The following is a 114,757-nucleotide window of genomic DNA, read 5'->3' on the forward strand; positions in this document are numbered from 1 at the left end:
AGACTAGTTTCCATCTTCCTTGACAGCGAGCTAAGCTGGCTGGAGTTGATCATAACTGAACAATTCTAGAGAAGAGCCCATGGCTGTTCCAGAACCATGGACAGTCCTCTGTCTGTACCCGCTGTCTGTCTGTCTCCTCCTCCCCCCTCTCTGTAAGAGACAGAAAATCAGATTATATGTTATCTACTTCAATAAGTTCTGTTCTCATAACAGAGGTCTGCGACTAAAAAGCTGTTTGATTATTTTCATCTAATTTCCATGTATTTTGGTGTGCTGAAAACAAATAAAATATTGAAAAAACTCCCAGACGCCACAACATGCAAAATTGTCTTTAAATTTATCAATTTTTTAATTTTGGTATTTTTATGTTATGGGTTTTTAAACCAAATTTAAAGTCCAAATTACTATTAATTAATTCACATAAGTGCATTTAAGATATAAAATGCCAAAAAAACCCTAAAAGGGTTTGTCTGAGTTATGTAAAAAAATATAGCACTGTAAATCTGATGGTCAGCAATACATACATAAGCTAAGCAAGTTTTAAGTCTGTGCTTCTAATGGTAGAAGGGGTTAATCTTTCCTGAAGAATCCAGTGGGAGGAAAACATAGGGCAGATAACAGCATCTCTGGTCATGCAGGGGGTGTGGCCAGCACTGTGACGTCTTGGGAACAGACACAGAGCTGCTTTCTCCTGCATGCCACACTTGTGCACAAATCATCAGGTTCTTGGTTCTAGGCTGTTCACACTAAAAATTGGAGATCAAGATAAAGTTTGGGCACTTCATAAAGTGTGCAAACGGTGTGTTGAGGACCTCCGAAACTGGTTCAAGAGTAAGAATAAATCTTTCCATTATGGGATTCCTATGGTATGATGAGACAAAAGAACTATAGTGATGACTGTTCCTTTTGTTCATGCGATGTGAAAGGGTTTAATTCCAAATGGAAGCATTCCATTTCATACCCCAATCTTCACTCAGCAATTCGTCCCATCCCCCGTGGCACAGATATACCAGTACCCAAGCCTCCTGCTACCTTGGAAGAGATACCTAGCTCCGATGAAGGTGAAGTCATACCTGAACCAGATGATGAATCAAGTTCTGACTTTGAAGATAATACAAGACCAAAATTGTTTTCTCAGGAGGAGATGAATGATTTGGTAAGAGACTTGAATCTTCCCAAAGATGCCGCTGAGTTACTTGGATCAAGGCTGAAAAGCAGGAATTTATTGTTGCCAGGAGTGTCATCTTCATGGTTCAGACATCATGAAAAGGAGTTAGTTCCTTACTTCGCCCAGGAAGACAAATTGGTTTATTGCATCAATATTGAAGGTCTGATGGGTCAATTTTAAATCCAATATGATTCAGAGCAATGGCGTCTTTTTATAGATTCTTCTAAAAGAAGTCTCAAAGCAGTTTTACTCCACAATGGTTTTCACGCTTCCATGCCTGTAGGTCATTCCGTACACTTGAAGGAAACCTACAAGAACTTGGAATTGGTTCTTCATAAACTTAAATATGAAGACCATGGTTGGCAAGTGTGTGGGGACTTGAAGGTCTTGTGCATGCTGATTGGGCAACAAGCTGGGTATACCAAATACCCTTGTTTTCTGTGTCTATGGGACAGTCGAGACCAACAAAATCACTGGACCAAGAAGAGTTGGCAGCCGAGGGTGCTAACAGTCGGTGGAAAAAAATGTCCTCCAAGAAACTTTGGTACCTTTCCATAAAGTTCTTCTACCACCTCTCCACATAAAATTGGGATTGATGAAGCAATTCGTAAAATTACTTCCAAGAGATGGAGAATGCTTCAAATACTTGGTCACCAAGTTTCCATGCCTGTTGGAGGCAAAATTGAAGGAAGGTGTGTTCATCGGACCAGACATTAGAAGGCTTATAGTTGATGAAGAGTTTGTCAATACCATGATGGATCCTCAAAAAGAAGGGTGGATTGCATTTAAAGAAGTCGTACAGAAATTTTTAGGCAATAACAAAGATCCTCACTACAAAAAGATCATCAGAAGAATGCTGAAAGCATTTCAAGCTTTAGGTTGCCTGATGAGTTTGAAAGTGCATTTCCTCCAGTCCCACCTTGACTACTTTCCTGAAAATTTGGGAGCTGTGAGTGAGGAACAAGGTGAACGATTCCACCAAGACATTAAAGAGATGGAAAGAAGATACCAGGGAAAATGGAGGATTACAATGATGGCAGACTACTGTTGCAAATTTCCTTGCATAGGTGTTGTAGCTGAACTGCCACCACTCATAGAAGCATATATTAACATGTTTCATCCACCATTGTACCACATCAGACAATCCCAATTTGAATGTCAAGATATGGACCTATCCACTTAGTCCACGTGGACCCCTCCCCATGATTAATAAAAACACATCTTCAGGAACCAAATAAAAGATCTAATCTAGTCTATATATTGCACTGAACTTTATGGTAGCCCATTTGGCTTTTGATATTGTGTGACTCTTATAGCTCTTTCAGCAATATAAAGGTTAAAGTAGTGGTTCTCAAACTGTGAGTGGTGTGGTGGCCTAGTGGTAAAAACACTTGCTTCCCACTTGGAAGGTTGAGAGTTCAGGTAGCAGCAAACGTTGATCTCCTAGGCACAAAGAAAAAATATCTGCTGTGAACTTTGCATGGTGTCAGGAAGCGCATCTTACCAGTAAACGCTCAGATGAATCCAATCACCTCAACTCTACCCTGAATTCAGGAATTACAGGGTCATAAAAAGGGAGTTTTTAGTAATGGTTCTCAAAAGTGTGGTATGGGGCCCTCCCTTTCAGCAGGTCAGCAGTTTCAACTACAATATTTTAGAATTTTAAAATATGTTTGCAATTTTGCTAATGCAGTGAATATCAATAAATACATACTGCATAAAGCAAAGAGCTTTGGGGTCCTCAATCGTTTTTAAGAATGTAAAAGGGTCCTCAGACCACAGTGTTTGAGAACCACTGGGCTAGAAAATCAGAATTTAACTCTTTAGTATTTTCGTCATCATCAAAATTATAAAAATAAAATAAACTAATTTCATATCTACCCACAGTTGGGAAACCACTCACAGCTTATTCTCTAATCATCCTTCTGTGACCACTCAAAAGAAACCAAAACTGCATGCCTAGGCATCCATCTATATACTATAAAACTCTCGTCATAATCTTTACCTGGACAACAACAATTTTTGAACCAAATGAGCTAACTTACAAAATGTATCTAAGACCCAGAACCCTTACTACTCTCCCGGCCTTCCGCAAAGCAGTTAAGACCTGGCTCTTCCAGCAGGCCTGGGGCTGTTGATTTATCCAGCCCCATTTTATGTTATGAATGTTGTGTGATTTTAATGTTTGTACTTTTTAATTTTTATATGTTCCCCTCCCTTCTTTTTCTGTAAGCCGCCCTGAGTCTTTCGAAAGTGGGCAGCATACAAGTCCTAATAAACTCAAACTCAAACCAATAATTCTCCTGGGGGGAATGAAATTTGGGGAAGTTGTCGCTGTTCCAGTACTCACAAATGAAGACAAATATATGTGTCCCAAGATAATGTTGCAGGATCCAATCTGAATCGGTCACTGGGACCAGAGTTTAAGTCTTCCAAGCTTTTGGACTCGTGCTGAATGCCATCTTCAGGAAACCTCTCTCACCAGTATTCAGTTTGAAGTAGTTGAAATGCTTCACGGAGTGGTGGAGGAATATTGTTCCTTCAATGCTGTCAGTGAAGGAGCTAACACTATTCATTTCCCAACACGATTCCTTAACTGAACTCTCTGGATTATCATCACATAAACTGAATTGAAGATAGGCTGTCTCATTATTTTAATGAGTAACTTGGACCTTCCAAAGCTTGCAATGGAAAACAGGTGATAGTGGGAAAACTCCACAAGAATCTTATTGTAACAAAGATAACATTGATCCATTCAAAAATGACCTTGTCATGATTCCAAGAATTAAGTATTTATCAGAAGATGAAGATACCCCTCTTGAGTGGGCACAGTTTCCAATGCAGTTGTGCTTTGCTCTCACAATGCAAAAACAAACCTTGGAGATTATGCTGCTTTATCTGGAGGTGTTCCAGCATGGTTAACTGCCTGTTGCTTTAAGTCAGTGCTTCTCAACCTTGGCCAGCTGGGGAATTCTAGGAATTGAAGTCCACACATCTTCAGGTGGGCCAAGGTTGAGAAGCACTGCTTTAAGTTGAGGAAATAATATTCTTATCAAAAGCATCTTTTGTTAAACAAAAAGCATTTATTTTGTCTTGCTACAAATCTTTCTTTTTTTAATAAAATGATGTTTTTTTCTTTCATTTTAAAATCAAAACAATAACCATCAGCCCATGGTCTTTCTGTTTCTCTGTCTAGGTATGGAAATATCTCTGAAAGGATGACCCAGATCACAAGTTGTCTACTTACCCATTAAATATTGAACAAACATCAAGGTGTCACAGCCTTTATTTTTTGCATTTAGAAAGATGAGCGCTTCCTCTTCCTCTTCCTCCTCCTCCTGAACAAGATAGTCAACCAAAAGTTGATACTGTAGTTCTAAAGAGGTCTTCCTGTATTAGTCCTTGGATAAACCTGTTCCAAGGAAGAGCCCTTGAATAACTGAAAAACATGACTATTATTTTATTCTCCTGGAAAAAATGCTAGCTTAAAGATGGAGGGTATTCCTATTTGAAGGACTTTTATTATAAAAAGATAAAAAATCTTTTATAATTAACTTACGGTATATGATTGAAACTACACCCTATGTTTGCTAGAACAGTTGTCAATCCCTTGGTGGAAATCTCCTTTCACTGCTAGGTTTTGGCAGCAAATTCAAAATTATGTTGCAATTATATTGAAATTATGGACATGTATTACGGTAGGTAGTTTTGCAGTAGAAATATTAGACAAGATATAGTCTTAATTAAAAGAAGCACTTTCAAGGCTGTAAGAAATTCATCTTCTCACCTATTTTAACAATTTTGTATTTTTGAATTGATCTTGATTTTTTTTTCTCTTCTGCTAGGATTGCTAATACATTTTATACTATATTCCACCTCTGTCTTTAGTGTTTTAGCATGAACCATTTTTATATATTATGATACTGATTTTCTATTGTTGGTAATAACTTTTAATAAGTTAAAAATAAAAGAATATATTATTATTTTGACTAACAGAAGGAATGCGCTAGGAAAAATTCATGGTCCTAACTACGTGATTTTATGCAAATATCTTCTTGCAAAATCTGCCCCTGTTTTACGAAAATCCAATCAAGCAAGTAGCAATGCAAAGGAGAAGAGTTATTTAGCATTTGCCCAATCTTAGTCTGAAAAGTGTCATCCTTGACACTTTAATACCAGTTTTATTCTCTGTTGCTACTAATATTGCTGAATATAGAGGATTGTGCAAGGGACTATTGAAAGCATCTGCTTTTTTCAAACTGTGTTCCTTTTTCCAACTATACCTGTCTGCTAAACTCTTCAAGGACATGGATTGGTTTTATAATTTTACCACAAAGGGAACTGATTCCTGTAATCAGCATTTTTCATCTAGTGTACATGGTATTAAGGTTTTAAAAGATTGGGCCAAAATGTGGGCACAATTTATTTTAGCGAGAGGAGGAACAAATCAAATAAGAGTTCTCCTTGTTGAACCAAATCTGTTCATTTCATCTTTCATGTTGGATGCTTTGGTTTTCTGCACCTATATATCTACTGAACACTGGACCATTACATATGGCAATAGTTTGCAAAGGGACTCTGCACTTTCATCACTTTCCCTAATCTAAAATACTCATGACCCGTCAAAACCGCGTTCCACAAAAGCGTGGTCGACGAAATCGCGTATGTGACGTCATCACAACGTGACGAAAAAGATCGAAAAATTGAAATAAAAATTAAATTACAGCAAGCCGATTCACATAAAGGTAAGCGTTAGGTTAAGGGTTAGGGTTAGGGTTAGGTTAAGGGTTAGGGTTAGGTTTAGAGCATTAGCGTTACGTTTAGCGTTAGGTTAAGTGTTAGCGTTAGGTTTTTCGTTAGGTTAAGGGTTAGGTTTAGGGTTAGGTTTAGGGTTAGGTTAAGGGTTAGGTTTAGGTTTAGGGTTAGGGTTAGGTTTGGGGGGGTTAGGGTAAGGTTTTTGCTTTATTTTTACATTTTTCAATCTTTTTCATCGCGCTGTGATGATGTCACATACGCGCTTTCGTCGACCGCGATTTTGTCGTCCGCGGTTTTGTGGTGGAACCAAAATACTTACTTTGCATGCTACTCTGTAATATGCCTCCTATTGGCTAGACTGATACTTTCAGGCTTTTCATCATTCCCTTCTCTTCCAATAGTTCAAAACAGCAATGAAAAAGGCACTTTTTTTTTTACACTTCGACATCTTAATTGTCCTGCATATCCATATGAATAAAACACTGAGAGATACGGCCAATTTTTTTTTGAAAAGCTTCTCATCAACACCTGATGTTGACCTTCCTTACCTTTTGCATAGGCCAGAGTAAAACCTCTATGATCCATCTGAGGTCAAATATCCCCCCCTTCATGCACTGGTCATACCCCAACTCTCTGGTCAGTCTGTCTAACTCCTTTTAAAACAATTCACATTGGCTGCAACTTACTGCAATCACTGGTAGCAAATTCCAGTTTAACTGTCCACCATGTAAAAATGTTTTCTTCTATTGGTTCTGATTCTCCCTACATTTAATTTAAACATCACATATTTGAACACTGTTTCTGCATTATATCACATGTGATTTTAAATACCTCGATCATTACTTCTCTGTATCAGTTATGTTAAAACTTTAAATTTTATTAGTTATTAATTCTATTGATTGAATGAATTGAATGAATGATTGCTCTGGAGAAAATCTTACCTAAGCGCTCACTAAGAATTGATACTGACTTGATGACGAACAATCATCAATCATTAGTTAATCATTACAACAATATTTGAATCTAGTGTTTTATAGAACAGTCAGATAATAAGCAAGATAATGAGTTATTTAGCATATGTCATTAATAATTCCTAATTCTGAAGTCACTTTTCTGCTTCCTGAATTATAGGCAGTGTGCTATAAATACTGGATGATGGCAGGTGACAGTAGGAGAAGATGTATACGGCTGTGTAAACTGAGCTGTAATGGTTAATATATGGTTCTGTGTCTAGTGCAAACAAAATCAATTGGGTTACTTCAGTAAATCAGGCTTTTAAAGTATGGCTTGACGTGTTGTATGAATATAGCCTACAAAGAAATTGAGGTGTAAGGTTCGGTTTATTATCTTGATACGATTTACTTGGCCAGAGATTTCTGTTTTGCTTCTAAAGCTTCTTGAAATTTCACATCAAACTAATATCGTTTCATTGTGTAAGATTTAATTGTTTAAGAGCTGTCACAGAGAAGAGGGAAGCAATTTATTCACCATAACACCTGAGGTCAGGACTAAAAGCAATCGGTGAAAACTCATCAAAGGGAGATCTAATCTAGTGTCAAGCCTGAATTTTAAGCGGGTGTGGGGAAACTGACACCTAGAACTAAGCAGGAAATTCCTGACAGTGAGAAAAATTAATCAATGGAACAGTTTGCCTTCCAGAGTCATGGGTGCTCCATTGGTGGAGGTTTTTTCAAGGAAAGGTTGGACAACAGGGGGATGGGGTAGAAAACCTCCATCAGAAGCCACAAGGAAATGCTTACATTTATAGTGGTGCCTGGCATGGAATGGCCACTAGTTCTGGGTCTTGCATGGCTGAAAAAATGGAACCCCAAAATTAATTGGAAGCAAGGCACCATAAGAGTGCAGATGCACGTAACTTTTGCTGAGAATCCAGACAAAGAAACTGCGGGGGCCGAGCACCTAGAAACAGCAATGCCTGCTTACACTATGCCAACCCAGGGCATACTCAAAGTATATAAGGACTTGGCTGAGGTTTTTAGCGAAAAAGCATGTGATGAGCTTCCACCGCTCCACTGACTGTGTGACAGAAATCCTACCCGGAGCCGAACTCCCCTAAACCCAAGATGTATAGCATGGCTCCAAGGGAGCTGGAATAACTGAGTCTTTACTTTCTCAAGTTAAGAGAGGAGTCATTACAGTTTGTGTTTCGGAAGGTGTGGTAGCCTAGAGGTGAAGATGCTTGCCTCCAGCTCAGAAGGTTGAAAGTTCAATCATCAGGGTGCAAAGAGAAAATATCTGCTGTGAGCTATTTGTAGACAGTAAACACTCAGCTCCATTCAGATCCTACCCCAATTAAGAGATTACAGTGTGATAGAAAGAAAGAAAAAGTAGATAGAAACAAAAGTTTGTGTCTCAGAAAATCTGCAGGATAATAAACTGATACCAGCAGTGGAATTTGTTGTGATTTGTTTATGAAAACAAAAGGTGGTTTTTGCTACACGTAACTTAAAGTTATTTGCTACTTGTTTATTCCATTCTATCCTCTTACTTAGTATTGAAACTAAATAAATAAATAATTTGATAATATGTAAAACTCAATCCCAAAATGTCTTAGAGAATGTATGATGAAAACCAGTCTTTCTTAACTGTGTTCCTGAAACAGTGAAGATGCTGTTAAAAATCCATGTTTACGTCAGCTTTAAGGTGCTAAGTATCTGTGGTAAGGTCTCTGTCTTAAAAAGAAAACAAAAGCAGTAATTAGTATTATGTGAACATATCTTTCTCGGTTCCATTCAGCTCTCATAATTAAATATATATATATTTTGATGATGAAAGCTGGATTTTAACTGTGGAATATTTATGTTCACAACAGGCCATCTCAGATTGTTATCAAAGCATCAAAAACAATAGGCTTCTCTGTCTAATTAGTTCTCATGCAAGATGGAGGCCAGCTATCATGAGATGCATGAGAGGAAATTAACACAGAAGGCAAAGAAACATCAATAGGGATGGGTTCTCTTTAGGGAATGTAAATCTGGTTCCATAGTTCTATTAGAAATTAACATTCCTCCATGTAATCAGTTGTTCCTTCTCATTTCCCAAGGTGTGCAAAATTCTCTTTCAAGCTATTGTGAAACGAGTGCAGTGGGGAATCAGAAGAAAGGCAATAGCAAAAAGAGGAAAGTGGGGGAGGGATCAGATGCCAGTGTTGAAACACATGGTGAATGAAAGAGCAATTCCATTCTTTATTAAAGTGTAATAAGTACCAAAATAAAACCATTACATATTTACTGATAGCTGGTATCTTCAATACCTCCTATCTATGTTGGCTAAAAATAAGTACTACTATAAATATTTCTAAAACAAAGAAGAAAATATTTTACACAGTGATTAGATTATAGATTTTTTAATTATCTACTTATCGTTTCTGACAAAAAAAAAAGCATTTCAGTGACCTGTTTAATTTATCTAGATTTTTATCTGTAACTACGTGAAATGTTGCAAATGAAATCTCTATTAAAACAATTATCAAATTGCCGAAACTTAAAAATATAAGAGATAATTGTGTTAAAGCAGTTTAAATTATTTTGCTGTATTTGTCACTTTTTAAGGTCTCACCTTATGTACAATGTGATGATTAAGTCAAAAAGTAACTTTTTAAAAATTGTGTTATTTTTATTAAAAGAAATTCTCTAAATTTTTTGAAGTAATTTATTTTCCAAATTCTTCAAGAGCTGAATTATTCTATGAAACATTTCATGGGAACATTTTATTAATCATTATAAACTATCAATAATTTATATCAATTCAAATCAAACCATTATTAAGTATAGAGGCCTCACAGGATGTTTTACAAGCACTTATTTCCAAAACATTGCCATTTAGATACAAAAAATATCTCTCATAATGTTAAAAAACAAGAATATATTAAAATTACTGCTAGTTGCTTTTTTTTCTTTTCCCTTAAAAATATTTGTGAAAATTGCCTTTGTGACTGTCCCAATTAACTAGTTACCAAATGCCATGAATTTGCTTTTTTGAGGAAACAGAGCTTTCAACTTCCCCCATACCTCACCTGTTTTATTTTTCATCTCTTAATAATAAAATATTGCAACATAAAAATATATTACAGTATCCAATTTGCTTTTCCAAAATCTGACTATTAGTATAGTGACCTCTAGTGGCTACATTAATATAATGGAATAGAGCACCTAGTAAGGAGAGATGGGAATAAAACTACTAGTGAAAATGAATTTAATGTAAAAATTAAGATACATAAGAAATTGAAAACACAATAGGTTTGAGAAAGTGACTATATGACTACAGTAGTGTTTGTCAACTTTAACAACTTTAAGATGTGTGGACTGCCATACTGGCTGGGAAATTCTGATAATTTTAGTCCATTCTTCTTTAAATTACCAAGGATGGGAAACATTAGACTAGACACATCCTCATAAAATATAAACTAAAAACATACATGTGAATGCTAGAAAATTATTTATTCTACCTCCTGCCTTATTTTGTTGCCTCTGTATCCAATAATTGCCAGTTACCTTCAAGGTGATAAGAGGACTAGTCTATTTTTGCATAGTTCACTTTGGAAAACAGACTCAAGATTCAGAGGACTGGACAAACATGAGCATTGAGTCCTATCCAACAAGATGTAGTTCAAACAAAAGAAAAATAAGATCCTGCACTTAGGCAGGAAAACCAGGGATCAGGTAGGCAATAACTAACTCAACAGTAGTGCTTAAGAGAGGGATCTAGATAGCCCAGTGGACCACTACTTAAGTATAAGTCAACAAAGTGTTACAGCTGCCAAAAAAAAAAAAGCCAATCCAGTCCCAAACTATATCAACAGAAGGATAACATCAAGATAGATAGAAGTGATAGAGTGCTGTTCCATGCCACACTGGTGAGATCACATTTGGAATACAGCATGGTCATTATAATACAGAAACAATGCTGAAGCCCTAAAAAGAGTGCAGAGAAGAGCAACAGAGATGATAAGGAGACTGAAGCTAAATCATACAACAAACGGGTAAAGCAATCAGATATGTTCAGTGGTGGGATCCAACTAATTTAATAACCGGTTCGTCCTAAAGACCGGGTGGGTGTAGCTGGGGTAGTTGTGGCTGAGTAGGCATGGCCAACTCGGTGTCACTCACGGCAAGGTGGGCCAGCGCAGGTGGGCCATGAGTTTGACATGCCTGTTCTATAGCCTCCAAAGTTTATACAGTTTCCTCCAATCAGCTGGAAGTGTGTTACCTTCTCCGAACTCTGATGACTGGCTTTCAAAGCACTAATTAACAGTGATCTCCTTGCAGTTGGTGCCATTTAGGAAAAAGCAGAAATCACAATGGACCATAACCAACAATATGCCTAAAAATTTAATCATCAGCTATCATCATAATGCTAATTATTTTCTATAATTAGAAAAATTCACAAGATGTAGTCTTCACATGAAAGCTGTTGATTTGTAAAATTATACCTAGATGCAGTCTCATTGTAATTGTTCATACTTCTTCATAGTCATAAATTATTCAGAAGTATTTATTAACAATGCATTTTTACTGGAGGGGTTACTGATGTTTTTACTAATGAAAGAATAAACCTGTAAACTACTCTGCCAAGTAGCCTTGCAATTAAAACTTGATGTCCATAATTTTAGAATTACTGCTATTACTCTATAGAATTCATAAGAAGTCTTACATATTTTATATTTCAAGGTTTCCCATTTCATAAATTTACAGTTACACAATGTACTTTACTAGATGTTTCATACTGCTCCACTTTAAAGGCAGATGTCTGAACATCTGTCCAAAAAGCAGACAAAGGGGATGATGATATGCAGAAAAGGATTTCTTAATTGGCTTCCTTTCTAGCTGGTTTATACCTGATAGCCCAGCAGCTTAATCTTGCAGCAAAGGATAGCCCAGAGTCATAGTTTCCTCAAGGTAGTGCTGCCTTGCGTTGTGATGACATAGGGTTCTCCTGAATGTGTAGGATTATTACTGAGTGAACAGTAATGAGAAAAATAAGAACTTGACAGATAGGTTTTATGAATAGAGCATTGGTCCTCAGAGGGACTAAAGCAGTGTTTTTAATACAAAACTGTCCATCTATTGTTCCCCATCTATTGTCTTTCCCTGAACAACGCACAGATGGTGTCCCCAGAAGGGAAAAAGAAGCATCATAAATAAGGGACTAGTTTGCAGTGCTGGTCAAACATCTAAGTAATATCTGTGGCACGTAAATGAAGTAAACCATATTTAAATTTCTTAGGTCAATATCCTTTCATTGACAAGAAATCATCTTGGCAGTCTACTTCTGGAAGTTTGTGAGGAATAAATTCAATTGTAACATTTTGTTTCGGAAAAGATAGATTGTAAAGCTTTCAGCAACATGCCCAAACTTGTATATTTTGTATTATACTTTGCACTTTGTATGCCCCCATTGTATATCGAGGGGGGCTGTGTGGGGAGAGTTTCCTCTTTTAAATTCTTGGAAGTGCTTATTAGTCAAGATCTCACCTGGAAAAACATGTCTCTGGTGATTGGAAAGGCCTAACAGCGACTTTATTTCCTTAGAGTCCTGCAAAAAAAAATCAGGTGGAACAACGGCTGATGACTTCTTTCTATCAGTCCACCATAGAAAGTGTCCTCACATATTGTATTACAGTATGGTATGCTGGTTTAACAGCTGCAGACAGGAAGGCACTACAGAGAGTGATCAATTCAGCACAAGAAACCATTGGTTGCCCTCTGACGCACTGGATGACATCTCCAGATCTTGCGGCTTTAGCAGAGTAAGGAAGATACTCCGAGATGATTTATACCCCGGCACTTCTACCATCATGCAGAAGGCATGAAAGTATAGCCAGCCAAACAAACAGGTTTAAAGATAGTTTCTATCCTTGGGCTATGAGACTTTTAAATACAGCCACAATCACTCCATGCACACGCTAGTTTTTTTTTCTTTTTTTTTCTTTTTTCATTTCTGTTATAATTTTGCACCAGTGAGGTTAAAACCAATTTCGTTGTATTTAAGTACAATGACAATAAAGATTATACTTATACTTAATTAACATACCGGTTCCTGTTTTAGCTTTAGTAGGGATGTAAAACCATTGAGCTTTTAAATTATTTTACAGAGCCTAGTTTCTTCCTTCCTGACAAAAAAAAAATCCTGTTCATTCAGATAACATTTTGAAACACATCTATGGCAATTTCCTCACTATGAACCAGCCTTTTTTTAAAAAAATTAAGAGCAGGGATCATTGGTAGTATCTAATCAGGCCTCTCACAACCGTCAAAGATAGCTGGTGTCTTAGAGGGAAGGCATTGTCATAGATTGCAGAAAATCCCATTTTTAGTTTAGCATATTCAGCTGAAACACCCTGAAACCTGATGAGCTAATCGTGCAGCATTTGTGTTTTAAGTTCCAGGAGCCATTGCCACACAGAAAAAAAACAAAGTGAGGGTAGAGAGAGATGGAGAAAATAGAGAACAGCATGAATGCTCTGTTTAAAAGTATTATGTAATAAAGGGTTATAGGTTACAACTTATTCTGGAATCTGTCTTAAAAATTATCTAAGAAAAAAACAAAAGTTAGCTAATTCTACATTTTCTTTTATTTAAAAGCAAGAGACTTCTTACTTAGAGCTTGCTTACTTAGTAAATATCTATGTAAATATCCATTTGATTTTTAAGATTTTTCTTTGTAAAGCTTTACAAAAGTATTGTTTTTTCTATAGAAATCAATTATAATCAGATTCCTACATTTTCTTGATCACACAAGCTGTAGCAGCTTCTGAAAAGTGTAGCACACATCCTGCAACTACTTTGTTTAGTGAGAACCTAGTTTTTAATTTGAGTGTTTTTAGAAATATTTTGTATTTTCAAATATTTTTGTAAGCAATTTGAACACATAGACACAAATCATATTTAAAATGTTAATTCATTTAATACAATATGTCAACAGACAAATGATACCATATGCTGAAAATTCAATCAAGGCCAAATTTGGAATTCTTGTTTTATTCCACACTGCACCACTAGGAGGCAATACTATTCCAGTTACTATTCAGATGTCACAAGAAACGTTTCCTGTTGGGGCAGTTAGCTTTGCACAACAAAAATGTGTAGAAACAATGCTATGAGTATGATATTTGTAGAAAAAATTCTGGAAGTAACATTGGGATAAGAAAGCCTAAGTTATCTAGCATAGCTCTAGGTTAAAGGTAGCAAGGAACATCTGCAAAGGGTGCGGGCAGAGAGTGTATCAAGAAGAACCAGGGGTTGTAAGTGATGAGAAGATGAGACATCAATTGGAGGCATATTATATAAAAACATGTAAAGTAAGCAGATTCCCTTTTCTAATCATCTCTTCATGGGATGGCCCATGAAACTATGAATAATAAGCTTGAATCTTCTAAGAGCGTTCTTCTCTCGTGTTATAGCGACTTCATTGTTATTACTCAGTATCTGAAAATAATGTAAAGTTGTAGCTGTGTCTTTTAAAATTCCATATAGCTTGGAACTAGACAATTTGTAAATGTCTGTTCTCCCATTTGAGCCTGCCCAGATTTTAACATCCTTGGGAAAATCCCTTCTTGTCTTGCCACATCTTCAGAGGGAATGCAAAGGGGGCTTTTCAGATACAGGTCTCAGGCCCCGGAATGTCTTGTTGTAAGCTGTCAACTATCTTTCTACTGACAAAACCATTTATCCGATACTCTTGTTGTTTGATATCTAGGCTACGTTTTAAGCTGGAAAACACTGCTTGCAATTCAAATATTTTAGTAAAAAATAGACAAATCATTGTATTGAACAATATTTTTAATGGAAATAACACTCAGCTGTATTTTAATGTGGACATTGTCTTCATTGTCTCTCTGGGAATCTATGTATAATATAATGCATAGTATTATATTAGGCACAAAAACAAAAGATAATTGAGTAGATAGCAGAGATTTAAGAGCTTTTGATATGCAGACATCTTTTCTTCCACTATACTCTGATCAAAGCAGTTTTACAAGCTTTTGAAGTGGTTCATTTCTCTGAAAAAAATCTGCTTGTTCAAAACCGATGACCAGTCTGGAGGGGGAAAAGATTTGCTCATCAGAGGCAGTGGTGAGTCTTAACAAGTTCCTTGAAATCTTCCAGCGATCTTTAAAAATCCTCTCCAATAGGTTTGAAATATATTTTCCATAGTATTATTTTTTCCTGGACACAAAGCAGAGAACATTGAATGTTACAAGTATCTATAACCAAAGCTTGACTGAATCCCATGTGCATCAAATATTGCACAAAAAATTATGCAAATAATCCAGTCACTTTCTTTGTGGCTACATGTTATCAGCTGTAATAGCCAGAGTGTTTGTAGTAAAACAGTACCTGTTTTTGTTATCAGAAATTCATCTTTCAGCAAATCCACTCCTCCTTTTGAATGGATTTAAGGAAGCAGTGTTGGTTGATGTCAATATTAAAAGAGAGCAAGGAAGGTAGATACTTGGCATTCCTGAAGCATAATTACAGAGTAAGACTTTGCCTTCTCTTGTCTTCCTGTTGGGACAGCCACATTTTTCTCCCTTCTAATAAAAGATTTTATAATTACAGTTTGGGAATGTTTCACAGTAAACTCACAAACAATTTATTTTTAAAGTCTAGAAAAACATTTTCTAAATTGAAATGCCTTGCATCACAGAAGCGTCCGAATTTTATTCTATAGACCTGTCCTTGAATGTGCCTTTTGTTTGCACATGAAAGAATATCCAGCTGTTTTAAATAATTACATTTAAAATGAAAATATTCAAAAGAAAGCCTTATAAGAAAAATGACCTTTAATGAAGATTTATCACTTTAATTTTATTTAATTCAATTTAATTTAATTCAAGCTAATGAACACTTCTCATAGTTCCTGTAGGTTCTGTATAACTCAGTGGAATTCACTTCTAAGAATAATTATGCTAAACTTTCTGATCTTTGCTTTGCCCCTGTTTTCTGAGATTTATCTATAATTATTTCCCACAAACATTAACATTGATTTATTTACAGACTTTTTAAATCCCAAACATTTGATCAATATACAGGGCAGCTAACAAATAGTAATTTAATTACAGCTTAACTAAAAAAAATATAATCATCACTAGTTGAAAAAGAATAACAAAATTAGAATAACAATAAATGTGTCCAAAATCCAAGATCCATGACTTCCATGGAACTGAAATTTGGCAAATTTTATAAAACATTTTATGACATCAAATTATCATAAAGTAGTGAATCACATAATTCAGAATGTGATATTTCCTGTGCTGATTTCTGACTGTGCTATAGTTTTTCAACACAAATATATCCCAGTTTTTCCTGTGAAGCAGTACAGAAGGCATGAGGAATCTGATAAAGAAATACCTCTGAAAGGATGACTCAAGGGGTCACAGATTGTCTACACGAGTTACTACGTTTCAGGAGAAAGTTGATGGGAAGCTCTAGTTTTAAAAAATGACATCAGGCAAATGAACATTTGCCTGATCTGTGACTGTTGAGCAATTGTCTCATGGCACCATAACTGCTGCACTAAGTAATGCGCCAGGATTTCCTTTTCTTTCATTTTTGTGACTAGAATTCTCTAAATGTGGAGCATCTCTTAAGATAAGAAGAGTGCAGTGTTATCAGATTTCACAGAAAGAATTACAGTGTCTCCCACAATACCAGGATTCCTCAACTTACGACCAGTTTCTTAACACCATTTGAAATTATGGTGCATCTGTCCCCCAAAAGCTACTTATGAGCCAGTACCGAAGGTACAACCAGTGCAACACATCCGTGATTGTTGGCTGTTATGAATGAAAGAAGAGACACTACAGTGCCATCTATCTCACCCCCATTTCCCCCTACTAGGTTCCAATAGGCTTTTCCCTGTCACAGAGCCCATTTTCTCCCACACCAGGCTCACACCAGGTATGGGCCATCAGGACCCATACCTTCTTCACCTTTTTTTTTGAAAAGTTTTTATTTTTAGACAAACATAAACAAACGAAACAAAAAACATAAAACCATCTTCCATTACAAACAGTGTGTCAATTGGTTACAAGGTTTCTGTGCATCCCTTCCATAGTCATCACTTACAATTCATATAAAATCACATATTATCAAATCATATATATGTGTGTGTGTGTGTGTGTGTGTGTGTTGTATTTGTGCTGATAAATAAATAAAGGGAGACTAGTATAGATCTATTTCAAGCTATTTAGCTCTCATCAGCTAGCCATACCCTTACTGGGATTCGAACCTGTGTAAGGGTATGGCTAGCTGATGAGAGCTAAATAGCTTGAAATAGATCTATACTAGTCTCCCTTTATTTATTTATCAGCACAAATACAACACAAAATGTAACAAAGGCAACAGTAAAAATATTGGGTTTCTGTCTGGATGGTCTCTTGTGACGAGCCGATGGACAGAGAATGGAAGTAGTGAACTTCCTCCCATATTTGGGCATACCGAGGGTTGTATCTCTCTCTCTCTCTCTCTCTCTCTCTCTCTCCCTCTCTCTCTCTCTCCCCCTCCCTATCTATCTATCTATCTATCTCTATCTCTATCTCTATCTCTATCTCTATCTCTATCTCTATCTCTATCTCTATCTCTATCTCTATCTCTATCTCTATCTCTATCTCTATCTCTATATCTATCTGTCTGTCTGTCTGTCTGTCTGTCTGTCTGTCTGTCTGTCTGTCTATCTATCTATCTATATGTTGCATTTGTGCTGATAAATAAATAAATATACATACATACATACTATCACCCTTATTCTTCATTTTCCACAAGCCTTCATTTACACTATAGCAGTTCATTACAACAAATATCAAATATCTCCAATAGTAAAATATTTTTATGTTATATTTATATCATTCACTTGTTCTTATATTTACAACATTCTCTGGTAGCTTTCATTTCCATATTTTTTATCTAACCACAGATAAAATAAATCCCATATCCTATAAAATTGTTTATCTTCTTGTTCTCTAATTTTAAATGTCAATTTACTCATCTCAGCATATTCCATTATTTTATGAATTATTTTCCTCCTGCATTGGTATTTTCTCATTTCTCCAATTTTTAGCAAATACAATTCTAGCTGCTTTTTGCACATTTACAATCAAATATTTCAGTTCTCTATTGTATGTTTCCAGTATGATTCCCAATAAAAAAATCTCTGATTTAAAGTCTATGTGTTTTTATATCATTTTCTCCAACCAAGTATGGATTTTAGTCCAATATCTTTTAGCTTCTATGCAAGTCCACCACATATGGTAATATGAGCCCGGTATCTGATGACATTTCCAACACTTTTCCAATTTGTTCTTGAACATTCTTGCTATTCTCGTCGGGGATAAATGCCACCTATAAAACATCTTATACAAATTTTCTTTATATGCTGTTGACATTGTCATTTTATAATTTTGAGACCACAATTTCTCCCAGTTCTCTAATTCAATCCCATGTCCAAAGTTTTCCCCCCAAGCTATCATAGGTTCTTTAACTTGTTCTTCTAGCTTAACCTCTAATAAGTATCCATATAGTTTTTTAATTACCTTTTCATCAGTACTTGTCAAAATTTTGTCTAATTCAGTCATTTTATCATGGAAGCCTTCCGCTTTATCATATCTAGACTGTATTTGCACATATGAAAACCAGTTCATCTTTGTTCCTTCCTGTTTCAACTCTTGCATAGATTTAAGTTCACCTTCTGCATTCAATATTTCACCATGTCTAGCTGTTTGTTCCTTTTTATATATTATTGAATATGAAAATGCTTCAATAGTTGATAACCAGACTGGATTTTTAAAGTAATGTTGCCTTTTAATTTTCTCCCAATTTAATAGCAAAGCCTCCCATATATAATGTCTTCTGAAATACCCCTGCGTTTTAGTTCCCTTGTACCATAAGAAAGCGTGCCATCCCAACAACAAATCATGTCCTTCTACAGTCAATAATCTACAATTTTTTAATGTTATCCACTCCTTGACCCACATTAAGCTTGTTGCCTGATAGTATAATTCCCAGTTAGGCAGACCAAATCCTCCTCTTATTCTAGCATCTTGTAACAATTTTAATTTTATTCTTGCTTTCTTTGCCTACCAAATATATTTCAACACTATTTTATTTAAGTCGTCAAAGTAATTTTTCCCTAATCTGATTGAAATTGTCTGGAACATATATAAAATTCTGGGCAATATATTCATTTCAATTGTGGATATTCTCCCTATCATTGATAATTGTAAATTTTCCCATTTGTCAAGTTTGTCGCAATCTGTTTATGTTTATGGTAGTTGTTCTCTTTGAGTGCACTGCATCTTGTGGTTAAATATAACCCCAAATATTTAACCTTATTCGTGACTTGAATCTCCAAGGCTTCCGTCAATTCTTCCTTTTGTCTTGATGCTATATTCTTTGTCAAAATCTTCGTTTTATCTTTGTTTATTTTCAAACCTGCTACTTTTCCATATTCCTCTATTTTTTCTATCAATTTAGGTGCAGTTTCTAATGAATCTTCTAATGAATCCTCTAATGAAGACCAGGTCATCTGCAAATGCTTGCAATTTGTATTCTTCCTTTTAAATTTTCATTCCTTATATGTCTTTTTCTTCTCTAATATTTCTGTTTAAAACTTCTAATGTTAAGATGAATAACAAAGGGGATAGTACCTTCTTCACCTTTTGAAGAGCGGGCCTGCACTAGGCCGCCCAGGGTCTCCCCCATACAAAGCATCCCTTGTTCCACTTAATGGCCCACACATTCGTTCAAGGGCCACATCAGGGAGAGCAGAGAGTAGAGATAGTAAAGCTAGGCCAACTTGTTTAACAGCTGTCATGACACATGACCATAATAGTCAGACTTCATTATGGTCATATGATAAGAATTATCTGTATGGCTTGGCTGGTAATTATTCTAATGAGATGATTTGCCATTTAGTTATCTAGCCAGGTGATATGGGACAAGCAATGTTTATTTAATATACCTTTCTAACCTGCTCTCTCATACAAGAGTCGGCAGCACCATCCTACAAAAGACTACCCTATCTCCCTGGATGCTGCCAGGCATCTCTACTGCCCCGGGTACAGAGATAAATGACCACTGGTCAAAACTTACTAAAAGTTTGTGTTTACAACTGCTAGTGGTCATCTGTACCTATTGAATTAAGTTTGGGTTGAGATTAATCACAAAACAAAAAATGGTGAGTAATGGAGTTTAAAGTGGAATAGACATTGCACCAGTGGTGGGTTGCAGGTGGTACGCCCCGGTACGGGCGTACCAGAGCCATCCCGGAGCACCAGATACCGTTCCAGTACGGTGCTCCAGAGGGCCCGCCCGCCCGAGTCCTTACCTGTGTTTAAAGGCTTCTGCGCTTCTGGGCAGGCGCATGGCGCATACAGCACCTGCGCGATGCTCCGTGGAGCAGCTGGAGCATCACAGAGTGTTGTGGAGGCGCTATGACGCATGTGTGTGTTGCACTGTGCTGCACGCATCTATGAGGACGCCACCAGCCCCATTCCAACCATACTGTTTGGAATGGGATTTGCAACCCACCACTGCATTGCACAATCCCATTCTCTTGGCAGAAGAGATTTTAATCCAGTGGCATGAACAGATGTTATGGCTAGAGACCTCTTCTCTTTCAGTAGATGACCAGGATGTCTTCTGTTTTTCGCATTTCACAACATGTACTCAACTTGCCTTCTTGATGGTTGAACTGTTGATTGGTCTCCTCTGCTCAATCTATCTGGATAAATTTCACATTCTGGGACAGACAACCCCGTAACTCCTTAAGCATCAAAATCCTGTCAGCTAGCCTCACCTAGTTTGGCCTGTGTAGTAAGATGGTTTACTGGGGTGTGGCCACAGGTGAGAGCTAAGCACCAGATGGGGACCAAAGGTGATGAAGCAATGCTAAAAAGAAGATAGCAGGCCCACTCCACCAGAGGCACTACCTTTCCATGGACACACCATACATTCCAATATTCTATGAAACTGTTATAAATAATGTACTCCCAAAATATCAAATGTAGTATAAGAAAGTCCCAGATTTATAATGTATAATTAAATGTTTAGCCATGAGGATTTTTCTCCCAGAAAAGTCTTCAGAGTATTCATCCATCCATCCACATATGTACAATAGATATTTTTAAAATCCAATGAGCATGTTTTTAAAATATGTACAATACAGTAATGAGAGAAGTATTAATAATATAAAACCAAGGGCCAACAAATTAAGCTAATTAATTAAGAATAACCTATAACATGGATCTGTAAAGGTTCCCAGAGAAAGGGGGTTTCACAGCACAATTGATGTTTCCAATGGCCAAGGAGATGTTTGACAGTGGCAGGATGACAGACAAAGCTGGGCACGTTCTACTATTTCCTCTGTACCTGAGCTCCAACATTTTCATTTAGCTTGAAAAGTGAGCAAGGAAGAGATTGGCTGAGCAAGAGAAGCTTAGGGATTTGCAAAAACCAGTTTGTTATCTATACATTTTGGAAAAATAAATGGTTCTTAATTTTTATTTAATAGGCATAAAAACACGCCTTATTCAGTTGGTTTGGGGAGCCCACAGAAAAGGCTAGGACTGCCCTAGAACTAGTGAAACTGGTTTTTTGCAGCCTTTATCTGCTAATCAAGTCATGGTTTGATTTACTGATTGTTTTTCTTTGGGTGTATCATGCTGGGCATGGCTCTTCTGCCAGCCTCATGATGAAATGGTTGTTTTTCCTTCACTGAAAGAGCTAGTCATTTATGTAATTGAATTTTTAGAATAGAATTCTTTATTGGCCAAGTGTGATTGGACACACAAGGAATTTGTCTTTGGTGCATATGCTATCAGTGTACACAAGAATAAAATACATTCATTAAGAATAAAAGATACAACACTCAGTGATAATCAGGGTTGCTAGAGGCCCCACAAATTGCTTTGCACCTGCCTCTTCATGACCACCTGAAGATTGTGAAGAGAAACATCTGAAGAACAGTGAGCAATGGCAAAACCTACTGTTTCTCTGCTTATTCCTTGAGATGCATGGGGGGGAGCAATTTTATAGTTGTGAATATAGGTAGGATGGGCAGAAAAGGCCAAGAAAGTGAATTAGTGATGAAGTGACCATTTCTTCCCTCTCTCTTCCCTCCCAACAATTCTCTTGATCCTATGCAAATTGGAGAGTTCAACATTGGGGGGAAGGGTGCAATGACTAAGCTCATTTGTGCACATTTAAATATCTAAATAATTGTCAGTTTAACTGTAGAGAGAAATAGTGGGGTCAGTGATGCTCATCAAACAAGGTGAGGATTAGAACAAAGACACTTTTTGCTAATTAAAAGAAAGTAACTTTGCTAAAGGCACTCCAGGGACTAATCTGGAATTTTGGTTTAACCTCCATTATTTCTATACACTGCATATTTAGCCAGTGCCATGGTTTATGCACTATGCTAAAGATGATTTATTGATAGGATTTTCACACTAAACTCTAAATCATGGTTTACAATCCAAAATGACTCACAAAATATCTCTTTATGGTGTGAACCAGGATTCTGCATGTAATATATGATATTGGGGCATAAAGCAGTTAAATTTCATATTTTGAAAACTTACAAGAAAACTTACCGATCTCTCACTTTCATCCAAATAAATATTATATGCAAATCAAACTTTTATTAGAGCCATGGTGTTGCAGTAGTCAGAATGCAGTACTGCAGGCTAACTCACTGCTCATTCCAGAAGTTCAATTCTGAACGGTTCAAGGTTGACTTGGCCTTCCATCTTTCCTGTTGGTAAGATGAGAACCCAGATTGTTGGGGGCATTAAGCTGATTCTGTGAAACACTTAGGGCTCTAAAGCACTATGAAGCTGCATATAAGTCTTATTGCTATTGCTATTAAGTGAAAATATGAGTGACATCAGATCTTCTTCAGCTTGTTTCTTTGCAAAGAAGTCACTGAAATTTGATGGCATTTCTGTAATATAAACTATGTATGCAAATCATATACCTATACAGGCTGAGCACAAGGATTGGATTTTAACATTCTAGTGGTTTCTGGTTCTGTATCTCCTTTTTTTAGTCATTAACCTCATAAGATTTGCTGTAAAGGCAGCTCACTGTCTGCTTTCAGTCTCAGTTCCTCTATAGGTTGTTTTTAAAATTACAGAAAAGGCTGGCCTAATGCTTGGTTCCATACGTTTTCATTTGGGGCAAACGAGAGGGAGTCACAGCCCCAGGACATTTTGACCCCTCCAGCAAAAGGCTTCCTTGTATTCAATTTAGAAAAAGTGCCTGGATTGGCACATGCATTTCAGTTCAACACCTAAGCATTAGGATGAATTTCTTTATTCTTGTTAGGAAATAAAGGGTTTTTGAATAGAACATCTGGTGTATAGTATGTGCTTTCTTCTTAAATGGCTGGTTGTCACTTCCTGCTCTATGCCTGCTCCTGCCTTACTTTGCGTAATGATAGGCCCTACCTACTCTTCTTGTTAAGTCTTAAAATAGATGGCCTCGGAAAAATCACAAACTGAAGAATGACAGAGTAGGCAGGGACCCCGTTATTTATATGCCTGCCCAAAACAGTAACTTCCTGTATCTATCAATCCACAATAAAAGAACTCATAAGAGGGTTAATCCATTTTGTCTACTAAGCAAGCTTTAGTGCTGTTTTCTAAGCAAACAGGAAAGAGTTTGACGATAGGTTGGAGTTTTAGTTCCAACCAGACCACCTTGGTTTTCAAAGAGACACTTCTTTCCCACCTCGGGCTACATCTTCCTTTTAACAGGAGAGGCTCCAGACTGTCTCTAGAATCTTTGCCCTGCAAATGATGTTACATCCCTTAGCCCTCATCCTCCCATGCAGGCGAGCCTATCTCATAAAACCCCTATGGGGGCTCTACCCCGTTTCCCATGCTGACGTTTCACTGGAGGATGTCTGTAGCAGCCTCTCAAAACAGACTCCTTTTGCCAGGCAGGGCTACGCTTTCCAAAGTTATGTTGAAGTTAATGTGCTGAAAGGCTGGGTACAAAATTAGGTTCAGCGGCGAATGGCCCTTGCACGTGCACTTCCTCCTCTTGCTCTCCATTTAATACCGAACGGACTCCCGTGGAAAGGCCGGGACGCATCAAGCGCGCCAAGAACGGCCTCCTGTCCCTCCTCGCGGAGGCGGCACGGACTCACGGGCGGGAGGAGCAGCCGGCACAGCCCGCACCTGGCAACCGCAGGCAGCTGGCAGCGCTGCCCGGCGCTACGGGAGGGACAGGGAAGCGAGTCCGCCGAGGTCTCGCGGGATTTGTCGACCCCAGCCCGGCCCCCATTCCCGTATCTGGCGGGCGGGACGCAAGGAAGAGGAAGCACGAGCAGACCCCAAACAGACCGCCAGCCAGCGCTGCGGACGGCGCAGATTTGGCGGGCTGCTGTTGCTGCCGCCGCCGCTGCCACCACGGAGCGAGCCCGACTCCTCCTGCCCGAGTCGCGCCGTGCGAGTGCCGATGGGGAGCTGCCAAGTCCGGCCTGAGCTTGGCGGCTGCTAGAGCGCGAGGCCCGGGAGGCTGAGGAAGGAGCGGCGACGGCGGGGTTGCAGCCCAGCCGGGCTCGCACAGCATGGGTAAGGCGGGAGAGGAGGGAGCCTTCGCTGCATTACTCCGATGGAATGACCTTTAATTTCTGGCGTCTGGGGCGGAGGCCGCCTCGTTTCCTCCTGGGAGCGGAGAACAAACGCCCCGCAAAGCGGTTCGCCCCTCCGTTCCTCCACCTCCGCAGCTCTTGCTCAGGACTGACCGGGGAGGGGGGTGGCGACGACTCACTACAGGAACCGTAAAATATTACCCTGGTCTCCCCCCCCCCCCCCGCGTTGAGCATTCTTGGCTGGTTTCGCCCTCTTCCCCCAAGCCAGACCCAAATAGGATGGGGAAAGTGGCCTTTTTTGCGGTTCACCCCTCCTCCAGCATCAAAGGTTTCCACTAGTCCCTGAGCTCTAACGCTGGCGGAGTCGCATATTTTCTCATCCTGGAAGACTCCAGAGTATCAATTAGTCATAATTACGCGAACAGGTAGGATGCGGGACAGGAAGTTTGAATGGGCTTCCTCCCAAATTAAGGCTAGAAAACTGTGCTTGACTTCCTGGTTCTTCTAAACTTTTTCCTATATTTAGAAAGTTTGTAGGAACTTTTATATCCTACTGACTGCTATTGATTTTACTTACATTGGAAAGTGATGGGGAAGGAAACTCTCATTTACTCAGGTGAGCATGCTTTAATATTATGGCCTGGTTTTTGTTTTAGGTGAAGCATGTTTGGACTAGTGAAAATCTGTTGCTGTTTTGCAAGGCACGATGGTTTAGAGTCTCTAGATTTTTGTTGGATTACAGTTCAGACATTATGTACCTTTGCCTTACTTCTGTGCTGCACAGATCAGTGTTAATGATAAGTTGTGTGCCTGAGTATATTAAAAGACTGAAATGCTTTTATGTATTGGTTTTTTTTGTATCTGTTTCTTTAAAATAAAGTGAAAGAGGATTGCTAAAATATTTCTGCAAGTCATATACAGCCTGAAATATGTGCTTCTCCAAAAACACTGTATAATCTAATTTATCCAGTGTGACTATTCCTGAGTATATGGTGTGTTGATTGTGAAAATAAATCTATTGCCAGAAATATAGCATCTGCCCTCTCCATATTGAGGAATATACACTGTGTAAGTTGCTAAGTAATGCATACATTTCAAAATTGATAAAAACAAAAAGGATACACAATTGATACAAGAATATTAGATCTCTGGGAAGATCTGCAACAGACCAGATGGATTTGTAACTTTATTTTTATTTGTGGGAAATAAAATTATATGTAGATATTTTTTTCTGATGAAGAATGAAAGATACAATACATTTAAAGGAGAATCTGGATATTTTTTGAAAACAAAGTACTTGATTTATTGCTATATAACAAAAACCTTCAGTGTTATAATTGGAGGAAGTGGCAGTGGCTGCTAAAACCTAAATCCTGTTTTGGTTGTTAATTAGCAATTGCTTCAGGTCTACTTTAAAAGTTGTTTTCTCTGGAAAAATTGTGTAATGTTGCTTGATAATATTTCCTGAAGGGTTTTTTTTTTACCAGTTAGGAATGACATATGGTTGGCTATGGACTTTACTTTAAACGTGACTGTTTATAAATTGATATTGGTGAAGCAAAACCTAAAATTTTTATGATAAATGCTATAGATATTTGTTTAGTGCAACAGTAGTAGTATTAAATGCGTAAATGCTTCATAGTTACATGCTGTTTCTTGAAGTTTTTTCTTTGCATGCGAATGTACTCTTCTTTGTTTAATAATGCATACACATATTTTAGCTAATTTCTCTTATATTCAGTATATTTATTCACAATTTATTGTATGTATTGTTTGCAAAGACAGCCGTTCCAATCCAAAAGTATTCATATGTAGGGCTGCCTAATGTTACAATGCATTTATGGCTAAGATACTTGGTTCAGCCAGATCCTCCATTGTGATCATTCTTGTAGAATGTCCTGTATAATTAGACGGAGTTGAATATATACAGTATGCTTCAGTACACCGAAAGGAAAACATTCTGTAAATACATACTGATGTGGAAGTGCTTTCAAAATGCACTTAAGCTTGTTTGGTCTCAAAATTAACTTATCCTGCCTTATTTGAAATTGAGTAACACCTGGCTCTTACACTTTCTTCAGTATCTTAAATAGGATCATTATTTTGATAGAACACAAAATGAAAAACACTATTCATTTTACATAATATCTTGAAAGCCCTCCTGCTTACTCGTAGTGGCATGAATTGATGAATTTGATAAGAAAGATATCAGTACACTTAAACATAAAAGTTGAGGGAACAACAAGGTAAATCCTTTACCCTCCATGGCAAAGACTAGGGTAGATGGTTTGGGATAGTGGTGACCTATTTTTCTTTCAAGGTATTAAGTATATTTATGTTTTACAATTATTTTAAGGAAGGAAGATGTGTTCACTGTAAGGTTACTTTATGTCATGGATCTTATCCAAAGCCACTCCTACAAAATTAACCCTAGTAGAATACATGTCTACTATTTTCATGAATTTTAACTGGAACCTTTCAGATGGCCATTCAACTCACTCTTTTCCAATGCTAGAACCAGGGTGGATAAAAACTGATGATTAAAAAAATAAAAAAATGAATTTTTAAAAATTTAAATCAGATTTATTTTTATTTTTATCAAATTTATTTTAATAAAATGCTTTTGGAGTAAAAATCTATCTAAAGATAATTTTCTATTTAAGATACATTAATAATTTAATTTATTCAGCATGAAATGGAGCTTAGTTATGTAGCATGAGGCTGTATATTCTGCAATATTGGGATTTTGGTGAGTTCACAACAGGTCAGAGAAGGAGCTGCTGTGGGACAGAGATGACTGTTGCTCTTTAAAAAATATAATTTAAATCGAGTTGATTTAAATCAAGCCTTTTAACTAGTGATTTAAATTGACTTGATTTAAATCAAATCCATCCTTGCTAGAAACTCCTTAATGTTCATCAAATAATGATAAATTCCAGTCTACTGAATTCAACCTACTACTTAAGCCTGTCTAAATCTTTCTCTCTTCTCCCAGTTTTGAGTTTAGGGGTATTTTAAGAGCATGTTAATTTTTTTAGAGTTTTTACTAATTCAAACCTCTAAATGTATGCTAAGTAATGCTGATTTTTACTTTTTATAAAATCATTGAAATTTGATAAATGGGTTTCTGTGGGAAACTTTCAGTTAGAAAGGAAATTGGTCCCCCATTGTTCCAAATGGTTTTTGCCCACTTTCACACTCCACTGCTACCACAATGAAGGGGTTGACTAGTGATTTTCTGAAGAAAAAGTTCCTCTCCTTTATTTACCTGTATGTCCTCCAGATTCCTGGAAATTCCAAACTTTAATTAGAAGACATAGGGAACAATAGTAGTCCTATATTTTTCATATTTAAAAGGCATCAAACCCTGTTTTATTTCTATCAGAAGGGTGGACTACAGTATTTTACTATTGTAAATGACCCAGTAGTATCTCCCCTGTGGGGATGTGGATTGGCAATCCTGTCATGAGAGTATGGCTAGCAGACTACATTATCAGTGCTAATAACTATCTTATTTATTAACATGTATACCAAAGTTCAGTCATATATGTATATATTAAATCAGTGTTTTTCAACCTTGGCAACTTGAAGATGTCCGGACTTCAACTCCCAGAATTCCCCAGCCAGCATTCTCTGGCTGGGGAATTCTGGGAGTTGACGTCCGAACATCTTCAAGTTACCAAGGTTGAGAAACACTGTATTAAATATAAGATACAGTGATCGTGAAATAGAAGTTTAGAACACAAGGAGACAAAACACTGGATTTGCCAAATAGGTTAACTTCCTCTGAAAATGTCAAAAGGGGAGCCTGAAGAAAGGTATCCAGGAGAATGTTCGACAACTGTGGTATCACCAGTGTTTAGACTTGTTTTTTGCTATCTTCACAGAGAATGTCAGATTGGGTTTCTGATCTCAAAAATACAGACTAGTACATATAGGCATCGGCTTAATAGGACATTATAGACAGTCCCAATTCAGTGTAGGCCACAAATAGGCTAACTGCAGATTCCTGAACTATCTTTACAATTAGTTTCATTTATCATCATTAGCATTGAACAATTCCAGTGCTCAATTATGAATAATCATCAGAATTATTTCTGGGAATTTTTTTTAATCTAGCAAGTTCTGCAACCATGGTTATACTTTACAATGTTATAAAGTTCTGGTGATAGATAATTATTTAATTTTAATGAATTTTTGTCCCTAATCTTTCAGGTTTTCATGAAACCTTAGTATTCCATAGAACACTGTTTGAAAAAAATGCGTAAGGTCATGCCAGTTTCAGATTTCAGAGATGCGTTTATATTAGATAACATCGGTCACCCATTTAATGTTCATTGGCAGTGAAACTTGAAACTTAACATTATTATATTCAAATACAGCGTACAACAATGCAATTAAAAAAAACCTTCACATAGTAAGAAGCGGGAAGTGTACAAAACCAAGCACAATTATAGCCAAAATTCCCATAATAAATACTAAAAACCAGAAAAATAAAAATATGTACTAGTTGGGATATAAAATCCATATTGCTACTGTGCAGTTATTTTCCTTCTCCATCTGAGCAATATTTGGTGTTTGGCCTAAGTAGGATCCAGTTTCCACTGCCTGGATCAAGAGGATGAACAACATTGCAGCTCAGAAACAGCAAAAGGGTCAGAAGTAGAGTAAGAACTTCAGTATTTGGCTAATAATGGCTAATAATCCGATGTCAGGATTTTTCCTATAGTCTAAGCTTGTTGAAATCTTGTCATACACTTCCCTGCCATCTTATAGTTCAGAGGAATGTTCGTAAAACTTTTTAAAAAAACATTTCTTCCCTATGTACATTCATTTCCTGCTTTTCCTGTTTCTGTGCATGTTTTTTATCTACTATTCTCCCATGTCTCTATCAGGGTAAAGCTCCCCTTTTAAGCTACCAAGTTAAGCATTCAGTTATGTGGTGTCTTCATCAGGAAACACAAAATAGAATAATATAAATTAGTAATAGTGAAAATAAGAATAGAGATGCCAGAATTTTAGAGCCTTATTTTAAATATTCTCATTCAAAGTTTTGAAGATTTTAATGTTTTTAAAAACATAAATAGTATCACAAAAGTAGTATCAGAAACTACCCTTGATATTTATTTAGTTTCTGAAGTTTGTAGAGAGTTGATCTAAAACAAGATCTTTAGGCATTACTGCCTTTGCAATAATATTAACTGGCTTCCAAAAAAAACATTAGCATGTACTTAATAATTGTATTTTGTGGGGAGAAAATTAGTATAAAAATGAATGGGTTCATTGATTTCAGTTGGAAAACAAGAAAGAGGAAAGTGTGATTTCGATTTGGCCATTTTTAGTATTAAATCAGGCTTTATCTGGGAAATATCCAAATGGAAAATGATTGACTTGAAACCAGAACCTTTGTTAGCTTTATTAGAAAATCAGGAAAAAAGAGCACTATTTCTGTTCCTATTCTTCTTGCATGCTTAGATTTTGGTTATATAGAGGAATGAAAATTCCATAAATTGGATGTAAATAAAGTTCTGGACAATATGCTTCTGGAAATATTAATATGGGCTGTGTTGGTCTTAGTCCTTGATACGTTCAAACAAATAGGTTAGGTTTAAATTATCCAGGAATTACTACCACAATTATTCCTTCTCTTTATGTGATATAGTATAAAATAGATGACATTTTTGTTCAGGTGTGGATGAGGATTTTACTTTAGGACCACTGATGGATGATAATGATACAATTTTCTGTGTTTATGAAAAATATCTTTTGTTGCAACCCAGTGATAATACTCTACTGTATTTTAACGTTGAATTGTAGTAGTTCAATTTTGACCAGTGACGTTTTCAACTTTAGAAACATCTAAGTGATCACTTCTTGATATAAAAAAGAGCAGATTTTATATTTGTTGTTATTATTTATAGTTGTACGTTGCCCAAAATGGTTTTTTGACTGACTGACTGACTGACTGACAGACAGACAGACAATATACATTAATTTGATAAATTTTAAAGAATGGAATAGGAAGCAGGAAATGCCATTTATTTTAAACGGTAGGAAACTCTTAATAGCTTAACAAAAATTTCAGCAGATCTTAGGGCCATCATATTTATATAAAAGAGGAATGAGTAAATCATGTCTTTGGAGATGCAATGAGAATAATTCTTTATTAAAACATAAATTTTTGCTTTGTTCTAAGGATATAGTGTGTGAAAACGTCCTGCATACTTTACAGTTTACTGTTTATGGTTTACAGTTTATGACATTTTTTGGATAGGCCATTGATTTTATGATATTTTATGCTAACTGCTATGCAAATATTGTTATATTTAAATAAATACTGGTGTTTTTAAGTGAAAAGCATAAGCTTTTTGCAATTTGGTGCTGTTTGGATGGGGATTGTGGATTTTCTTGCATGCTTACAATGTCTATAAAAACAGATTAACTGATGCATACCCAGTGGCAATTACTAAGGCCGATGCTAGTGTTTTGTTAACATTTTTATTGTTTGTGTCCCTGAAAAGGACTGTTTAGGTAACCAAACATGGTTACTAATATGAAATTGGCCAGCCCTTATTGCTTACCATTAGGCAGCATCACTTCGGCATAGACTGTATAAGCCTTTGCACGTGATCTTTGGTGACAATGTGGTGCCAGGCTGCAATAATGCATTCAATCAGGTCCTGCTTGGTCTTCGGATGCTTCTTGCTTATTTCGTAACCAATCTTGGCCCACAAGTTCTCAATTGGGTTCAAATCTGGGCTCTGAGCTGACCAATTCAGGAGTCAAACACTATGCTTTTCATCCACTGCGGGATGGACTTGCTCGATGACAAGGAGCGTTGTCATCCTGGAAGTAAAAGTCCTTCCCTACAAGTTGCTGAGCTGAAGGAAGCATGGTCTTTTCCATGACTCCAACATAGTGCTTGGAATCCATGATTCCCTGGACGATTTGTATTCGATCATACCAGAAGCAGCGATACAGCTCCAGATCATCACATGCAATGGATGCTTCACAGATAGATTCAGGCAGTATGGCCTAAATTCTTCAGCTGGAGATCTTCTGACATACTTATTGCACTGGTTCCCAATCAAGTAGAAATTGCTCTCATCACTGAAGATGACCTTGGCCCACTGTTCGTTGGTCCACTTGGCATACTTCTTGGCCCATGCACGTCAACGAGAGCGGTGAGCATCTGTGAGCAAAGGTTTACTTCGAGCCCTGCAGCCTTTGAGCCCTCTGGCAATCAGTCTGCGACGCACTGTGCTGGTGCACACTTTTACATCACATGTTTCACCCCAAATTCTTGTAATCTGAGATGAGGTGAGCTTCCTGTCAGCCATCGAAATGTATTGCAGAGCCTAATCTTGCCGTTTTGTTGACTTTCTTAGTCTTTCAGAGTGGAGTCTGTCATCAACTGAACCAGTTATTTGGTATTTTTCAACCACTCTGTTCACTGTGGTGCGATGGCATTTCACTCTCTTGGCTATTTCTGTACAGGAGTAACCCTCTTCATGAAGCACAAGGATGCGATGCCACTGCTCAGTACTGGTGAAAGCAAAGGCCTTCATCCTTTCCCGCAAGCAGAGCTAAATTAAATTTCTCGATGCTTTTCATGCCTATTTACAGTCGGAGAGTATGACAACATTGATTGGCTCATAGATTTAGCCTCTGTGCATTTTGATTGGTCAGCCAAAGCTCGCTGCTGATTGGCTACTTTCGATCCTAACATTCTCGAAAATTCAAGTTGTGTTTGTTTTAGTATATAAACTCACTCAAAACCTTAAAAGACTGGTTATATTAATAAAAAATATGCATCCCAATCCGACTACAGAAATTTTCATCAAAGTACTAATTTTGTATGGTTTCTATGAGTGAAAAATTGATTAAACGTGTAAATATAGCTTAAAACTGAAAGTGTGCAGGACTTTTTCACACAGCTGATGTTGACGGTTAAATACGTAGAGATGTCCAGACTTTTTTTAACTATGTACTTATTACATGGAAATTAATGACTGGACAATGGAAATGGATTCTATGTTCTCTTCTTATTGTTAAGAAACTAGTCCTTCAAAATAGAAAAATGTATGGCTTCAGTTACTGAATAAATAGAATACAACATGTTACTTGCCATTACTGCAAGGGTCTAAAATATAAACTCCTGGATAGTATCTGTAGCATTCCAACATTAAATATATGAACATTAACTTTTTTAATGGCAAAAATCTCAGATGTTTATAGTTTCATATATAAGGATGAAGAAATCACAATATTTTCATATTCTTTCACAAGATCTTATGCTATTTCAGGCATTTTATCATTTTTTGGATACCTAAGAGGAGTGATCTATGCACTGAAATCCTGCTAGATTCTGTGGTATTTGAAACATTGCATGTACATTTTCAAGCTCAACTTTGCATCCCCAAAGGGTAGAATATTAAGTTGTCACATAAATTTTATACCCAAGCAGAATAAATCATATACGGTCTTGTCTGTAGTCAATTGATTGACCATTGTTTCAAACTATAAACTACATCTCCTTTTTCAGTATACTGCTGGATTTTATATATTACTAAATGTAGTCATCTCTTTGTCAGGCCTGCAGTCATATTCCTTTTCAGATCTTTGGCCTGTCACACACTCTATTATTTTACTATGTTGTTTCATTAGTGTAGTAATTGGGAGGGGTAATAGTAAGGAGTAGAATCTGTTTTCAAAATAAAAAAAATTCCTTCCTAGAAATCAAGGTCATTCTTTGTCTCTACACCTCTGCACTTGACTGGAACCAGATGGGTGGAAATGCCAGCGTGGCAGAGGAAGATTGGACCATGTGATGGATTTGTGGGTGTGGGGACAAGATCATGAACTTTCAACTGGGTGGAAACCCAGAAAACTTTCAGATTTGGGTTTCCACAGATGTACCAACATATCTGTCTTATTAAATTGGAACTTTGATGAAAGTTATGTCTTGAGCTCTGATTTAATTCTGGATGATATTTGGAACACCGACACTCTTATTTATAATAAGTATTGATGTTTTTGTACAGTGATAAATCTTAAAAATAAAAAAAAAGTTTGAACTGTTTTTTACTTGGGGGGGGGGGGTTATTACTTTACTCCAGGAAAACTAAGTACAGTTTTGTTCCCTGGATGTAGCAAAAATCATTTCCTTGTTGTCCTAGTATTGATAATTGGATCCATGTCTTAATTCTTTTTCTGGAGAAATCTGACATGCTAAATTGTAGGTAAGGTCTTGAAAAATTGGTGATAATTTTGCTTATAATGAATGCTGCTGTCATTCTAAGCAGGACCAGCCTTCCTGGCCAAACATAGCCAAATTGTGTTGTTGTCTGCCTGGGTGCTACAAATGTTTAATATGTTTAAGTAGCAATGAGTCTGGAATAATTTTGGGAGTAGTAGGGTAAGCACATGCCACCCTCGAGTGTTACTTGGCTATCTTAGGATGCATATTTCAGGCTATTAATAATTTCAACAAGCAAATTATATACTTCAATTTATGTTGTGGAAATTTACTAGCTGATTCACAATTAAATAAACATATCAGCCTTAGGATACACATTAGAAGTATAAAAGGCTCACATATTATCTAGAGAGCAGTTCACACAGGGAACAGTGGAAATTGCTTCTGAGTAAATACAAATACTATGCATTACAGTATTAACAGTAATTTTGGAATAGGGTGGAGTGCAGTTTGAAAAAAAGAGATTGCCAGGCACTTTGTCAAGCCAGTTTCTTGGGCAATATTATTTCATATAATCTCAAAGGTGGCACTAACTGTTACGACAGAAATACCTTCACATTGTTGTATTACTGCCCATGAGAAAATAATCACTTCAATTAATGTAATTGGGAGGAATTTCCTTGCATCAAACTTTTATTTGTATACTTTTCTCTCTTTCAAGGATCATGGATTTGTTCTGGTTCTTGGTTTTAAATTATTATTAATGGTATCACTTCACATCTGTACCCATGCTGTTGCTTCCTACCCATGATTTCCAGACTTTGACTTAATCTAGATTGTTCCAATGGCATAATTTTATGAAAAAATCATATTCAGTGTAATGGGACTTTAGCTCTATGAGATGGCTTTTCTACTAGATAATTCAAGTGAGTTTTATTTTGACATTTTACAAAATAGTATAACATAGTGCATATTAATTAAGTAAGAACACTTGAATACCAGTATTCCAGTGCATATTAATTAATATACCAGTGCATATTAATTAAGTAAGAACACTTGAATGCCAGTATTTAGATGCTTGACCATCTTTATGCCTTTAACCAGATGTTGACTACTTTAGCATTAGTGCTCTGTGTTACCATTCATGTTTTAGCAATAAACTTCGGTTGCTTTTTTAAAATTGCATTTCTGTCTTTTAAGTATGAAAAATCCATATTTATATAAAATTCCTGGAATCTTCCCTTTTTCCTTTTTAAGATTGCTTATTACTTGAACAGGAAACAGTGGCCTATGCAGTAAATGTTTATGGCCTTTTTTGTGGTAGAAAAATGGCAGATGCTCAAAGACAACTAAAATTAACTCTTTTGCTTATTGACTTCTATAGGCAGGATAGTTTTAAGGCTATGATTTGGAACAGAACTACCTGCCGATGATAACTTTTGTTTTACTGCTGTACAAAGTTTATCTATAGAATTCAGTAGTGAAGTCTCATGTATATATGATAGAGTTGTAGTTTGCTTTCTTCCTGGCCTTTCTCTGTAAGCACAGGGTTGGGCTCTAAACTTGCACAGGGCAATATTTTGAAACCTTTTCCTACTGGCAAAAGTTATGTCAATAAGCCCACACCAGTGCTGTGGCTTTTTTCATTTCCTAAGACTTATATGCAATATACCTCATAACTAATATTTATATATAGGTTTCTGTGCACTGATAGATTTTGAGCACATTCAAAAAAGCAGTACTAAAAAGACGGAGATCAGGGGCTAGAATAGATAACTTTAGGATCATTTGGAGGTGTTACAGCACAGGAGTTAATACTAAAAGATATTTTGTGATGTGATATTCAGCACCAGTATCATATAAAGGAAGCAATCATAGCATATCTTTCAGAACCTTTCCAACATTCAGAATACGGTTTTTAAAATAATACGGCAAATCAGTGACATGTGGTGAGCTTCATGGCCGGTGAGGCAAGCGTGAAAGCCCCGGCGCTGCGTCTGTCATAGAGCGGGAGCGGGACCCACTCTATGGCGGACAGCGCCGGGACATTAAAGTCCTGCCGCCGGGGCCCTGCCTCCACTTTAAAGCCATGCCTCAGCCGCCCGAGCAGCCTGGCTTCGCCGCCCGCCCACAACCTCCAGGCAGAGAGAAAGAGAAAGAAAAAGTGCAGCTCTTCTTTCCGTCCCTCCCTCACCCCACCCCACCCCCTTCCCAAAGACTGCAACTTTGCCCCTCGCACCACACAAAAACTTTCCTGTTCCAGATCTGGCCAAAACACCCCTCGCCCCTCCCCACTTGGTTGGAGAGCCAAGGAGAATTTGGAGAGACCCGCTCCAAAGTTTTCTAACGGGGAGTCTTTGGAAGATTTTTAAAGCAGAATTGGCGACCCTCGGGACTCTTCACCGAATGGGGAGCCACCAAACTGGCTTCTTCTGCCCATTGCTGCGCCTCATCCAAGGGCCATTAATAAACAGTCCATCTTCCACGCCTCGTCTTTTCTCTCCTGTCAAAAGTTGAGGAAGGGGGGGAACAGCAGCGGGATCCCGGGATGCACGAGAAAAGCAGGCTGAGGGAGAGCAGTCGTTGGGCTGCAGCCATACCTTTAGAGTGAGAAAGCCGGGGTTATTCTGGAAGGCTTCCCAAGAGCGGTCCCAGTCTGAGCTCCCGTAGAACCCTTTGAACAAGGGGCCATCTGGGGTCTTGGCTTAAGGTCCCGTCTTCATCCGCGCACCCGGCCTCCCTGCCTGCTTGCTGGCACCCGCCGTCTCGGTTTTGGCTCGGCTGTTCAGGAAGTGCTTGATGGGGCTCGCTCACTCCCTTGAAGTTTGGCTTGCGAGCGGCAGCTTACCTCCTGCTCGAGGGCGGCTCAGTTAAAGCCCGCAGAAAGGTCCTTGCGCCCTGTCAGAGGACAAGACGCACTTTCTTTCCTGTCCAAAGGTTGTTGCTTCACTTGGCCCTGAAGGCACTTTAAAAATAAAAAAATAAAATAAAAAAATGAAAAATAAAAAATAAAAATAAATGTGCCAGCCCACGCACCAGCAGAGGCGGGTAAAACACACACACACACGCACACACACACACACACAATAAAAACAAATTACAATTACTTACATTACAAATAATATTGAATTCCTCCCCCCTGCCCCCTCCCTCTGACCCACATACCTTCCAGCTGCGTCAAAAATGCAAGAATACAACATGTTAGCCAGGGCCAGGCAGGCTAGGATAGTTGCTGCTAGAGTCACCACGTGGATGACTCTGCTTAAATGTTTTTAAAAAGCCTCTAAACAAAATGCCCTCTGCAGGAAGAGGCGAGAGAATCACATGCCTCATTTGCATAAGGAATTTTTCGCTTTTTAACCCTTGCTTAACTCTTAAAAGGCGAAAAATTCCTTATGCAAAGGACGCCCATAGTTCTCTCACCTCCCCCTACAGTTACCACTAAGCAGACTCAGAGTCACTGTGACTTGGAGTCTGGCAGCAACTACCTTGACCTTTTTAATTATTTAAAAAATTCTTTCCTTTTCCTCATGAGACTGGTGAGGCCCCGCCTCCCCTGCCTCCAGTGACTGCACGTCCCTGTGGCAAATTCCTTCTAGATATATTATAACGCAGTGAAAGCTATTACAATAGTACACCTTTTTCTCAGTTAAAAAAAGTTTCCTAGAGCAATTCATAAACTTCAGAAATAAGATGGATAGAAAAAGATAGGTTTTATACAATAATTTACCTTTAACAGATTTCCATAAAGGTTGGAATGTGCACAAATTATTAAGAACCAATGCTTTTTTCCCCCTTGCATGACTTCTTCAATAGCAGATAGTGGAGAGAGAGGCTTGATTTTTCAAGTATTTGTTAATACAATGGGAAGGATTTTAGCAGGGATTAGCAAGCTTTTCAAGCAGGAGCCTTTAATAATTTTGAAATAACCCAAAATACTTTGTTTAAAATACTATTTTTTAAAACATTATTTTAGACAAAGAACTAATTTGGCTGAAATCTTAGAAGTAGTCACACCACAGAAACATTGCAAAATTTTGGCATTAAAAAATCTGTTTTCAAAAATTAGGTCAATGATTACTAGTGCCATCTAGTGATATTTCTAGCGAAATGTTTATGGCTTACAAAACTTGTTCATAGTGTTTGTAAATATAGCTAGTATTGGTTTGTTGATAAACTTGAAGCAATTGAAATATAGTGATTGTTAGTGATGTCCAACACAAAAGAGAACATTTGAACTTTTTCCACTGACAAAAGAATCTTGGAAAGAAAGTTGAGAGAAAATATACAATTAAATTATTATTTAAATTGATGTCGTCTGTTGTACATGAGAAATATTTTTTTTCCTATTCCTATGTTTATCTTAATTTAACAAGAAATAGCTTTCTCTGGATATTTGCAGAATAATGCTATTAATTTAGAACTTAATTATCAAGCAATAAAATCCATGCTGTTTTCAGAGATGCATCCCTTAATACGTAAAAGAATCTCAGGTTCCAGCTTGGCCCAAAGAGTTTAGGCCTGTGATATAAGTTCTTGAAGGGAATTGCCACACAATTTTAGTTTGGCATATTCACAATGAAAAAAGCTGATTTGTATTAAAGATTCAATTGGTGAAAATAACAAGTTTAACTAGGTCTCCCCCAATACTATAATCAGGGATCTACAAGTTATAATTCAATTTGATAGCGAAGTGTTCAGCAAATCATGGGATTTTGGAATCCCATGATGATTATGCTACAGTGTTATATGTATTTATCAAATTGAAAACTCTGTAATTAAATTATTATGATAAATCAGGATTTTAGATATTTTTCTTTCATTTTCAGTCCATTTCACTATACAAGTAGTCCTCAACTTACCACCACTATTGAGCCCAAAATTTATGTTGCCAAGTAAGACTTTTTTAAAGTGAGTTTTTTGCCCCATTTTACGACCTTTCTTGCCAAAGTTGTTAGTAACATGGTTGTTAAGTGAATCTGGCTTCCCTGTTGACTTTACCTGTCACATGATCTACTGCAACTGGCATAAACTTGAGTTTATGAAAAATGGTCATGAATCATTTTTTCAAGTGCCACTGTAACTTTGAACTGTCATTAAATGAACTGTTGTAGGTTGAGGACTACCTGTGCTATATACAGCTGGTTCTCGGCTTACTAATCACAGTAGAAACCAGCAATTCCTCTATGCCAGGGGTAGTCAACCTTTTTATACGTACTGCCCACTTTTGTATTTCTGTTAGTAGTAAAATTTTCTAACCGCCCACCGGTTGCACAGTAATGGTGATTTTATGAAAACCTAATGAAAATATTTTTAAATAATGCTATGAATTTTTTTAAAAAGTCAATTAAATTTTTTTAAAAAAGGAAAGTGCTTCAGTGTCAGACAAAACCCCTACCGCCCACCATGAAAGCTGGAACACCCACTAGTGGGCGGTAGGGACCAGGTTGACTACCAGTGCTCTAGGCAATGCAGCCATAAGTAAAAATCACCTGAGCACCCTGATGTGTTCCATCAGTTCCAGCTGCTGTCATGAAGCAAATTGCCCATGGTGTTAAGAATTAAACAATGTGACTAAAACTTCCTGTCAATTTCCCTATTGATGATGATTGTTGGAAGCAGGGTGCGAAGGATACAGTAGCCAATCACTTAATATTTATAATTGTATATGCGCACTGGTTGTTCAGTGACTAAATTGCAGTGATGTGACCACAAGGATGCTTGCAATAACTGCAACTTCGAGGAAAGGTTGTAAGTCTTCCTTTTCAATGCCAGCATAACTTCAAACAGTTCCTGTCTATATTCTAACTATAAAAGATTGGTTCTTTTGTTACTGTGAATTATTTCTGATTTTGATTCTTCTAATAGTGCAATGCTATGCATACATACCAAGGAGGAAATTTCACTCAATTCAGTGATTAGCTTCAATCTACGAGGAACGTTAAATTTGTTCAGCTATTTGAAATAGGAATTTTAAATTTTAGATTGGAATGTAGATACTGTTGTAGAGGATTTTTGCTGGTGTGTATCTGTGAGTCCTTGTTGGCTCATGGCAACTGCCTTGAGAAGTCCCTGCAGTTTTCTTGGCAAGATTTTTGAAAGTAGTTTGCCATTGCCTCTTTCCTAGGGATGAAAGAGAGAGTGACTGGACCTGATGTCACTTTGATGGTTTTTTTGCCTAAGATGAGACCTGAACCGATGGTCTCCGGGTTTTTAGTTTGATGCCTTAACTACAACAAAGGTGCTTTTTTCATAGACTCCAACTACAACACCAAATTGGCTCTGTTTAAACTGTTTATAATTCATCCTTTAGAGCGGTGTTTCTCAACCTTGTCAACTTGAAGGTGTCTGGACTTCAACTCTCAGAATTCCCCAGCCAGCGAATGCTGGCTGGGGAATTCTGGGAGTTGAAGTCCAGACATCTTCAAGTTGACAAGGTTGAGAAACATTGCTTTAGAGTATCCAGATAATTGAGGAAAGTAATCAAACATTGCTGAATTGTTTTCCTAACCTCTTGTTTCTGATATGTAAACAGTATGAATTTAGTCATTTTGAATGTTAAAATTGAAATTGGATTTATTTATTTAGTATATTTATAGGGACGCCCACCTCACATAACATGATTTTGATTTTCCTTTCAAAGTTGCCAGGCCAGGATATATTATTAAGAAAGTCAAGATCGGCCTTTTATTTCTTCCTTCTTGGGGTTGTCCTTATAAAATTATTTATACTATACATTCTCTTGTAAAGGGATTGGTTTGGTCAGTTTGAACTTGAGTTATTCTGTTATAAATGTAATGAATACGCTCAAAGAAGCTTTAATGAGTTATCACTTCATTCATTCTTCATATCAGGAGGGCCTGCCTACACTGTAAACATGGTGATTGATGTTTTTTCACTCAAAAATAACAAGATTAGATGCTCTTTAATACAAGTGTTTTATGATGAAGCATCTTAGAAAAGTGTGTTGGGTTTTGGCAATGGCTATCTTGATAAACAAATGATAAAAAGATGAAAAGCCAATATTTTCTTTTAAATATATACCTTTCCCTAAAATTAAAATTTCTTAAAATAGATGACAGAAAATGTCCCCTTTTTAGTATATTCAGTAAAAAAATCCAGTGAATAGTTGGGGTTGTTGATGACTATATAAGAAAATTCCACTGTCAGTCTATAGCTCTTCCAAGAATATTTGTGTCCAAAAAACTATTTATCGTGTTTCCCTTCTTTTACTCCCAACAACATTGACAACCATAGTCATTTTTTCCAATCCATCTTTTTTTCTCACCACTTTGTAAAATTATATGGATTTCTGCTCATCACTTCAATGGAACAGTCAGCCATGGTCAAGGAAGGAATGATGGTTCCACCAAATCTATCAGAGTTCTATATCCTTTCTCTCATTTTTTCTCAGTGCTACTGTTTACAGATGTACATTAGCCCAGGTAAACCATTACATTAATTATCCTGAACTTCGTTGTTATTGAAGTATCCTTTCAAGGAAAGAGAAGTATCTCTGTATCCAGTGGTGGGTTTCAATTTTTTTTTAGAACCTTCTGTAGGTGTGGCCTGTTTTGTGGGAGTGGCTTGGCAATCATGTGACTGGGTGGGTGTGGTTTGGTCATATGACTGGGTGGGAGTGGCTTGGTGGGTCTTGTGACCGGGTGGGAGTGGCCAACTTGCAAAATGTGGTGAAACTCACTTAACAACGCTCTTGCTTAACAACCAAAATGTTGGCTCAGAAACTCTGGCATTTGAAGCACGCAAGACTTAAAGCTGTCAAGTTACAAGACCCTTGCACCCCTAACCCTTTAGAAAAAAAACCCAGGGGTGTGTAAACTTGACAGCTTTAAGACTTGTGGACTTCAACTCCCAGAATTCCTACATACATACATACATACATGCATGCATGCATGCATATACATATACGTATATGTATATATGCAATTTTTATGACTCACCAGCATCTGCATCTATAGATAAAAGTATGCCAATAAAATGTACATTCATTTCACTGCCTCCCATCTATGATCCAGCTAGAAGTATTCATCCATCTATGATTTTTTCCACATTTAAAATGACCTTCATTTTGACAATATTCATATTACATTTAGCATAAAAGATAGGTAGTGGATATATCAAACATTTTGTATATCATTCCTCCTCCTCCTTCCTGCCCCCGTGCTTTGTTGGCAGCCACGCCTCCTAGGCAAGTTCAGGGAGGTCCTAGGAGGCTGGCCGCACCACACAAGCTACTGCCCACGAGCGGCGATGGAACGGTTGGGGGAAGCGAGCGGGGGGGGGGGGCAGGTGCTCCGTGATGAACCTCTTCTAATCGATTAGGTAGATTTGTAGAATCTCTTCTAGCAAAGAGGTTAGAACTGGCAGAAACCCACCCCTGTCTGTATCTCTATACACTCCATCTCAATCTCTTTTATACTCCTGTAGCAGCATATTGCCAATTTTTATACTCCAGTCCAAGAAAAAAAACTATATTCATTTCTTTGCCTTAAACTTAATATTTAACATGTTACTTTTAATATATCAATGTTAATTTTAATAATGCTAAATGTTAATTTTAATTTTTGGAGTTGAAATATTAAATTTTCTTTTTCACTTTTATTTTTATTTCCATAATGAACTCTTTTAAGACTTTTCTACTTTAGCTAACAAAGTTGTCTATAAAAGTTTCAACCTCCAGGGTTTTTTTCAGTCCTTCAAATTTTATATTTGCTCTGTAATTTACAGATATGAGGACAATATTCATCTTTGTTTCGTTCTCAATCTCTAGATTTCAGTTTTGTTCCATATTTGTTCACACAGAACTGTTAATGTCTAACTGTCTTCCCTTCTGCAGATTTAAGTAGATGAAGGGGCATTTTACCTGCACCTGGTGCTTTGGTATTTGATAAATGGTCTATTATTTCCATTACAAGGTGATTTGGTATCTTTCTTAACTTCATTTACCACCATGAGAATTCTTTCTTGACTACTCTTATGTAGCAAATGGTAATTTTTCTGGTAATTTCTCCCATCTTCTTAAAAGACCTCATTTTCTTTTTGTTTTGTTTTGTTACTTTTTTCTGTTAATTGACATTTTTGATTGAGGTACAGTAGCTTCCCCTATTCCTTATATAATTTTGAAAATTACTGTTCCGTCTTGCTATTGAAAGCATTTATCCTCCATCTTTCCTAAGGTATCATGATAACTTGCTATAAAAATCACATTAACCTTTTTTTTGATTTGGGGATTTTTTTCTCTCTTCAAACTTCATAGTGTTTCCTATGCCTCCCCTTGTTCCACAAGTTCTCTTTCACATAAATTAAAAGTACCAAATCTGTTCCTCATGTCTGACTATATACCCTCTCTAAGTCAAATCTTCCAGGCATGTCTAGATTTTGAATTTTCTAAGTTATTTGACACCAATAAATTGTGGTCTGCTCTGCAATCTACACTGGACAGCATCTGGCTGACTTGATCAAATTTTTCTATTTTCTGTTTCCAATTACTTGATCCAACTGTGTCCATATAAGTAGTACCCAGTTCCAAAATAAGTAGAGCACCATATAAACACTGTTGGCATTAACAAAATCACAATAAATTAATTGTAAAAGGTAGCTTTACTTGGAACACTTCCATCCTGCAATAACACCTTTAACACCATCAGGTAACAACATCTACCTACTCAGGTCCTTAGGAAGGACTTGATAGGTGGGATAAAAATGCCAAATCCAGTCTAAACACTTGGCTGACTGTGTAACAAACCATAACAATAATAATAACTTGTTTCTGACAGCCAGACAATATTTTCAGATTGTACCTATCTTCTGCTGCTTTGCCAGCTAATTAACAAGCAGTTTATGTGGGAATATATTAAGAAATTGATACAGTAACATTTTTAAATATTATGAATTTTAAAAAGCTATGATAGGGCTGAGATGAAATTTTACAGTCATTAAAAAAAAATCAAAAGGACTTCAAATGACTGAAGAACTTACTTTGCTTACACCTGCTTGATTGCAATAGCATAAATTAAAGAATCCCTTGTTGAAATGTTAGGGTAACCAAGTTCTTTGGGAGGTTTTCAGCTGTCCCCAGGTTGTTCTATGTGTACACATAGCCACTTCATTTTATGGATGATCTTCGTATACCTGGTACCTGTATATGCACATGCAGTTTCAAAGCAGTCACTTGACTGCCAGAAGATAAGATTGTTTTCACATCAAGGAGTGTTTTTCTGTGCTAATATACTTTGCAAAGTAACCTTACTGAATGCTTTGTGTAGCTCTTCTGAAAGCCCTGTATTCATTTTCACTTTATATTTTTTTTAAATGTAAATTAATTTTTTTTACGTTGTTATAGGTTTTATTCAACTAAACTTACTTTTTCTTTCCTTTCCCCAGTTGAATATGTTGTGGAATATAATTATGATGCTGTACATGATGATGAGCTAACCATTCGAGTTGGGGAAACCATAAGGAATGTGAAAAAGCTTGAAGAGGAAGGATGGCTAGAAGGAGAACTAAATGGGAAAAGGGGCATGTTCCCTGATAACTTTGTTAAGGTAAGCATTCATTCTTCATTAAAGTTATTAATTAAGTTTATTTATTATATCTATATTAAGAGCCATGGTGGTGCAATGGTTACAATGCAGTGCTGCAGGCTACTTCTGCTTACTGCCGGCAGCCAGCAGTTCAGCAGTTCGATTCTGAATGACTCAAAGTTGACTCAGCGTTCCATCCTTCTGAGGTCGGTAAAATGAGGACCCAGATTGTTGGGAACAATATGCTGACTCTGTAAACCACTTAGAGAGGGCTGTAAAGCACTGTGAAACGGTATATAAGTCTAAGTGCTATTGCTGTACTGGTGAGAATTTAGCTTGGAGATCAGAAATAATCAGAAAAGGGTTTTCGAAGAGTGGTGTAACATAGCACATTTACATAAGATATTTCAATGTGCTTTTTTTTATCCTGCCTTTATTATTTTTATAAATAACTCAAGGCTGAACATACCTAATACTCCTTTCTCCTCCTATTTTCCATGGAGCAACAACCTTGTGAGGTGGGTTGGGCTGAGAAGTGAGTAACTGACCCAAAGTCATCTAGCTGGCTTTCATGCCTAAGGCAGGACTGATGGCATTTCCTTTTGTTAATATTTCTGTAGTGAGTAATCACTATATCCTTTCTAAATGTAGATGCTAGCTGTGCATTGAACTGAAAGTAGAATAGTAGGTATTCAATTCATGCTAATTTGATCATGATTAAAATAATGCCCTTGCCTTCAGTGGCCTTGTCTAGTCATGACCTTCCCATCCAAAATACTTAATAGAGTGCAGGAAATTGTGACATCAATATGTCCTGATGGGTAATAAAGAAAAGTAATAGGTTTTACTAGTGGATACTATTCCACTGATAGGCAAAAATCATTTTCAAAATTGATTTTCTGGAGCAAAACTAGAAATCTACCAAGATAGTTCCAAATGTTATTTATTTATCTTTTTGTAAAAATTCAAAAGTGTGGTGCTTCCATAATTTTAAGCCAGGAAACATCACATGATTCAGGCTTCTTTGCACATATAGCATTCAAAATATGAACACAGTCACCCTGTTCACTAAAATATTGAAAGAGGAGTAACCAGGAGCAAACTACTCTATAATAATGTAATTATTCATTACATTACCTAAAAGTAATGGGATGAATAATTTAAAAACCAGTGATATTACAGCAAAAAAACCTCATATGCAAAATGATGATCATTTGTAGCTGGGGAGGGCTCAATTCTTAGTCATGCCTAAAAAACTTCTGAAGAAAGCTATGTCAGAATGCTGTTCCCTAGCAGAGAAGTGGCAGCAGAAAAGACCCTTGTTTTTCAGAGTGGGGACCAAACCTGAGCCCTCAGTTCTTAATCTCATTAGATGGGCAGAGTTGGTTCATCCCCAAATTGTCCTAATACATCCTTGATGAAACCAAGTAATTTAACCAAAATAGAACGTTGCAACCCCTTCCAAATTTCTAGCTGAAGAAATGTGAAGTTGGCATGCATTTGTGAATATGGATTTATGCTATTGCAGTACAACCTCTATTAACTGAGAAGGCAGATCCTCAGAGCTGCACAGAAACCCTTTTTTGTCCTTTTCTATCCTTGAGACAATAGAATGCATTTGTAGCACATGGCAAAACTGTGTCCGGAGCACTTGATCACGATGTATAGGAAGGTGCCCTTAGCATCCTCTGCAGGCCCCAACCTTGCCTATGTTTGCACATAATGGAAGCCATGATTTAGCAACTGCAGTGAATGGGTTACACAACACCTATAGGAAGGGTGGCAAATATAACTCCTTTTTTACTAATACGCGTTAAATAGCAGCACCAAAGAAGACTAAGCAAGCATTTTGGTTGAATTAACTTTAAAAAATATTTTAATACTTCTTTAATAATCCTTTTATATTCACAGATCCTAAACTCATAGGCATAAAAAATAAGAAATAGAAAGCATACCTCTAGGCTTCACAGGAAAAGAGATGTGAAAAGATCTGAGAAATATAAATAGCAGGTTCCTCACTGAGGATGGACGTTATTAATTTTGTAAAGTATTTTTGGAAAAGGATAATGGCCAGTATCATAAAGCTGCAGACAGATATTTTTCTTGGCGATTTGTACCACTGAGTACAAAGGGATAATAACTTTTGTGTGGCATGGAGGATTGTTGATCTTCCTTTACAGGTATAAATAGGTATTGCTACAAGCGTAGGCGAACCAGGAAATGTTTGCTTAGTTAATATTTGAACTTTGGCCACTGCAACAAGTAGGTAAAAAATTCTGCAACACATACACCTGGGTGTGTTGAAGCAAATATGTCTTTAGAGCCAGTAAGTTCTTTAAAAAAAATTCTTGCTAGAAGTTACTACCTAAACCTAGTTAAATCATGATGTTTTTATGTTTTAAACAATTTAGGGGATTATGTAATGTCACAGCATTGTCTAAAGGACTGCTTGTAAAAAATATATTATTTCAAGCTCAGACAGCTGTTTATTTTTCATAAACTTTATTTATTTGGATTTAGATAATGTCTTAATTGGGATATGGATTTAGACATTGCTTCCATTTTATGGGCTTTAATGAATTTAGCAAGGTAAAGTTAAGCTGCAGAATTTACTTATTGATTTCATTGTGCATTTCTTTTTTAACCTTGCTGAAAGGAGAAAACAAAGCAGGCAATTTTTAAGACGTTTTCAAATAAAAGTCAGGTCTTTTGGAAAAACCCCTGACCAACTCTTTAACTGTTGTTAAGGCTGAAACAAACGGAATGATTTATTTTCTATTGTATCCAGTTATTTAAATCAGCTTCCTTGTGGTAACTATGCTGGGAAACTCTTATTTTGGGTGAGGAATTTTTAATTGTATTGTTGGTAACTGAAATAATAATGTTATAATTTCTAAATTATTTTTATTCCTATAGTAGAGATTTTTTATCTCTTCCTGAGTTCTAATGGAGAAAGACATTGATGATGGGTTTGCTAGTATCCAATGCCAGCAAACCCAATTATCCAAAGTAATATAATCCATACTGTGAATAAGTGTTTTATATAGGTGATACTGGCAATTATGATGCAGTCCATAAATAACTGTATTAATTTACATTAATTTAAAATAACGTAGAGGAAATACTCAAATGTTTTCTGCTATCTGCACCAGGATAACCTTAAATTGTTACTAACCTGCTGTTCGCTATTTGCCAATGTAATGGTAGCTTCAATTTTTATAATCTGACTTGGATGTCATGTAAGGATATAAATAGTATACAGAAATGTATAGCTTGAGATGGGGGAAGCATTTCCTGTCAGGAAACCCAGATTGTATTATATAACCAAAAGAGTAATGCAAAAATATTTGGAAAAGTACTTGCAAATGCTACAATCAGAACTGAGCATGTATTATTCAGTGACTAAGGAATATTGAATGAATAGTCCAAAAATGGAAAATTAGGAGGAAGTGGAACGGAATGCATTGGAAAGGAGTAGACTGGATTCATGCTCCTCCTGGCTAGTTAAGGATTCCAAGGAGATGCCATGTGAATGGTTCCAAGCAGTAGTCTCATTATGGGTGGGGGGTATTCTCCCTGCTTGAATGGGGGTAGTGGTGCACCCTTTTCTTAAGAGTCCATCCTTGAACCCAAGATCAGGGGATATTTTTTGTCCTCTCTCCAGTGTTTCATTTTGTGGAAAACCAGCAGGAAGTTTACTTGCCTAACAACTAGGACTCAGTTAATGGTGGCAACTGAAACTGAAAGCATTGCCATCATTAAGCGATGTAGTCAAACTTATGACTGCATCTCTTAATGATGGGAATTCCAGTGCCAATGCCAAGGAGTGTTCTGTAATCACAATTCACGCCAAGCTGAGATAGCATTGGTGGTGTGTGCAGATGACTTCTGGAAAGGTTAGACTTGGGTTGGTACATCCATCCTGGCCTTTCTGGATCTCTCAGCATCACTATTTTCTAAGGTAAGGTTGGAGCCCAGCAAATATATGGGAGAGTGCTTTGGGTGGGGCAGGGCAAGGTGTAGTTTTTGCTGATAATATTATTGCCCCTTTTTGAGTGGTGCTATGGCCTAGAGGTGAAGATGCTCACCTTCCACTTGGAAGGTTGTATGTTCAATCCTAGGCAGTAACAGACGTTTCTCTATCAGAGCTCAAAGAGAAAATATCTGCTGCAAACTCCATGTAGACTTTGGGAAGGGCATCTGGCCAGTAAACATTCAGCATCTTTCAGTCGCTGTGACATCACCCTGATAAAAGGGATTACAAGGGTTGTAAAAGAAAATATTGCCCCTTTTTGTGCTATATTGTTGTGAACTGCCTGGGGTTGTTGTTTAAAAGTCAAGAAGCCATAATGGCATTTTAAACAAATAAAATAAAACATGTTCATAAACAAAACATTAATTCTTTTTTGGGGGGGAGGGTAAAATAATATTCTAAGGTATATTATGCAAAAACAACACTCCTTTCAAAGAGGATTGTCTTTATGGATAAGTATTGTATAAGGGAATCTGAATGATTTTGGAATGTAGAGATATGTGAACTTAAAATCCTTGGCTAAATTGCTTCTGCTCAGCCTTTCCAGGTGTGTGCCTGTCAAATGTGCTCATTTTTGCAATTTATATTTGTATGGCAGGAAAATGACACTAAACATATTACATTTATTTTCCTATGAACCAGACAGTTATATAATTTCCCATTATATATTTACCAGGAAGTTAAAAGAGAAACTGACTCTAAAGAAGATGGTTTGCCAGTCAAAAGAGAGAGGCATGGAAATGTGGCCAACCTTGTTCAGCGTATGAGTACTTACGGGCTTCCAACTGGAGCATTCCAGCCTCAGGGTAAAGGCTTCAAAAGAAGTATGTATTGTAGTTGATTTCTCCAGTACGGTACTTTTTAAATTTTATCTATCTATCTATCTCTCTCTATATCTATCTATCTATCTATCTATCTATCTATCTATCTATCTATCTATCTATATATATATATATATATATATATATATATTGTATTTTTGAATTGATCTCTTTATTCATAAAGTGGGAAATTTGAAAGCTCTATTTAGAGAAACCCTTTAAGTATGCATTAGTTGCAAAAAGAAACAAGTCAGAGTGACCTATCTATTCCTTTCCTGCTTTCTAGGGAAAAAACCAATGGGATGTCCTTTCTTACAGGGTACTCTGAACATTATCCTTTGCTAAGGGTAGGTTCTGGGTAGCAATAACTGGAATATTAAACATTCCAGTCATCTGTATCTCTAATCCATTGGAATGATTTTTTAAAGAAATATAGTCTTTGGTGCTCTCTGAGCTTGGTTGTTGCTTGCAAAAATTTTATTATCCAGCTAGGTAACATCATCAGTACAAATGAGTGTGGATTTTGCTCCGTGTTAACTGTAATAGCTTGCTCTGTGTCAGCCCAAACCCAAAGATTATGCAGCGAGATCCAGTTGAGTCAAAACCTTCATTTGCTTAGATCTAATGGGCAGAATCTTGCCAAACTAAAACTATAATCTTTTAATCTACTAGACATATCTTGAGAGATTCTAGGAAGTGGTTACCTTCATTCCCTTCTCCCCTTCCTGCCTCATCCAGCACAGGACTGTTATAGTCATAGTCTCTTAATCTGGCTCGCTCTCGGATAAAGCTCTGTGTTTACTAAAACCCTTAATCTATTGATTCTCCAGTGCTCATTCCATCACACCTGCCAGTTTTGTTGGGAGTATGGTTTTCTTCTTGGTACTTCCTTGCTTCAAGTATTTTCTACTTGATTATTTGTCTATTGTTAATCCCTGTTTGTTTATCAGGGTGTTGGCCACTGGAGAGGATATGTTCTGGGATATTTTTTGTTAGGTTTTTTTTGGGGGGGGTTAATTGCTCTTTTGAATAGTTTATCTCTACAGTATTAGGTAGATATTGATGGCTCATTTATCCGAGCTTCCAATAATTCCCTAGCATTTAGGGATTTAGCTTGGTCCAAAACGTCTGCAGTTTCTGAGCTGTGGGTGTATCTATCCATGTATTGTGAGATTCAGCAGTTTTCATTGTATCTTTTGATTGCTAGTTGATATTCATGGATTCACACTGCTAGTCTTCTGTCTGTCTGTCCTATACACAAGTAGTCCTTGTACTACCACAATTGGGATCAGAATTTTGGTCACTAAACTATGCAATCATTAAGTGAGTCATCACATGATTGGACCTGATTCTATGACATTTTATATGGTTGTTAAACAAATCACCATGGTTATTAAGTGAATTACCTGGTCTTTAAATAAATCACATTGTTATGTGACTCTGGCTTCCTCATTCGACTTGGCTTGTTGGAAGCTGGCTAGGCAGGCTGCTAATTGCAGTCATGTGACTTTCCCCAGACACTGCAACTGTCATAAATGCACACTGATTGCTGTGCACCCAAATTGCAATCACATCATTGCAGGGGTGGTGTAAGAGTTGCAACTTTGAGGATGGAATGCCAGTCACGTTTTCCAAAGCTGTTATAATTCTGAACTATGTGAGGACTAACTATAGTAGCTCTTACAGCCCTTCTATGTATGTTGCAGATGACTCCCTGTTTCTTTTCTGAGGCTACTTTCTAAAAAAGGAACAAATATAAGAGGAAAAATATTCCAAAATTCATTTCCTGAGAGGCTCTCTTTAAGCTAAAAGAAATTCATGAAATAGACTTACTTCATGCATATCTAGTAATAAAGCAGACTGAGAGTTCAAATGAAATTACTTTGATAGACCTTAAATCATGATACAAGTTGATAGCTATAAATTAGAAGATGGATTAAAGGTTTTTTTTGTCAGGACCAGATTTATATTCTTAATTTTCTTGCATGTTATATTCAAAATATTGTAGTTGTTAGTACAGAATGCAGTGCACTTTTAAGTTGGAGAAGTAGTATTGGAGTTTGGAACTAAAAGGCCCAGATACGAAAGAAAATTAGATCTAATAATTCAAATTAATTAACCACGATTTTCAAAATTTGTATTCATGTTGAATAATCCTAACTAATTTTTTTAAAAAGAAGAAAACCTCATTTTCCAGCACTTTGTACCCAGTTTGCTGGCAAAGATTCTAAATTCCTGTGTTAAATTTGGGAGGATAGTGTGCTACAAATTTTATGCCAAAATATATGTATAATTTTAAAGGAATTACAAATCAATTTATTTCTTTTATAGAGCAATGAACATTTTACATCTACTCTTATCATTTAAGTATCCTTAATAATAAACAATAGAATCTTGATGTTTTAATGAAACTTTATTTTGAATAACCTTTCTTATTATCAACAGGGTCAAAGAAGCGACCATGTAAAGTTCTGTTTGCATATACTCCTCAGAATGAGGATGAGTTAGAACTGAAAGTAGGTGACATTGTAGACGTGAATGAAGAGGTAAGCTATTTTAAAGAATTTTTGTGAAAAATTAAATCTGAAAGTCATAATTGAATTGAACTCTAGAAATGTCTGTTTGCTATTACAATTCCAAACTATCAAAAAGACAATGACTGAAGATTTCTATCTTACAATTAAATAGACAATGATTATAGTCCTTATTTATGACATTGTATATGCTTGAAGGACTCTGAAAAATTGAAATAGGAAAGTTAGGTCTGATGGTGTTACTATACAGAGATTTACTGTAGTAATTAAAATACTAGAAATGAGAGGCTCATTAAAACTTATGCTTTTTAATAAAAAATGTATTAGTCTAAAAAAGTGCCAATCACACTTCTGATTTTTGTCTGCCATTGACTAATATAGCTCTCCTTCTACAATTCTATTAAGATAGGGAGATCCAAATATCTATTTTGACCTGAACAGGGGTGTCAAATGGCACGGCAGTGTCACATGACGTAACATGTTCCCCCTCACTAAATCGGGTGTGGGCGTGACCAGAGCATGATGCATCCGGCCCACGGGCCGTGAGTTTGACATCCCTGATCTAGAAGTATCTCAGTTTAATTTAAAGAACCACATAAACCAAATTCAAGTTCATGCAGTAGTATAGAGTAAAAAAATAATTGTTTTAGCTATTTTCATTTCTGGCTTGCTTTCACTGTGAAAAAGATAAAGACTACAATCGACTCTATATAAATAGCTTGTTTACCAGCTGCTTGTGTGACTTCAGAATTACAGTGGAGCTGAAAAAAAATAACTTTATGACTAACCATCTTCAATGTGTTTGTCTTGGTCACGTATTTGCCATTATAGTTAGTATGCATTGTCCTGTGCCTGACCCATTTTTTTTTCTTTTTTCCCCCTCTGGCAGAGTGAAGAGATTGCTTAAAACAATTGATCTCTTCCTGAGCTGTTTTCCTCTGCAGTGCTTTTCCAAAAGGTGCTAACTGCAATTTAACAAGCTCTGCTTTGTTACCTTAATTATCTGGCTGCCAGCTGCTGCCTATAACTGACAATACATTAATAATTTTCACACCTTGGGCTTTCGTTTTCCTCCTAACAATGGGTACTTGAAGTCACAAATGCATTAGGCAGATAGCTGCTGCTAGCACATTCCTTTCCATTGTGTATTCCCCATTGTGTGCCTGTTTACTCTCCTGTAATCCCTTCCTCTCCAGTAATATAAATACCAACATTAATTCCCTTCTTGCTAATTATCCCAGTGCTCATTTGAGCATTCCAAAGGGCAGGGAAGTAAGAAAAAAGAATGTAAGAAAGTAAGGAAGTAAAATCATAAACACGGAAGCAGTCACATAATTTCTTCCTAATGACTGCATCACTTAGCTACTGAGTACCAGTGCCAATTGTGGTGACTAAATGAGGAGTACTTGTGTTGCAGATTTTTCAAAAGCACCATTCTCAGGAAAAACAAATGTGCTACATATCTTACAAACCATTGAAACAGTTCTCTTCTCAACCTTCTAAGAGTCAAAAAAGTAAAAAAAAAAAAAGATCCAGGAAACCATAGACCTATCAGCCTGACCTCAGTACCAGGAAAGATTCTAGAAAAGATAATCAATTTTCAATAGTGAAAAGAGTAAGGTTCTACATTCAGGCAAGAAAAACGAAATGCACAGGTACAGTATAGGTGGTACCTGGCTCAATAGTAATAACTGTGAGAGGATCTTGGAGTCCTAGTGGATAACCATTTAAATATGAGCCAGCAGTGTGCAGCAGCTGCCAAAACAGCCAACACAGTTCTAGGCTGCATAAAGAGAAGGGTAGAATCAAGATCATGTAAAGTGTTAATACCACTTTATAATGCCTTGGTAAGGCCACACTTGGAATACTGCATTCAGTTTTGGTCGCCATTATGTAGAAAAGATGTGGAGACTCTAGAAAGAGTGCAGAGAAGAACACAACGATGATTAGGGGACTGGAGACTAAAACATATGAAGAACGGTTGCAGGAACTGGGTATGTCTAGTTTAATGAAAAGAAGGACTAGGGGAGACATGATAGCAGTGTTCCAATATCTCAGGGGTTGCCACAAAGAAGAAGGAGTCAAACTGTTCTCCAAGGGACCTGAGTGTAGAACAAGAAGCAATGGGTGGAAACTAATCAAGGAGAGAAGCAACTTAGAACTGAGGAGAAATTTCCTGACAGTTGTGTCCCTTACCGCTCTGTCTTCCCTTCCTGCCGATCTGTTGGAAGGCCTTAAAGCTGAAGACAAGAGGGCAGAGTCAGCAGCTCACAAGACCCACCAGGCTACTGTCTGGGCCATGCAGGCTTTTTCGTCCTCTTCCTATTTTGGCAGGGCAGCACTGTTCTGGCTTCGGAAGTTGCCTGCAAGGCTTCTACCGGGAGACACTAGAACCAGGCAGGACGTCAATAAAATCATTGCGGCTGTGGAGTACTCTGCTGACGCCTCACTAGTGGCCACAAGGTTTTTCTCTAGGGCCCTGGCCTCCAATGCCACCTCGAGGCTTCGACACTGGCAGGCTGATGTGAAGGCGAAGTGGAAGGTGGCTTCCGCTCCCTTCAAAGGGGGGAAACTCTTTGGGGAGGCCTTGGACCCATTCCTAATAGAGTCCAAGGATAAACGCGAGGTACTCCCCGCGATTACCAAGAAGCAGGAGCGTAAGGATCAGTCCTTTCGTAAGAATTCCTTTCGGAATACCGAGCCCTCTACCTCCTCCGGTGGCCCCAGTCGTTCACATGTTCCACCCCAGGACCGTTCCCAAGACAGATTTCTGGTCCCCAAGTCATCAGGGGGGTGTGAGGGTGATTCTGGACCTCAAGAAGCTGAACAAACATCTGGCATACAAGCGCTTCAAGATGCAGTCCCTTCTGACCATTCTGGGCTGCGTCAGGCAAGGCGATCTGTTGACGTCGATCGATCTGAAAGAAGCGTACCTGCATGTTCTGATACACCCAGCTCATCGCAAGTTCTTGAGGTTCCAGTTCGCCAATCGCCACTTCCAGTACAGGGCCCTTCCCTTCGGCCTCTCATCGGCCCCGCGGATGTTCACCAAGCTGCTGGCCACTGTCGCTGCGTATCTCTGGTCCCTTCCCGTGAGACTGAAATGCTACCTGGACGACATCCTCATCCACTCGTCGTCCAGGGGGCAGGCCCAGAACGACTTGGACACCACCATCAGGGTCCTGCAGCTCCACGGGTTCTCGGTCAACCTTGCCAAAAGTCACCTGACCCCGACCTGCAGAATCCAGCACCTCGGCACGGTCATCGACTCCGAGAACTGCAAAGTCTTCCTCAAACAGGAGAGGGTGGACAGCATCAGGGCCCTGGTGAGGAGCATCCACTCGACCGGGTCAGCGTCGATTGTCTCCCTCTCTCAACTGATGGGGAAGCTGGTGTCGTGCATTTCGGTGGTCCCGTGGGCACGGTTGCATACGTGAGAGCTCCAGTGGTTCCTGCTCCCTCTCCAGAGACGCAAGGCCAGCACTCCAGATGGATGATTCGAGTCCCGCCAAAGATCCTCCGCTCTTTCCGATGGTGGCAGTCAGAGGCCCTTCTGAAGGGCAGTTGCTTCAGGGAACCGGAGCGCCTGATCATAACTACAGACGCCAGCCTCTTCGGCTGGGGTGCTCACCTACGGACTCTGGTGGTTCAGGGCAGATGGTCGCAGGTGGAGCTCGCCCACAACATCAATTGGCTAGAGCCAGGCTAGACTTGCACCATTTCCACAATCAGGTCAGGGACCGCGATGTACTGATTTTGACCAACAACATCGCCGCCAAAGCCTATATCAATCATCAGGGTGGCATGCGGTCCTTGGCTCTTATGTCGGAAGTGGAGACTCTGAGTCGCTGGGCGAGAGACATCTGGCCTCGATACAGGCAGATCACGTTTCCAGCGTGAACAATGTGACAGCGGACTGGTTAAGGAGAACTACCATCCAAAACTTGGAGTGGCGACTCCACCCAAGGCTATTTCTTCAGCTGTCCCAGAAGTTCGGCCGCCCAGTCGTCGACCTGTTCACCTCACCAACCAACACACACCTTCCCCGGTATTTCACCAAGTTCCACTGCCCTGGAGTGGAGGGCACGGACGCTCTTCGGTCCCGCTGGCCTCCAGGTCGACTGTATGCCTTCCCTCCTCTTCCCCTGATTCCTCCTGGAGAAGGGAGCGGAGGTGTTGCTTGTGGCTCCTCACTGGCCGAGGAGGACTTGGTTCGCCGACCTGGTCAGCTTGTCGATGTCCTGACCGTGGCGCATATCTCAGGAGCAGATCTCTCTCAGCCAGGGGGCCGTTCAACATCCGGAGCCCCAGTGGCTACAGTTGGCCGTCTGGCACTTGAGGGGGACCGCCTGAGGCTTCACAGTTCATCCGGACTATTCAGGCATCTAGGCGGCCTTCCACCATCAGAATTTACGAAGCGACTTGGTCGTCCCTTTCGCAGTGGTGCCTGGACCACGAGATCACTGCTTCCGCCGCTACCATACCACAATTTCTGGACTTTTTGCAGGACGGTTTGAACAAGGGTCTTGCGCCCAACACTCTCAGACGACAGGTGACTGCCTTGAGCACCATTCTGTCCACAGACTCTCAGCTACCACTTTCTAGACACCCCCAAGTTTGGGGCTCTCTAAAAGGGGCTTCCAACATCTGTCCACCCACAGTCCACAGATACCCCACCTGGGACTTGACTATTGTTCTGCAGTCGCTTTCCGCAGCCTCCTTTGAGCCGGTGCGGATGGTGGGTCTGCACCACCTGACCCTGAAGACTGCCTTTCTAGTTGCCATCACCTCGGCACGCAGGATATCGGAGTTGGTCGCCTTGTCAGTTAGAGGCGACCTTTGTATCATCCACTCTGACAGAGTCATCCTACAGCTGGATTCTGCCTTTGTCCCAAAGATCAACACCGTCTTTCACAGAGCGCAGGAGGTGATACTCCCAGACTTTTGTCCGTGGCCCAGGCACCCGAGAGAAGTAGCGTGGCACAAATTGGACGTTTGCCGGGCAGTTCATATTTATATGAAGCGGACTGCCCCGTTTCGTAAGTCGGAAGCATTCTTCGTGTCCTTTCAACCCACTTCCATGGGCAAGAAGGTCACATCTTCCACCATAGGACGCTGGCTCAGAGCAAGTATCAAGATGGCTTACGAGCTTCAGGCCAGACCGGTACCTCCTCGCATTACGGCACATTCAACGAGGAGTGCAGCAACTTCGGCTGCTTGGGCTACTGAAGCGCCGATTGAGGAGATCTGCCATGCCGCTATGTGGTCCAGTCCATCTCCATTCATACGGAACTACAGACTTGACATGTTCGCCTCGGCTGAGGTGTCGTTTGGGAGGAGAGTTTTGCAGAGGGTCATAGCGAGCCCCATGGCCCTGGACTGTCCTTTTTCCCTCCCAAGTTTGACATAGCTTTGGCATGTCCCGTGCTTGGACACTCCAAGCAGCGCCTAGGAGAAAGACCGTTGGCTTACCTGAATGTTCTCTAGGCGCTGCGGGAGTGTCCAACTCCACCCTTGAAGTGGGGCCGCGAGGTGTATTTCACCTTATGTCTTGGACTTGGATTTGTTCGAGTTATAGACTATTGGATCTTCTTCGTTTTTCGAAACTGAGCCTCTGAGGCAACCAAGAGGCGGAGCTACAACAGTTTTAAAACTCAGTTTCTTGGGCAGCAAGCTGAAGTTAACCCGTGCTCGGACACTCCCGCAGCACCTAAAGAACGACCATTCAGATAAGCCAACGGTCTTTCTATCCATTTGTGAATGATTTGTTCCTTGTCCAACATCACTATTCCTTGCCTTATATGGTCTGACCATTTATGTATATGTACTAGTCCTACATATTCAATGTACTCCTGAATTCCTACATATCTCTGATGGTATTTTTGCTCTAATGGTGAGAACAGTGAGCATCTTTACTTTTCATGTTAGAGGTAATCCAACATCATTTTTCTCCACAGGTGGAAGAAGGCTGGTGGAGTGGGACTTTAAATGGCAAGATGGGCCTTTTTCCTTCTAACTTTGTAAAAGAACTAGAGATAACAGATGATGGAGAAGTACAAGAAAGCTTAGAAGATACAGGTAATAAAATGCAGGCAATCAGAAGGTGGATTAATGATCTGAATTTCTTTTTTGTCAGTTTCAGGCTGGGGTTCAATACAAAGACCGCATTGGTCATATTTGCTGATGACCTGGTGGAGCCAGGATGGAGTATTGGATGCATCCTTGCTCTCCTTGATCTTCTCAGTATCTTTTGATACTGTTGATCATAGTGTCCTTATGGACCAACTGCAGGGCTTAGAAGGTGAAGGCACTGTAATGTGGTGCTTCTCCTCCGTTTCTCAGCAGTCAGTTCCAGTTAATATTGATAGGAATAATAGAATCATAGGGCTGAAAGGCACTGTGGTGGCCTTCTAGTCCAACCAAGATGTTGCCCTCTGCCCCTCAACTATGGGATACCTTAAGAATCAATACTTTCTCCTTCTGTTTACCATTTACATGAAACTGCAGGGAGAGGTCATCTATTGTTGGAATGTGGTGCGTGTAATACTTTACTGGTTAGCCATTAGGTCATTAGGCAATACAAGATACAGAATAGTAATAAGATCATGTGTTAAAAAATAGAGTATAAGAGATAAGTAAAATGGAGTACTGCAGTGTGTTTCAAGGAGCTGCCCTTGAAGACCACTCAAAAGGTTCAACTTGTCCTGAATGCAGAGGTGCACACAGTATTGAGTGTTGGTAGGTTTGCCCACATTGCACCTCTATTGCATGAACTGCATTGATTTCCAGCTTCTTCCCGGGTGCAATACAATGTGCTGGATATCACTTTTAAATAGCATGGAATCTGACTATTTGCAGGACAACCTCTCTCTAAGAATATCTGCCAATATCTCCATATTAGATAGGAAAGGTACCCTCTAGGTTCCTTCTCTGAAATCCTGCCACTTAGTGGTTTCTCAGAAATGTGCTTTTTCCATGGCTGCCCCGACCTTACGAACACATCCCCCCTCCATGATTTGACAGCCCCCACCTTTTTAATTTTTGGAAAACTATCAAAATATGGCCTTTTACCCAGGTGCTGAAGTAGAATAGAATACATAGACTAGATTAGAATAAAGGTAATTGGAATTGGCTGGAGGGCATCCTAAGGGTATGATTAAAGTTGTCGCTATTATTTTGACCATTTTATGGTTTTATGGTTATGTTTTATAGTAATTGAATATTATGTCTGTTGTGACTGGCCCAGATTTGTTTAAGATGAACAGCCATACAAATCCTTTATATAAATAAAAGAAAATGCAAATCATACTTCAATGCACCCATATAATTTAGCCCATTCACATCTGTCATCAATATGTGAAAGATATTTAGGTATATTTCTAGCTAGGCAAGTGAGTTTCAGTGTCCTGTCCCTGTACCTGACTGTCTGGATGGGGAAGAAGAAATCCAGGCTTCCTCATGCCAAGACTGAGTAGTTGTGAATTTTTCATTTTCCCAGATCTGGAGTCTTTCCTTCTCCAGACTTAAATAGACTTGCACTAGTGAACAACTTGGAGGGGTGTGTGTCTTGGACTCACATGTTTTTCTCAGAAAGCCAAGTTATTTGAGGGACTACCTATTTTCCACAGTTTTCTCAGTCTGGTTAAATTGATCTGCTTGGTCAGTTCTGTCTATTAGGACCCATACCTTCTTCATTGAAGCACCTGTCTTCTAAAATGCTATCCCCCACGTCCCAGCAATCCACATAGTTCCCATTTGGATCATGTTCTGGATGTGTTTAACAACATGACCTTGGAGTAGGGTGCTTGTGGAGCCCCTGCTAGTTGTATTTCTTGGCTATAGAATATGGCTTGTTCAATGCATATAATTTTTTTAAAAAAATTCTATTTTTTAAGAGTACACTTCACAGAGTCATTCTGAAATTGGACAGTTCCAAACTACTATTAATCTAAATCAGTAATATGTAGTATCATTTATATGGAGTGCAGTTAAAGATTAGTTTTAGTTAATTGCATGTGGTGCTTAATTTCAAGCACATTTATTACTCCATCTAGAGATAGTTTGCTGAAAGCTAAACATATGTAAGTATTTGAAGAATTCGAATTTATATGAGGTTCCTCATTGTTTAGAAGCAAACTTGCACATTTTACTGTATAGTCCTACTGAGATCCAACTTTGTTTTGATCAACAGCCCTGTCATGATAGCGTAATTGTCATTACGTATTGCTACATTTGATTAAATATGTCAAGGATAGACTCATCTGTGTTTAGGCTATTCCTAGATTGTCTCCAAGCCACATTTCCAAAAAGGTTAATTGCTGTAATTAATATTTCCTCCATATCACATATAGCCTTGGGAAGGGAGAATCACATTTGTAGAAGAGAATCACATTGAAGTAAGGGCTATAACTTTATTCCCTTTGGGCTCTGGCTGTACCAACATATAAAATATGATCTGTCACCAGATTTAACTATGAAAATGAGATTTTAATTAACTTGTGTACCCCTTATTGAATGGCCTTAATGAAATGTATATGTATGATGTCTTATAGTTATTGCCAAATAAGTATGTTTGTGTCATAATGTTAAGAATGTAAGTATAAGCTCATAGAAATATAGAAATATTTTAATGCTTCCATATCTTTAACCATATGATATTTGAATAGTATCTCTAATAGTATATTTTGTCTTAATTGATGTATACTATTAATACTCAGATTGAAGACATATCCAATCAAAGAGCAGAAAAATTCAAGTTATGGTGAAATTTTCTCTTCCTGTAATCTTTATCTGTTCACCCCAATCTAATGTTTCATTTCTTTACAGAAGTAAAAGGAGAAAGGTTACAGTCGTAAAAACATCATGCAATGGAACCTCAACAGTTAGATCTGTTGCAGTGCTGGAGATTAAGGGCATCCTTGTGAAAACACCCCCCCCCCCAATTGTCTCAGAATAGATAATTTTCATTCTCGTGCCTTGTGGAAGCTTGGTTTCAAACATCAGGCCTCCCTGCACTTGCATGATGCTGCACCCTCTTCCCACCCTGTGGTTCTGCACGGCCTGCACTGGGCCTCCCTAGCTTCCATACCTCCTTCCCATTTAACAACCTGCACTTCTTGGGCTTTTACAATGAAAATTGGCACTGCCAGGATTGCTACTAAGGGATGTTGTCACCTGATGTGCTTTACAATCACATCATTTAGCAAAACAATCCCAGTCCTTATTGCCATCATACTACTATATACAACACAAAAGTAAAATCAAATGATTGAGGTAAAATATGAACATAACAAAGTCTCCATAATAATAATAAACTACAATAATGACACCCGTAAATGAGTTTGGTGAGGTGGTTAATACCCTGGGCTAGAAACTGGGAGACCAAAAATAAGAAATTAAAGGTTTCAAATCTTCTAAAAAATAATTCATTTAGAATTCACCGACTTTCTTTGGAATGTACATATTATTAAGGTCAGAGTGTAAATGGACCTAATATTCCTGTAGAATTTACAAAATGATCCTGCATTGAAAATTCCAATGCTAACACATAGTTGGTCCTGTGTGGATGCTTAACATAAACATAAGTGCTAACCTAATTTTTCCATTTTTAGAATCTGTTTTTCATGGACCACAGTCTCCTGCAACCTCACCTGGGAATGGTAGTGAGTCTCCACTGATAGCACAACCAAAGAAAATCAGAGGAGTTGGGTTTGGAGATATTTTCAAAGAAGGCTCAGTAAAACTTAAGCCAAGATTGTCTAATAATGATTCAGAAGAAAAAAAGCAAGATAAGGTAATAGGCCTAAATGATACACAATTCAAAATGTAGAAATTGTATATGTTGTAATAAAAAGCTTGGTACTTTGTGCACTTATAAAAACAAGATTGTTTATTTTTTGAAGAATTTTATTCTGCCTCTTCTTAAGAGTTGCTGTTTCACAGGTAACATTATTCTGCAGGCATCAATCATCCCATTGATGCCTTTTACATTAAGCAGTTTACTGTATTCTTCAGATCTTTAAAATTCTATTCTTAAGTATAATTTGGGAAAATCTGAGAGTCAGTATGGTCTGTTTGACCAGTCCACCTTCAGCCACAGAAGCTCACTAACTTTGTCGCAGTCACTCTTAGCCCAAACCCTCTTGTAAATTGATATGGGATAAAGTCGGAGGTCACTGTGGATACCTACTTTTTTCCCTGAGTTAATGGTGGGATACAATAAAAACAACAACCAGCTGCATAAACTATCATTTGAAAACTTTATCCTAATTAAAAAGAGATGGTTTCAAGAATATGGCAAGCTGCAGCAAAGAACACATCGGGAGTCAGGCAGCATACAAAAGCTTCCAAATGTTTGCTCATGTCTATACCAATAAAATAGCACATGAAAATGGGAGTAGAATTGGCAGTGGGTGGGTGGGAATCTTCCATAGTTTGCCAGGAGTAATTGTGGCTTTTAGTATAAGAATATTTGTAAAACAGACTTTAGAAGTCTTTCACAGGTAGTAGAGGTATTGTCATATGTAATTTCCTTCCAGTTACATAAAGGGCTGTCCTGTCTTGTCTATTTTGTATGCTTGCTTATATTTAACATTGCCCTCTTGTCATTAGATGAAGTTGTTGTTATTCTAGTAGTGTTGAAACTGTAATACGCATTAATAACACCTAATGAAAAAACATGGAATGCTAATAAAGTTGAAATACATTAATGTGCTAAATTTGGAAAGATGAGCTGATATCCAGAGAAATCTGAAGGCTGGCTCAGAAAATTGATTATATCTAGATAAAATATGCTTTGACTTGCAGCCTATTATTAGTCTTCCTAATAGATAATATTTTGATTTAGAAGCAGTATATATTTCATTGCAATTAAATGCATTGAAGATAAAAGAAATGTATTTTATTAACTTCTTGTTCTGTAAGATTATAACTTGCAATTTATTTTTCCAAGATGATTCAGAAATCACAAATTAAAATACATTTGGCAATGTGCCTAATTCTTGATTTTATCTCCTGTGTTCTCATGTAGCCATTACCTAATCTTCCATCTGGACCAAAAGTAACCTTACATCATGGCACAACAAAATCAGAAATGGCAACGGAAATAGCAAAAGCAGAAATGGAAGCAAACAAAAACGTATGATTTTATATCTACTTCCTTTTAATTTTAAAATATTAATATACTATATTTGATAAAAATTGATTTCTCAAAAGGCAGATAATTTATTCCTGTCTTTATGATGAAAATATTCTTACAAGCTGAGTGAGGAATATGTATCCTAATATAATTTCCATTTGACTTTGCTATGTTTGATTAATGTAATCCTGCCACATTTCACCTTCACAGCTAAAATACCTTAAGCATGACAAGGCATGAAAGCAACTTCATTTTAGCGATGGTGAAGATGGTTGATAGCAATTTATTTCTATACTGCTTGTAAATATATAACATTCTGCTGCATAAGACTCCCAAGACTATTCTATTAGCTTGTGTAGCAAAAGTATAATCATAATTTTCCATTATAAATCTTGGTTAATCTGGTAGAATGTTAGATTCCCTTGACTTTGCTCTCCTTTTGTCTTTTCTGAACTGAGGATTTTAATAAATCATTTCAATAACTTAATTGCTGTAGCTCCTCAGCCGCTTCCTTGTCTTATTTCAGTTGCTCATAAAACGAGGGGAAGGTCAAATGCATACTCTTCCTATCTCTTCCTAATGATTTTGTGGAGTGATTCTTTATCTTTTACTAGCATAGCTTTTAAATAATTAATAGTAATGTGCCATATTTCATGGTAATGTAATACAAATTAAATACATAAAATATAGTAAATCCTTGACTAAAGTGATCATGAGTTGACTATAAATGCAATGGGCAGAATCTTTCTGTGACTCATATCTGCAATATGCATTATCATAATCTTATCAGTGATGTGTAAAATATGCATCCATAAAATCCATATACATAACATTCAATTCCCATATGCATATGGAAGCTCCCATTCAGCTTTAATCGACATTCCCTTTAAGTGTCACCTGAGCTCCACATTACTTATTATGAAATTTAGACATTTGTATTCAAGCAACAAACATTGGAATGTGCTCAATGTTCACAACTTTTATTCCTTCCTTTAAGCTAAAGAATACTGCAAAACTGTATTTGCCTATGAAGGTACCCATGAAGATGAACTTAATTTTAAAGAAGGTGATATTATCCAAATAATAAGTAAGGTAAGTTATACTGGTTTACAAGCAGAAAGCCTCAGAAATAAAAGTAGCTTAATTTTACCAGCTTAATTGGGTCACTAATAAAGGGAAATTAAGTCCTGAGTATTAATTGGCTCCAATTTCTAAGAAACAGCTTCAGGTCAAAATTGCATCAAAATAATTCAAAATATCGAGGTTCCATAACTTTTCTGCAAAATGTGGTATAACAATGAGAATGGTGCGGCACCAATTGTTATAAATTTATCTTTTTATTGATATCAGCAACATAACTTTTCATTCATTTATTGGTTTTCCATGTAACATCTTCATGGTTTTTTGTATGAAAAACTGGCAAGCTGTAACATCGGTTAAGCGACAAGGTTCCATCTTTATTCCATATCTAACTGCACTTTTTGGCTTTTCTCCCTGGGGATATTCCACCAGTAATTGGCAAGCATGGACGGACTCCATTTTCCCCATGCCTGTGATATCCTGAATCTCTCCCAATGCTCATCACTCACTGCCCCACAGTTCAAAGGGAAATAGTCTTAATGCAAGAGTAAGAAGGGAATTTTCACTGACAAGTTTGCATCAAGTGCTTTATAGGAAATTTTCTACATGTTTTTCATAGTCATCTGCCTTGCTGTTCTCAAAATGAAACCACTTCCATGTGGTACCATTTTCATTGTTCTATCATACTTTGTTGAGAAGTTACGAGGTATCATGAACATTAGACACACCCTCCCTTGTAGGCAAATATACTCGCCTGTGTATAAATCTTTATTGTGAAATATCTTGAAGGCTTTAGCCAACCAGCACCTTTATCACCAGTTTTTGAATTTATTTAATCAAAATATATAAAATTAACACATTTTATCTCACAGGTTGATAATTTTCCAAAATTTGTATAGTGTTATTTATATTTAAATATTAGTCCTCGACTTACAACCACAATTGGGTCCAGAATTTCTGTAGGAAGTCAGGGTAGTCATAAAAATGAGTCATGATATGTCAGACCCATTTTATGACCAGTTTACCATGGTTGTTAAGTGAATCTAACCTCCCTAATGCATATTTTTTAATACAGGCAAGTACACTTGCCAGAAACTAGCTAAACAGGTTGCAGATCATAATCACATAATCACATGATGTTGCAACTGGCCAAAAATGCAAGCCTGTTGCTAAGTGCCAGCATTGTAATAACAAGACCATAGAAGTGGTGCAATGATCATAATTTTGAGTACTGGTCATAAAGCACTTCTTCTGCGGACTGGAACCTATCTAGAGCACTGTAGCTTAGATATAATAATACCTGAATTATTTAAAAAAGGGCAAGATAAATCCCAGGAATCAGTGACCAATCAGCCTTGTAAGATATTCCTATTAAATTTTATGTCAAGACAGTATTATACAAACTCGAAGACTGGGTAGAGACTTGCAAGATTATTTATAATGAACAAATAGATTTCAGGAAAGGTCAGAGCATGTTTGACAATTGTCAGGTTTTCTTTTTATCTTGCTTCTAAATATGAGAACAGTACTACAAAACATTTGAATGTAGCAAGTACTAATTGACTGTGTACTTTGACTTAGTAGAAGTAGGTTATTGATGAAATTAGATAAGCATAGATAAGCATCTACTGTATCTGTTGCAGCAGTTCTTTTCAGTTATATTTACCAGAATGAAGGAGGTTTATATAGATTGCTGATTGAAGCAATATCAATAAAATAAGGAGTAAAGCAAAGCTGAGTCCTCACACCAATATTGTTTATTACTTACACATACATTTCATTTCCTCAAATGTCAGCTTCTCTAGGTTCTTAGAAAGTGTCTATTTTATCCCACACTGGTAATATACTCTCAATAACAAGAGTTGAATTGAAAGAATGTTTAAAAAACTAGGGTATTACAGGTAGTGCTCATTTAGTAATCACAATTTGGGACTGACAACACAGTTAAGCAAAGCAGTCACTAAGTGAAACTGCGCTTTCCTTTGCTTTACAGACCTGCAGAGGTCATAAATGTGAGCATTAATACTTTTTTCATCATTGTCATAACTGAACAGTTGTCAAATAAGGGCTATCTGTATGGGCATATAAATGTATATTGATATATAGTATGTGTGCATATATCTTTACCACCTGAACTGGTATGATATGTTCAATGGAGTATTCATACAGGCTGAATAGCCATCTCTCCAAATTGTTTTAGCAGTTCTACGCTGAACAGGAAATTTGACTACATGACCTTTGTGGTCTCTTCTAATTCCTATGATTTTACACGTAGTGAAAGAATTCCAACACAATCCTTTATTGAACTAGAAATGATTATCAAAGGAAGTTTTTGGTCAGCTGTTACATTTTAACATTTGAGAAGGAAAGGATCAAGTAGTAAGAAAGTTACTTAAAAGAATAAAGCATTGGCTTGGCATTAATTAAAGTGGGATGCCTTACAACATAGTATCAATATTTGCCACACCTGTGATGAACATTTTATAGTGAAGCACACCAATATAAAATTAGGGGATAGTTTAAAACCATGATGGACTGATTCACATATCACTTAAGTCAAAAGGAAAAAAAACAAGACAAATTCGGCCTTAGATTTGTAGGCAGGCAAAAGTATTCATGGTGTATTTCCACTATTCCTTGTTTATCCATTCTATGCATACATTTTAGATGAATTTCTGCAAGGATATGCTCATGGCAAAAAAAAAAAATCATTAGCACTGTTCCAAACTGGTTTATAGTCCTAGATCAAATTCTTGCTTATTCTATGATCATATCTCACATTAAGTCTTAAAAACTAGCACATAATTAGTGGCTTAGTGTGATACGTGATTCCATTTCTAAAAAAACTACAACTTACTGTATTTTTCGGAGTATCAGACGCACCAGAGTATAAGATGCACCCAAGGTTTTGAAGAGGCCCAATTTTTTTTAAAAAAAGTTTTTGCACTCTGCAAACCTCCCCAAACGGCCCATTTTTCACGAAATGGGTACGTTTTTTTTTTTCAATAAAGGGCCATGAATAGTCTTTAGGAGGCTTGTTAGAGTTTTTTGTTCATTTCTTCCCTCTCCAGCCCCCAGGAGCTCTCTGAAAGCATCCTAAAAGCTATGAATGGCCATTGTGGTGAAGGGGGTGGGGTTTCAGGAGACAAAAAATGTATTCAGTGTATAAGACGCATCCAGATTTCAGCCTCTTTTTGAGGGAAAATGGTGGGTCTTATACTCTGAAAAATATGGTAATGTAAGCTGGTGGGTAGATGATGAAACCTGAACATTTATTTGTGTGTAAAATGAATATACATTTAGTAATTTTGTTTTAGGATACTGGGGAGGAAGGATGGTGGAGAGGCCTTCTTAATGGCAAAGAAGGAGTTTTTCCAGATAACTTTGCAGTTCAGATTCATGAATCTGATAAGATTTTCCCGTAAGTACTTATTGCAGTTTTTAAAAGTTTTAGCTTTTCTTTAAAAAGCTGGTTTAATAACCAAGTAGTGTGTTTATAGATTCATATATATGGTGTCCCAGGCTTTTTTCCAAATTCAACATTCCATTTTCTTTGTTTAATTATTTTGGCCTTGCAATTGTTCTGTTAATATAGCATTGCCATAACAATGGAGCTCTTTGGAGAAATCTTATTTGGGTGCTATAATGGTCCAGTCATTATCATGTGTCCTAGCCTTTCTTGTAGACCTGATATGAAGAGCAATGAAGTGATTTTGGAAGATTGGATTGAGACAAACACTATTGCTACCATGTTCAGCACTTCAAGTTCAGTCTCCAAAAATGCTTCAGAATGTGCAGGGCCATGGATGCAACCCTTGTCTTCATCTTCTGAAAACAAATGCTCTTGATCTTAAATCATACATCTGCACCTTTTTGAGTTCATGTAAACAAATGCTACATTTGCACTCCCATCACTCTAAAGCTTCTTTTGGAAATGTGAACCCAAAATGATGCATACCTATAAGAAAGTTAGTATTTTCATTTTTGGCTCCAAGATATATTTTATTTTTAGTTCAAATAAAGATCCTGGCTTTGGTCCTAAAACCTCAGCAAAATTAAACTTATAAAAATCTAAATTTTCTTCCTAGCATACTAGTAAGGCATATGTTATTCTTAAACTACGTTTTTGGGTTATCAGAAGGTGTGGTGACTAGGGATTATGGAAATCTTTCTAAAGCATACAGAACAATGTATATTTAAAGAATAAGAAAATGCAACTTGCACTAGTGACGAGAAATATTTGGGAAAGGTGTTATAATACACATTATATACTTGGAATTCTATGGATGACTTAACAAGCTTACAGAATGGATTCCTGAGCAAATTTTGACAGATATCTCAGAGACATGTGGTAAATAAAGGAATAAATGAAAAATAATTAAATCAGAGAGATGTTTAGGGTAATATCATCAGAACCTGGTATCAAGAATAATACTAATTAAGTGTTATAAGCAATCTAAAGTTAGAGATAAGTTAGAGATATCAAATTGTTCAAAGTAGTAAAAAAAAGAATTGCTAGTGCAAAATTTGTCTTCAAATTCTTGATCTTTGATCAGTCTAACTCATTCAATTTCTTAATTGTATTTCACTAGCAAATTGTAGACAAGGCCCAGGAAATATTCTGAATGTTGTGTTACAGGTGTTTTTTTTTTAAAAAAAGTTCAGACTAGTTTCTAATAGTTATTTAGATACAATTCAGTGAATTTGAAAAATTGGGTTCATTGTTGTTTTGTTCCCGGATGGCTACCAATTTTTTCGATTATCTTTGTATGTCTATTGCACATTTTTCTGGAAAGTGTAGCTAACAATAGTCACCTGTACATTAACCTTACCTTCACAATATTCTCTTATTTCTAAATGAGTAGTAATAAAACTTCTGCTTAGGCAGAATAAAAGATTTCTGAGAAAGAAGAGTCTCCTTTGGCAAGATGGATGGCATACAATTTTGATAGATAAACAAATAACATAGAGGAGAAAGAGAATTAGTTGTTTATCCCCCCTGCCTTCTCTGCTTCCTCTTCTTTCTCAGCAATCATTTTCCTGATCATTTTCGAAAACTTTGGTTTGCCTAAGATTTGTAATCCTTGCACCAGTAACCTATAGACAGTACAATTAAGTTACTGAGTATATCTGTTGTCCTTCTGAGTCTTAATTCAAGAAAATACTTGGCATGAATATTAGTTACTTATATTTTGTCCTCTTTGCAGAAGCCAAAGAAACCACCACCTCCTGCAAAAGTCAAGGTATGTAAGATAGGGTTTTATTAGACCATAATTGCAAAAGAGAGTGTAATTGATTCAAAATTATTAATATATTATGAATGAAAAAATATCTCAATCAGAATTGTTTTTAAGATGTTGCCTATCAGTATGAATGATGAAATCCATTAAAACATAGACAGTTTTCATTATTGGAAACAATGATGTGACTTCTTGTGAGCCATCACTTTCTGCTATACATACAGATGTTGAAGGTCTCAATTAGTGCAGTTAACAAAACCCATGAAATGGGATTTCACCACACTATGGATTTCACCACAATATTCAAAGTAATAGTTGCATGGAAAATAAGATAATTGGTTCCATTTCAATAGAAATTGCCAGTTAAAAATTCTAACTATATTTTGTATGTTTATTAATGAAACACTATAACAGCAAAAGAGGTGAACCCATACCCAAAGTATACGTGGTATCTCTTGTATTCTGCTGTAGTTCTTCAAAATGAGCATTTTCTTTTCTGAGCTTTCCTCCAGTAGAAAACTTCCTCTCTCTATTTTTGCACACACATCTCCAATCTCAATGGTAACTGCTCATGTGCTAGTCACAGCCTAGTATCATTTTATAAATCACAATTAAATTGCGCACTATTCAAACTCGCATAATTGTGATTCACCTATACAATAATTTACCGTATTTTCACCCATATAACCCGCGGGTTATATGCGTTTTTACATGCACAGCGCCCCCTGCGGGGTATAAAGTGGGCGGGGTATACGTAAAATATTTACACAGATTAACTAAAGGGAGAGCTTGGGACCACCACTTTCCTCGCGGCAGTGGGCTGGCTCGGCGGCTCGGGCTCCTTTTCTCCCTTTTCCTGCTTGGGTTTCGGGACCTCCTGCTTTCTTCCTGGTCACTTCGCCCATAGCAGGGGTGGGGTTTTCACGAAGGCGTCCCGAAACCCAAGCATTTTTTTTTCTATTGAATTTCAAGATCTCTCCCTTGAGTTGAGTTCCTCCAACCCCTCCCCAGCTCGCCCAGGCTTTCTCCTCCGATTGGTTTTAATGGGTAGGTCCGATGGAATAGCGCTAATGTAATGTTTGCCGATGGCTTACTCATTGCGGGTTATATAAGTGGGCGGGGTATACGGGAAACATTTTACACGATCTTGAAAATCTGCAGGTTATTCGCGTGGGCGGGTTATTTGCGTGGGCGGGTTATATGGGTGAAAATATAGATATATGAATTCATGACTTCTATGAATACAAATGAGATAATCCTGAACGTACTTCCATTTGATAGTGTTTTAACTATTTTTTTCCATAGTTAAAAAATCTTTTTAACGATATATTCCATCATATAAATTTTAAAAGTCTACGCCATAAAACAATTCTTGTTCTTAAGGAATAAATTCCTGTGCCAGACAGCACTCCTAATTGGATTTCTAGTTCTGCCACATATTTGATAGTGGTACAATACATTTCAGTATTAATGATCATAGAGTAGTTTCTCTACTAAAGCAGTGTGATTTTTAATTATTGGCTCTATCTGCAGGTTCTAAGGCTGATCTTCTGCCTGTGGAGAAGAAGTTTCCTCATCTCAGGAATGAAGAAAAGGGTAAGATCAGGTTTATCCCCGATACTAAAAATATAAATGTCAGGACTGTAGTTTAAAACGAAGCAACTTTAGTATAAATATAAGCCTATGATTCAGGTAGTTAAAAAGAGCTAAATAAGCAAATGCATATAATATTTGTAGAATTTAAAACTCTGTGTGTAGCCCTGTTAGGAAGCACTAACTAAAAATACTGTTCAGTGTAATATTAGGCATATAAAGATTAAAAATAAATAGTTTTTGTAAAACAGTCGAAAGTTGTGTCAAATTTATTTTGTTGGCAGTAAAAAGAATTTAAACTCCATCCAAAATAGATTTTTAAAGAGTTTTTTCCTACTTTACTATTTTTATAAATAACTTGATATGGTGAACATATCTAATATTCCTTCCTCGTCCTATTTTCCCCTACAACAGTGTTTCCCAAAACTTGGCAACTTGAAGATGTCCGGACTTCAACTCCCAGAATTCCCCAGCCAGCATCGCTGGGGAATTCTGGGAATTGAAGTCCGGACATCTTCAAGTTGCCAAGTTTGGGAAACACTGCCCTACAACAACAACCTTATGAGTTGAGCTGAGAGAAACTGGCCCAAAGCCACCAGCCAGCTTTCATGCCAAAAGGAGGATTAGAACTCACAGCTTCCTAGTGCCTTAACCATTAGACCAAACTACTCTCATACATTTTAAAGAATATAAATTCATGATTTTCTGCAAAAACTTTGCTAATAAATCCTGCAGCCGGGGAAAATCAATATTTTACAGACTTTATGAATACCATATTTTTTGGAATATAAGACGCACCGGAGTATAAACTCACCAAAATTTTGAAGAGGCAAATTCAAAAAAAGTTTTTGCACTCTGTAGACCTCCCAAAAATGAGCCGTTTTTCACGAAAACAGGCATGGTTTCTTTTCAAAAAAAGGACATGAATAGCCTTTAGGAGGCTTGTAGAGTGCTCCTGGGGGGTGAGGTGGGAGCCAAAAATGAGCAAAAAATAGCCTGTTTTTTCACTCATTTCTGCCCTCCCCAGCCCCCAGGAACACTCTGCAAGGCTCCTAAAGGGCTATGCACAGCCATTTTGGTGAAAGGGGCAGGGTTTGGGAGGCAAAATATGCTGTATTCAGTGTATAAGATGCACCCAGATTTTCAGCCTCTTTTTTGAGGGAAAAGGGGCGTCTTATACTCTGAAAAATACGGTAATATGCTAGATTCCACTTGTATCCATTTAAAAAGAGTCCGTTGCAGCTGTATGAACCTGAGAAAATAAACTAAGGAAGCAAGATTCCTTAGTCTTAATTCAACTAAAGCTTATTGAAATTGCTTCTAGACTGCAAATTGGGGTATTTGTTCAGAACTGCCTATGCCCTTGGATGAAACTTTCATAAATCATTTCTACATTTATTTTTATGGTAAACATTATTCTCTCATTCTGTTCCCAGATGAAAAACCAGTGTTGGATCAGAAGATATCTAAACCAGTGGCTCCCCAAGTACCACCAAAAAAACCTGTCCCTCCAAACAAGGCTAATAAACATATTAAAAGCTGGGCTCTTGCTTTCAAATGGCCAGATAAAACAGTTTTGCAACCACCAGTTTCCAAGTAAGTATCTTATTTTGCGCATGAAATTCTTTGATATGCCGTTTTGAAATTGCTGTGAGACAAAATTTGCACATGTTAAGAATTGCATATGTAACTATATTGCAAACAATTAATCATCCTTATTACCTTTTATAAGCCTATCCTTCTAAGGAATCATTTTGAGGTTGGGAGAACATGCTGTAGGTTGTTTACATGCACACTTGTTTTTGCCATCTCAATTTGTTTCTTTATTGTTATTTTCTCAAGCACATAGAATGGTGAAATGTACCTTCTCTACTTTATTTCTCAAGGTTATGTTGAAACCATATAATTGCTGAGTATGTAAATCATAAGTTGTAGTAAACAGTTAGTTAAAAGAGAACTGAAGGAGGAAATCTCCATGTAAGAAGAGCGTCTCTGCATATATCTCAGCCTCTAACTCACAATTTGAAGAACTGGATTCTTGAAGAACTGATGTAATTTTTGTAAAAGCTTTTGTTATATGTTTTATTTTTCCTTAATTGCTGATAAAATTATTTAACTTTCAAACATAGGATAAATGGGGAAATTACATCCTGGAGACCAAAGTCCGAAATTGAGCCAGCAGTGAAACCAAAGATAGACTCTGAACAGTTACCATTGAAATCAAAATCAGTAGAGGTAGACTCAGCTGCACTACGGAACTTGAAAGAAACAGGTAAATTTGAAAAGTGTACATAATGAGTCTCAATTTTCTGCTACACAGTATTAGAATAAACCACAACAAAGAATAAACAACATCTTCAGAAAGGAATACTTTATTATCAGTGGATTCTGTTGTAGAAAGCTCTGTGGTAGACATATAGGTATAAGTGTATCTGAAACTACTTCCCTTCATGGCCCTCAGAATCCCTTCATACTTTTTCTATACTTTTAGTGGTAATTTAAAGAGGAAGTTGTCTTGCAGCAAAGCCGACAGCTCTAGTATTATTCTTTAATCATAAGAATGCTTCTGAGCTCCTTCTAGGATCCCTTAGGCCAGTGGTTCTCAACCTTCCTAATGCCCGTGACCCTTTAATACAGTTCCTCATGTTGTGGTCACCCCCAACCATAAAATTATTTCGTGCTACTTCAAACTGTAATTTTTCTAATGTTATGAATCATAATGTAATTATCTGATGTGCAGGATGTATTTTCATTATTACAAATTGAACATAAGTAAAGCATAGTGATTAATCTGCCAATCTTGGTTTGGGAGAAGATCAGTCAGGCTGGGATTTCCAGGATAAAATGACCTCACTGCCTGCTTCCAGCAGTAGTTCGTGGTTTATATGAGTTTCACTTTATTAAATTTACTTTTTTAAAATTCGGTTCCACCCACCCAGTTTCTCTTTCTTTCTTCTTTCTTTCTTCTTTCTTCTTTCTTTCTTCTTTCTTTCTTTCTTCTTTCTTTTCATTCCTTCCCCCTTTTCTTCTTTCTTTCTTTCTTTCCATTCCTCCCTCCTTCTCTTCTTTTCTTTCTTTCTTTCTTTCTTTTCTTTTCTTTCTTTCTTTCTTTCTTTCTTTCTTTCTTTCTTTCTTTCTTTCTTCCATTCCTCCCTCCCTCAATCGATTTAACACAGATTAAGAAGTTGCCCTTTAATGGGATTTAAACAGAGGCTTAAGCTATATCGAACTGTGCTTCCGTCCTGAGTAGAATTCTTTGGGATGGAAGGAATGGGTGGGCGGGGCCTGTCCTCCCCTCTGACCTCTCCTGCCAGCCATTCCCGGGGGCCAAAAAGCCTCCAAGCTCAGTTTAGCCACAGGACAGGACCGGCGGCGGGATGGCAAAGGCAGCGTTCTAGGCCCCGGTGGCTTTAATCCTGGCATGTGCCTGCTTGGGTGACAGCCCGGTCCTGCCAGCTGAAGCAGGTGGCCCGACTGCCCTGCTGTTTTCTTTTCTCTGGGCACCTTGGAGTCCCTGTGCAGGCGGCTGGGTTTGAAGCAGGACGTTCGTTGGAGCCGAGGTTTATCCGCCACCAGAAGAAACCCATCTCTTCCCCCTTCAGCGCCTCGGCCCTTACCCTGGCATGGAGGACCGGGCGGGGGGGGCGTCTGAGCTGGGAGGAGGCTGCTTCGCCACCTGGCACTCTTCATGCACTTGCCACTTCAGGACATGCTCCTGACCATGGGGGACGCTGGTGGAGGTGGATAGTCTAGGCGACCCCTGTGAACGAGTCATTTGACCCCCAAAGGGGTCGCGACCCACAGGTTGAGAACCGCTGCCTTAGGCATTGTTAGAAAATGGAAATAATGGATGGTCTGCATCACAATGCATTACTTGGATACATACTCACCTACCTTGAAAAAGAGTGCTCTGAGGTTTGCTTTTCTGAATTGATATCTTCTATCCACCATTGCTTCCACTCTAATGGCAGATGTTTCTGACTTTTTCAAAATTCCAGATGTTGTCACCATCTCCAAATGTGGACTTTTCTTGCTTGTGGCGTATAAATATTAATTTTTTAAACTACAGGAAGATTTTTTCCATACCTCAGACTTTTGGAACCTATTTAAAAATGGTTATTCAAATAGACTTTACAGGCTTCTGGAATTTGTTTCTTTCTTTATTTATTAATTTATTTGAATTATTCCCATACTTGGAAAGCTGAAATGAGGTGCACTGTATAATGTTGAGAAGGCTTATGCCCATTAAAAGTTAACAATTTCAAGTAGATAATGGGCAAATAATGTTTTTGTATAATGCATTTTTTTTAAAAAGAGAATCCTTAGAATAAGCACCTTTCACATTATAGAACTCATTCTGTTATTTTATTATGCTTCAACGGAGGTCTGAAGCATCTATTTTGTGAAGTTCAATGCATATGAAATTTAAAAAGGAATAATTTACAATATCTTATATTTTTTAAATAATTCACAGTTTTTTATTACAATTATTTGATCTAATGTCAGAAAGGGTCTACAGAAGTGAGCAGAATAAATTAATATATGATAAGCAAATATGGGTCTAGTAGGAATAAACTGGGTTCTCATTCATATTAGCAAAGCAAAAATCAGAATACTGAAGCAAAGCACAAAACTTCTTTCATAGTTACTACATTATTAGTTATTAATTGGAATTGGTATTTCCTCAGCATCTTTATTTTAATTAGAGCACAAGGTAATATAGTAGTTAAGGTGCTGGACTAAGAGCAAAAAGGCCCAGTTTCTAGTTCTTCCTTAGTTGTAGAAGCTGACTCTGTGACTTTGGGCCACTTTCTCTCTCTCTCTCTCTCTCTTCAGCCCTAGTGTAGATAAACTCTATGGAGTTTATCTCACTAGTGTAGGTTGGTAGATAATTTTGTTATTTGGGCGTGCAAATGTTCTTGATGTACCAAAGCTAGCTTTCCTTTTATGCTTGGTTAGGGTAAAGAATGGGGACTAAAAATTTCCAAACTTCCAAGAACACAGAGGATTTCATTTAGGGTTGAAATTATGGGATATTTTGACCATTGCCATTCAAGTGTTTGTCAGCTGATTGTGGATGTTTTCGTGAAAAGTTCACCTGAATCTCTCAGGGAGATTCGATCCAGGGAGATGTAAGCAACAGGTTTTGTTTCTATACTGTACATCTTTGTGTTCTAAAACCCCGTTTGCCAGGACAACAATAAAAAGGGTTTGTAGAGAATCATGCAAACAACTTCTTTCACTCCTTCATGAAACAGAACTTCAGTAATTACAGGGCAATAAATCAGGGCAATAAATCTTAAATAAATATGGTACATAATACATCTCTCTATATCTGTGCATTATATTTCTAAGTATGTTTCTTTAAACAAGAAATGATTTTCTTTAAAAATAAATCCCATAATTTCATGTACTCAGGGATACAGGTTTTTTTGCTCAGTTATAAACTGAAATTGATTTGTCTTTTTAACCTCCTTTCCCTCTCCCTTCCCCATGTATATATATATGACCTTTTATCCTAGTGAAACAACTTTTTTAAAAGGCAACCCTATAAAACTGCTGTTTAGATTACTAGAATATCACTTTGAAGGATTTGCTGCTATGTGTATGCATTATGTAGTGTCAATGACACACATCCTTTACTACTTTAGCAATAGTGCTGATAGCTTTAATATACTTTATACTTTAAATCTGATTTAATATTTGGAAAAATGAATACACACACATATTATATTAATATTATTATATTATATATTATTATATTATATTGATCCAATTTGAATATGTACCAAGGACTGAAGTTTTATGAGTGCAATAGTGTAAATATTTATTAATTTTTCCACTAAATATTCCTGATTTCTTACTTGCTCTACACCCGACTGGATTCCTCTCTTCTGTTCTGACCCCAATAATGTCCTTTCCAACTGAGCTTAAGGCAAAATGTTCAGATAGTCCTCAATTTACAACAGTTGATTTAGTGAGTATTTCAACGGCACTGAAAAAAATGACATGACCATTGCAGCATCTCCATAGTCAGGTGATCAAATTAAGTGCTTGGTAACTACCCATATTTATGGGACAGTTGCAATGTCCTGGGGTCACGTGATCACCTTTTGTGAACTTTGATAAGCAAAATTAAGGGAGAACCAGATTCACTAACAAGCATGTTGCTAATTTAACAACTGCAATGACTCATTTAGCAACTTATGACAAGAAGGGTCATAAATGGGGCAAAACTCACTTAACAAATGTCTTATGCTTAGCAACATAAATTTTGGGCTCAATTGAAGTCAACTAAACCCCTGCTCCCCATTCCTGTCTGTGCCCATCAATGCCAGTGCCCCTCCCCAGCCAGGCCTATCGTAGCAGCAGGCTATATCAAATCCCTCCCTCATCCTTCCTCTTTCCAGAATGGGGAAATCTCCAGCCAGTCCTACCTTGTCAGCAAGCATTCCAGAGTCATTTCCTTGTCCCTTCACTTTCTGGCACCGCTGTTAAGAGATTTCAAATTTTGCCCTCACTTTTAACACAGCCAACAGCCTTCAGCCAATTGAGAACCAGGGCGAAAAGAACATGGGAAAAAGAGTGGGAATACAATCTCTCCTTGTGCCACACAACCTATGGGTTTCTGGGGAAGTGTCATTGTATTGTGGCACTGAAGCGGCTACAACTTTCCCAGATTTCATTTCCATAGGAGTCATGTGTCTCAGCATTCTGTAAGTTAGCCCATGTCAGTTCCTTGGTTCAATAATTGTTGCCACGTACTTTCCAATTTTGCCCAATTGAAGGTTACAAATTTACAAACAGACATGAGAATGTTAGTAGTATTCATATACAGCATTTAAATACTTTAATCATTGGCAGGATAGAGGTATCAGTATCAGGCCTCAATGATCATATTACAGATAAAACCTTTAAACAGCTAAATCTGCTTTTATTAAACCTATTATAAAACAGATAAATAAAAGTAGTTTTGCTTATCTGGCAGGATTTATGTTGCTCTCCCTAATACCTGACCCAAGTAATAATTTGGGTCATGCAATTGAATAGTTCTTAATAATGGATTGCTATCAATGTCATTTGCTAGTTTCTTTCCTGCTATTTTCCCATTGTGTATTATAATGTGCTATTTTGCTTTTCATCTTAAACTTGTTATATAATCTTGCTCCATACTCTACAATACATCTTTGTAACTTTTATAAACATTTTGTGATATTATTAACATTTTAACTGCTTTTAATCCCTACTAATTAAGTCTTTAAGGCATTCCAATTAATAAATATAACACGAGCCATGCTAGAATACTGTTGCATTCAGTAAACTAAATGGTACTATGCTATTAGTTAAGTCCAACTTTTTAAAGTTGAAATAAATGTGAAAATACTCATACTTAGTTCTTTATTTCTGTAAACTTTTTGATATTGTTGCATGCATGGAGCTCTGTTCAGTATTGTGGTGACAGGACTTCAGTTTGCACAGTGAAATTTTAATTGTATGAGGAATCAAGAGTCCATATTCTAGCAAAAAACAGCTTCAATAGCTTTAGAGATGTATGTATACTTTAATAAATAGAAATCAAGAATGCTGTCATCTACCTCTTTATCAGAGATAGCTGAATTTCAACACCTCTGAAAAAGAGTGTCATGGATCCAGTCAGCTACTGTGGTTAGAAAAGCACCCAGAACCAATTTGGCATATTTTAAAAGAATATCATAGATTAGTCCCATGAATAAATTGAATGGATGTTGCTAAAATAAAAATGTCCTGATATGTATTGAAGATAATGCTGCCATATTTTTTCCTGCAAGATACGTTTTTTTTTCCCAAAATCTTTTCTAGATATTCGTCTCCTTGACTTTTCTTTTCAGATTTTGTTTCCTATCCTGTTTGCCATGTTTCCCTTCTTACGTGTCAGGAAATTACCCTCCCCTTCTCCCTTTTTGGTAAGAAACTTTCTATATAGCAATCCACATCCTTTGTTCCATATTAATTCTTGAACCTAAATTTCTATTCTTGGATATTAATAAATTATTTTTAAACTAATGTGTTTATGTTTTCAAGAATTTACACTAAACCGTATCAAATGAAAAATGTTATATTTGGATGATTTATAACATTGTTGCATAAAAAGTAATCTTTTGTAATTAGTAGAATCCCTCTCTTTTTCCCATTTGAGTTTGTTTGTATGGCTAAGGCCAAAGAGGGGCATGTGAGTAAGGCATTCTTAGCTCTTCAGCATATGGTTAGTTGGTATAGTTACTAGGCAACTACTTCATTAAAACGCCAAAATAAGATATGTAAGTGATTTTGAACAGGAGTGACTGGCAAGGAACAACAAAATCTAGCAGAAAGAGGAGATAAACTGTACGGTTATTGGGGCAAATTCATATTAAGCCTATAGGTAACAGTAAATTTGTGAAATTCTGCCTGCTGTATAATAGCTATTAATGGTTCAGTTTTTTGCATCTGTTATTTTGTAATATAACTTGCCTCATTAAATAAATTTATACTGTGTCAAGGTAAGATCAAAGGTAGTTGTTGACTTATAACTAATTGTTCGATGCCTGTTCACGGTCACGATGGCCTTGAAACAATGCTTTACAGCCATAAAGCATTTTTTGACTGTTGCGAAACGTCCTGTCATGTATGGCTTTCAGGCATGTGACCATATTTGGGTGCTTGCAGCCTGCTCTATTTATGGCCAGCTACCAAACGCCCTGTGATCATGTGATTGCCATTAACAACCTTCTCTGCCAGTTTACCCAGAAAGTCATTGGTGAGGAAAGTTCAGAGAGTCAATGCAAACAGAAGGGACTTTGGATTTGAGATCTATTCCTCAGAGTGCTGAGGTATTTCCACTCCCCTCTATGCAGGAAGAGGAAATTCTTCCATGTGCTAGAGGAACAGACCTCTGAAAAACTAGCGATCACAAGCCATTCAGAATGTCTGCTTTCCCTAGCGTTTCTCCTCTGGATGGGAAAACTCTAGTGAATGCCAGTGTTTCCGCCCTTCCAGAAGGGAAATATTATCAGACAAATACTATTCTGAGCCTTTTAGAATGCTGACATTTGCTAGCGTTTTTACCAGATTTGTGTTCCATTCTTCTAGCATGCCAAGGAATTTCCCCTCCCTTGGCATGTTGGAGGAATGGACCACAATTTAATCTGGCAAAAAATTGTTATTGTCTCACCGATAGGGTAGGCAGAGATCCTGGGTCTTCAGGATATGGTGTGAAGCCTGTGCCCTCTCCCCAGCACTCCATTTTACAACCCACTTAGTCACTTAACTACCACAACTAAGAGAGCTGGATTGTAGTTTAGTGAAGTGAATGTATGGTGCCTCACTTAACCACTTTGCCCATGACGGAGATTCCAGTTGAGGTTGTAAATTGAGGACTACCTGTATAGGATTTATTGTGCAATTATTCATGTGGTTGCAGTGATAAATAAGAAATGTAAAAATGATGTATTTGTGTCTAAAGCTGGAATGGCAGAAACTAGTGATGCCCAAGCTAGAGAGAATAATATATAACTATGATTCGGCTACCTCCTAAAGCACTCAAGATCCATTAACTTGGAAAGGCGACAAAAAAAGGCTAGGATCTAAATTATGGAACGTAGACATATGTAAAGGCAAATAAACTGTTGTATTATTTTATCTTTCTCTAATAGTAATAGTATATTCTAATAATTTAGATTAGTTAATAGTATAATCTAATCAATATTGACATTCTTCAATCAAGTAAAGCTAATTGCTGTATACAGTGGAGCAAAAAAGTATTTAGTCAGCCACCAATTGTGCAAGTTCGCCCACTTAAAAAGACGAGAGAGGCCTGTAATTGACATCATAGGTAGACCTCAACTATGAGAGACAAAATGAGAAAACAAATCCAGACAATCACATTGTCTGATTTGGAAAGAATATATTTGCAAATTATGGTGGAAAATAAGTATTTGGTCACCTACAAACAAGCAAGATTTCTGGCTCTCACAGACCCATAACTTCTTCTTTAAGAGGCTCCTCTGTCCTCCACTCATTACCTGTATTAATGGCACCTGTTTGAACTTGTTAGCAGTATAAAAGACACCTGTCCACAACCTCAAACAGTCACACTCCAAACTCCATTATGGTGAAGACCAAAGAGCTGTCGAAGGACACCAGAAACAAAATTGTAGATCTGCACCAGGCTGGGAAAACTGAATCTGCAATAGGCAAGCAGCTTGGTGTGAAGAAATCAACTGTGGGAGCAATAATTAGAAAATGGAAGACATACAAGACCACTGATAATCTCCCTCGATCTGGGGCTCCACACAGGATCTCACCCCGTGGGGTCAAATGATCACAAGAACGGGTGAGCAAAAGTCCCAGAACCACACGGGGGGGACCTAGTGAATGACCTGCAGAGAGCTGGGACCACCGTAACAAAGGCTACCATCAGTAACACACTACGCCGCCAGGGACTCAGATCCTGCAGTGCCAGACGTGTCCCCCGCTTAAGCCAGTACATGTCCGGGCCCATCTGAAGTTTGCTAGAGAGCATTTGGATGATCCAGAAGAGGATTGGGAGAATGTCATGGTCAGATGAAACCAAAGTAGAACTGTTTGGTAAAAACACAACTCATCGTGTTGGAGGAGAAGGCTGAGTTGCATCCAAAGAACACCCTACCTATTGTGAAGCATGGGGGTGGCAACATCATGCTTTGGGACTGTTTCTCTGCAAAGGGACCAGGATGATGATCCGTGTACAGGAAAGAATGAATGGGGCCATGTATTGTGAGATTTTGAGTGCAAACCTCCTTCCATCAGCAAGGGCATTGAAGATGAAACGGGTTGGGTCTTTCAGCATGACAATGATCCCAAACACACCGCCCGGACAACGAAGGAGTGCTTTGTAAGACGCATTTCAAGGTCCTGGAGTGGCCTAGCCAGTCTCCAGATCTCAACCCCATAGAAAACCTTTGGAGGAGTTGAAAGTCCGTGTTGCCCAGCGACAGCCCCCTAAACATCACTGCTCTAGAGGAGATCTGCATGGAGGAATGGGCCAACATACCAGCAACAGTGTGCGCCAATTTTGTGAAGACTTACAGAAAACGTTTGACTTCTGTCATTGCCAACAAAGGATATATAACAAAGTATTGAGATGAACTTTTGATATTGACCACCATAATTTGCAAAAAAAATATTTCCAAATCAGACAATGTGATAGTCTGGGTGTGTTTTCTCATGTTGTGTCTCATAGTTGAGGTCTACCTATTATGTCAATTACAGGCCTCTCTCATCTTTTTAAGTGGGAGAACTTGCACAATTGGTGACTGACTAAATACTTTTTTGCCCCACTGTACCATTAAAAATCTTATTCCTGTAACCTTTAACTAAGCAAAATGATGCATCATAGGGCAACAATTTTTCAACCAAGATACTTCACATGTTAACTTTGAGAATGTGTCCAAATTCCTGGACCCCTAACTCCCATGGAAGTGATATTTGGCCAATTTTATAAAACAAATTATGACATGAAAATTATCATAAACAGTTTATGACATAATATAAATGTCAGAAAACATTTCCTGTGCAGATGTTTGACAGTGGTATACAGTTCTACATGGATATTTTCAAGGCAGACACATCTCTGAATATATGTATCTTGGAAGGCAGGACATTAGCAGTTCTTTCATTGTTGAAAGCATTGAGGAATCTGATAAGAAAATATCTCTGAAATGATAATCCTAGGGGGTCATTTGTCTAATAAGGATTAAATGACTGGAAAGCTGAAATGTACTCTGAGCGCTGGTTTGAAGCAACCTGAGTTGATTGAATGTATTTATTTATTTATTAAGCATATTTGTATAGCTGCCCAACTCACACAGTGATTCCTTGTGGCAAATAGCATTAAAAATACACAGTTGAAAAATCCACAATTTAAACCCTACCGGTCTATCCCAGGTTGGATATTTAGCTTTTGATTTAGATTTATTATTATTTTGACTATTTTGAAAATCTGATTTGATTTTCTGGCTTCCATATTCAAGGGCAATTGAATATGGCCTAACTCTAGATTCTGTTTTAAAGGGATTTTTATTAGGCTATATTTGGAAGATATTAAAATGCCTGCCCATTTTCCATTTTGCCAGAATGAGATGAAAATAGCAGAGGTAATATTCTTAACATGACAGCTCACTCAGGCTCAAGAGTTTCACTGCAATATATATTTTTAAATGTTCTTCTTGTGTTTGTTTTAAAACAAAGGTAGCACAGATGGAAAGAACAGCTCAGCAGCCTCAAGTCTTTCTGGTCATAAGCTTATACAGAGATTGTGCTGAAAGTTTTTTCTTTTCCATTCTAAAATAAAAATTTTCTGGACTGGCAGATAGGCATGGTTTTTTTTAGCAGAGTTCATTATCTTGATAAATGGCATTTTGCAAGTTTTTTGCATGTTGTAACTTCCAGGTTTCCTTTACCATCAGGCGTGGGGTATTTTCTTTAGACTTGGCAAGCATACTAATTTTGAGGGATGATGTAGGAAGATCAATAATCTTAGTGTGATACAAATTCCAGGTATACTTTCTGTCAGTACTCTATGCTAGAGATTACACCAGTGATGGTGAACCTTTTGGCCTCGTCTTGTCAAAAAGGCCTAATTTGACTGCTGGTGTGTCATGCACACACACACACACCCAAACAAAGAGAAACAATTCTTACACATTCATTTATTTTTTTAAAAAAACACAGTCCAATCATGTGTGTTGATTCACAGTATCTGCCACACACGACTTACCTTCAGGCAGTGTTTATTTTCTCTTGACAGCCCTGCAGGCTACCCGAGGTAGCTCAGGTCACACAAGCCATTCATTCTTTTTTATCTTATCTTTTTTTTTTCAACATTTTTTTAAATTATCTTACATACAATTTTAAGTATACATTCACATAATTATTTTTCTTCTTTACATTTATCATTCTTATAAATTTTTATTTCATTTTATAGGTTATATACATATGCAGTTTGGGTTGCTTGTTTACCATCCCTCTGTTGTAACACAACCTTATTTTCCCTTTCTTTTCTCCCTCCCTCCCTTCTCTACTTTCCTCCTTCTCCTCTCCTTTCCCTTCCTTCTTCCCTTACCTTTCTCCTACTCCTACTCTCCTCTTCCCCTAACTACCCTCTCTCCTTCTTTTCTTCTCCCCTTCCATCCTCCTCTCCTTACCTCTTTCTTCTTTCCCCATCTTCCTTCATTCTCTCCTCCTCTCTCTCTTCTTTTCTATTATTATAGGTGTCTCTATTGGGTCTCAGTTTATGTTTCCTTGGGGTGGTATTTCTGCAAACCCAAATATAATTTGATATCATTTCTTATTCCCTTACCTTCACTAATCTATCCTAATTATATTTCCCCCTCTTTGTATCTCTCGTGTGTGTGTGTGTGTGTGTGTGTGTGCGTGCGGTGCGTGCGTGTATATAATATATATATGTATATATGTATGTATGTATGTATGTATGTATGTATGTATATATGTATATATGTAGGTATGTGTGTGTATATATATATATATATCTATATATATATATATATATATATATATATATATATATATAATCTTTTCTTTTCTGTTTTCCCCTTCTTCCCCCTCCCTTTTTCCATAACAGTGCATCTCCTGGGTTCTGTATCTTCTTCCTACTTTCTTTTCTAGTTGCCTTTCTCTAGCCAATCATAAAATCTTCACCATATCTTGAAGTACTCCGATTCCTCTTTATCCTTTATTTTCATTGTCAACCTGTTCATCTCTGCACAATCTAGTATCTTTTTTACTATCTCTTCATCTGTTGGTAGCTTATTTAAATTCCAATTTTGGGCAAATATGATTCTTGCTGCTGTAGTTACATGTATAATCGAATAGATATCCTCTTTCTTAAATTTCTCTGGGATAATACCTAGTAAAAATATCTCTGGTCTAAATTCTATTTCTTGTTGTAACATTTTCTTTAACCATACTCTTATCTTATATTCTTCTTTCTTGACCCTCATCCTTTTTACCTCTTTATTTTGTCGTATTACTCTATTCAAAAACTCTAGTGTCAGTATAAATAATAATGGGGATTGTGCTTTGCGGCCTCTGACCCAGTGCTGATCCCGGGTAGCTCCCTGGTTTACCGAGGAGCTCCAGGAGATGAAACACTGGAAAAGACACCTAGAGAGTGATTGGAGGGCCAGCCGCTCCGAATCCGACCGAACACTAGTAAGAATTCATATTAAATCCTACTTAGTGGTGATAAAAGTGTCAAAACAGCAACATTTTTCTGCTCTTATCGCGTCTGCAGATAACTGCCCAGCTGCCCTGTTTAAGGTGACCCGCTCCTTACTTAATCAAGGAACTGGGGAAGACCCCTTGCAGGGTAGGGCTGAGGAATTTGTTCAGTATCTGCAGGATAAAATCGCTCAGATTCAGACAGGCGTGGACTCTGACTGGGTAGATTCGGGCGAGTCGACGGGGATGAGTCTTGTGGAAACTATCTGCGATGAGTTTGACCCTGTGACTCCCGAGGGCATGGACAGGATTATGGGGAGACTCAGTGTTGCCACTTGTGTGCTGGACCCGTGTCCCTCTTGGTTAGTTTCAGCTTCCCAGGAGGTGACACGAGGCTGGCTCCAGGCGATTACCAACGTTTCATTGAGAGAGGGGTTCTTTCCCACTGTCTTGAAGGAGGCAGTGGTGAGGCCCCTCCTTAAGAAGCCTTCCCTGGACCAGCCTCTTTAGCCAACTATTGTCCGGTCTCCAACCTTTGCTTTGTAGCGAAGGTTGTTGAGAGCGTGGTAGCACGTCAGCTTCCCCAGTACCTTGATGGAGCTGCCTATCTGGAGTGACTGTGGTTCCTGTCATCCCGATTTGTGCATCTTGTTCCATCTTTGATGATAGGGGGAGAAATTTTAGCCCCCTCAGAGAGGGCCCACAATCTGGGAGTCCTCCTGGATATGTGGCTTAGTTTAGAAGAACACCTGATGGCCGTGACCAGGGGGCCTTTTACCAGGTTCACCTGGTACACCAATTGTGTCCCTTCCTGGATCAGGATGCCCTGTGCACAGTCACTCACGCCCTCCTTTCTTGCCTGGACTAGTATAACGCTCTCTACATGGGGCTGCCTTTGAAGAGCACCCGGAGGCTTCAGCTGGTCCAGAATGTGGCTGCACGGGTTGTCATGGGTACCTAGGTGCTCCCATGTTACACCCCTTTTAGGCGGCCTGCACTGATTGCCGGTTGTTTTCTGGGTGCGATTCAAGGTGTTAATTATGATCTTTAAAGCGCTCCATGGCTTAGGTCCAGGGTACTTGCGAGACCACCTACTGCCACCAGTAGCTTCTCACCATCCAATATGATCCCACAGAGTTGGCCTCCTCAGGATGCCGTCGGCAGTGTCGGCTGGTGACCCCCAGGGGGAGAGCTTTCTTTGTGGGAGCGCCTTCCCTTTGGAATGAGCTGCCCCCGGAGCTTCACATAATTCCCGACCTCTGGTCCTTCCGGCGCACCCTAAAAAGTTCGCTTTTCCAGCAAGCCAGCCTGGCCTGAATAAAATAAATTATTAATTTTAATTGCTAATTTTAATTTAATTTCTAAATCTCATTGTAAATGTCTGTTGGGTTTTTTGGATATTCTATTTAATCTTTCTTTTAACTTTTGTAATATGTGTTTTTATGTTGTACGCCACCCTGAGTCCTTTGGGAGAAGGGTGGCATATAAGTCCAATAAACCTAAACCTAATGTATAGTGCTATTCCCTTTTTACTTTGGTCATGCAGAGTTGTGTATAAATTACCTAGTTTTACTTGTTCCAAAAATTTCCTGTGTTTCTAATATGTACTTCCTGTAAGCATATAATGTCCAGTTTCAATTTCTCTAATTTGTTGAATATTCTTTATTGCCGAGTTTAGTCTGTTTATGTTTATTGAGATTACTTTTATTTCTTTCTCCATATCATTGGTTTAAAGGTTTTAGCTGATCTAGTCGTTCTGAGCTCCCTCTGCTCCTTTATCTCTTTGGCCCTTGCTCCTTCTCTTAACGCTTTCTCTTCCTGTTCTTTCTCCATTTTTCCTTGATCTTTTCCCTTAGCTTCCATTTGGCTCCTCCCTCTTCTCTTACCAGCATTGCTTCCTGTGCTGCTATATGTTTCTCTTGTGTATCTAATCTGTGCCTTTGTTCTTGCCAGTTTACTAAGATCCCTTCTGGAACCAGCTATTTAAAACTCACACCTTTCTTAATCAGACTCAGTGGTGTTCCTTTCTTATTTCCCTAACCTTCCTTGGGATTTGCTTCACTGCCACTATCTCTTTAGACTTGTATTTAATTGTGGTACTTCTTGTTGCTTGCAATACTTCATTTTTTAAAGTTTTTTTTTTAAATAAATCTTACATGTACTTCTCTGGGCAGGTTGTTTCCCACTTGTATGTACTCTAAATGTTTCGTCCATTCCACCTAAAATATATTCCTTACTCATGTCTCTGACCTCTGAAAGTATTTCTGCAATCTTCTCTGCTAAATTCTCTCCTTTCTCCTCTTCAGTGTTCTGAAATCTTAGGTAGAATTTGGATCTTTCCATTTCCCAAAAATGGTGGATTCATCTTGCTTTCTATTTAGGTATTTTAGGTATTTATTGGGATTTATATGCCGCCCTTTTCCCTGAGGGGACTCAGGGCGGCTTACAACCACAGGGGAGGGGAAGTGCAAGGTCAAAACAAAACAATATGTGAACAACAGAAAAATAATAAAACCCAACTTTCATTCAGCAATCAAACAAACACTCGGGCGGGTAATTAGGAGCCTATCCCCAGGCCTGCTGGGAGAGCCAGATCTTGAGGGCTGCGCGGAAGGTCTGGATAGTGGTGAGGGTGCGGATCTCCATGGGGAGCTCGTTCCATAGGGTCGGGGCAGCAACAGAAAAGGCTCTCCTCCGTGTGGTCGCCAGTCGGCATTGACTGGCAGATGGAATTCGGAGGAGGCCCAGTCTGTGCGATCTAATTGGTCGATTTAGGGAGGTAATCGGCAGAAGGCGGTCTCTCAAGTACCCAGATCCACTACCATGGAGTGCTTTAAAGATGGTCATCAGTATCCTGAAGCGCACCCGGAGACCAACAGGCAGCCAGTGCAGCTCGCGGAGGACAGGTGTAACGTGGGCGAACCGCGGTGCGCCCACTATCACTCGCGCGGCTGCATTTTGGACTAGCTGTAGTCGCCGGATGCACTTCAGGGGCAACCCCATGTAGAGCCCATTGCAGTATTCCAGTCTAGAGATCACAAGGGCTCGAGCGACTGTTGTGAGTCTATCAATTATTAGTAATCTATGATCCATATCCTCCACTTTTTTCTCTGTTATTTCTATTCTTTCTTCCACCTTCTGCAGTCTCTGTTTGTTTTTCCCCATCATTTCCTTGACTTCCTTCAGTTCATCTTCCACCTTGACCACTTTCTCTTCTACTTTGTTTATTTGCTCCCTAAGCTCCTTCAGATCTGTGTGTATGGCTTACAACATACTTTTTAACTCCAAGGTAGCTTTATCTTGTTGCATTGTTGTGCCTGTTACTTTCTGTGTTGCTGAACTGGTGGTATAACTGTTGCAGGCACATATAATGTTATTTTCTTCATTTTGGAATTTGGTTCTGACATTGTTGTGACTGAGTTATAGTTGAATTTATAATCCAAAGGGTGAATTAATAAATTAATTGTAATCTTGAAGCCGTCCACAGCAACTCAAACACCAGCCTCCAATAAACCAACCCCTGTTCTTGGACCCAGTCTTCTGGTTCTTGCTGGAAAGCAGGGAAACAAGAAAAAAGAGGGTTGGTTAAAAAAAAGAGAAAAGACAAAAAAAAAAAGGCACTCACCCCAACAAAAGAGACACCCCCCCCAAAATTAATTCCACAATGGTAATCCACACTTCATTGCAAAAAGAGGAGGGGAGGGGAAGAAAGAGCGAGGTGAGTAAAAAAGGGAAGAAAAGATAAAAAATTTGGGTAAGCAAAAAAGGACCCAAAATAGCCAAGTGGAAAAAAAAAGAGAAAGAAAAATGAAAAAAAGAGCCTTTAGTATAAATTTTCTGGATTATCTAAGTTCTTCCAATAAAATGGAAAAAAGCAAAAGGAAAAAAATACACGCTGTCAGAAGGATGATGCAGCAAAAAAGTACAACACCCTGTTTACACAGCTGGTCTTAATTTCTTTCTTCCAGAGAGACTTTATCAGTGTTATTAGCAAAAAAGTCAAGGTCAATTCTTCTTAGCCAGCTTCCTTCCTTATTCAAGCAACTTTTATTTACCACTAGATGGCAATGCAGACAATGCAGACAAGTAATTCATCCTATTTGTCTTTTAAATCTATAGCTCTGAAAGCAGAGAATCTGAAAATGTCCAAATAAAGAGTAAAATGTCAAAATATTCCAATTTGCTTTCTAGCTCTTACACAGTTAAACAATTCTCATTTCTTTTATTCTGTTAATGGCTCCGTCTGTCTGTTCGCTGCTAGTCTGAGGGTGGGAGAGCTTTCTAGCCCCCACTCCCCTCTGTCTCCTGCCGCTCTTTCTTTAAAACGTTTTTAATCAGAGGTTAAAGTTAATTAGAGGAATGTTGTACTTCAAGCAATCTTATTATCTCACCCAGCCAGTCACTTTCCTGTTTTTCCAGGCTTGTTGCAGCCGGGCACCTCATATTAGGCTGCCTTCTTTGCTTTAGGTCCAGAGGCATTGCAAGCAATTTTGCAATTTTGCAGGCATTTTAGGGGAATTGCGGGTTCCCCTACCACACCCACTTGTGTCCCCCCTCTTCACTGCTCCCCCAGAGCAGCTATGGTTAATTACCACACAGCACAGCAAGGAGTCTGACAATTCTTCGGAGAGCACCCTGGAGAACATATCCTGTTGCTGAGATTCAGGCCACACACCCTTCAAGCCATTCATTCTTGAAGTGGCTTTGAAGAATGCTGTTCCATGCAGTCCTTGAAACTTGCACAACTTTCAGAGACTCCGGAGGCCATGCGAAAGCATATCCCATTCTCGTGCAGCTCCAAAAATCATGCAGGAATGGGTGTGCTTTTGAGAATAGTTGTTTTCAGGTGTTGTTGAAAAGTGGCGTGTCACTCAAAATGTAGTGGCATGTCACAGATTTACTATCACTGGATTAGACAGAGATGGCCCATCTAACTTTACTATAGCAAGTGGTCAGAGTTGCTGATAGAACAGCTAGCGTCTGATTTCAGAAGCTCTCAAAATTGAGCGACCGCAACAGATGGAAGAGGCAGGCTTTGGAAGAGCAGGCTGGTATATCCAGAAGCAAAACACACAGCCTTTTATTGGACCATTGTAGATAGCCTAGTTGGGTCATCTGAAATATAAAAAAGACTCTGCTAAGTATAAAGAAGGCCGAAGTAGCGCTATCATTCAGTGTCAGAGTAACAGGCCTTGGCAGCACAGAAGCAGGCTGGCATCAGGAGAAAGGAGCTCTCAAAGTTAAATGGCTGATGTAGTAGAAGAAGCAGATGCTTGTGGTGGTAGGCTAACAGCTTCTGAAGTAGTCCCAGTTAAGTGATTAAACCAGGTCAAAGATTGGTTTCATAGCAGTCTGATATTATTACAGAACTGTTCAAGTGAAGCAGTTGTACAGTGGAGAGAAGCTTTGGTAGAAATAGGCTGATGGGCATAGGAGGAACTGTAAATGATCCATGCATATGCATTATTAGATTATTTTAGTAAGTAAAACTCAGCTGGGTGGCAGACCTGTAAAATTTATGGGCTAAAGGCCTTTCTTAACTTAAAGACAATAAATGTTTATTAACATTTCAATTGTTAAATTGTTAACCTCACTGTTCTTAAAAGTAATATACATAGGAGGTTTGTTCTGTTCTTAACTTTGTACCTATTTACTCAGTATGGAGAACACGCTCCAAGCAAAAAGAACACAGAAAAAAAGTTTGACTCAAAGCTATACTGTTGAAACTTAAGTTCATATTCAGAGGGCAGAAAGAACTGACCAGAAAGAATAACATTGGCACCAAACTGCTTAATTAAGTTAAATCTTATATCCAAATTAAAAGCATTGAATAAAGTTGAAGCATGCTTCAGTGCCAATCACAGTCTGTACAAAATATTGTCCTACATGTCCAGTTTAAAAAATAATTGTAAGAGTAATTACTGAACCAGTTTTGGTGCCAATATGTGGTAGGTTTTTGAATATTGATGTCCTCCTGAATACCATCTCAGTAGAGGTTCACAAGCAACCATAGTCCTTCGACCTCTGGCTTAGACTGCTTAGTACTCCAAAGAGTTAGAGTAAGGATTTTTACCTAGTACTCCAAAGGGTCTCATTTCCTCACATAGACTATTAATATCCTCCCAACTTCTCCATATCCTCAACAAATTAAGTAGCAATGGAACTTGATTTGGTGCCTTGAATCCCAACCAGTCTTGAAGATAGAGGAATTTATTGCTGATTATTGTGGTCCTTGCCTCTCTTTCCTACTGCTCTTGATGGTTATATTAGCTGAAGAGGATTAGATATCAGGACTGTGTTTATCAAGATAAACATAATCTTCCAACTCTAGCCCTAGCCAGTTTTGTAATCTTCTGTTTAGATTTTTGCAGAATGTTGAACATGGGGCTCCATTTAAAAATATTCTTGAAATTATTTAACAGATTAACAGAGTTGGAAGGGGCCTTGTAGATCATCTAGTCCAACACCCACCCACCCAAGCAGGAGGCCCTACACCATTTCTGACAAATGGCAGTCCAATCTCTTTTTGAAAGCCTCCAGTGATGAAGCTCCCACAACTTCTGAAGGCAAGCTGTTCCATTGGTTGATTGCTCTCACTGTCAGAATATTTCTCTTCGATCAGTTTCCATTCATTATTCCTTATATGGCCTTTGGGTGCCTTAGAAAATAGCTTGACCCCTTCCTCTCTGTGGCAGCCTCTCAAATGTTGGAACACTGTTATCATGTCTCCCCTGATCCTTCTCTTCACTAGACTAGGCATGCCCAATTGCTGTAACCATTCTTCATATGTTATAGTCTCTAGTCCCCCTAATCATCCTGGTTGCTGTTCTCTGCACTTTTTCTAGAGTCTCAACATCTTTTTTATAGTGTGATGACCAAAACTGGATGCAGTATTCTAGGTATGGTCTTAAGGCTTTATAGAGTGGTATTAGTACCTCACTTGATCTTGATTGTATCCCTCTGTTACTGCATTTTAGGATTGCATTGGCTTTTTTGGCTGCCGCCACACACTACTAGCTCATATTTAACAGGTTGTCCACTAAGACTCCAAGATCCCTCTCACAGTTACTTGTATTAAACCTGGTTTCACCCAATCTGTATGCGTACTTTTGGTTTTTCTTGCCTAAGGGAAAGATTTTACTTTTCTCTACATTAAATTTCATTTTATTAGATAGGGCCCAGGGTTCAAGTCTGTCAAGGTCCATCTGGATCTTGAATTATAATCTAGGATGTTAGTTAATCCTGCCATTTTAGTATCATCCTCAAATTTGGTAAGTTCCCCTTCTATTCCCTCATCTAAGTCATTTATGAAGGTATTGAAGAGTACTGGGCCTCCATGTAGACATAGACCCATTAAGTATGATTTGTCAGCCAGTTATAAATCCTTCTGGTGGTGATGCTAACTATCTCACTTTTTTCTATCTTACCAAGAAGTAGGTTGTGGTCTCCTTTGTTGAATGCCTTGCTGAAGTCTAAGTATATTATGTGTCAGCCTCTGTTTCGCTATTTGCTTTTGGCTGCCATTGAAACGGGGAGGGGGGGCTGGTATTTGGGAAAGGAAGTTTTAAGTACAGGAGAAATGGTAAAAAGGGAGTTTTGTTCTCACCATCTACTGAGCATGCTGGAGATAGTGATTGAGGTGGCCAAGGCCAACTGTCCTGCATACCAATCTGATGATGCTTTTTGAAGATGGAACTCACATGACACCTAAGGAATTTGCAGATTGGACTATGGGATGGGGTTACCAGGGGGAGGGGGTTGGGTCACATATTGATATGTATGATTTCGTGCGCTTTTGCCTCAGATCTTGCTTTGCTTAGCTGCTATCTTTTCATAACCAGTAAAAGTACTCTTAATTCTGCAAAATGGAGTTAAGTGGTTTCTTTCTTGGTTGCTGAGGGAGGCTAGCCTGACATTATGTCTACAGTATTTCACTGGTCTACTAATTTAGTCACACTGTTGAAGAATGAAATAAGATTTGTTTGGCATGATTTAACAAACTCATGCTGACTGATAGTTATTACTTTAGTTGTTTTCTAGATGTTGGCAGATCTGTTTTTTTATTATCTTTTCCTGTATCTTCTTAGGTATTGATGTTAGGCTGATTGGTCTGTAGTTTCCTGGGTCTCTTTTTCTTCCTTTTTTGAAGATGGGAACCACATCAGCTCCTATCCAGTCCTCTGGTAGTTCCCCAGTGTTCCAGGATTTTTGGAAGATGTGGTACAGTAGTACTGAGATGACATCTTCCACCTCCTTTAGAACTCTGGGATGTAATTCATCAAGTCCTAGGGGTTTGCATTCATCAAGATCAGACAGGTCTCCCCATACTATTATTATTTTTTGCTTATTTTAACTTTTATTTCTAGTCTTTCTTTTACAGTTATGTTTTTGGTAGGTTAGGCTACAGTTTCTTTTTGCATTTATTGTAGAATACAAATGCAAAATTAACCTGAATAGTTTGCTGGTAATATCTCTCCTGTCCCCGTAGATGAAGATGTTCTGATGAATGTTATTTAAGGAGGAGGTGCTGATGTGGAACTTCCTTACTGGAGCAACCAACCTGCAATCACATCAGTCTAATGATCTGTTTTTTTAGATTCTTTCTTATACTTTTTTCTGGTCCTTTTAAGATTGTAGAACTCATTTCCTACTTTGTTGTAGATCTTTGATATGAGATCCATATAATCTCTCCTGGGATTTTGTTTTATACAGTTAATAGTCTTAGTAAGTAGCCATAATATTTGTGCAAAGAAGATTTATCTTTTAATAGGCACTTCATTTCCTTTTTCATAATTATGAGGGCCCTCATTTCGATTAATCAAAATCACTTTTGATAAATCAAGTATCAAGAAATGAGAATTTTGTTTCAGCCATATTAGCCATTTTATTTCACAATTGTGAAATAGAAATTTAAATAAATAATCAATAAAGATAGTATTCACTTAGTTACTGCCCTGGACAGTGTCTGTTCGCAGTTACTGAAGTGCTGAAAAACTAATTCACGATCAATACCAGTATTTATGACCTTTACAACTTCTCTCTTTCCGTCACGTGTTTGCCATTCCAGTCGGTTAGTATGCATTGTCCTGTCCAAAATCGTAAGCACAGTTGCAGTTACATGATTTTCATTTAGGATCCACTTTGCTTAACAACTGAGTTACTGGCCCCAGTTACAGTCACTAAATGAGAATTATAAGTACTCTAGGGTATATCTACTCTCTTCTTGCTCCTGCTAGGAAAGAATGTATGAGGGACATAGTACTATGAAAAATCTGTTAGATGGGGGGACTCTATATATATGAAAATATATGAATTGAGATCAGTAATGTAACTAGCACTCTGAGAGTAAGGAGATATTTTGAGTATAGACTTAGGTTACCGCCATTCATTCAACAAGAGTTCAAATGGTGCTGAACAAGGGGGACTTATTACTGTTAGTATCCCTGTGTTCCCATGATTGTGATCTGTGTGCTCCACCTGCCTCGCAATTGTTGAAGCAAGCTGCAATCACATGATCGCAATTTCTGAAGTTTCCTGCCAGCTATCCACAAACAAATTCAGTGGAGAAACCAGCAGAAAGTCAGAATGAGCAGAGTCACATGAGATCCTCACTTAATTAAGGCAACCAGGACAGAGGTGGGTTCCTACCAGTTTGGACTGGTTCGGCTGAGTAGGTAGTAACTCAGCCAGCCACATCCCTTGTTTTTTAGTTCTGCGCATGCACAGAAGCAATTTTTGGTACTTTGCATACACGCTTAGCGCAAAGCACATCCCTGAGCAAACCAGCAGTAACAGAAGCTGGAACCCACCCCTGAACCAGGAGTGCCAAAGTGCCACTGCTACTTGACATAGCTATGTGATATCACACTTCACAGTACAATTGCATTGCTTAGCAATGGCAGTTTTGGCCCAATTGCTGCCATAAGCCGAAGACTACATGTAATGTGAAATAAAGTATGTGTATAATTGGCTTGGGTGGGAGTAATTTTGATATGCTTGATAGAGATGTATGAACAGGATACAAATATTATAAATGAAGAGGTGTACATGATATTAATTGGCATAAAAAATATATTTCAAGGTCATGTCCCGTGGTAGACAAGTCACAAACCTGGAGCGTGGGAGATGGCTCAGTAACCTCTGTTTGAATCGCATGCTGTTTCGTTGTTTTAAGATCTATCCTTGCATTAGAAATTCATGAGTTTCTCTCCTACATTGTCTTGCCTCTTCAACATTTTAAAGATGGCATATTCCTTTAACCCATTAATACTCACTCCATTTCTTTTCCATGCTAGAATGTAGAGTATTCTTGGTAGCAATAACTCAAAGTAGATATGAGATGTTGAAATCTCCTGAGCTTTCATTGTGTTCTCTGCTTTCAATTTTTTTAGAACTTTTAAGTTTTGATGATCTATCACCTACCTCAGATAATTTATCACATCCCACTACAAATAGGCCAAAGATGCCTGGCAGAAGACTTCCTACTCGCTTCAATGGCAAGAATCCTGTGAGTACATGAACCACTTATATATAAATTACCCATCATAATGATTAAATTAACCACAAAACAGGTCCCTGCACACACTTTGGGGCCCAAGCCCAGCTCAAAGCCAGCAGCATTGGGACCATTCTGATCTCCAAAGGGAGAATATTCTAGAAAGTGAGTGCTATGGTAGAAAAGGCATGTCCTCTAGGCCCCAGCAACTGGCATTCCTTAGCCAACAGGTCCCAAAGCATGACCATTCTGCCTGACTGGATTGGACAGGTAGAAACCTTTTGGGCAGAGAAGGATGGGTATTTGGCTTGCACCTGGAAAATAAAAAAAAATATCAAGAGCGTTTATGGAGATTCTCAGTCATCCAGGTCATGGTTGTCCCAAAGATGCTTTTTCAAGAGACAACTGGACTTTTTGGTTGTTCTTTGAATTTGTTTTGCTTCTCATCCGAGAAGCTTCTTCAGCTCTGACTGGATGGTTGGGAATGGTAGGATTTATACTCCTTGCAGACAGCTGGTCATTTGCATTCTTTTAGAGAATTGTTGAGGCCACCTGGAGGTTTATCTGTGTCATCAGGGTCATCTGAGTGGTGCAAATGGGTGTGGAGCCTTCTTGGAACTATTAAAAGGACTGCGTTATAAGACTGAAAATAGATAATGTCATATTCTTCCCCCTCTGTTGAGAAAGTGCTGTTCAATTTTGACATAAATGGCATCTTTAACCCCTTTTTCAAACTAATGGTCCTCTCTGTCCAAAATGTGGACTTTGTTGTCTTCAGTGGTCTGTGTCTTCTAAATGCAGATGAACTGTTGAATCTAGTCCTGATTGGTTTTTTCTCTTATGTTCTCCCTTGCATTTATGAAGTGGTTGTTTTGTTTTCCCAGTGGACAGATCTGTCTGGCTAACTGCATTGTACTGTATATACCACATCGCTCAGTGTGTGTGTGTCTGGGTGTTTTATCCTTGGGGTGCACAAGCTTCTTCCTTAGTGTATTCTTGGGTTTGAAGTGAGAACGTATGCTGGAGATTGTGTTGGCTGGAGATCTTCCTGAGCTTTTCCGATACTCTTGCAATGTATGGAATGAATATGTTGCTTTGTTTATTGCTCTGTTCGTTGTCTTCAAAGAAAACCAGAAAGTCCAGTTGCCTCTTGAAAAAAGCACCTTTGGGACAACCATGACCCGGATGACTGAGAATCTCCATTGACATCTATAAATAAAATGTTCAAAGATCACATAAACAGACAGACAGGAAAATAGTCATTTACGTATGAATTTTGCTTGTGACACTCAAGTCACTTTACAATAAATATCCAAAGCATGTTAAAGTACTCCCACGCGAAAATCCTCCCTCCCCCAATCATTGCATCAAATCAAATCTAGTGAAAAAGAGAACATTATCCACCAAATGCCTGCTGAAATAAGATGGTGTCTTCTGGCTTCCAGGACATCACTCACTACATTCCAGGATACAATGCCTAGTAGTTCTCACTTGGGTAAAACTGTAATAGCACAATTTTTTGCAGATTGTGGAGTTCCCTGAAGCAGCAACCCCGATTGATCTCAGATCATGAATCACAAGGTGAAAAAGGTGGTTACTAAAGCATAGCTGGCTGTTTTGTAAAGAAATAGTTGCTAACCAACATCTTGAATTTTATTTAGGAATAAATTAAAATGTACCACATGATTTTATAAATGGGTATATGAAAAAGATTTTAGAGTAAATACACGTCTCAAAAACACTGATTTCTGTTTTATGTTTCCTTTCTTGGTTGAAGCCTACTCAGACTCAAAACCTAGAAAAAAATGTGAAAGTGCATAAGGAGGAAGAAGAAAGTGCCAAATTAAAATTATCTGAGTGTAAAAAGGTATGTTGACATTGTTTGTGTTTATCTGTACTAAGAAGTCAAAATGATTAGAATATCCTAACCATTTAGTAAGATACATTCTTACTGTAATATTTCAATGCAGTAGTTTTCAATCTTCACCACAAACTCCCTTTAAATACCTTTTGTGGCCACGGGCCACCAAGACTTAACTCAAGATTTAAATCGAAGCATTTCTTCAAGCCTTTGCAGAGCCCTTGTGATGACATCACAGTCTGTGGACCACAGATTGACAACCATTGTTCTAGTGCATTGGTACAGATTTAGCTTGAGTAATTATGGGTGGGAGATTATTAAAGTTAGATATTTTTATGTCAAGCTGATGAAACAAAATAAATAGATACTATTATTGATTAAATAAAATATTATTATCTAGTTCAGTTGTGGGTAACATTGGAACAACAGCTTTTTGATTAGCTTTCCTCAAATTTCACATCTTTATCAAAGATATTTAAAAAAACCATACAAATTTTGCTGCTGAATTTTCGGGATATGGTCTCAGGATGCTGGGCAGTATAAATGAGGTATTTGGGTATTCTGAGATTCACAGCCAACAGGTTGCCATATTCCCATCTTTTGATTATAACATCATTTTTTTAAAATAAAAGAGACCACATGTTTATTCTTTATTCATGCAGCAGATTGCCAAAGAAGCCAAAATAATTTTGGCTTCCTTTGATATAGTCTTTCAATAGTTTTATTAATCATCAAAGTATTAGTCAAGCACCATCAGCTAATATTTTAAGCCATTATTCTATATAAGAATATAGATTTTGCTAGTTCTTCAATAAATAGCTGTGGTGGCACAGTGGTTAGAATGCAGTATAGCAGGCTGACTGTCCATAGTCAGGAGTTTGATCCTGGCCGGTTCAAGGTTGACTCAGCCTTCCATTCTTCTGAGGTTGGTAAAATGAGGGCCCAGATTGTTGGGGAAAATATGCTGACTCTGTAAACCACTTAGAGAGGGTGGTAAAGCACTGTGGAGTGATATGTAAGTCTAAGTGCTATTGCTGTTGCTTGGTGAATAGATTTGACTGTATTCTTGCCATCCTCATTTAGATCGCTGTTCTTTTATTTCAGCCATCAAAACTTACTTCAACAGTTCTGACTTCATTACCACGACCGAGTTCTATTGTAATAAATACTGGAGAAACGAAGCTTAGCCAGGAGACAGATGAAGGGGGAAAACATTCTTTAGAAGAACTAAGATCTCAGATCTTTGATCTCCTGTTGGCTATAGAAAGCTTGAAAAAAGAGCATGGGTAAGAGCTTTTCATTTTTTCCACAATGATTTTTTAAAGTGATTTAGGCATCATGAAGTCTTTCTGGTATTGTTGTACTATAGCACCCATTATCACATACACTTGGTCTTGTTGTCTAGGGTTCACAGGAATTCAACAGTTGGTGAACCATGTATTACAGTTCCTACTAAATAGATAGATGATAGGTAGGTAGGTAGGTAGGTAGGTAGGTAGGTAGGTAGGTAGGTAGGTAAGTGGGTGGGTGGGTGGATAGATGATAGATAGATAGATAGATAGATAGATAGATAGATAGATAGATAGATAGATAGATAGATAGATAGATAGATAAAACCTACTATATTTGTCATATTAATTCAATGTTTTTATAAATTTCCAGGATTAGTTTTTAAATGCTTTACAATGTGTTTGTTGATAAAGGGCTAGCTGAAGCAACTTTACTTTGTTCATAAGTGAGAACTATGTATAATAAGTACTGCAACAGGAATAGCTGAGATTTTATTTTTGATTGCTGGTGTCATGTTTTATTGGATTATATATGAGTGCATACCAGAATATGATAAGATACTCAGATACTCATATCCTTGCTGGGTGAGGAGATTCTGCACTCAGATAAATATGCTCCTTCTGGTTCATAGAGGAAGTTTAAGGGGGTTGATACTGCTGTCAAGGTAAGCCATTCCTACTCTATTTGGGAGGTGCTTATCCGTTAAATCGAGATCTAACTAGTATATTGCACAAGCAATGTAAGGATGGTTTTTCACTGCAATTTTTGTCTGTGCAAATTTTAAAGGAAACAACTGGAAAAACTGAAAGAAGACTTGGAGGAAGAAAAGCAGATGCGAAGTATCCTAGAGGTAAAATATTTAAATAGAAGTCCAACATTTCCCATCACTTTCAATAACGTAATGCAAATTCTTAACAAGACCATAACAAAACAGCTATAGTAAAGTATACTTTGACTTTTTTAGGCATCTAATTTCAGGGAAAGGATGTATTTATTTATCTATTTATTTATTTTGACAATTTCCCTTCTATTCTCTTGAGATTTTCTGGGGTGATTTTAACCAATGAAATGGAAGCTCTTCTGAAGTACTATGAAAAGTAGCTGGTGATAAAATGCAAACATACAATTGGAGGAACAGCAAACTGCTATATTGTGTATATTGTGGCTCTATAAAATAATGATTCTTGATATACATGTAGTCCTTCACTTAAGATCCTAAATGAGCTCAAAAATATGGTTGTAAATCATGCCACTCATTAAGCAAGTCATGACCCACCTAATTTACAACATTTTTGCAGCTATTGCAGAGTGAACACAGCAGTTGTTAAGCAACTCATAGTTCTCAATGGCATATTTTGCTAGAAGGCAAAAGCAATCACCAATTTCCAACAAAAAACATAAATTAGGTTCACATGCCCATAGGATGTTGCAAACGACTATAAATGTGTGTTGGTTTCTGGGCACACAGAATGTGATCACATGAATGCAGGGGGGAGCAGATTTTGGAACTTTGAATGCCCGGAGAAGCAGATGTTGGAACTTGAAATGCTTGCTAAGTGACCAGTTGTTAAGCAAAGACTACCTATATTGTAATTGAATTTTGCCATTCAACTGTTCTTTTATTGAAACCTCAAATTCAGACTACTTGGTACATATTTGAATTTTCACTTTCATTGTGGCAAGATTGCAATTTTGGAGAAAATATTTTAAAGAAAAAATTGGTAAAAGACGAGGTAGATAAGAGCCGAGGTGGCGCAGTGGTTAAATGCAGCACTGCAGGCTACTGCTAGATCAGCAGTTCAGCGGTTCAAATCTCACCTGCTCAGGGTTGACTCAGCCTTCCATCCTTCCGAGGTGGGTAAAATGAGGACCCGGATTGTTGGGGGCAATATGCTGACTCTCTGTAAACCGCTTAGAGAGGGCTGAAAGCCCTATGAAGCGGTATATAAGTCTACTGCTATTGCTATTGCTATAAATGTTAGATATTATTTCCAGCTTTACTATACAAATGACATCCAGTTTTAATTCATGTATTTAATCTCCATTTAATAAACTACTTTTATATATTTGTAGAAAATATAATTAGTGTTTTGTAGACTGTTAGTGATTGATCTTTTCCTGGCTTAGAATTTAAATAGAATTGAGTCTAATTAGTACTTGAATGCAAATTGACATAGAGCTGTCAAGGGTGCAGCTAAACAGAAACTTAAAAACACTTCCACATGTCTAAATAGTCACTTGCAGTTTAATCTTTAGAAAATCAAGATGTTTCAAAGATTCTAGGTAATCCACTCGTAGTTCCTATCAAAACTGCAGTCTTACGAGTTTGCATGAGGACAAATCCTCTCCTGTAAAATCTAGTATTGAAATTGAGGGCAAACGTAATTGTCTATAAAACCGAGATAATCAGACCCACAATTGAAAGCTAAGGGTAGAGAATAAAATGGCTACTTTAGATTTAAAATTTCATCTTTAATTGATATTTATTTCAGGCTAAATGTTTCCCAAAGAGCAAATACTACATTGTACCATAGAAGACTGTGGTGTTAACTGAAAATTCTTTGTTGTTCAATTTTTTTTTGTCATTGTCATGCATTTCTAAGATATCCAACTCAAATATTTGGCAGACATTCAACTCAAACAATGGGTGTCTCTGGGCAGCACAGAACAAAAGTAAACAATAAAAAATAGGAGGAAATTGTATTATGTGTGTTTGTCACCCTTTAGTTATTTCTAAAAATAATAAAGGTGAAATAAAATAAACCAATAAGTAAAAATAACCACAAAAACATATGTTAAAAAACAATGCAAAATGGTAACCGTAAAATAATAACTCAGCTAGACCCAAACACTTGGAGGAAAAGCCATGTTTTAACAATTTTTTAAAAGGCAAGTAGAGTTAGTGCCCATAATATATTGGAAGGGATTATTTCGGATCATCACCAAAGATATGAACTTCCTACGTCCCATAAGAGGACCGTGTTTAAGCGAGGGAACCTGGAGCATGTCCTCCAGGCTGATGTTTTGGGGAACAAGCAGTTCCCACAGATGTTCTGATCCTAAGCCAAATATGGTTTGAAAAGTCTTAATCAGCACCTTGAAAGACACCCGGATGCCTGCTGGGAGTCAGTGGAGCTAACACTGGGGTGGCATCCCATGGGCATCATGAGCTCCACCATAACTTTCTGGGCTGCACCATTTGGACTAAATTAAGGCTTCAGGTGGTCTTCAAAGGCATTCTCATTGCAGTTAAGAGATTACTAAAGCACAGGTGACTATAAGCAAGACTTGATACAGGATCAGGCACAACTGGTACACATTATGCAGTTCAGTATACAAGAATTGATGATGCTTTATTCTGTACAAATGTATAATCTTACCCAGTGGCTTCATGTAGGTATTAAAGAGGGGAGGGAGAGAGTAGAGCCATGAGGCACTTTGCAAAATACTCATTAGTAGCAAAGCCTTGAATCACTGAATCCAAACCTTCAGAACCATACATACTGGGATTCGGTTTCTTGAGAGTCCTTGAATGAATTTGTTCTTGGTATCCATTTTTGCTTGTTTTCTGATGTGTTTTATTTATTTCACCCTTTTATGGTATTTATGCCTTTATTACATTAATTGCCCAGAGTTGCTTTATGTGAGATGGGCAGCCATCTAAATCTAAATAAATAAGTTACATGGTAGAAGCTGTTGTGGTGTTGCTGCTGCAGGAGACTGTCATGGCAGAGGATAACTTATCCCAGTAATAAATTTCTAGAATATAATAGAATGAAGAGCAGTACTAAATTTAAAACACATTTGATGGGTTGTAAATGTGTATGAAATATGAAACATTCTCTATTTGATTAATGTTTATTATTTATATCATTCACAGGTGGAAATAGAAAAGCTCAAGAAAGCTCTCGTAACTACATGAAAGAGCCACATTCCGTTGATCCTTAATGTGCCAGGATTTCAGAATCAGAAATGAAATTGACTTTTTTAAACCTCAAGCCAGCGGATGATAGCATTCCATTAGAAAAAAAAATCTGAGTATAATCTTATTTATATTCTGTGAGCTATGAGGGAAAAAACGGATAGTTTTTTTGTTTGTTTCTTGCCAATATAGGAGAGGCCTTATTTCTTACTGTGCAGTATGGCAGGGTTTGCTTGAGAATACTACTGAATCTGTATAAAAGGGGAGTTCTTAGTATATTTTTTATTGAATATACCCTAATTTTAAGAGATCTGTACTATAAATAAGGCAATATAACTTTGCAAATAAATTGTAAAATATATAGTATAGGAGAGAGGCAAATGGTATAGTTTTGTACATTTATTAGTCTTTTCACCATGCTAAAGGGAATATGACGTTAATCATATGCTGTTTTATTGTTCAGGTCTTTTGAGTTTGTTCTCACTAGGAAACAGAAGGATCACCTATCTCTAGCACTATGATATTGTAATATTTCCTTAACTGAGAATCCAGAGTACAGTACTGTGGTTCTTGCATTATAGAATTTATAGAAAAGATTATAATTAGGACACATGGACACATAAACACACGAATTGATATAATCCTAAAATACGACATTTTTGCTAATTACTACAGAATGCGACATGTTAAATGTTCTCTTGAGTGTTTCATTTCTTTTTACAAATTATAACTCTAACACTACAATATTACGAGCTTTAAAATGCTTTGCATTAATAATTATTACATTTTAAAAACCTACATATAACAAAATATATAAAGCTACCAGTTTTCTAAATGCAGTCTTAAAATAAGGGTATATCATCTACATAGTTGTTAAAATATTCAGTAAATCAATAGTAAGTTTTTAGATAAACATTTGGCTTATGCTTTAGAATTCAAATTGAATTACTGTTTATTTTTAACAAGGTTTCTTTGAGTCATCTTGTTTAAGTTATTTCTACAGCCTAAAATCCCATTTATTTTCTGTAAAGAAGAAAAACTGAACTTCTTCATTGCTCTGTTCAAGCCAAAGATAAAAATATAATTCAGCCCTTTTTTCTTCTAGCATTGCTATCCTAAAAGAGGGGACTGTTTCATGAATGATTTTAGGCTTGACTAGTGAGTGGAATGATTTGATGCTTATGTCCTGTTTTATATGGCATTAATATTTTGTCTTATTTGGGTGTGAGCAAACCATGTTGGTATTTTTAACATAAAAAAATCTTAATTCTAATTGCAAACATAAATCATTGGATTAAAATTGGAAATGAAAATATGGGTGTGTAAAGTCATGATGCCTGCTTGCTTACTATACAGATACAGAGCTAATAACATATAACTAATATATCACTTAATGATCATCCTCTGTTGCCAATTTTCCTTAGTAATAGTAATAAATAATGTTCTCACATTATTAATTTTTAGCTCAAAGAGATTCCTTTCATACTAATTTATAAAGAGATTAATAATTCTTGGCTTAGTAGTCAAAATCACAATTTGTGGGTTTATTGGCCTCCTCATTTTGCAGAGAATTCAGAGATGGGAGGCAGGTTTGGTCTTGAACAGATCATTTGCAAGTAATCCCCTGCAAAACTCAGTTAGGAGAAAGAGCAATAAGCCATCTTCTTCAACCAACATGGTGGATTGACAGAAAAAAAGTTGCCCATCCTCCAAGGTACCTAAAGTACCATCGTATATTGTTGTTGCTGTTTTATCTAAAAAGTAGTTAGAAAAGCTTCCCCCACTTTTCTTTGTCATAGGAAAAACGTGTTTTTTTAATATTTCTGTGAATAGCAGCAGTTACACATTCTAGGTGTCTTTTCAAAATCAAAAATTTGCAGAATAGAAACTTAGAAACCACCTGCCTTTTCTCTCCTAATGTTCATTAAAGTATTATTTTTCCCCCAGTACAAGGTAGCTTTTTGATAGAACCTTCCACCCTGACTTTCTATTTTCTTTAACCTCTACACACACACACACACACACACACACACACACACACACACACACACGTGAGAAAGCATGGGGAATTTCAAAACGTGTCTTTGGGTTTACGAAAAAAACAAACCCAGTCAAAGCACCAGCAATGAGAGATAGTTCGTACTTTCTTGGGAACACTCCAGCATAGAGCAAAGCCATCTTTTCTTTTTTCCCTACCCATCACAGAAGGAAGATTTTTCCCCCCCTCTTGCAAGGTTTTTTTTTTTTAAAGTTGCAAGGCTTTCTTCACCAAAAATTCACTTCTTCCTTCTGGTATCTTCTCCATTCTTCCTAGGATAAGAAAAGGAATGAGTTTCCCCTTCCCTTCATACTTTTGCAGAAGCAGAAATAATAAGTAAAAATTGTGCCTTAAAAAGAAATGCCTTACTTGCACTAGTCAAAACACAGTTCTATTCCTCTTCAAAGCTGTACTGAATTGTTCCACAAGTAGAGGTTTTGGTGCAGTACTGAAACTGGGCAGAGTGGAACAGCACACTCAGTAAGAGGAGATGGATGTATGATCTCTTAATTGTTCAAATTCATCCTAAATTAAACAAAATGGCCTTGAGTGTTGAAATTCGATAAGGTTTTTTTTCTGATTTCAGTTCCGTTACACCCTATCATGATTATGCAAACAAGAATTGTTTTTGATTTTTAAAAAGTCATTTATATCCTCCTTATTTAGAACCTGAATGTGAAGCAGAATAGGTTACTGTAAAACAGTTTTTTTCTACTTTGAAGCTTATAGCAGATAAATTTAGGACAATCATGGAACTCAGAAGTGTTAATTATTATATTGTCTTCTTTCCTGTAGCAATAAATAACCAAGTGCAATGACTGATATAATAACAAATCCTAGAGATTGCCACTATGAAGGGTTTTTTTTAAAAGTGATGGCTGTTTTCTCTAATGTCTGTCTTTATGCTCTGTGATGGGAAATGGGACTGGATGCAGACATTCCAAAGAATAAAATTTATTTCAAGCAGGAATCTTTACTGACTTGTTTACAGGTGCTGCAAAATTATGTATGCTATCAAAATGCCACAAATAAAATTATATGCTGTTAATGTGAAATGTATTTTTGTTTAAAAGCATTCAAACACCTTTTATGTCATTCATCTGTATTTGTGTACAGAGAAAAGGACATTTGTGTGATTACAAAACATATAATTCTATTTACATGTGAGAGATGAGAAAAATGAATTTTGTCACCACTGGTTTTCAGTATTTAATGTTTAAGATGTCAATGCAATATAGTGCAATCAATTTTTATTAGGTATAATAAGATAACATTATTTAATGATATCATAGTCTTGAATTCAAAACCAATGAATAGAAATATTAGGGAACTTTGGAAATCCAATTAGTATAAAATTGATGAGGTAAAAGCTGAATGCTTGGATATTGTTACTCATTGTGAAACAAAATAGAAATTAGACAACTGAGAAGACGGAATTATTTCATTCCAAAATGCTAAATGATCTAGTTAATGACAGCACTTCCTCTCCAGAACCAAGATGCAATCAGTGGCACAGGCCTATGCTCAAAACAGTGCTTAGTGGAATATGTAACATTTTAAGAGAAAACTTTGTTAATTATAATAATTCCTCAATATTAAAGTATATTAACAAAATAGTAAAAGGGTGTCACTGCAAGTAGATTAACTGATATTTCTCTAAATCAGTTTAGCCCAGTGGTTCCCAAAGTGGGCAGTACTGCCCCCTGGGGGGCGGTGGGATGACTTAGGGGAGCGCTAAGAGGCAAGGGGGGGCAGCAGATAAGGAGCCTACAACTTCAGCTGGCCAGCCTGCCATAAATGTCCATTTGTCGTTGAACTACTCGATACTACCACTGCTGCTTCTTGCTGCTGCTGCTGTCCGCCGCGACGACTTAAGCAACAGCAGAATCGATCCTAACTACCAGCGGCCTCAACCACTGTCCAGCAAGAGAGGGGGGGAACATACAGAGAGTGTGCAACCAAGCAGAGGAGGGGGGAGTCAAAACAACTAAATCGGAAGACACTGAGCGGCTCCCACACGGCGGCTAGACACACACCGCTCAGGGCTTCCCCCCCACCAGACCGAGTGCCACGGCTTGGAACGTGCGTGCTCCCTGAGCCCGCCATAGACATGGGCTGCTCCCGTCCAATAGTTGCTTCTGGCCTCTTGCACACAGCACATTCCTTGGGGTAGCCAGTCAGTCGGCGCATGCTCCATCAATCCACGCACTGTGCGCCAAGGGCGGCAGTACCACATTCCGCAGGCAGGGAGCCCTCTTTTCTGCGGGCACGTGAATGGCAATCCCGGGACAGGGATCCCCATATGTGCGTATGGCAACTAAAATCCTCTAGCGGCACAAAAAAGTGGGTGGTGAGTGGTGGTCCTTGTGTGGAAAGGGGGCACCGGGACAATGGCCAAAGAGAATTTTGACGTGGGCGACGAAGCAAGTTTTGCATGAACTCCAGGGGTAAACTGGTAGGAATGGGGCCGCTCTTTTTAAGTGTCTTTTAAGACAAACCATCACCCAAAACTACTGGAAACTGGAGCCAGGAGTTAATGCCACTGAAAACTCTCCCCTGATACCATAATAGGAGGAGAGGAAAACAGTTCTGATGCTTTCAGAGCAGAGTGTTGGGAAACATTCTGCTAAGTAACTTAAACCAAACATTGGGAAACTGGTATCCCTTCATCAAGCCCATCCACCATATTAAGAATTTACTGAACAGTGAAGTAGTTACTAAATTTTCCTGAGTTTACTAAGTTACTAGTTACTAAGATTCTTGATAAATGACTATCAGACTTTGAAAACCTGGTATCACTGGATCATGTTCAACAGTTTTGTTGAATTAACATTAACTAAAAAGGTTTTTAAATTGGATTTTGAATAAATGTGCAATTGTTACAATTTTGAATTTTACTGTTACTCTCTTCCTTCCGTTGTGCAAACTGCCCAGTGACATGACCCCACCAAGCCACGCCCACAGAACCGGTAGTAAAAAAATTGAATTCCACCACTAGGTGGGGGACACTGAGGATCAGTTTGTAGCACCAAGGGGGCGGTGGACTGAAAAAGTTTGGGAACTACTGATTTAGCCTGATCAACATATAGTGAGGTACTAAGCCAGGGCTGTCAAACTCTCAGCCAATGGGCTGGATGCATCACACGCTGACCACGCTCAATTTAGCGAAGGGGGAAAAAGTCCCAATATGTCACTTGATGATGCCGTGATGACATGAGTTTGACACTCTTGTACCAAGCAAACTAATTTTCTTAGCCTTGAGTAGTTTGGCTACATCTGTCTCTCTTATCAAACTTAAAATCAAATTATGAATAATTAAAAGTTTTAAAAAGTTTCAGAATTGCTACTAAAAGCCATGTTCACAATGCCTTTGTCATTGCTCTTGTTTTCACTTAAAAGTTAAGACCAATCTGTATGAAAATGAGCCATGAAAATGAGCAATTACATTCATTTTATGCTGCCACTTGTCACATTCTGTTAACTCTACACCTCTCTACTAGTTACTCTGATCAGTTTTATTTAAAACATTTTTTTGAGATTCAAACAATTCTACCATGTAAGAAGCCAGTACTCTAGTTGCCACTTTACCTAATGAACTAATCGGCATTAACTACATGCATGTACTAGATTTTATGGGTTGGTCATTGACCACAGTTTAAAAAGCAAATTTGTGGTTAGTATATCCCTAATCCCAATTTAGCCAAATAGAATTTCTTAGTTTCCTTTTAGGAATTGCTTTTTGCAAGGAAACATATCAAAACAGTTACACTGTCTATTATGTTTGCAATATGAACAGATCAAAGGGTATCTGCTTGTGGAGAACATTGTTTAGCTTGCTCCCACTAACTCCCAAACCTGTTTGGTACAATAGTAAATGATGATACAAACTAAAATAAAAGAAAAAAATAAAGCAAATTAAAGATGTAAAAGAGAAAGAATAAACTCTCTTAAGAAAGCAACTTCCTATTCTCATCATAACAAGTGTAAACAATTTCGTTCTTTTTTCACCTTAACAGATTTTTTTTTTAAAAACTCTTCATCCCATAATTCAACCATAAGGAAATTCAAGAAGTAATATCTTTTCCAATCCATCTATTAAGCAAAAAAGATTCAAACAAAGTTCTAAAATAATATTACCTAACAAACATAAGACTCATCATTCTATATCTTGACTCTTAACTAAGAAAATCCACATTTAAAAGGCATAAAATAGTCCCAGTATCCTAGTATGAACCAAAGTCTGAAATTCAACATGACAAGGGGAACAATATATCCTTTAAAGATTGTAGGCTCATAAAGTTCTTTTAATTTAAATGAAAAGACAAGCCAATTTAGATGCTGCCAAACATGAATATCTTTCAAGGCTTTAACATTTCCCCCCTTCCATTCAATTGTGCCTAATTCTCGTCGTCTGCTTGAACAAGTTACTGCAATTTTAGGGACAGTTTTTCAGAATTTCACAACTACCCAACTGGCTTTATGCCTCAGGAAGAATTAGAACTAAGAACTCCCTGTTTCTAGCCTAATGCTTTAACCACTATACAAAACTGGCTCTCCAAAACTCATATTAACCATAAACAAATCCAGTACACAACATTGTTCCAGTTCAGATGTCAGCAAGTCCAAAAAGAACCACCCAAAACAATATGTCCCAATTTTAACCCTGATTACTGATTACTTAACCCTGATTACTTTTTGCATAAAACAATCTTGCTCTTTAATCCATTCAGATGATTGTTGAGCCTTATCCCAATTACTCTCTGGGATTGGCATTCTTATTTTGGTTTTTTAAAGCCTCGTCTGATTTTTTTTAATGTCTAATGACAAATTCTTGTTCACATTCTCAGATAGATTTTGTTGCAAAACTTTTTCTATAACAGTCTCATCTGGGAAATAGAATGTTGCTAAGAACAGACAACATAGCTGACATCAATGATTCAAGGTCCCAGTGCAATTCCTCAAAATGTCTTTGAACACCAAGTTGCTTATCTTGTTATTTCTCTTCTAGTGTCTCCAACATTGAAAATAACTTTGCCACAAAAATACAATTATTCTTTAGAATTTATTTCAAAGTATTAATATTCAAAATCAAATATTCCAACTTTTCAGATCCCTTAATCTTTTTAAAACTTTCTAAACATCTTGTTTTTTGCTGTTTATTTCATATTCTTTTTTTAATATATTTTTATTTTCAAAACAAGCATACAAATCCTCCTCCTTTAAATACTGTAGAAAGTGTATCAGTTGGTTACAAAAGGCTTTTGTGCATCTCTTCCACCGTCATCAAATATAATTCATATAACTCTAATATCTTAACTCGGATATTTATTATATTACCATCATCATACCTCCACTTTTATTTGACTATAATTATTTAAACGTCCTTCATCATAAAATATACCAAGATTTAATACATAACCACATACCGGCATTTCATTTACTTATTTATAAAATCCTCCATTAACATTAAATCCTCATATCCTATTCTAGCTAAACATCCATAATATTTAATACCAAAATTTTCTAATCCTCCTTTCCAAATCCCTGTTTACCATTTACATCCAATTCCCTTATATTATACCCATACATGTATATAATTTATTATCATTATCCTTTCTTTATTTAACTATATTCTATATCATAACATTTCCCCCCCTAATAATTAAAACTTAGCTGTGTCTAATTTTGTTCTTTTTTATTGTTATTGTTATTAATAACCTTTATATATAGTCCAAAAGTATTTCCAGCCTTCCCTTCATGGGTGACATTCAATATTCATATCCAATTATTACTTATCATAACACTAGACATTGTATACATTACTATCATTATCAGTTTTTATTTAACTATAGCTATTGTCACTAAATTTAACTAAATTTAGCTAGTTTTAAATTATACTCTTCCATCTATCAACCTGTATCTTTCCAACAGCAAAACAATCTAATGTCTTCTGCCAATTGTGGATCCAGTCCTCCAAAAATCCTCTTGATCAAATCTGTATGGACTCCTCTTAGAAACTCCTTGCTTGTAATATCAATCATGTAATCTTGATGCCCTCTTTCTGTTTCCTTGTTCAGCTTGTCTTTAATTATCAGCAGTGTTATCAAATATTTTGCAAATAGTATTTCATAGTCCATAGATTCTTTAATGTTTTCTTCTTCTATGTCCTGTCCTTTGAAATAAATTTTCTCTCCATTTAATTCTTCTTTCAATATTCCATTCCTTTTTCAGAAATAAACCAATTGCCATGAATATCAACAGGTTTAATCTCTTTATATTCGTCTTCCATTTCGGTTTTTGGAATTTCAATCTCCTTATTTTGTATTTGAAAAACATCCTCAGTTTTTTCATCATATTTTATTGTTAAATGCTCCAAATATTCCAATTTTCTCTCAATTTTTTCCTCTGTATTTAATAATTTTTGCAGTTCTAAAAGTATTCCTTGCAAATTCAAAAACTCTGCAGACGCCATATTTATACACAGTTATTATTTTTTTCTTAGAAGGTCAGCAAGATTAAAACATACATTCACAAGCTCTCTGTAAGCGAAAACAAACTTCAAAGGGACAGCCTTGGAATCTTATCAGATCTTAAGCCAAACAGCCAGGCAGTAAAACCTTGCAATGTCGAAGTCAAAACAATCAATCTGTAGCTTGCAGAAAGTCACAAAAAAATGTTAGAAGAAGAAAGCTTAATCCATCCATTTGAAAAGGGTTTGCTTAGATTCAATCCATGTAAATAGCATTTAAAAAGTAAGATAACCACTGTCCAGAACCATTACAAAGATCAAATTTGCTGCTAAATTCTTCTATTCTTTAAGTTGGTTTTTAGGTTTTATAGGCAGTCCGTTTTTTAAAAAACAATAAAAGTTTCTCACCAGCTGGAAACACTTTATCTTTCCACATCATTCCGTTCTGAGGCCGCCCTGACTTTGTCAGTCTTGACAAAAGACTGGAATTTTTATTACCGGCTCGAAGATTTTTTCTTGCTTCTTTTGGAGATTTTGCGATATCCCCGAGATCAGCAAGATGTAATCTTCCTATTCACCATCTCTTCAAGATGATTTAGGTCCGTTGGGACCCCCCAGTAATAAAAGTGTCGACTGCGATCTCAGAGCTTTGAGATCGCATGTCGTCTCATCACAGCTTCGGCCCCGCCTGCTTATTTTATATTCTTAAAGCTTTTAAAGTAACTATTAAGAAATATTAAGAAATGAAGGCACTCATCTGTGTTTCCAGCCTTGTTATTTTGAAGGTCTCTAACCTTTTTTAAAGTAATTAATAACCAATCTCTAATAGCTGATTAGCAGAAGTGTGAACTTATATTCCCTTGGTTCCTGGTTTGCTATCTTAAGATTTCATGAAAAGCTATTCTATGGAGCACAGCTCGTTTGAACCTGCATCTTCTGTTCGCCCAGAGTGGGCCAAACAAAGTGATCTGCTCATTCACCTGTCTGTTTTTAGTTGCAATTGTCAATTCCACTTACATGGATCTGTCTTCACGCCTCCATTCTTCTTCAGAAGTCATCTAGCCACTATATGTATCTTGTCTTTTTATGTACACAGAACATATGCACTAAAGACAAATTCCTTCTGTGTCCAATCACACTTGGCCAATAGAGAATTCTATTCTGTGCTATGCTATGTTATACTATTCTATTCTATTCTATTGTTTTGATGTCACACCCACATTTCACAAGGCACAATTTCTTTGGATTTTCATTGACTGTTGATTGCATCCTATGATCTACCAGATCATAGTTCCACCAAGCAAGACTTTCAGGCTTATTTAAATAATCTTTTATACAAAGTATGGTTCCAAGCAGTTTTGCCTAGATTTAAATTTAGAGAATTCAGGCTTCATTTGATTCCGGTTTTCATCTTCTATCATGTTTGATCCTCCATTCACAGCACACTGGAGCTTCTTCGGTTCATTCGATCTAGACTTGATTCTATCATTATCCCACATTTCTTCTTCAGAGTATCAAAAATTAATCTGTCTAGCTGTATGGAACTTTAATGTATAGAACATTTTAAAAAAGATTTCTAGATTTATTTTTTACCCAGTTCAGTTGACTTCATAATGTTATCATATGTGTGAATACAATCGTCCTAATTCTATATGGATATTAAGTAGTGTAATGCAAATAAAACCTTGGCAACCTAGAATTTGTTTGTGACAATGTTTTCCACAAATCTAGATAATTAATGGCAAATTGGGTCCTGTGCTACTAACAATGGATGAATGTTGTCTCAGTATTGCTTACTTGGAACAGACCAATTACATCTTTCCTTTATCTACTTATAGGAAATTGAAATCAATCTTCAGCCTTATTATTTAGTGAAGCACTGAAAACTCACCCAAAATCATAATCTTAAATAAATCTGTCAGTTATCTATTTTTGGAAATAGCAACTTCCACATAATTCCTCTTTGCAATTCTCCTTTATCATTTGAAGTTGATTAAGACACTCCCTCCGGGGATGAAAACATAAAGGATGTTATCTCTTCCATAAAAGGTTACCACAATTTCAGCTGGCTGTGAAGATCCTCAGGCATCAATATATCCAATGAAATAAGCACCCCATAAAGCAAAAGCCTAACTTAACTATGAAGAGTACTGATAAGAAAAAAATATCTCTAATTAACATTCTGCAATTTTCTTAGCACTTCCAAAATGCTGCCCTTAAGGCATAAACATGACTTTACTAATTTTGTCCATTTAACTTCTAGCTTTCCACAAAAAGCACATGTTATGGGTGTCTAATTGTGTCAAATCTGGTTGAAAGCCAGGACGCCAGGGTGTTATGATGAATTTCTCTAAATCACTGGAGTGCTTTTCAAGTGCAAATACATCTTACATTTTAAGCATGCTCAATTAAGAATCCCATCTCACTAGATATATATAGTTCTCAATATATCACGTACTGGGAACTGAATACACTGGCTACCACCATCATTTCCATTCCTTGTCTTGTCAAATGTTGATGGTAGGCATTTTCAAGAATGCATCTGAGTCCCAAATAGTCCCCACAGAGAATAATAATGCTGGGATACTTTAGCCTCATCCTGGACATTGATGCCCAGAAAATGCCCAGAAAATGAACAAAGGTAAGTAGGGGTAGTAGGAAGCATCCTGCAGGGGCAGGAGAGGATCTAAAGGAATGGCAGAAGGCATTCTGGTATTTTGCCCACATCTTCTACCTGTTGCTGCATCTAATTGCAAGTGTAAAGTTTCCTAAGATTATTGCAAATTAGTAAGTAGAATAGCAGGCCATTATAATGGAGGACTAGAAGACCTCCAAGGTCCCTTCCAACTCTGTTAGTCTGCTATTATGTCATTCCATCTGACAGTCGTTCACACATTGCATGAAGCCAAGATTTGCTTTATCTAGGTTCTGTTGAATAAACTAGAATGGTTGGGCTTTAGCACAATATTAAATCAAACCAGGTTTACAGTCTAGTTGCTGAGTCCACATAATAATCTAAGATAAATTAAACAAATTAAACAAATCCCAATAGTGCTTAATGCTGGAGTCCTCAGTGTGATGTCACTGGGACCAATTGGCGCCCTTGGCACCCTCCAACTGCTATACCCCATCTGGCATTTTGCTTTATGATATCTCTCTCCAGCACTTATAAGTCTCAACATGTTCTCAAAATCCAAGTGTGCCCACTGAACAAAATAGTTGGAAATTCCTGAAGTAGAACAATCTGTGAAATGCATCAGCCTTAGCAATTATGTGGCAGAATCCAGGAACAGATCTGACCTCAGGGAGGCCTGAACATGCTACCTATGTTCATAAAATAGACTTGACCCTTGGCCAACTTCAGCAGAACCGCTTCTGGTTAATTCCAGATTTTTTTGTGTGTGATTTTTCACTGAAGGTACTCTTCTGTTCTGAATTACTGCAGTTGTTAAGTGAATCACACGGTTGTTAAGCAAATCCAGTTTCCCCATTGACTTTGCTTGGCAGAAACTGACTGGGAAGGTTGCAAGTGGTTGCAAGTTGCAAATGGCGTTCATGTAACTGGGATGCTGCAACCATTGTAAATACATAATGGCTGCCAAGCTCCTGACTTCTAATCACATGACCATGGGTACGTTGCAATGGTTGTAAGTGTGAGGACTGGTCGTACGTCACTTTCTTCAGGGCCATTGTAACTTCAAAATCACTAAGTGATTAAG

General features: G+C 37.6%; 1 protein-coding gene across 1 annotated transcript; it reads left to right on the forward strand.

Moving 5' to 3' along the window:
* The first annotated feature begins 24,108 nt into the window (after positions 1-24,108).
* Positions 24,109-105,617, forward strand: CD2AP (CD2 associated protein). Its single transcript, XM_032213475.1, is given in 19 exon segments — positions 24,109-24,524; positions 44,148-44,308; positions 48,997-49,144; positions 51,587-51,687; positions 57,633-57,753; positions 61,287-61,468; positions 62,705-62,800; positions 63,355-63,367; positions 63,810-63,904; positions 67,210-67,317; positions 69,103-69,139; positions 70,666-70,728; positions 72,162-72,321; positions 72,855-72,997; positions 95,355-95,470; positions 97,236-97,325; positions 98,424-98,605; positions 99,396-99,459; positions 102,490-105,617. Coding segments are annotated over 19 exon segments (1,926 nt in total). The 5' UTR covers positions 24,109-24,520; the 3' UTR covers positions 102,532-105,617.
* The last annotated feature ends 9,140 nt before the right edge of the window (positions 105,618-114,757 follow it).

Source organism: Thamnophis elegans, chromosome 3, assembly GCF_009769535.1.
Source record: "Thamnophis elegans isolate rThaEle1 chromosome 3, rThaEle1.pri, whole genome shotgun sequence".
Taxonomy (NCBI): domain Eukaryota; kingdom Metazoa; phylum Chordata; class Lepidosauria; order Squamata; family Colubridae; genus Thamnophis; species Thamnophis elegans.